Source organism: Carassius gibelio, chromosome A7, assembly GCF_023724105.1.
Source record: "Carassius gibelio isolate Cgi1373 ecotype wild population from Czech Republic chromosome A7, carGib1.2-hapl.c, whole genome shotgun sequence".
NCBI classification, from domain to species: domain Eukaryota; kingdom Metazoa; phylum Chordata; class Actinopteri; order Cypriniformes; family Cyprinidae; genus Carassius; species Carassius gibelio.
Genome location: NC_068377.1, coordinates 38184632 through 38306527, shown reverse-complemented (window position 1 = coordinate 38306527; position 121896 = coordinate 38184632). Strand labels below are relative to the sequence as shown.

The window sequence follows — 121896 nt, the reverse complement described above, 5'->3', positions numbered from 1 at the left end:
CACGAGTGTTAATTCATGATTTATCTATCAGTATCTGGGTGATTTGGATGCCTCATATCTGAAGGGTGTTAAAGACACAAACATGTCCTCCAGCACAGGAAAGAGACATTACTCTTACAGTGATGCTCTGTCCACCATGATTTCACACTGACTGAATTATGATTGCTATCGGTTTCATACTCATAATGTGTATAACTGCTTTCTTTTTACTTATGAAATTTAAGAAGAATCAGGAAATACTCAGAAAACACCTGTGACATGCAGTGAATTGTCCAAAATATGGTTGATTTATTCATAACAATAACTGCATAATCAACAACAACAAAAAAGACTGACTAGTTTAGAGCTGCTAGCCTGGAATAACTTTTACCTAAAGTGGCAGAAGATTAACAATTGTGAGAAATTCAGGCAAATAAAACTTTAAACTTAAAACTTTAAATTTTTATTAAATATAAATCTCACATTTCATTGATGAAAAAAAATATTCATGTAAAAAGCAGTAAGTGGATAAGAGAAATCTTTATCCATCCTAATGACTTGGCAAAAAGACAATCATTATTTTATAAGACAATAAACATTTAACTATCAACCAAGTGTCAACTATACTTTACTATTTTATAATATTTATTCAATATTTTTTTTATTATTCATTTAACGGTTGTTAATTACCAATAGAATAATGTATTAATTGTTAGGACAATTAACAATGAATTGTGTCAGACATGAGTGCTCACTGGTAAAAATGTTTTACTATATGTGTAGATATTTTATTGCTTGCAATTGTACATATAATACAGTGCATAAATATCTGTAAAGTATTTCAGTCAAGCATGTTCATAATCCTTTCACTCATTATCATTTCTGAAGCAATGCAAGTGTTACTGTGTCTGCTGCTGTGAATCTCTTTTAGTCATCTGGTGTCTTCTCTGAACTCATTGACCTTTAAACAGATCAGAGATGATGATTTATACAGGAGATGTGAATAATGAGCTCATTCATTTGACATTTTATACTCCTCACAAACAACTGAACCAAATAACTTAAAGTTTAAAATGTATAAGAACCAATTCATGCCACGATCTGCAGGAACAAGTGTAAATTATGAGCGTGTTGTCAGTTATTTAAAAATTATTATACAGTTTAACAATTCTTACGCGTTTTAGTATTCTTCCTAATAAGTTGAGCATAAGTTGCATCACCAACTCCAGCATCAGCATCTGAAGAACACAACAGATCAATAACGATAAAATGATAAAATGTCAGATTAAACATTTCTTCAATGAGCCACGTGACTTTAGGAGTCATTCTGATCTGATATCATAATTTTGCATACGTTTTCTGTTGCATTTCCTTACATTTGCTTGACTTCTGAGTATGTCACATTATTTGACTCTGCCATGGTATCATCTGCCAAAAAAAAAAAAAAAAAATATATATATATATATATATAATGCAACATACATAAACACAGCATCAAAATTACAGGTTAATGATTGATGAGTGAAGAGGGGTTTTTAACCTTTATCCACAGATATATATTTCTTAAAAATGACTTCTGAATACGTGACCTCCAAAAATGGCTCTGGATCATCTAAAACAAAGTAAACATGAGTGAATGATATTTGCTGATTTTGAACTGTATGTGTTTAGAAGATTTAATACTCAACCTTTGTCTCTTTTATTCACTTCAGTCACATCGTCATAAATGTGATCAGAATCTGCTGGACAGCAAACATTTGAGACATTTGAGGAAAAGAGGTAAAAAGCAAAGCAGGCTTGAAGAAGAAGAAAAAATATTATGAAGATTAAATGGATGGTTCAAAAAAAAAATAATATATATATATATGTGTGTGTGTGTATATATGTGTGTGTATAGACGGTTTCATCGGGCGCACGCGCCTGGACCTAAGTTAACTTCCGGTCTGTGTTGTGTATATCGGTCTGGCTGCAGTGCATTCTACAAACGCAGTTAAAGCCAAGGTGATGAGTAGACTGAAGTTGGGCTCAGGTGGTTGTGCTGCGGGATGTGTTTCCTATACATTTATTTATTTTTGGAGACTCGCCACAATTTTAAAACTGATCGATTTTCAAAAAGGCTTCGTTAAATAAACACGAGTAACGTAACATTACGTAACGTACTGCACGTTTAATAATAATAATAATTTCTTACATTTATGTTTAAATATCAAAACGAGGCACGGGTGTTTTTATATCGCTGTATTTCTGAAGGAGGGCTTGCATGTTATATGCCTGATAAAGCCGCGTGTGAGCGTACCAGCTTTGCTTCGTTTACAGTTGTTACTGGGGAAACCTCTATTTCTCGCGCTTTATGTCTATGCTTTAAAGCATCTCCTGCTGGCAAAGAATGAATTTGCATTTTCGTTTAGTCCGCCTGATCCACACAGCAAACATATTTTGTTTGTTATCAAAAAATATCTACTCTAGAGGGACTTGACTGTTGTTATTGATTCTATTTGGAGTCTACCGAAAGTTAGGTCCACAAAAGCGCTCACGCGCATTAACGTTTGTTTATATTGATGCTGTTGAAACCTGTATTGAAACTTGATGCTGTATATGTATATATTATTCCACAGATGAGTTACTAAGTCTGACCAGACTCTAGAGGAAAGTTCTCCAGTTGCGATTGTGCAGATTGATTTGGGACTGATGTCTGGTTAATGTTACGCTGCTGATCTATAACAGAAACAAAGAGCATTATGATCAATCGAGAGGATCTGCAGTGACTCTTTAGTCTGATATTTAGATCATGATTCTTTACTCAGAAACTTTATTGCTGCTGTTCAGTTGTATTAATCATGTTCTGAAGTGCTCCACACCTTTGTTCTTCTTGTATCTCCACATCAGCAGCAGTGAGAGGAAGAACAACAGACAAACACTCAATCCCACAACCACACCAGTGACCAGACGAGAAGATGAAGCTGCTGAGACCGGAGAACATGACAAACATGTAAATCAAGTTGCATGATAATATTTTAATAAGCCTCAATTTCAAGGCTTCTAACTTTAGCCCCCACGCTCCTTTGGGTATAACATTAATTTGAATAATTATAGCATTAATATGTTCTCAACTAAAACATCTTTAATAAAACTGATAATTACTTAATTGTAAATGCATCAGTTCATATACTGTCGTGTCTGGTAATGTTGAACAACAGCTGAGTGTTTATCACAGTATTTACTCACCATTAACAGACAGATTTATTCGTTCACTCTCCTGTGATGAGTTTGGTCTTTCATCTCTCTGTCCTCTACACGTGTACTGACCCTGATCAGACTGACTAGCTCCTCTGATAGTGAGAGTGTCTCTGTTTACAGTGTAATGCTTGGACGACTGTAATTTTACACTGTTGTTTCCTCTTTTATACCACTCATATCTCCAGTCAGTATGATTAGACTCAATCACACACTTCAGATTGACCGTCTCTCCAGTGAAGACAGGACTGTCTGGAGTCACAGTAAGTTTAGATCTGGGGAAATCTGTCAAATATAAAAGCAGACAAAGATAAAAATAAAAGAGACTTGCAACTAAGTATTAACAACATATATAAAATGAAATTGTTTAAGAATTGACTATTAAAACCCAATAATGGTTGATTTTTAAGCTGAATGTCTATTACATCTCTGGTACTTTGGATCTAAGGTGGGAAAGTGTCGTTTTTAGAAAGTTAATCTGTTTCTTACCTTGTGAAATTTTTCAGGCACCAATAGGTGCTTGTTACAGTACATAGGGACCCGAGGCATAGAATGACAGGGAATGATGTTTATTCGACACAAGCAGAGGTAAAGGGGAAAAATGGTGAGTAAGACTGTAGTAGAAGAGGAGAAGAGTGAGTAATGGGTGAAGATACTGTCTTGATGTCTTGGAGGAGTGATGATCCGAGAAGTGGAAGCTTGAGACAATGGAGGACGAAGACACACACACACACACACAATGGGAACAGGAGGTAACTGGAGATCGTTGGAAGTAGTAAAGTATAGAACATGGTTAGTCCTTGAAGTTAGCAGGTAGGCTTGACCTAGTTGCAAATGAGACTGGACACTGACTGCGTGTGTGAGCATGTCTTTTGAGTGCTGGGAGATTGGCAATTTAATGAGGGGCAGGTAAGTGTGATCAGCACTCTGGTGATGGCGTGCACTGTGATTGGGTGGTGTTGGAGCCTGGCGTGTTTGTGACAGTACCCCCCTCCCCACTGCCCACTCCTGAGGGCCGAGGACCCCGATGTCTTGGTGGTCTTCCTCTTCCCCGCGTGTGGAAGGCGTCCAGCGGGTCCAGGATGTTGTTGCATGGGACCCATGAGCGTTCCTCTGGACTGTAACCTTCCCAGTCCATTAGGTACTCAAGTTGTCCACCGCGGCGTCTGGAATCCAAGATATCGCGAACCTCTTAGGCAGCACCATCATCCAGGATGAGTGGAAGGGGGGCTTCGGATGCAGCTACGCCAGGCTCTGTGGAGAGGGAGACAGAAGGGTGGTGAGGTTTGAGGAGTGACACATTGAATGTGGGGTGGATACGATACTCAGGTGGGAGTTGTAGCTTGTAGCTGACCGGGTTGATCTGCTCTGTGATGGTGAATGGGCCAATGAATCTGGGCACTCATTTTGCGGCATGGTAGACACAGGCGAAAGTCGCTGGTTGACAGCCAGACCTTCTGTCCTGGTTGGTAGGCTGGAGCTTCGGAACGGTGAAGGTCAGCTGTCATACTGCATCTACGTAGGGCTCATTGTAGCTGGTGGTGGGCTGTGTCCCAGACCATCTCACTCTTTCGGAACCAGTAATCAACGGATGGTACGTCCGAGGGTTCTCCTGACCAGGGAAAGAGCAGGGACTGATAGCCGAACAAACAGCCTGTAACGGTGTGAGTCCTGTGGAAGATTGGCGCAGGGAGTTCTGTGCATACTCGGCCCACCCCAGGAACTGGTTCCAAGAGTCCTGGTTCCCATGACAGAAGGTACGGAGGAAGCAATCGATCTCTTGGATCTTCCTCTCTGTCTGCCTGTTCAAGTGGTATCCTGATGACAGGCCGACGGCCACACCTAGGAGGGAGTGGAAAGCTTTCCAGACTCGGGAGATGAATTGGGGACCTCTGTCGGAAATGATATCCTCAGGGATGGTAGAGTACCAGAAGACGTGGTTGAACATAAGCTCCAAGGTTTCCATGGCCGTGGGTAGTCCCTTTAAAGGAATCAGATGACATGATTTAGAGAATCTATCAGCAATCACAAGAATACAGGTACAGTTTTTAGAAGGTGGCAGGTCCGTGATGAAATCCACCCTAGGTGTGACCATGGATGATTGGGAATTGGCAGAGGAAGGAGTTTGCCGGATGGTGGATGACGTGGACTCTTCGAGATGGCACATTCCCTACATCCTTGCACGTACCTTCTGATGTCAGATGCCATGTTGGGCCACCAGAAGCGTTCCTTCAGCAGCGAGAGGGTTTCATTGACCCCTGGATGGCCAGTGCCTAGTGAGGTGTGAGCAGAGTGGATGAGTGGAGTGCGCCATGTCCTGGTGATGTATTGCAGGCCCGGTGGGCAACCCGGCGGAGCATTGGTGGAGGAATTGGAGGAGGGTAGAGTCTCTGAGCTTGCGGGAAAAGAAGGCACATGGATTGAGTCGGCTGGGGTTCCCCTGCTGCTGGGAGAGTACCGCTCCTACCCCTGTGGTGGAGGCGTCGACCTCCATGATGAAAGGCCTGACGGAATCGGGATGGACCAGGAGAGGAGCGGTGGTGAAGGCCTTCAGGGTATTGAACACCTCCATGGTGGCTGGGGTCCAGGACAGAGACTTGGGCTTATTACGGAGTAGACTGGTGAGGGGATTGGTGATGGAGCTGTAACCCTGAATGAAGCGGCGGTAGAAGTTTGCGAAACTGAGGAATCGTTGACGTTCTTTAATGGTAGTGGGTGTTGGCTAGTACCTGATGGCATCCACCTTCCCCTCGTCCATCCGGATGCCACTGCTATCGATGTTATAACCAAGGAACTGCTCTGAGGGCTGATGGAAGGAGCACTTCTTTGCTTTCAGATAGAGTTGGGACTCCCTCAGGCATTTCAGGACCTCTGCAATGTGGTGTTGATGTTCCGCCAAGCTCCGGGAGTAAATGAGGATGTCATTGATGTAGACCATGACGAATTTGTGGAAAAACTCCCGGAGCACCTCGTGTATGAAGTCCTGAAATACGGAGGTGGTATTGACTAGGCCATACGGCATCACAAGGTACTTGTAGTGTCCAGTAGGGGTTATAAAGGCTTTTTTCTACTCGTCCCCCTCACGTATTTGGATGAGGTTATATGGGCTGCGGAGGTCCAACTTGGTAAAGTCAGTGGCACCATGGAGGTTTTCCAGGGCCACTGGGACGAGAGGAAGTGGGTATCGGAGTTTCACGGTGATATTGTTGAGGGAGCGATAATTAATACATGGCCGCAAGCCTCTGTCCTTTTTCTCCATGAAGAAGAAACTCGAAGCAACAAGGGAAGTTGATGGATGGATGTAGCCTTGGGCCAGCACCTCCTTGTATTCCTCCATGTCCTTCTCTTCCAGGATGGAGAGGGGGTAGATCCTTCCCCTTGACACTGGCTCACCTGGAAGCAGATTCATATTGCAGTCCCATGGCCGGTGTGGAAGCAGCTTGGAGGCTTGTTTGGGACAGAAGACATCACTGAAGGGGGCGTAGCATGATGGGATATTTACGGACCGTTTTTCAACTTGACTCTCAATGGAGGTGGTGCAGACAGATATTTGCTCCGGGATAGGAGAGGATGGAACCGGAAACCCAGACTGTCAGTTTTCGAAAAAGGTGTCACCCCACTTCAAGACTTCACCGGTCTTTCATGAGATGACTGGGTTATGCTGATCCAACCACAGGATTCCTCCAGAACCAGCAAATGGATCTTCTAAGATCTTCTTGAGTGCTGGGAGATTGGCAAGTTAATGAGGGGCAGGTGAGTGTGATCAGTACTCTGGTGATGGCGTGCGCTGTGATTGGGTGGTGTTGGAGCCTGGCGTGTCTGTGACAGTGCTTTCATGAGTCACATTCATTGTTTTGTTAAGATGAAGCTTTTAACGGGTTTATAAAACAGTAAATAAAATGTTCTATATGTTTACACACATGAGAGTTTACTTTACTATACAAAATACTGTTGTGTTGTTTCAGACATGTGAAAAAATATTTGTCAACAAATATTTTTCTTCATAACTTTCACTAGTTCACAACAAGTGAAGCCCAAACAGTTTGATCATCGTCTGATGGCTGCTGCAGTGTTTTCTTATTATGATTTTAAATCTGTATTTAACCTCAGAATAAGGGCTGCACAATTAATCATATTTCTAATAGCGATTATGATTATGCATGCCACAATCATATAATCGTTCAAAGCCGTGATTATAAAAATAAAAACATTAACAATGACCATTTGAATTATTCTTTGTGCTTAAGTGGTGTTTGCAGAGCGGGGTTTAACAAACTCAAACACACTGGATAAATGACATTTTGTCTAACTGATAGTTGTCACTCTGTTGTGCATGATAGAAAATATTTGAGAGATACAGGTTTAATTAACAGGATATTATTTCTGTTTTCTTCCGCTCATCGAGGCTTCACACTCCATCCCAATAGGTGCGCAAATGCACCTGAAGCTTGTTTGCCAAGAGATAATAAACACAAAAGAAGAAGCACTCGAGTTCAACACAGAGTTCTCCAGTACAAATCATGTCTCTTTAATTTAAAGTAGTTTAAAGCCAAATAAATTGGAGCAGAAATGTAGGATATTCATATTGATATATGGTAAGGAGTAATGGAATATAATAACATTATAAGGGCCAAGCACCGAAGATGTGATCACTTCTCCTTTGACGAGATAATACATCCACCCCACAAGTGTGGCATATCAAGATGCTGATTAGATAGCTTGATTACTGCAGTCAGGTCGAGACCCCGATGAGGATGACGAGCATGCAGATGAGCTTCCCTGAGACAGTTTCTGACGGTTTGTGCATAAATTCTTTGTTTATACTGGTCTCAGACAATCTAAGAGGTGAAGAAGCCTAATTAAAAATGTGTTTCGCCAATTCGGTGACGATCATCTCCACGTGATCAGCGAGAGCTCAGTGCTTATGTATCCGCCAAGAGTAGCCTCATGGTAAACATAAAATCTAACAGTTAATTTTTGGTCTTTATTCAATTAATCTATTAATATGTTAAAAGAAAAAGAAAAAGAGACAATTCTCTTTGATATAATATTTTGTTTCATTGTAATGTAATGTTAGGCTATATACACATTTCCCTGAACTACATTTCTGTGACTATTAATATGTTTAAATAATAATAAAGAAAAAAAAAAAAAACGTTTTGATATCGTATTTCATCTTATTGTAAATATACAGTGAGGAAAATTGCAGTAGTCAAGGAGAGCTGACTGATGTTATCAAGTACCTTGCTGTTAGCAGATTTACCGGACTTGTGTCATCCGCAGGGAGTTCACTCTCCCAAGTGGAACACGCAAAGTCCAACTACCGAGAATGCAAGTCAGAAATGTGCTTTACTTTGTATCGAGATACACGCACAGACCTACGTCACCAGACTATTTTTATCTTCACAGTACTTCAGGCTGCGGTGGAAATGCAGAACGCAACAGGTCTGGGGGGGGAAAGTTCCTGTGAAAAAAAAAATTACTTGGAAATGCGGCTTCTCTTTATCACTTTGCACTTGGCTTCCAATAGCTGCTCACATAAAATATAAGACATTGATGTTTGCCTACAAAACCACCACTGGCTCTGTACTCTATTTATTTACTAACAGCTTGTTTTCTTTAAAGCTTTCCATCATCTGCTAAAATGCTATCGCATAGAGCAGTCAGCAGAAGTGAGAAGTGTTTATTACGTTTAAAATATGGATATTTTCTTACGAAAACACATGGACTTATGAAAACACAGGAGGCCTTTATTCACCCCCCAGAGGAGTGTGAGGCACATTTTATTATGGATGCGCACTTTATTTAAGGTGTTTTGGGTTGTTGAACAGAAACACCCGTCCACTGCAATGATAGAGTTTAGAAGTGACAGAAACATTTTTATATAACATCTGAATGGATTTGTCTGAATGAAGAAAGTCATATACACATAGAATGCCTCGAGGGTAAAACACAGGCTAATTTTCATATTGAGGTGAACTATCCCTTTAAGCTGACTACAAAGTAATGTTTTCTTTTGAGAAATGAACACATAAAAGAACACAGAAACGTACATTTTTTTATAATACAGTCGGGTATAATGTTTATTTTTGGCCCACGACCCTTAGTCAAGTTTGATGTTTGGCCCTTCATAATAAAAAGTGTGTGTTGCACTCGCTGTACATACTCTCTCACTCTACTTCAGTGTTAAACACAGTTTTTGTGACTGTGAACAGAATACAGTTTCTCCAAAAAATGACTGTCTACATTTGCTAAAATATGGAATGCGCAATAATTATTAACCAAAATAATCACCTACAATCATTATTCATAATTTGACCATTATTTGTTCATGCAGTAAAGTGAGTTGTTAGATGAATAAAATTCAGCTCACCCGTCACAGAGAGAGAAACAGCAGAGCTTGATTGTGATGAGTTTGGTCTTGTATCTCTCTGTCCTCTACACGTGTACTGACCCTCATCAGATGTAGTTACTGCTCTGATAGTAAGAGTGTCTGTGTTTACAGTGAAACGATCAGACGACTGTAACTTTACACTGTCTTTATACCACTCATATCTCCAGTCTCTGTAAGACTCAATCACACACGTAAGATTGACTTTCTCTCCAGTGAATACAGCAGTGTCTGGAGTCACAGTCAGAGTAGATGTTGGGAAATCTGTTAAAGATAAAAGCAGACAAAGATAAAGATAAAAAATACTTGCAATGAAGTATTAACAACACAGTAACTGTGTATTATCCATCTTAATTTATACATAAAATGAAACCTTTAAAAGGGTTCATGGAATAGTAAATCAAATGTTCATGTGTTTAAACATCAAAAGAGTTTACTTTACAATACAAAATACTCATTCTAGTCATGGGAAAAAAGCTAGTCAACAAACATTTTTCTTCATAGTTTACATTAATGAAATTAATACTAGTTTAGAACAAGTGAAGCCCAAACAGTTTGATCGCCGTGCGATGGCTGCTGCAGTGTTGGTCATAAACCCTGTCCTCTCCATGTAACTGAATGGACGTGAGCCAAAATAAACATCAAATTACGCTGCATAAAAATAAAAATAAATCCCCAAAAATGGTTTACATCATTTTGTGTAGTTCAATTGTTTTAAAGTCAACTTATTCTTTCTAAGTTTTCTTTTAGTTCATTATTTGATGCTATAAAAACAGTGTAAGGTGTCATGATGGTGAGTTTGGGATTTGTTCTGCGAGACTTTGGATGGGGTTTGATACCACAGTTTCAGCTCATGATCAGTTAATACTCCTACTGGCTCCTATCACTGGTGCAAGACAACAGCGGCCATAATGAGGATGTTTTGGCTTCACTTTTCTATAGTGGAAGGATGTAATTAATACTTTTACAAACTAACCTCGATATAGATCTGAAGCTTCTTTCATGAGCATCATGACCTGTGATCTTTGTGTGATCGAGTGGATAATAAAGATGGTGTAAGGGGTGAGGGTTATGTATTTATTTTTCCCTATAAATAGCTCAAAGTTTGTCAGGCTGCGTAACTTCCTGACGTGTTGATCTTTCCGTCTCTTTCTGGTGTTGTGACTCTGAAGCATCAGAGCGAGGTATGAGCTTGGCATTTGTTTAGATGCTGTAAGAGCTTGCAGAAGGATGTATTATTTTTTTATATGGTCTATTCTATGTTAATTGCCGATAGATAACCCCAGATGTAAGAGTGTGCACGTGTGGGCTCTATGTAATATTATGCAAGTTGTGGACACAAGTGGACACAAGACAAGTTTGTGTTTTTCGCCTACAGTAACGTAGGTTTCTATTACACTCTATTATGCAGCATCTACTCTCGGTTTACGGCAGAGGTACATGTTTGTGTTAGATGGTCAGGTTTGTTATAGCGATACATTTTTATGTATTTATTGGTTGATGTAAATAATTGTGTTTTGAGAGGTTACGACACTGTTAGATTTGTACCGTGAAAGGTGTTTGATTTGTGTTGATTTTATATCGTTTATTTATTTAGTTTAGTTCTTTTTGGGGTTATCAGGATAAAATGACTCATAACGCATATATGCGTTAATCGACTCCAGAGGGTTAAAGATTGATAACATTGTTTTTTATTTGTTTTTGTTTTTCTGTTTGACAGATCTGCCTTTGTGGAGTTTCATGCATATAGACCTCTGATGTCTAGGCTCTGCTGTCTTATGATTTAATTTTTTATATAGGTTTCAAGCTGACAGTCATATACTGATGCTTGTATTGAAGTTATTTCTTATCTGTTATTATTGGTTGTGTTGATTGAGTCCTGTTTGTCCCAACTGCTAAGGGTCTATATGATCTGTGGAGAAAAGGAGAGTTTTAACCTGTTCTTCTATATTCTAGGAGTCAGTCTGTACTTTCCTCTGGGCTCATATGTGTCTTTCCTTCACTGCATGGGTATTGATTTGAGAGTGTAGAGTTATTTGCATTATTAATTACACCTGTTTAAATTTGTTGGTTTGTGCTCGTTCTTGAGGTTGTGGTTTCTTGACCCAGTGACATTTTCTCTTCTTCCCGCAAGCTTGGTTGATCTTTCAAGAATTGTGGGTTATGATTTTAATATTTGATTTAAGTGTAGACATCTTAAAATTGTCATTCTATCTTTTTAGATGGTTATTTCTCTCACTCTGCTGCTCTGTGTTTCACGGAAACCTGGCTGAATGACGCCGAATGAGATGCAGCGCGCTCCATCTGCCGGGCTTTCAGCTGTTCAGAGCGGATCGCGAATCAGAGTCTACTCGGAAATCGCGCGGCGGCGGGACATGCTTTTACATCAATGAGCGGTGGTGTAGAGATGTAACTGTGTTAAAGAAGATGTGCTGTCCTGATCTAGAAATGCAGTTTGTCAACTGCAAGCCGTTCTATTCGCCGCGGGAGTTTCACTAGTTCATTCTGGTTAGTGTTTACATCCATCCGCAAGCGCACGTGAGCTCAGCTTTACAGAAACTAGCTGATCAGATCACAGATACAGAACAACAACACCCGGACTCTGTTTTAATCATTCTCGGGGACTTTAATAAAGCCAATCTTTCCCGTGAACTGCCAAAATACAGACAGCATGTTTCATGTCCCACCAGAGACAGTAATATATTGGATCACTGCTACACCACAATAAAGGACGCATATCACTCTGTTCCACGAGCAGCTTTGGGAAATTCTGATCACTGTCTGATTCATCTTATACCATCCTACAAGCAGAAACTTAAATCTGCTAAACCTGTAGTAAGGACTGTGAAGAGATGGACCAGCGAAACGGAGCAGGATTTACCATCTTGTTTTGACCTCACTGATTGGAGTGTTTTTGAAGCTGCTACCACCGATCTGGACGAACTCACAGAGACTGTAACATCCTATACTAGTTTCTGTGAGGATGTTTGCATTCCTACCAGGACTTATTTAACATTCAACAACGATAAGCCATGGTTTACAGTAAAACTCAGACATCTTCGTCAGGCCAAAGAGGATGCCTACAGAAATGGGGACAGGGTCTTGTACAATCAGGCCAGGAACACACTGAACAAAGAGATCAGAGCGGCTAAAAAGACCTACGCTAAAAAGTTGGAAGACCAGTTTTCTTCCAACGACTCAACTTCAGTTTGGAGAGGACTGAGGGCCATCACAAACTACAAGACACCATCCCCTTGCACTGAGGCTAATCAACGGCTTGCTAACGACCTGAATGAGTTTTATTGCAGATTTGAAACCCCCAACACCCATTCTGACCATCTCCCTGCACAACCATTAACACCTCCTGCAATCCCCCGTTCCACACCTACTGCTCTTCAAATCTGTGAAGATGATGTGTGCCAGGTCTTCAAGAAGAACAAAAGAAGAAAAGCACCAGGCCCAGATGGTGTTACACCAGCCTGTCTGAAAATCTGTGCTGACCAGCTGGCCCCCATCTTTTCACAGATCTTCAACAGATCCCTGGAGTTGTGTGAAGTACCTTCCTGCTTCAAACACTCCACCATAATCCCCATCCCAAAGAAACCCAAGATAACAGGACTTAACGACTAGAGGCCTGTGGCTCTAACATCTGTCGTCATGAAGTCGTTTGAAAAACTGGTTCTGGGTTATCTGAAGGACATCACTGGACCCTTACTGGACCCCCTGCAGTTTGCTTACCGAGCAAACAGGTCCGTGGAGGATGCAATCAACATAGGATTGCACTTCATCCTGCAACATCTGGACAAAACAGGGACTTATGTGAGGATCCTGTTTGTGGACTTTAGTTCGGCTTTCAACACCATCATCCCAACAACCCTCCAGACCAAACTGACCCAGCTCTCTGTTCCTAGCTCTATCTGTCGGTGGATCACCAGCTTTCTGACAGACAGGCAACAGTTAGTGAGACTGGGGAAATTCACATCAAACAGCTGCTCCACCAACACTGGCGCCCCTCAGGGATGTGTTCTCTCCCCTCTGCTCTTCTCCCTTTACACCAACGACTGCACCTCTAAAGACCCCTCTGTCAAGCTCCTGAAGTTCGCAGATGACACTACAGTCATCGGCCTCATCCAGGACGGTGATGAGTCTGCTTACAGACAAGAGGTTGAGCAGCTGGCTGTCTGGTGCACTCTTAACAACCTGGAGCTGAACACGCTCAAAACAGTGGAGATGATTGTGGACTTCAGGAGAAACCCCCCTGCACTTTCCCCACTCACCATCATGAACAGCCCTGTGACTGCAGTGGAGTCATTCAGATTCCTGGGAACCACCATCTCTCAGGACCTGAAGTGGGACAGTCACATTGACTCCATTGTAAAAAAGGCCCAACAAAGGTTGTATTTCCTTCGCCAGCTGAGGAAGTTTAACTTGCCACAGGAGCTGCTGAAACAGTTCTACTCAGCCGTCATTGAGTCTGTACTGTGTACTTCTGTAACTGTCTGGTTTGGCTCAGCAACAAAATCGGACATCAGAAGACTACAGAGAACTGTTCGGACTGCTGAAAGGATTATTGGTGCTCCCCTGCCCACCCTTCAAGAACTGTATACATCCAGAGTGAGGAAAAGGGCTCATAAAATCACTCTGGATCCCTCACATCCAAGTCACTCCATTTTTGAACTTTTGCCATCTGGCCGGCGTCTCAGAGCCGCAAATACCAGAACAGCAAGGCACAAAAACAGTTTCTTCCCCCAGGCAATCTACCTCATGAACAGTTAAATGTTCCCCACTTATGCTTATGCAAACAAAATTGCAACATCCTTATATTTATTTGTTACCCCTCCATCCTAGTACATCCCTGCATCTTTTTCAATCCTATTCCATTATCATTTATAGCACAATTGTTTATACACTTATTTATTTGGCTACATTGTTTTTTTTTTTGTTTTTTTTTGTCTGTGTGTTGGTGTCTCTGTGTACTGGAAGCTTATGTCACTAAAACAAATTCCTTGTATGCGCAAACATACTTGGCAATAAAGCTCTTTCTGATTCTGATTCTGATTCTGATAAATGTGAAGTTGATGGTTATAAATGTGAAGCTTACTCAGATTTCGTTTTGTGATCAAATTACCGTATTTAAACTCGCCAAACCCCGTTTTTTGCCATTTGTCCTTAAACCTCTCATTGAATAGAGTGTGTAATGGCAATTAAATCCACTGGGTGACACTGCAGCAAAAATATATTGTTGACGGATAGCCGCAATTAAACCAGGAATGTATTGATGTAATGCCTCTCTTCAAACACTAGTTGCAAGTAACGTCAGAAATTGAGATTAAAACAATTTATTCGAGTTTTAGTTCTAGACCTCCTAACAGTTAATTTAGTTTAATTGTGACACGTGCTCGACCGCTCGGTTGATTGACCAGTTATGGGTAAAGTGAACTGAATGCTAGCTATACTCTGCAATATGATCATAACTTGGAATAGCAGTGCACAAGATCATAGATTTTCTTTGTCTGAACAAAAATAATTCAATAATGTGTTCGATTTATATTACATTGACTATTTGCCTTTTACTTTAAATTTTATACAGTACATATTGTCACTACGTAGATCCAATATTGATTATTTGTATTATTTGTAATGTGATTATTATTTTATATTTATTGTTTGTATTTTATTTTGATGTATTTGCTTATTTACTTTACATTATTTAATTTCTATTACTAACTGAATCACTATAACTTAAAGGTTTCTCAGTGTGGTGTCAGGAAAACAATTTTTTTTAAAAAAATTTTGGTCTTTGATAGGAAAACATTTGGGCACTTCTGTTTCAAACTGTGTTCTACATTCATTGTCTCTCAATCTATTTCAGTGTTGAACACTGTTTTTACACACAAAGTTTGTTCATTCACAGACTGACAAATTTATTCTGAACTGAATTTAGCTGCAGTATGATCATGATGAGACCTGTGGTCATAGGTTTTGTATAAAAACACACATTTTTGTTGTTGAGCTGAAATCTAAACGCTGTGTGTGTTCATGTAGTAAATGATGTAAAATTCAACTCACCCTTCACTGAGAGAGAAACAGAGCTTGATTGTGATGAGTTTGGTCTTTTATCTCTCTGTCCTCTACACGTGTACTGACCCTCATCAGATGTAGTTACTGCTCTGATAGTGAGAGTGTCTGTGTTTACAGTGTAACGATCAGACGACGGTAACTTTACACTGTCTTTATACCACTCATATCTCCAGTCAGGTGTCCAGTCATATCTCCAGTCAGATGTCAGGCCATTTCTCCATTTCCAGTCTTTGTAAGTCTCAATCACACACTTCAGAATCACTCTCTCTCCAGTGAATACTGTTTTGTCTGGAGTCACAGTCAGAGTAGATCTGGGTAAATCTGTGAAGAAAGAAGAAGTAGAGCTCTTTCAGTGAACTAGTCAGACACATGATCTGATCATCTGAGTTCCTGTGTTTGTGTGACACTGATGTTAAAGAGGAGAGATGTGGAGAGGAGACTGATGGTGATGGAAACATTCCACTTTCTTCCAGCTCTATTTGTCTCTGTAATACTCTGTATATGTGAACCATGCTGGTCCCACATAGAAATTAAACATGAATTTTTTTTTTTTTACCAAAAGTTTCCAAAAGCTGTTTTTTTTTCTGCTCACTACTTTTTCTGTTCACCCTCAGCATAAGTGTATTGCTGTACAGCGCAGCAGTCTAAAATTGTGAATATTAATAGCGAATTCTCGATCTCATGTGTCTGAACTCCAAATAACCCGCCCCCCCCCCCCCCCCCCCCTCTAACATGTCCCCAAGTCTACGTCACTGTGTGGGAAGATGTGCATAATGCCACCCAAATGTTCATGCAAAGAAAGAATGCATTTTTTTTATTGTTGCTGCCACAATGTTCTAATGATGCTGTGTGTTTTGTTGCAAATGCAAAAATACTTTGTTTGTTCTTCCAAAAGAGGACACAACTAGAACTTAGTGGTTAAGCTGTATTTACACCACTGTTCCAGTTCAAGCCAAATATTCAGATGTGAGCAGCACATTTTATGGAGGACTGTTTCCTGATTCTGGGAGAGAAGACTATAATGTTGGCTTGTTCTGACTCACAGTCTGTAAGTACGTTTTCATATTTTAAGGATTTGAGTTTTGAGCAGTGTAGAGTAGTGCTTGTTGTTTCTCTGATCACAAATGCAGACATGGTTTACATGGCGTAATGCAACACATTATGTTCCCACTGGATGCAACAAATGGCTCATTTTTAATTGGTTTTTGTCTCGATGCACTGGTGTTCTGACCGGGACACACAGCATCACAGTATGGAAAGGGGAGTAAGATTTCCATCACTCTTTTGAAGCATTCAATCAATCACAATGCAATGGGTAGGTGGCCAGTAAGAGCACTCATCACTTTTCAGAGCAATGAGCTTTGTAATTATAGATGTGTTTCAGAAAGGCGGGCATAGAGGAGAAACAATAAATGTACAGTATGTGGAATGTTTTTTTTTTTTTACATAGACCACATGAACATCTCATTACACCATTTACACAAAAATTTAATGTTCTTTTAGCAGCAATAGATGACCCTTTAAAAGAACCATTTTCCATAGTGTAAAGAACATTTTACAGAATTATACAATTAAGCCCTCAAATGGCGTGCAGCAATTATATTTATGAGTAGCTTGAATATAACATCTGAGAATTTGAATATCTTTTGATTGGATGTGTGATCATTCATGTGTTACAGAAGGACATATTAAACTCACCCTTCACTGAGAGAGAAACAGAGTTTGATTGTGATGAGACTGATCTTCCTTCTATGCGTCCTCTACACGTGTACTGACCCTCATCAGATGATTCAGATCCTTCAATAGTGAGAGTGTTTCTGTATACAGTGAGACGCTGAGACGACTGTAACTTTACACTGTCTTTATTCCACTCATATCTCCAGTCTCTGTAAGACTCAATCACACACTTCAGTCTCACTCTCTCTCCAGTGAATACTGTTTTGTCTGGAGTCACAGTCAGAGTAGATCTGGGGAAAGCTGTGAAGAAAGAAGAAGTAGAGCTCTTTCAGTGAACTAGTCAGACACATGATCTGTTCATATGAGTTCCTGTATTTGTGTGTCCCTGGTGTTAAAGAGGAGAGATGTAGTGAGAAGAGTGATGGTCTCTTCTCTGAACAATTTCAAAATTAGATAATCTGAAACAGGGTCATTATACAGAAACATCAATTATTTCTGTCCCTAGCCTTTACAGGAATATTACATTTGAAAAACAAGATAAATTAGAATGAAATAAAGTGTTATTTGAACAATTAAACTTTCTTGCACCATAAATGTGGCAATATTTGTTTTTAATTAATAATAAAGAACCACAAAACTGCTTGGCCCCACAGCCATGTACACAGAGAACGTGCTTTATTTTGTAGTCAAAATCAAGGTTTTCCACCATTTAAATTACAAAAATGTATTCACAACTATCAAATATATTATAAAAATGGCATAATAAAATAAAATGCTGAATAAATATTATAACATATATGGTGAAAACGGTGGTCCCCAGGATTTGTGCCACTGGTGTTACCATTTGACAAAAATCTGTCATTTTGTAATACAAATCACACTGATGCCATCACTTGACTTCCTCCGTCCTATTCTCTAAAGATCTATGAAAAAGGGCCATGTTAAGTCCACTATTTCTTTCAGTTATCAGAAACCTTCTCAATGAACTCACAATTTCATATGAAGCTTTCAGTTGATGTCACTATTGTAAAAAAACTATAATAAAAACGGATTAAACTACTACATTTAGTGAGTTTACCTTGAATTGCAGCATATGGTTTGATACCTTACAGCAGAGATTTAGTAAAATGTTTTTTTCATGAAAACTGTCCCTGGTGTTACCTTCCTTATGGGTAACACCAGTGAAGTATCAGTGTTTATTTCTTTCAAATTAAATAAAACATAATCTTCTTATTCCTTGCATTTTCATTATTTTTCTGTAACTCTGTCTACATGTGCTGAAAAAAAATATCAAGAAAAATATTTAATGATAAAGAAAGTAACACCAGTGGCAATAAATGGTACATGTGGTCTTGAAATAATTGCACAAAAAAGCTAAATAGAAAAATAATTAAGCTGTCATTTATATGTATTCATAAAGTCAAAAGGTAATATAATAATGTGGTCTAAGTTTAAATGTTAGAAAAATAAATACATTTTAAGACATTTTCCCATACCAAAAGTTTCTGTAGAATGACCCATCAACATTCAGACTCACGAGCAGATATTGATCACCAACAGCATCACTGTATCTATCACATCACTGTTATGACCTCAATACCTCCTCATTAAGAAAAAAATCTTTGTATTTTAGGCAAATAAACATAATTCCAACCATGGGTGCATTTCCATAATTGTACATAAAACAATTCACATTTGTTAAATCAAATGTACTGCAGTGTGTCACAGTACCTTGAGTTGGTCCAGCTTGGATGAGGAACATCAGCACTAAACGCAGAAGAAACAGATATGATGCATTTTCATTCATTCAACACAATGCAAGTCAGTGAGACGTCTATTTTAGTTTATTTTACATGAACTGAAAATGTCTTTCTGTGTTTTGATGAACATCGACACACACAATGACGTCACAGGACTCGATACGAGAGTCGATTCACTGATGGATTCACTGCTGCACAGAGAAGCACTGAGATTAACAATATACAACAAATGACAATATTCCCCTCAATCAATGTGATGTCAATCTCTGTAGTGCTGTCTGTTAAGCTTTTAATTGCTCATGTTATTATTTGGCTCGTTTTTATGTACCATACATGTCCCAAATGAATGTTGTATGGTCTCCTCTGTTTGCTTCCATCGTTTATTTGCTCATTTTTTCAAAAAAACATGAAAGATGCAATTGAAAATATATCAAATGTAGAATCATGTAATTTTCACTCCATTAACTATAGCATTATATCAAAGTACATTGTAGTGATTTTGTGACTCCACTGACCTAGGGAGGCAAAATAGTGATGGATATTCACGTCACCGATGATGTTATGATTTTTGGATGTGTCAAAGACTACATCAGATAAGAAAGATTGGTGGGATACCTAACTTGAACCTCTTACTGTATTATCAGTCAGTCCAATTCAGATTCACCCAGCAAGAGCTTCAGGAAGCAGTGCAAGGACTCAGATGTCCTGATACTTGGCAGAGTTTAAGCGATGGATGGTCAGCAGCTTCTGTTCTGGAAAGACTGAGTGTAGGTCATATAAAGCACTCAATAGACACTTTGAAAATGCTGCAGGAGCCCAAACAAGAAACAGCAAAAGAGATAAACGTACAGAGGTCTTGCACGTTGTGTGCAAAGCAAGGCATTTTTATGTGACCTTGGACTAATGTACGATGCATTGTCTGAACTTGCAAACCGGTCTCAGGAACTCTAGGCCCATTCAAATATACTCCTGAGAGCAGACCAGCTTCTGAAGTTCACCATCAGAGTGCTTGCATCCTTCAAAGACACCCCAGGAGATTAATCATGCTTTGGGACATTTTGGATTGGTTCTCCTGTTGTCAAATGCAAAGCTCACACCAATCAATGCAAAGCAATTCCTACAAAATACAATCAACAACTTGGAAAATCACCTCTCATTTGGAGGTAAAATGCTTCATGATCTCAGGATATATCAAACTTGCCATCAACACCTGGCATATGGCAAGCAGAGGTGCAAGGGAACTGAATTATAAGTTCTCCACCAGACATTTTTTCCATTATTTATGAGAAAATGCTTCCCTGCCAAAATAGATTATTTCCCAGGATACTTACAAATCTCCTCAATGAATCCACAATCTTCCGGTCAAAAACACTGACTAAGAAGACGTAGAAATTAGTGAGCTCATATGTAAACAGATGCAAATGAAAAATAATGTGATCATCAACAATAGTAGTAGTAGTAGTAGTAGCCCTTAATAGTCACAAGTACCAGCAAAATTAGCTATCAACCTGTTCACGCATACATACACAACATACATACAATATGACAAGGGGGTAGACAGGACAAGAAGACAGGGAATTGAGGAAGAAATACAGCATAACATTAGGGAAGCGAGGAGAAAAAAACAACACCCACACTATGCTCCTTTGGGAGTACAGTGTGAGAAAAGGAAAAACACATCTGCAACAAAAGCACATAGACCATAAACATACAACTTTGCAACTGGTGATGGAAATTGTTGGGTTGAGGTAATCCAGAGCAGGCAAGCAGCCATCCGGTCCATTCGACATTACAGCACTGGTCACAGACCCGCTTGTCAGACTGGCGGTACAAAACAGCGAAGGTGAGGGGTGGGGGGTTGAATGCATATCTGTATATATGTACGTATGTGTGTGTGTGTGTGTGTATGTATGTAAGAGTTTGTGTATTTGTATGCCTGGAGAGCTGGCATCAAAAGCTTCCTGCTTTGCTACCGTCCGAACGTTCTAGCTTACTGCTCTGTGCTTTGCTTCTTATTTCTGTACTTTCCTCTGATTTTTCTAAGATTTTTACTTCAGCAGATCAGCACAGTGCTCAAACAACAGATTTTTGGTGGACAGTGGGTGACTCTGTTATCAGAAACATCCATAGCAGGACTACAACAACATGCTGCCTTCCTCAAGCAACGGTCTCTGATGTGAACAAGGAACTTCAGAACATTCTGATGAAGCACAAGACTGCAAATCAAATCATCATCCATGTGGGGAAGAATGATATTCGGAAATAGCAGTCAGAACTCCTTAAGAAGGTCTTCATTGAACTCTTTGAAACACTTCAAAGACTCAAAGTTCAGTCATTCATCAGTGGACCACTCCCAGCAAGGGGAACAAATATGTTTTCACGGTTGCTTGGGCTGAACACATGGCTACAAAGATCTTGTAATACAAAAGGAGTCAATTTCATCGACAACTTGAATCTTTTCTGGGGCCATAGACAATTGTTTAAACCAGATGGCCTCCACCCAAACAAACTTGGTGCAAGAGTGTTTAAGGACAATATCTACTTCGTTATCCTTCAGCAGAGTGTGTCAATCCATTCAGCACACACACACCGGGTCCGAGTCATCATGTGGTTGACATATCCCACAAGGACACTGATAACACCAGGCAGCCAAAACAAGCACTGCTGATAGACACTATCCCTGCTGAGCCCTGCCAACAGAGCTCCTCACAGACAGACTGTGATATATCAAAACCGCTACAAGATTCAGCACCCAGGGATGACTTTCTGGAAAACAGCCAGGGAAGCCAGGACAACATATCACAGCCACCGGAAACAACAGAGACACAGCCCATCTCACCAGACACATTATCACTCTCTCCAGCATCTCCACTTCTGTGCTTCTCACAGAAAATGGAGGAATTGGTGTATGCTGGGACTAAACTCTCCCACTCATTTGCTGCTAGCCCCCAGATATCAACAAAAAAACGGCGGGCCCCCCAACAACCAAAGACTGTGGGCCCTGTTCCTGTGAGAGCTCTCCGACCGCTGCCACAACGCCAGGGCCCAAACCCTCTATCTGCTGAAGGTGAACCAAAAACCACTGATAGCAGCTCTCAGTGATATGTGTCGGGTCCCCGCTATAATAGCAGCAACATTGACAATTGTTTACAGACCAAGCGGGAACCCAGTGTGCCTGTAACTTTCTCTATTTCAGTTTTATCACGTGATAGAAAGTCTAAGGCCTTCTCAAGCCGAAGGGCAAACTCATGTAATCTGCGGCCTATTATGCATCAAACTAAGATTGATATAAAGACACCAAGCACTGCCATCACGTTAGCACTTTTAAACATTCGCTCACTAAAAAATAAATCATTTCTAATCAATGACTTTATAACCACAAACAATCTGGATTTTATGTTTCTAAAGGAAACATGGCTAGAAGACAGCTGCAGTGCAACAATCCTAAATGAAGCAGCCCCTCCCAACTTCACTTACATGAGTGTTTGCAGGACTGTTAGGAAAATGAGGTGGGGGTGTAGCTGCTCTACTTAAAGATGTCTATCAATGCAAGCAAGTGTCATTTGCTCAGTACTTGTCTTTCGAATATCTAGGGATTGTGCTGAAAGGTGTTCAACGCATTCTGTTTATTATTATTTACAGGCCTCCAAAATACTCTCCAGCCTTTGTTGAAGAGGTCACAGAAATGTTATCAATAATTTCCTCAGAGTTTGACTGTTTTGCAATTGCAGGGGATTTTAATATTCACATAGATAATGCAGAAAACAAAACTACAAAATAAATGATAACGGTTCTAAACACTTTTGACCTGATTCAGCATGTGCATGGACCCACACACAAAGGTGGACACACCCTGGATCTAATCATCAGTAGGGGTCTAAACATTTCATCCATTGTTACTAAGGACGTAGCACTATCTGATCACTTCTGTATTTTCTTTGATATACTGATCTCTGCTACCACTGAATCTAGATCTGTCTAGAATCTGATGCATAAATGAGAACACAAGTGTACTATTTATGGAGGCTATATCTTTAACACCAAGCATTTCTGCAGACTCTGTTGATATTCTCCTTGATTCCTTCAACTCAAAAGTTAAGAATGTTATTGATGATATTGCTCCAATAATAGTCAGTAAGAAAACAAGCAGACAAAAATCAGTTTGGAGAAGATCAACAGCAGTTCAGACTATGAAAAGACAATGCAGAAAAGACGAGTGAATGTGGAGGAAGACGAAACTTGAAATTCACTATAGCATCTATAAAGAGAGCTTTCATGCTTTTAATGTGAAACCAGCCACAGCTAGACAGAATTTCTTCTCAAACCTTATAAACAGTAACTTAAATATCACTCGTACTCTTTTTGCCACTGTTGAGAGACTGACAAACCCCCCAAGTCAGATTCAAAGTGAAATGCTCTCAGACAGCAAATGCAATGAGTTTGCTTCTTTCTTTTCTGAGAAGATCATAAATATCAGGAAGGCGATTAGTGCATCCTCAAGTAATGCAGAGGTCAGACAGATTCGGCCAAAATATCAAAATGATACTATGTCTATTTTTGAAACAATTGATAGCAACATTCTGGAAGACACAGTGCAGCAACTAAAATCGTCAACCTGTTGTCTTGACACACTTCCCACATCTTTTTTCAAAAGTGTGTTTGACTGCTTAAAAGCAGATCTCTTAGAAGTGGTGAATGCCTCACTTCTTTCTGGGTCATTTCCAAACTCTCTAAAAACTGCAGTTGTTAAGCCCCTCCTGAAAAAGATAAATCTTGATAACACCATTTTGAGCAATTTTAGACCAATATCTAATCTTCCTTTTATAGGCAAAATTATAGAAAAGGTAGTTTTTAATCAGCTGAACAAATACTTAAACTCAAATGGATACCTGGACAATTTTCAATCTGGTTTCCGACCGCATCACAGCACAGAGACAGCACTCATTAAGATAATAAATGATATTCGCTTAAATTGTGACTCTGGCAAAATATCGGTGCTGGTATTGCTAGATCTCAGTGCTGCGTTTGACACTGTCGATCATAACATACTACTAGAGAGACTGGAAAACTGGGTCGGGCTTTCTGGGATGGTACTCAAATGGTTCAGATCATACTTAGAAGGGAGAGGCTATTATGTGAGTCTAGGAGAGCATAAGTCTAAGTGGACGTCCATGACATGCGGAGTCCCACAAGGCTCAATTCTTGCACCGCTCTTGTTTAGCCTTTATATGCTTCCACTAAGTCAAATAATGAGAAAGAACCAAATTGCCTACCACAGCTATGCTAATGATACCCAGATTTACCTAGCCTTATCTCCAAATGACTACAGCCCCATTGACTCCCTCTGCCAATGCATTGATGAAATTAATAGTTGGATGTGCCAGAACTATCTTTAGTTAAATAAGGAAAAAAACTGAAGTCATTGCATTTGGAAACAAAGATGAAGTGTTCAAGGTGAATGCATATCTTGACTCTAGGGGTCAAACAACTAAAAATCAAGTCAAGAGTCTTGGTGTAATTCTGGAGACAGACATTAGTTTCAGTAGTCATGTCAAAGCAGTAACTCAATCAGCATAGTATCATTTAAAAAAAAAACATTGCAGAATTAGATGTTTTGTATCCAGCCAAGACTTGGAGAAACTTGTTCATGCCTTTATTACCAGCAGGGTGGACTATTGTAATGGGCTCCTCACTGGCCTTCCCAAAAAGACCATTGGACAGCTGCAGCTCATCTAGAACGCTGCTGCCAGGATTTTGACTAGAACCAGAAAATCTGAGCATATCACACCAGTCCTCAGGTCCTTACACTGGCTTCCAGTTACATTTAGGATTGATTTTAAAGTACTTTTACTCATATATAAGTCACTAAATGACCTAGGACCGAAATATATTGCAGATATGTTCACTGAATATAAACCTACAGTAACAGACCACTCAGATCACTAGGATCAAGTCAGTTAGAAATACCAAGGGTTCACACAAAACAAGGAGAGTCCTCCTTTAGTTACTATGCTGCCCGCAGTTGGAATCAGCTTCCAGAAGAGATCAGATGTGCTAAAACACTAGTCACATTTAAATCTAGACTCAAAACTCATCTGTTTAGCTGTGCATTTATTGAATGAGCACTGTGCAATGTCCGAACAGATTGCACTATATTTTCACTGTTTTATTTTTACTTTTATTTTATTATTATAATTTTAAATAATTTTTTAACTGTTTTTAAATGTTTTAATCATTTTAAAAGTTTTAAAATTGCTTGTTTCATTTTTGTTATTTTTTCCTTCATGATTATTTTACTTTCTTTTATTTAAAGCACTTTGAATTACAATTGTGTATGAAATGTGCTATATAAATAAACTTGCCTTGCCTTGCCTCGCCTCGCCTTGCCTTGCCTTGCCTTGCATCAGATCTAGTGTCTCAGTCCGCAGATTGTGATAGCGCCCAGCAAGTTACCATGGAGACAGCCTTGGTCAGGTCCTTAGCAGAGTCAACAATCAGCAGGTGTCTGTGGGAGTCGTTGAGGTGAGTCGTTGAGTCGCTGCAGTGCTCCTCCGGATTGTTGTTGTTGTTCCATCAGCGGCCTTTACTGAGGCCAGTGCTGGTAGAGGGGAGCCACAAGAACATAAGATTGCGATTGTTTGGTCTTGGGGCGAGTAGCCGCATTCCAGTTTACATGGTTACTCTCTTTGTACATTCTGGTCTCCAAATCCATCCATTTTCCTTTCCAAAGTCGTGAGCTTCTTCATGATTTTATCCATATTGCGGTAAATAGTCTCAGTCTCAGTGCTGACCACTCTGCCCACTGCTTCAATCATGACGGACAGCCTTGTGAGGCTTTGGACAACTGTTCCTGTTTTCTGAATTTTTCGATACCCCAGGGCAAAACCTAATCCAATCAGCTGAAGACCTGTTATCATAATTCCGAGTAGGTAGATAGCTTCAATGTCCTCCACGGAAAGAACCGCCAGACACACGACCCGCCATCTCTCCCACGCGTCCATCATGTAGCCAGCTGCGAATGTTTTGGTGGGGCAGTCAGGTTCCCCCGAACCCAAGCTTCTCCTCGAGAATATTGTGTCAATTGCATTGAAAGACCAGTTGATCAAATCCATAATTTCTGTTTAAGAGAGCAGTGCAGAGAGGGTCTCTCAGAATAGACAAGACGAGAGATCAAGCAGGGAAAGCAAGGGGAGGAGAGGGAGAGATATGCGTCCGCCTACATTGAGAGCCAAGAAGTAAAAATCATATAAATGAAAACTGACTAATGTTATCAGGTGAAAGTGATCCCGGAAGTGGTGAAGTACTGTGAAGCTTTGGGAATGTTAATGGAAGTGATCATCAAACTGAATATGATCCAGATCTAATCACTGATAAACAAAAATGATTTTCTCTGCTTTTATATAAATAACACTTAAAGGGTAACTAAACCCCTGGTCAGAGCCTGACTCCACCCACTGGCGATATTTGAAAAATGCTGAAAAGTGGTCAGAGCACAGTGGAGATAGAGGGGATGAACCGAGGACGGGGCTGAGTGGGTGGGGTGTGAACCTGAGACCTGCAGTGACGGATTGATTGACAGCTGCTGTCAGAGACGCTAAAATGGAGAGTGACTGTAGTGACGCAAGTAGCTTTGCAACAGAGCGTTCATTTGAAGTAGAGGACTTTTCTCCCCCACCTTCACCTGAAGTGGAGGATGTCGAGGTGTCTGTGGCCTGAGCCATATCAATTTGCCGCTGGCTCAAAAACTGTGGTCTTAACTCCCGCACTGTGTCACTTTTCAGCGCGAGCTGTGTGGAGAAGCCCATTTCCACCTCCATTGCATTGGAGAAGCAATCCTGCATAAAATGCAGTTTGCACACTCCAGCTCTAGTGCATGCAACCACTGGCGCCTAATTTTAAAGTCTGCTGTAAAACTATGCAGTCAAGCAGTGCTGTCGCAACCAGCAACACTACACATACCTACCATCCTGACCATTGTACTAAATACATATAAATCTACGCTAACTTCTATCCTAACTGATGCAATACTATGCTACTAACTAACTATGCTTCTAACAATACTAACGTTACACTAACATCTATGCTAATTAACTACATAGGCTACACAGAATATTCTAAATAACTATATAAATGCTATGCTAAATAGATGCTATAATAGTCTATCTTGGTTATTTTCAATACTCGCAATTCCAACTCCTGACTCGCTACAGTGATTTTGACAGAACAAAATGGTTGTATATTGCAAGGGCATGGTGAGCTGGAAACTGCTTACACCTGCCACCGCTTACATCACTTGCCACCGCAACATCCAATAGGAAAAATCAACTGCAGTAGCCACCGTTCAACCCGAAGAGGGCAGCACTCAGACTTTTTTACACCATATATTGTAGAATTAAAACACTTTATACTCAAATGTCAAAAAAGTTACTTGAATCAATGAACAGCACTAATAAAGCCCAATTCTTATAGATCATTAACTAAAAAAAGTTGGTTTAGGGTTTAGCTACTGTTTAACTACATAGAAGTGGTGATAAAAAAGAATGCTTGAAGCTAGAATATTTTTTTTTTTTTAAATGTAATGCTCTGTTTTTTTATTTTGTTGTATGACATGTTCAGATATTCATACCAAAAAATATTCTGGAAACCATGAAATTATCAAAATGATCAAAAATGCAAGCGGTGGATGGCAACTTTTTTCAAAAACATTAAATTAAAAAAAATTAAATGGTTAGTTCACTCAAAAATGAAACTTCTGCCATTAATTACTCAAGCTCATGTTGTTCCTTTGTTCAACTTCAGAACACAAATTATAATATTTCAGTTGAAATCTGAGTCTCATAAATTACGGTTGAACCGCTGATGTGGCACATGGACTTTATTAACGATGTTTTTAATAAATTTCTGGGCCTTTAATGTGCTTATTCCTTTGCTGACTATGGTGGGTCATAGAACTCTTGGATTTCATCAAAAATATCTTATTAATGTGTGTTTCTGAAGATGAATGAAGGTCTTACCGGTTTGGAATGACATGAGGGTCAGTAACTAATGACATCATTTTTATATTTGAGTGGAAAATCAGTTCAGTCTCCGAAGCTTGTCATTGGCTCTTGAAGTCTTGTGCTGCTAATAATAAATTGACATGTTGATAACACATGAGCAGTCTTTCAGAATGCCCTCAGTTACATGTCGATGCATGCAGTATGCATTAGTTACAGTGGATGTGCTTATGGGGTGGGGTGAGTATGAAGAGCGGAGGGAATAATCACAGTCTACTCACTAAAAAAAAAACTAGACTACACCACTGGTTAGTCCACCAACATCCATTTAAAATGTAGCAAACCTTTGTCCACTATTTTGGTCAAAGAGGGGCCCCAAAAAAACAGGGCCCTGAAATGTTCTGTTCACTACAACATAAAAAAAAAATCACTTTTTTATTTAAATATTTTCAAACATGTTATGTGCAGTAATGTGGTTAACATTTCACACCACTGATTCGTCACTGGAACAAAACAAGCTACAAAACGCCTAACCAAATGAGGTCAAAGTGTTTGAGATACACACAGCCTCACTTCCTGTTTGACGTTGGTACCATCAACTTAATTGTGACTTTACAGTGGCCGCAAAAAATAATTTAGACACTTAATTTAGACAAACAAATGATATGTTAAATTAACCAAACTCAGTTCAGTTAAAGTGAACCAGAAAAGAGAACTGCTGCAAGTGACCTCAGTGCTTTTAGTGCTCACAATGGAAACAGGCAGATACAACAAATACATATTTGCAACATAACAAAACAAGTCGCCTTTACTTTACTTTTAGAGAAATATAGCAAAAGCTCAGTTTTCAATTAAAACATTTAATAAAAAAAACATTATAATACATATGATATATAATAATTATGTTTTTCAATCTGATTTCCAAAGTCTTTCTGATTGTTAAGCAATAGTGGAACATGTTCCTATGTTAACGTGATGAACTACAGCTGTGGTTTTCTGATAAGAATGTGAAAAGGACTGACTTCACAAATCCGCTAAAAATGACACTGAGACAAACTAGTTAAAAATAATTAAAAACATTATCTCAGAAAACAGAAATTAGTTATAAAATAAGCTTGAGCATCATCTTTTATTGCTATCTGGTTTGAAATGTTGTGTCTAATGCGGGTCCTCACGACCCCTGCTCAGCACATTTTGTATGTTTCTCTTATTCTCTTGGGGCTTCATCTGTTTATTCTAATCAACCATAAGCGCCCTGAGAAGTGGATATACATTCCATTCAAAGGATATTAAAGTGTGCAAATCTTATGATTATGTTTAATAACCGTTATCATCTTCACACTTCCATGTGAATTCACATTTAATTCATAGAGCTCTCTTCTAACAAGCTGGCGATTTAATTAATGTGTGTTAAACAAGACAGACATGCAAAATGTGCAGGGGGGCAATAAAGAATACAATTAGCATAATTGAGACTAAAGACACAAACCCTTCTACACACAGCACAACCTGTTGAAATGTATCTTCAACTGAATACAATATATTAGAAACAGAAAATAGAAGACGGGAGCTAAACTCATTTCCTGGAGGTCTGCAGCCCTGCGAATTTGATCTGATTTGAGAACGACAGGTCACAATGTTGGAAACGCTGCTGGACTGTGGCCTCTTAGGAACTGAGTTTTGCACTCCTGGTATAGAATATAATAAAATACTTACAGAGGAATAGAAGCAGTGCACCGGACCCCATACTGACATTAATAAAAGTAGCTGCTGCCCTGTGTGCTCATCACCAGACACTTCCTGTGTTTAAACTGTAGTTTCACACCTTAAGAAGAGATGAGAAAGGAAGAAACAAAACTCTTTACAGAAATACATGAAGAGTTTCAAAGAAAAAGAGATGCATTCTAAGATGTTTAGCTTCTGTTCTCTACTTGAAAAGACGTTCACAGAAAAGTTATTTTAGAATTGTTCTGTTATTTTATTGTTTAACTGTTATTTTACTCATTCACACCCACACAAGATAAGGACAGTTCAGAAAATATCAAGTAAAATCACAAGGTGACATCTAATGTAGACCTTTTCATGTAATTTGAGTTGTATTTTCAGCTGTAATATGCAGCTGAACGGCGGTTCATTCCGGTGAGATTGTGAGTAGCTCTCTGTTCTCTGTATGTCGGCCAAAAGACTTGCCTTCATATATAGACCACATAAAGTGGCTGCAGTCAAGACGAGTGAAAAAGAGCTGCAGACAACAAAGCAGAAGAAAAACCACAACTATCAGTTCACTGCCACCATTAGAACTCTTAAAGGCATAGTTCACACAAAATTGAAAATTATGCCATTTATTACTCACCCCTCATGTTGTTTCAGACCAGAAAGACCTTTGTTCATCTTCTGAACACAAATTAATATATTTTTGATGAAATCCAAGAGCTTTCTGACCCTTACAGCAACACAAATCAAAGGCTCTGAAAGGTATTGGGGACCGTTAAAATAATCCATGTGACATCAGCGACTGAACTGTAATTTTATGAAGCTATTAGAATACTTTTTGATTTTTTTCCTTTGTGCAAAATAATTTACATGGAAAAAAGTAAAAAATAAAAATAAATAATAATTGTAGAAAACAATTTAAGGGTAACAATTTAATTGATGTTCAACAAATAATAATAAAAAAACTTATATAATACAGATAAAAAAAACAATAAAACTTGGCTTAATGAATATTAGATCCCTTTCTACAAAAAACACTTTTTGTAAATGATATGATCACAGATCATAACTTCAATGTTGTAGCAATTCATAATGTAATTTATTACATTATTATTTTATACAAATTTCAAAATTTAATATTTCTCAAAACATACTAAAACCTTGAGCTCATAATGTAAAAATGTTTCAATGTAATTTTTCACATAATGTAATAGGCTAAGTTATTTTCTGAGATATTTGTAACATTATGAGCAAACTGTGGTAACTTATAATGTAATCTCAGTTCATAAGGTTATACCCCCCTCCAAGGGAATCCTTCAGGGTGGGCCACGGGGCAATGGCAGAGCAGGCAGGTGGCCCCCCATGGGCATATGACCATATTTCAAGTAAATATGTCAGAAAACTGCGCTCTTTCAAGTATGTGCATTTAATGCATGGCCAAAGTAAGAAAATAGTGTTTAAAACATGCAAAGTACAATGTAAAATGTTATTGTGATTTTAACAGTAAAAGACTGTAAAATTGGTTATCAGTAAGTTTCCAAACTATATACCGTGAATAACTGTAATTACATTTAATGTAATTGGGATCAGCATTTATAGACATTCTGAACTCCATTGGGGTTAGACAACACGTCAGGGCTCATTGTCCTAGTCATATTTAAGATTTAATACTGTCACATGAAAATTATAATGATCAGAGTTATAATATCTCAGATCATTATCTAATCTCAGGTATACTTCATATAGCTAAAGCAGCAAATTTAGCTCCTTGTTACAAATTTGGTAGAACATTCACTTCTACCACAAAAGACTGCTTTGTAAATCCTCTTCCTCCAATTCCTCAGCATATCCAATAGATCAGAAAAACCTGATGTTGCAACAGAAACAATTGACTCTCTCGTTTCTACCACTTTAGATACAGTTGTTTCTTTATGCTTAAAGAAGATTATGGTCAACATCTTGACACCGTGGCATAAAGAGCACACTCGCAGCTTAAAGAGAGCAGCCTGGAAAATAGAGCACAGCTGGAACAAAACAAACTTTACACTTTTCACACTTTACATGTTACCCTTGGGAGATATCATCAAGAAACATGGTCTCAGCCTTATTGTTAATTTCGTTAACAAAACCTATGCCAAAATATGTTGGTGAATTAAGTTTTTTCCCCTGACAAAAACTAGCCAATGGCAAGCCAATAATAAGGTCATTAAATGGTAACTAAGACTGAATGAACATGCAGAATCGTTGCTGAAAAAGACAAAACTAAAATGTATTTAAAAGAACAAAAAATTTACCATGATCTTTTTATTTTTGTTGAGTATTCATGTTTGTGGTTGCCAGATATCAAGAGATGAAATCCCCCAACCAGAGCTTTTCTGTTAACCCTCTGGAGTGGTATTTTTTAGCTCACATTATGTGAACTAATCCTGTATAATCAATGTGAATCTAGCCATTGAGATTATCAACATGTGAATTTATCTGGGGGGGGGGGGGTGGACTGGAGGTGGTGGCTGCATATGTCTGAACTATTGAGGTATTGAGTCAGTTGGATGTCTTGTAGGCAAACATCAGTGCCTTGAATTTGATGTGAGCGACTATCAGCAGCCAGTGCAAACTGATGAAGAGAGGTGTGATGGGCACTCTTATAGTAGGGTTTTGTTACACCAGTTTTCGTAACGTAGATGGCAAGTGTATATCTAACATCTTGGGTGTTTATTTAGCTTCCAGTTGATATCCTGTTATATAGCTGTACGCTAGATGAAGTGAAATAAAGCATGCATACAAGTCGATATTCTATTGATTTGTGCTTATTGGTGAAAGAGCAACTTCTGATTAAATGTAATAATCAATTTCCCAAATGACATCAACCATTGCAATTAACATTGAACAAAATAATATACATTTTAATAAGTTTGTACTGACAAAAACTAGACTAAAATGATAAAAAATTGTTGACTAAAACTAAAACAGGACAAGTTGGCTAAATATGAAAAAACCTAAAAGTTATATTTGACAAAGGACTAAGGCTAAGATTACATTAAAAATAGCTGACATATTTAACAATAGTTCTGCCAGGACCACCATCAAGAAAGATATCTTAAAATTAGCATACACTTTAGTTTGAGAGTGTGGTTCTGTTCTGGGCAACAGTCCCTGCCCATCCATGCAGCCTGTAGCGTATCAGACCCCAACTACTGTAGACAAATTAAAGAGTCGATCAGGACCATGGTTGAAACATCAACCGATTTCCTCAGAAAGGCTACAGGATGTTGTAAATCAATTCCTAGTGCCACAAGTCAGAAGCAAGTCCACTAACCAACCAACTCTTTCACAGAACAGCTTTCAACATTAACACCATTAGAACAATTATTGACAATTTCAATTCGGAGAAGACATTGTCAAATTTGGGGCAAGTAATCAAGATTGATGGTCAAAGCCTGACCAACACATTTAAGCCCATGAGAATAAACAAGATCGTTGGATTGACCTCACCCCATCAGCAGAACCAGACTGAAATTCCTAAGGGACCTTTTAACCTCTGGTCTCCACAGAACATCCTTATGTTGGCACAGAACGGCACAGGAAATGTATTTTATAGATGTACATGCACCTAAATGAACTCAAAAGGACTTATAAATGAATATCAGTCCCTTGCTTAACTCCATATTCATTTATATGTAACCCACACATTTGACTATCATGTTTATAATCACTTATTTTGTATGTCTCTTAATAACTATTGGATAGCTTAAGGATTCTTATTCATGTTTAGCATGTATGGGTTTGAATCTGTTTGTTTGAAACAATCCCGACCAGCAGTTATTTGTCAAATGTATCATATTCTTGTTGTAGGAATCATGTCCAAAATTATACCCTGCAAGAGCAGGAAAATTCAAACCACGTGCTTGATAAGATAACATATGATTTTATGATACCCCGAGCAAAGACAATTTCTTATTGGTCAAGACAACATTTGAGGTGTGGACAAAAGACCAGTTTAAAAACTCAGGACACCATAACATTTTGCTTATAGCTTTGCTTCTTAGCTTTTGCTATTAGTCATGCCTACTTTTAGCCTGCTTTTAGCCTTTTCTCCTAGCTTTTGCTCTCAGTCATACTTTTAGTCTTCACTTTTAGCATTCTTTGAGCGCGGTTCCAGCGTGCGTCGGCCTGCATGCATGCTGCTACTTAGCCACGAGGAGAAGAAACACAACCTAGTCTCGTCAAACTTTACTTCTGTTCTTTTACTGTAGTTTTTTTTTTTTTTTTTTGGGGGGGGGGGGAGTTTTGACTACTGAATTTCCAGCCAATCAGCAACCTCGGGAAACCCCCTTTCAACAACATCAAAGGGAACCCCCTTTAAACAGGCAATGCAAGTACTTCCAGACTCACATCTGATATAACTTTAACCTCATTGAGGAACTCAATGTGAGGGTTAATTAAGTGATTGATGGCTGTTCATGTCTATGAAAAAATTTCACGTATTGCTGTAAACTTGGGATTCCACATTTTCATTCTCTAAAACTCATTCTTCCCTAACGTACTATCTTCCTGCAACTTGTGTGAATGAGTGAGTGCATGTACTTATGTGTTAGATTAGCTTATATGTCTTAGATTTACAGGTACTGGTCATATAATTAGAATATCATCAAAAAGTTGATATATTTCACTAATTCCATTCAAAAAGTGAAACTTGTATATTATATTCATTCATTACACACTGAATGATATATTTCAAATGTTTATTTCTTTTAATTTTGATGATTATAACTGACAACTAAGGAAAATCCCAAATTCAGTATCTCAAAATTAGAACATTGTGAAAAGGTTCAATATTGAAGACACCTGGTGCCACAATCGAATCAGCTAATAAACTCAAAACACCTGCAAAGACCACTGACACCGTGCACAAGGAGGGCAAGACACAAAAGCTCATTGCAAAAGAGGCTGTTCACAGAGCTCTGTGTCCAAGCACATTAATAGAGAGGCGGAGGGAAGGAAAAGATGTGGTGGAAAAAAAGTGAACAAGCAATAGGAATAACCGCACATTGGAGAGGATTGTGAAACAAAACCAATTCAAAAATGTGGGGGAGATGTGGGGGAAAAATGTGGCTGGAGTCAGTGCTTCAAGAACCACTACACACAGACATATGCAATACATTGGTTTCAGCTGTCGCATTCTTTGTGTCAAGCCACTCTTGAACAACAGACAGCATCAGAAACGTTCCGCTTCAAAAAGGACTGGAGTGATGCTGTGTGGTCCACAGTTATGTTCTCTGAAAGTAGAACGTGCACCGTACCAAAAGCCCTGTACCGAAATGGTCCGGTACAAACACTCGTACCGTTACACCCCTACTACTTACATATAAATATTTTAACTTAACATAGAACTACACAAACTATTTAATTTAAAATGATAAAATGTGTTAACAATTGCAAAAAATATTGCACAAAACAAAAAAAAAAACATAAATTAACGTTTTTATGTTTATTAAGGAAATATAAATTTCACACTTGAAATATATCAGATATATTGCCACGATCACCAGCTGGAGTACCCATGAAATCCAGTAGAGGGCACTCCACTCAGGACTCTTGCATTTGGTGTCCATTCCCTTCTCCATTTCCCATAATCCTGTGCTTAGGGCTAATCACCACCAGGTGTTCCCCATTACCACTCCCCTATATAAACTGTGTTTGGACTCAGTTTAATTGTGGGATGTATTGTTTATGAGTCGGCACCATCAATGTTGTTAAAGAAATTAGATGTCATGCAAGCTAAAGCATTAAGACTAATTTTATAGGAGCAGTTAAAACCACACTTATTGCAGTATTACAAGTAGAGACATCAGAAATGGCATTAAGTATAAGAAGACAGAAACAAAAAGATAGTTATCCTGTAAGGGAAGTTCTAAATGATTGCTGGGAAATTTTAAATGCAACTGGAAAAGGCTTTGCATGGAAAATAAAGGAGTGGGTTAATGAAGCTGGGCTAGAGTCAATATAATTTGCTCATTTGCTCGGAAATAGACATAGAATTATATGAAAACAGAAGGGAAATGAATGAAGCAGTTAGGTTAAATACATATGTATATGAGTATATAAAAAAATCATACTACACGTTTCTTCAAATTTATACAGATGGGTCAAAGAGTACAGAGACTGGAAGGACGGGGGCTGCATTCTATGTTTCAGAGTTTGAGGTGAGGGAGGCTGAAAGGATAACAGATGGTGCATCAGTATATACAGCAGAGATGATAGCTATTTTAATGGCACAAGAGGGGGTGTTTGAAGTTAGACTGGATGAAGTAATAATATGTTCTGATTCAGTGGCAGTCCTTTTAAGCTTACAATCATTGGAAACAAATAGAACTGACATATTAACTGAAATCATGATAAGGTTATACGGTTTACGACAGATAAGAATAATAATTACATTTATGTTGGTACCAGCACACATGGGAATTCAAGGTAACGAGGAAGCAGACAAGATTGCCAAAGAATCAATTAAAATGAAAGAACCAAACATAAACATTGCACTCAGTAGATCAGAAGGAAAACATTTAATTTCAGAAGCATGCAATAGGAAATGGAAGACAGTTTGGGACTCGAGTCATACAGGTCGCCACTATTACAAGGTTAAAAAAAACATAAAGAAAAGCAAAATAATTCACAACTTAAGTAGAAAAGAACAAGTTATTTTCACACATTACGAACAGGGCATTCAAATCTAAATCACACTTTACACATTATTGGGAAACATGACACAGGTCTATGTGATGTCTGTTCAGTAGAGGAAACTGTAGAGCATGTTATACAGAAATGCAAGACATGTGAAATACAAAGGAGGATTCTTAAGGAAGAATTACAAGCAGTAGGATGCCAAGAATTTAATATAACTAGCTTATTAAATGATGGTCCAAATTCAAGGAAACAAATGCAAGCAGTCATGAGATATATTAAGAATAGTGGTCTATATAATAGGGTATAGGAGGGTTATTCATTCTTTTCACACTCCATCACAGTAGGTGGCAGTATGCACCTTGGAAGTTGGTTCGCAACCCGCCATTAAAATTAAAGAAGAAGAAGAAGAAGCTTAATTGTGAAGTCTTGTTTAGCCCCATCTGACATCTCTAAGTGTTTTTCTTGTGTTTGTTTCCTGCTGTGTCTGATCTTGGATTGTTTATACCGCCTGTGTTTCTCTGCTGCCTGCCCCGACCTCTGCCTGTTACTGTTTCTGATTTTGGATATCCCTTGTCATATTTCACACTGTTCTCTGATTACTGCCTGTCTGACCATTCTCTATAATAAATTCTGCAAATGGAATATATATAAGATATATTCTGTATTGTCAAAAAACAGACACTATTTTATAAGAAAAAGAAAAACTGTATTAAAGATCTATCAGACAAACACTATTTTACTCTGTTGCTGATGCACAGTGGTTATATAAGGTAGCAATAAATTTACAGCAGTTTCACCAAGAGCTGTGTTAAACAAGTTTGCTTATAAAACATTGGACCCCGTTGATATTGAAGAAAAAAAACTGATACAATTTTCTGTGTGTGTGTTCCACAGATATAGATTTAGGTTTAGGTTATTAATTCATGTTGTATAACTATTCCTTTTAATAATGAGTTACTGAGGCTGTAGAGGAGAGTTTTCCAGGTGAGATTGTGCAGATTGATTTGGGACTGAAGTCTGGTTAATGTTACGCTGCTGATCTATAACAGAAACAAAGAGCATTATGATCACTCGAGAGGATCTGCAGTGACTCTTTAGTCTGATCTTTAGATCTTCTCATGATTCTTTACTCAGAAACTTTATTGCTGCTGTTCAGTTGTATTAATCATGTTCTGAAGTGCTCCACACCTTTGTTCTTCTTGTATCTCCACATCAGCAGCAGTGAGAGGAAGAACAACAGACAAACACTCGATCCCACAACCACACCAGTGACCAGAAGAGAAGATGAAGCTGCTGAGACTGGAGAACAAGACAAACATGTAGATCAAGTTGCATATGATAATATAAAAAATAAATAAAAAAAAAAATAATATTTCAAGGCTTCTAACTTTAGCCCCCATGCTCCTGCTGGGTATAACATTAATTTTAACAAATATAGCATTGATATTTACTCAACTAGCACATCTTTAATAAACCTTATGCCTCCTACACAAAAGTGATAATTACTTAATTGTAAATGCATCAGTTCATATATTGTATTGTCTGGTAATGAGTGTTTATCACAGTATTTACTCACCATTAACAGACAGATTTATTCGTTCACTCTCCTGTGATGAGTTTGGTCTCTCATCTCTCTGTCCTCTACACCAGAACTGACCTCGATCAGATTCATTCAGTCCTCTGATAGTGAGTGTGTCTGTGTTTACAGTGTAACGATCAGACGACTGTAACTTTACACTGTTGTTTCTTCCTTTATACCACTCATATCTCCAGTCAGTATGATTAGACTCAATCACACACTTCAGATTGACCGTCTCTCCAGTGAAGACAGGACTGTCTGGAGTCACAGTCAGAGTAGATCTGGGTGAATCTGTGAAGAAAGACAAGAACATGAAGTGAATCAAAGAGCAGCTCAGTGGAAAGAATTACTTTGTAAATGTGTTACAAAACTATATAGTGAGGGTCGTGGAGGACTGTAAGTATACGTCTACTGGAGTCTGAATATGGATCTGTCGCTCATCTTGGTGTCGGTCAAAGAAAAGACTGTAGGAATATGTGCAGTATTTAAAGCAGCTGTGATGATGAAGTGAGCACCAGTGATGCTTTCTCAAACAGAGAAGATGACTCTGTCACGAGCGGAGGGACACTGTTAAAAATCGCTGTAGATAAACAGCCAAATTTCAATAATAACATACTGTTTTTCATTCAAACAGCACATTCTGGGTAATATTCATCATTTTCAAGAAGGTAGCCTGCTGCTATACATCATAAATTAACAATTTTCAAAGTCGACACTCAGCGGCTGTGTTTCAAATCACACCCTGCACCCTCATTCACTATTCCCTACATGAGTTTACTAATATAGTCCACCTGACAGAGAGAATGAACATTAATGAGTGAATTCAGACACTGATCAACAGCTGCTGTTAATGAGTTGAATCACTGAAGAAAAAAAGAAACAAGATAAGCACACGAACTATAACTGACTTCTCATCCTTAGATGAAATCAACCGAAGATTTAAACAATCAACAAACAGCTTTACCAACTTCACTCATTACTAACCAGACTGACTTTATTTCTATCAGATCAGAGATCAAAAGATCTTACTGAGAATAACAGAGATTTAGATGATAATGCTAGTGTTTCGTTTGATGTCAATCACCATTGTGGAGATCAGTGTTTGCTTTAGTTGGGCTCCTGACCCTTGACTTTTGTGCTTTAAATTTTGTTTCATTGCTAGATTTGTATCTTCATGGTACATCTGTTACAGCAATGTTAATTTTGATTGTCGAGAGTTTATAGCTGTTTCAGTCAGACATGATCTACTAGACTGACTTAAAGTGTTGCTATAGTAATCAAATATTAATTTGGTGTTGAAATATGTGAGTGAACTACACAATTTTTTTTTGTTTGTTTCTTCTATTTTGTAAGATTGGGCAGCAGTGTCCAAAAGTTTGGACACACCTTCTCATTCAAAGAGTTTTCTTTATTTTCATGGCTATGAAAATTGTAGATTGCAGTCTGTACTGTATATTTTAATAAAACACGTAAATAATAATAATAATAATAATAATAATAATAATAATAATAATAATAGAGACAATGTTTACAACTTTCAATATGATTAGTCAAGAGCTATGAACTGAACTGAGTGAGTGAGATAAAGGAGACATTAATGTTCAGATCGAGTCTCCAGCAGCAGGACAAGGAGCTGTAATAACTGAACTGAGGTTTGTGAGAGAACTGCAGGAGGTTGTGAGTTGCTGAAAAACTAATAATTATCATAAAAATAAAACAAATACTTTAAAAATAAAAACAATCAAAATAAAACATAAAAAACATAAAATGTTGAATTTGTTTACCTGCATGTCATGTGGACATGAACAATAAAAACTGACAGCAAATCTAAATCCGATTTTAGAGCATTTAAAGTGGCAGATGACAAGTGATATGCTAAACATATTGATTTAAAGAGCATTAAACAGATGTGAATCATCAGACTGACCTGATACAGCCAGTGTAAGAGCAGCACTGATGTGTGATCTTTGTGAGTCTGATCTCTCTCCTCTACAGCTGTATTTACCACTGTAATACACTTCAGCTCTGAAACTGTACTCTGCTGTTGATGTTGTTGTGTATGGATAGCTAGTGTCTCCATCTTTAAACCAGCTGTATGTCCACTGAATGTGTCGTCCTCTCTGTATGTCACATGTGAGAGTGACTCTCTCTCCTCTGAACACACGCTGATCTGGAGACACCTTCACTACAGCTTCTGGTCTCTCTGTATTAATACACATATCAGGAAATATTGATGAAAACACATCACTATATCATGATCATTGTTATTAAACTATGAGAAAATTACTGCACTGTTAAGACATTTTATGTAATTTCTACAGTTATGTACTGTATATGACCCAGTATACCCTTTACAGCAAATAACTGTAATACCCTTTGCATCTTGGGAGTTTTCTGTGATGTCAAACACCACATTCAGTGATAGTCTTACTTACAGTTTATATATATATATATATATATTGTGGCGGGGCGAGGAACTACACGACAACCGAAAGACAGAAAAAGTCCCCGAAGGGTGGATTTATTGAATGAATTGTGCTCTGAGTGAAGGCGGTGTTCTCCGTGGTGCTCCAAGTCCCCCGTGCTCTCTGTGTCCTGAGTGGTGGATCCCGTGCTGTGCTCTCCTTGGTGGGGCTGACGGTCACACGCTGATCTCTGCAACAGAGGAGGTAAGGGTTAGTGTGCTCGTTGGGAGACATTCCTCACCACTCTGCCTTCCTCCTCTGCCTAAGTAGGCGCCGTTTGACGAGCTGCAGGTGCGGCCGCTCAGCCCGTGATGAGCTAGTGCCGGTGATTCCAGTGTGTTGCCAGGGCGACGCTGACGAGCGCTCGGGACGCATGTCACACTCCCCCCCCCCTAAGCGTTGACCTGCGCCTGCGGGACAATGGGGAGATATGGGGAGGGTGGGGAGTGGGGCCTGACAGACCTGCGAAAGCTGCCCCTATCCTGGAGAGGCCGTCCGCGTTGGCGTTGGCCGTCCCCGCCCGATGTTGTATGGTGAAGTGGAAGTCCTGGAGCGCAAGGAACCAGCGGGTTACCCTGGGGTTGGTGTCCTTTGCGCGGGCCATCCACTGCAGTGGCGCATGGTCTGTCAGCAGGGTGAACCGGCGTCCGAGGAGGTAATAGCGGAGCTCCAGGACTGCCCACTTGACGGCCAGTGCTTCTTTCTCCACGGCGGCATACCGTTGTTCGGTCGGGGTCAGCTTCCGGCTAATAAAGATCACCGGGTGTTCCTCGCCGTCCTGGACCTGGGAGAGAACGGCTCCCAACCCGGTGTCCGAGGCGTCGGTTTGCACCAGGAAGGGGCAGTTGAAGTCGGGGGCTCGCAGGACTGGCTCCGTGGTGAGGGCTGACTTCACCTGCTGGAACGCCTCTTCCGCTTCTGGACTCCAGGCTACCTTCTCAGGTTGCCCCTTCCTGGTCAGATCTGTCAGGGCAGAGGCTAAGGAGGAGAAGTTAGGGATAAAACATCGGTAGTATCCTGCCAACCCCAAAAAGGCTCGTACCTGGGTCTTGGTAGAGGGCCGCGGTGCCGAGAGGATAGCTGTCACCTTCTTTTCCTGGGGGTGGATGAGGCCGCGTCCCACGCAGAAGCCCAGGTACTTGGCTTCGGAGAGAGCCAGGTGACATTTCCGGGGGTTGGCGGTGAGCCCCGCCCGGCGGAGGTCCAGCAGCACCCTCCGGAGCCGCTCCAAATGTTCCCCCCAGGTCTCTGAATGGATGACCACGTTGTCGATGTAGGCTGCGGCGTAGGCCATATGGGGCCTCAGCAGGACATCCATGAGCCTCTGGAATGTGGCGGGGGCCCCGTGCAGGCCGAAGGGAAGGACCCGGTACTGCCAGTGGCCACTGGGGGTCGAGAAGGCTGTCTTAGGCTTGGCATCCTTAGACAGGGGGACTTGCCAATACCCTTTGGTGAGGTCGAGAGTCGATATGAACCGGGCCCTTCCAAGTCGATCCAGGAGCTCATCGACGCGGGGCATGGGATAGCCATCGAATTCAGAGACCTCATTTAGGCGGCAGAAGTCGTTGCAGAACCTTAGGGTGCCGTCGGGCTTCGGGACCATTACGATGGGGCTGGACCAGGGACTCCGCGAGGGCTCAATTACCCCCAACCTCAACATCTCCTGTACCTCTGTCTCAATTGCGTGTCGCCGAGCCTCCGGGACACGATAGGGCCGCTGCCGGACGATAACTCCTGGTGGTGTTCGGACTTCGTGCTGGATGACGGTCGTCCGCCCTGGCAGAGGGGAGAACACATCCGAGAACTGACCGACCAGGTGCTGCAGTTCCGTCTTCTGGGCTGCGGAGAGATGGGGATCCATGTCCACAACCACGGGAGAGGTGGTGGCGAGGGCCGAGAGCTGGGGCCCGGTCCCCACCCAGCGCTTCAACAGGTTTATATGATAGAGCTGCTCTTCCCTTCGGCGACCGGGTTGGCGCACTTTGTAGGTGACGGGTCCCACCCGTTCGGTGACCGTATATGGGCCCTGCCAGCGGGCCAGGAACTTACAGGCTGAGGTGGGGACCAGTACCATGACGTGATCTCCCGGCTGGAACTCCCGGGGTTGGGCAGCCCGATTGAAGAGGCGCTGCTGGTCTTGCTGGGCCTTGGTCAGATGCTCCCGGACCAATGGCATGACCCTGTCGATCCGCTCTCTCATGGCCTTGATGTGCTCGAGGGTGGTCCGACATACCGCAGGCTGTTGTTCCCAGGCTTCCCGGGCGACATCTAGGAGCCCTCGGGGTTGGCGGCCGAAGAGGAGCTCGAAGGGCGTGAAGCCGGTGGATGCCTGGGGCACCTCCCGGACCCCGAACAGCACATACGGGATCATCTGGTCCCAGTCGCGTCGGTCCTCGGCCACGACACGCCGCAGCATCTGTTTAAGGGTCTGGTTAAAGCGTTCCACGAGCCCATCGGTTTGTGGATGGTACACGCTGGTCCGGATCTGTCGGACTTTGAGGAGTTTGCAGAGGTCAGCCATGATCCGGGACATGAAAGGGGTGCCCTGGTCGGTCAGGATCTCCGCTGGTAGGCCAACCCGACTACTCAGTAGGAAGAGCTCCTGTGCGATGTTCTTGGCGGTGGCCTTGCGGAGGGGAATGGCCTCTGGGTAGCGGGTGGCATAATCCACGATAACAAGGATATGTTCATGCCCCCGGGCGGACTTCGGCAGCGGCCCCACCAGGTCCATCCCGATGCGCTCGAAGGGCACCTCAATGATCGGCAGCGGGATCAGCGGGCTAGGGGGAGGAGTATGTGGCGAGGTCCGTTGGCACGTCGGGCACGCTTGGCAGTACCGTTTGACATCCGCCTCCAGTCCTGGCCAGTGGAAGCGGTCCCGGATCCGTTGCACAGTGTTTTGGGCGCCGAGGTGGCCAGCCATCGGGTGGGCGTGGGCAAGTTCCAAGATCGCCGGGACTTTGCTCCGCGGTACCACCAACAGCGTCTTTTCCTCCCCCCTCCGCTGGCCGACATAGTAGAGCAGGCCGTTTTGGATGACGAAGTGGGGTGTGGGGTGGGGAGCTGGTTGTAGGTCCTCTCCTTCCGCCACCCACACTTGAGACCAGCAATGCTTGAGGCGTTCGTCCCCACGCTGCTCTTTGGCGAGCGTCCCCCCTCCCGCTATCTGCTGGAAGACATCGAAGAACAGGTTAGAGTTTTGGGAGGGGGACTCACCTCCTCGAGGGCTGTCCGTCATCAGCAGCGCGGGGCCTCGTCGAGGGCGCCTTGCTGGACTCCGGCATCGGCGGTTCCCGGCCGGGCTAGCAGGCTGTGTGCTGGAGGTGAGGAGCTGATCGAACCCCGGCCAATCCCGGCCGAGGAGAACGGGTACCGGTAGGTTCCTTAGGATTCCCACTTCGACGGGCCAGGAACCAGGTGTCGCGGTGATGGTCACTCGCCGGGCCGGCACATGTCTGGTATCCCCGTGCACGCACGTTATCGCCAGCCGGGCTCTGGAACCTGTTCGGGGCGGAAGGACAGTCGGTTGTATCAGGCTTACCCCGCTGCCCGAGTCGAGGACGGCGACGAATGGCCGGCCGTTGATGCGCACCTTGGCCCGCGGTGCCTTCGGCGCTGGACCGTGGACTGAACAGCCTGCTAGCCATGTCCGTCCTGGGGAACGCGGCGGCTCGGTGGGCATTGGCTCGTCCTGGGGGCCGGGAACCGCAGGCCTGCTCACGGGTCGCTGGGTGCCCTCCGGCGAGCGTCGCTCCTGGACCACCCTTCGGGGAAAAGGCGGCGCTCGCTCCCCTATCTCCCGGTGTTGGGCGGCCTCCGCCAGCTCAATGGCCTCCACGAGCCCGTCGAGATCGGTGGGGTTCCTCATGCCAGCCGCCTGCCTCAACGCGCGGGGAAGGGCGCGGAGGAGTCGGTCGATCACCACACGCTCAGCTACCTGGTGTGCGGAGGGACCCCCGGTCAACAGCCAATGTTGGGCCAACCGGGATAGTTCGGCCGCCTGGGCGCGAGCGGGCTGTCGAGTTCGATATTCCCAGTCATGGAACTGCTGCGCCGCACAGATTGGGGAAAGGCCTACTCGGCTCAGGATCTCCTTTTTCACCTCTCCATAGTTCCGGCTTCTCTCGGCCGTCATGGTAAAATACGCCCGCTGCGCTTCCCCGGTCAGCAGCGGCGCGAGGAGTCGGGACTCCTCCCGGACTGCGGTGGCCTCAAACATCTGAATGTACATCTCCACGTCGTCATGCGCCGTCATTCGTGGCATCAGCTGGACGGCTTGGACACGGGGGTCAGGCAGCGGCGTGCGGTGGGTGGCGGCGCGGAGGGCGGCGAGCTCACGTTCGGCGTCTCCTTGACGTGAGGCCATGTGTTCCATTATCTGCTGCTGGCAGATGCTCACCTCGGTGAGGTGTTTTAGCAGTTCTTCCATGCCGGGGGAGGAGCGGCCGCCTGTGGAAACAGAGCAGATACAAATGAAAGGGGGAAAAAAAGAAAAACAAAAAAAACAAACGGGTGGCTTTAACGGTCTCCTCAGGGGTCGGTTGTCGGTGTCCACCTCACACTCTTGCCCGCATTCTCCACCAGTGTGGCGGGGTGAGGAACTACACGACAACCGAAAGACAGAAAAAGTCCCCGAAGGGTGGATTTATCGAATGAATTGTGCTCTGAGTGAAGGCGGTGTTCTCCGTGGTGCTCCAAGTCCCTCGTGCTCTCTGTGTCCTGAGTGGTGGATCCCGTGCTGTGCTCTCCTTGGTGGGGCTGACGGTCACACGCTGCTCTCTGCAACAGAGGAGGTAAGGGTTAGTGTGCTCGTTGGGAGACATTCCTCACCACTCTGCCTTCCTCCTCTGCCTAAGTAGGCGCCGTTTGACGAGCTGCAGGTGCGGCCGCTCAGCCCGTGATGAGCTAGTGCCGGTGATTCCAGTGTGTTGCCAGGGCGACGCTGACGAGCGCTCGGGACGCATGTCACAATATATATTTATATATATGTATGTGTGTGTGCGTGTGTGTGTATTTACACTGTATTTGCTGTAAATGCCTCTTTGTCACCACTCCACTGAAAGTTTACATTTTCTTCATTTCTTATCTTTGCGCTGTGAGTCAATGATCCTCACGAGAGAATAAGAAACACCTGCAAGCAGGTTCCGTATATGATTGTAGCTCTGTGTGTTTTTTGTCATTTTATGCACACCAGTCTGTAACATTTACTCATTAACAAAATACTTTTTCTGCTTATTGAATTACCAAACTACATTTTTTTAATTATTATTATTAATGAGCAGCACTCATCTTATATTAATGTGAAGTTAACTAATGTGAAATTGTGTTACTGAAAAAAATTAAACAAAAGTTTTATGGCCGCCTTTATACTTTTAGCATTGGTTTGTTATATATAGACAGAAATATAATATAATCAAAGAAGGCTGTTAAAATGAATCTGCTTTGTTAATCCTTTTGATCTTGTTTTTAAAAAAAGCACAAAAAATCTAACCTTTCATTTGATAAAAATAATTTAAAATGGGGAGAAATATCGTTATGAAATAAATGTTTTTTCTTTCTCTAATACACATTGGACACAATTAACGGCACCCTTTTATTTATACTTTTTGAAATCTTCATTTGTCAGTTTAACAGCTCAAAACTGTCTCCTATAATGCGTGATGAGGTAAGAGAACACCTGACAAGAGATCAGAGACCATTCCTTCATCCAGAATCACTCCAGACCCTTCAGATTCCCAGCTTCTCCTCTTCAGTTCACTCCTCTCATGTCCTGTAGGTTTCAGGTCAGAGGACTGGAAGGGCTATAGCCGAAGCTTGGTTTTGTGCCCAGTGACCCATTTCGGTGTTGTTTTTGAGGTTTGTGTTTGGATTATTTGTATTTGATAAATTCAAAGATGTATCTGAACAAGATGTCCAGGACCACATGTATCTGAACAAGATGTCCACATGGGGTACTTTTTATCTCTGTGTTCATCAAACCCATCTTGAGTGTTTGCTTCTAAAAAGCTCATTTTTAGTTTCATCTGATCATAGAAGCCAGTCCCATTTAAAAGTCCAGTCGTGCCTGATAACTGAATATGCTTTAGTTGGTTTTTGCATGAGCTACAACAACATGTTGTGATGTAGGTTTTTTTTGACCTGTTTTCTGCAGTTCTCCAGCTGTAGTCTTTTGAGAGTTTTCAGCCACTCAAATTCTCCTTCTCACTGTGCATTAGAACAATATAGACACATGTCCTCTTCCAGGCAGTTTCGTAACATTTTCTGTTGGTTAGAAGTTTTTAATTATTGCCCTGATGGAAAATGCAAATTGTTTTCTAAAAAGCTACATCACTAATCTGTGAAGCTTAATTATCTTTTGTGTCACATCAGAAATATTTTTCCGTGTTGTTATGGATGATTAAGGGAATTTGGCCTTTGGTTTCCCTCCTCTTTATATTTCTGTGATGCAGGAAGCCATGGCTGAATAATGTCATGTTTATAATCATGCTGGAGTGCTCAGAATTATGAACATGAATGGTAATATACTTCAGAGATATTTTACTTAAAGGAATTTCTAAGGGTGCCAATAATTGTGTATATTGTGTATTTGAGAAAAAAAATTGATTTCACTATTTTAATATATATATATATATATATATATATATATATATACAATTTTATGGAATTTAAGATTTAGTACATTACTACATAACTTCACTGAAGCATCAAGAAACACATGAGCTTCTGTCAGTCACACTGAGACTGATCATTCATGACAAGAGCAGAACTTAACTATGATTTTGAGAGGTTTGTGTATTTCATATTGTTTTCAATATGACTACAGTAATCTTTTTAATTACAGTATCTTAATCGTTGGGTGCTTGAGCACCTGCCGCTTTGCCCCTTGATGCCCAAAGTGCCCTTTTGTCAAAGCAAAAATTCCTGTAATTTATTGTAATGACATGCCCTTTTGTGAATGCCTGCTCATGCCCAATATAAATATTAGTAAAATGTATGACGGGACGATTCCTCATGCCGCCGACGCATTTATTTATTGCCAGAGTATATTTTCAACACCGCGGCAGCTGGTAAGTGCTGTTTCATTCTCAGCGAAGTGATTTTGATGTTTATTTACTTATTATTGTTTTACAAGAAGATGCAGATATGTTGCTGTGTGTAGCCTGTAGTGTAGAAGTAACGCTAGCATGCTGTTTGAGGGAGAAAAGTTTGACAGGCATTCAGGGGTCTGGTCTTTTTTATGTTATTTGACTAAACTATTATTATAATACATTATTTATTTATTTTTGAAAAGGTAGAGTGCCTTATAAAATAATTATCACAACACTGGTAAGGCTTATTCAGATTTTCTCATTCTCTGAATTATCATTATAAAAATGAAAAAAAAAAAAAATCTGAAATTAATTAAAACATAATTATATTTACAAATATTTTTTTTTATACAATAGCAACAGTGTTTACAACAGCAAGACCACTTTAGCCTGGAAACTCAATAATATCTCTCTGGAAATAAATCAATATATAAATAAAAATATCAATGTAAATATAAAATGAATAATACACCTGACCTGCCATCAAAGTGCAGTGTGAAGGAGATGTGACACTAGTAAAATTCTGGAAAAGGTATGAAATGTCCTCTTATGTTTGTGTGTGTGTTCTGCAGTGCAAAGATGCGTCGCAAAGAGAGAAAAAAAGAAGGAGCTTGAGGCAGCAGAAGGCAGTGGATCCCTATCCAGCTGGTTCATGAAGAGCACAACTGGTTGAAATAACACATGTAGCCTGTCATTTGTTTACATTGTAAAGGTGTTCAACTTTAGACAACTACAACAGTAATAATATGAATCACTATCCAGTGTATCAGTTTTTTTTTTTGTATGTTTTGTATCAATATTTAAGGTGGACTTATTGATTAGGTGCAAGAGTAGTAGTGATGGTTAAAACACTAGATTAATGCTGAAATAGTAAATTGAGCCTAGATGGACAGAGAGGAAAGTAATAGATCAGATGAGGAGATGGAGATAGAGGAAATAAAATAGGTTAATGTAGAGGCAGAAGTGACAGAAAGGGAGCAGGTAACAGCAGGACACAGAGGCTGGTGAGAAAGAGGAAAATGTAGAAACACAAGTGTTTTCTATAGTTTTTACTATAACAGCTGTTCTTGATTATTGTAGAACAGTGATAGAAAAATACATTAGGTTGGGACAATTTAAGACATTTCAGTTTCGAATCCCAGAGATATTATTAGGTGGAAAGAAAATATATATTTTTTAAACTTTTAAACTTAAAATTGTTTCTTTTTCAAAACTGCATCACAGCATTTGCTCCTGAATTGATTCATAATCATCAATATCGATATGCAAATCAGCAAGGAATGCATCACAATATATTACTGTACACTTTGAGCCCCTGCCCCTCCAAAGGTCTCTGCATAGCCCTGGTATTCACATATTATACAATTGCAGACTGTACAACATTTACATAATTTAAGAGTGTGAAAAGTGTGCTGAATTAAAAGTGCAATGTAATGAAATCATGTGACAGTTTGAGTCACTATTGTTGTGTGATGTGATTAGTTTCACATGAAGAAAAAGACAGAATAGAGTTGATACTGAGCTGAATTTGGTAAACAGTAAGAGTTTTCCATTTTGATCAAAACCTCAGTCTCTCAGTTGGACGTGATCATATTAGAGAGAGTTTATGAGGACAATGATATTAAACTCACCCTTCACAGAGAGAGAAACAGCAGAGCTTGATTGTGATGAGTTTGGTCTTCCATCTCTCCGTCCTCTACACGTGTACTGACCCTCATCAGATGTAGTTACTGCTCTGATAGTGAGTATGTTTGTGTTTACAGTGTAACGATCAGACGACTGTAACTTTACACTGCCTTTATACCACTCATATCTCCAGTCAGGTGTCCAGTCATATCTCCAGTCTCTGTGAGACTCAATCACACACGTCAGACTCACTCTCTCTCCAGTGAATACAGGACTGTCTGGAGTCACAGTCAGAGTAGATCTGGGTAAATCTGTGAAGAAAGACAAAAAAATGAAGTGACTCAAACAGCTCTTTCAGGGAACAAATACTTTATACATTTAACATTATTTTATGTCATAATTTGTAAAATTGATTCTGTTTTATTTGTGCACTGTCATTAGTTTTCTCATTTGCCGGCAGCCATATCACCCTGGAGCCCAAGACCGGTTTCCCACTGAAGCTAAGCAGGGCTGAGCCTGGTCAGTACCTGGATGGGAGACCTCCTGAGAACACTAGGTTGCTGCTGGAAGAGGTGCTAGTGAGGCCAGCAGGGGGCGCTCATCCTGCAGTCTGTGTGGGTCCTAGCGCCCCAGTGTAGTGATGGGGACACTATACTGTCTATGTGGTCATAAAAAAAATATCCCAGGATGTCTTTCGAAAAGAGTAGAGGTGTGACCTCGGCATCCTGGCTAAATTCGCCCATTTGTAACGACAGATAAAAGAGGAGGAAGCAATTGCAGGCGATCAGATGTAGTTTATTGAGAAAGAGAGTCCAGGATGTTGGCAATGGCAAGGAAGGTCTACGGTGGCGTGAGATGAGCTGGGTGGTGAAGTCGGCGGTGCAGGTGAAGGTGGTCAATGGTTGAAACCAGGAACAGACCGGAACACTGACACGAGGACGACAACACTTAATCCACTCCAGCACACGAACACGGAAGACGGTAATCCAACTAGGACACGAAGACATGAGTGAGGATCTGACAACAGAGAGAGAGCGAGGTGAGTATAAGTAGCTGAGGTGTGATGAAGATCAGCTGGAGCGAGACAATCAACACCCAGGTGATGACAATCAACTAAACGAGCACATGGAGACAACGTAAGTACAAAAACAATCACAAAACATGACACGGAGGAAACACTGGATTTCCTACCGTGACAGTACCCTCTCCCCTAGGACGTCACCTGACGTTCCCAGCCTGCTTTACCTGTAGATTGTAATCATCTATAAGGTGGTGATCCAATATGTCCCGAGCAGGAACCCAGCTTCTCTCCTCCGGACCGTAACCTTCCCAATCCACCAAGTACTGAAAACCGCGTCCCCTCCGTCTAGAGTCCAGAATACGATTAACCGAATAGGTGGTCTCCCCATTAACGAGACGAGGCGGGGGGGGAACCGGAGCAGGCGGATTAAGACGGGAAGAAATCACCGATTTAATTTTGGACACGTGGAACACGGGATGAATCCTCCTGTACGCCGGAGGAAGGCTAAGACGCACGGTTACCGGATTAATAATCTTGGTAATAGAAAACGGGCCAATAAATTTGGGAGCAAGTTTGTTAGAAACGGAACGCATAGGAATATTCTGGGTAGAAAGCCACACTCTTTGACCGACGACGTAACGGGGAGGCTTCGACCGGTGGCGATCGGCCTTAGCCTTGGTGCGCGACCTAGCCTGGAGCAGAGCTCTGCGAGCTCTGGTCCAGGTGCGGTGACACCTCTGGACTAGTGCGTGTGCGGAGGGGACCGAAACCTCGGATTCCGTACTGACAAAATTAGGTGGTTGGTACCCTAAACTACACTTAAATGGAGACATGCCCGTAGATGACACTGGCAAAGAATTGTGTGCGTACTCCACAACTGAGAGTTGCTGACACCAGGACGAAGGATTATTGGAAACCAAACATCGCAAAACCCTCTCGACATCCTGATTGGCTCGTTCGGTTTGACCATTGCTCTGGGGATGGAACCCGGAAGAAAGACTAACAGTCGCTCCTAACAATTTACAAAATTCTCGCCAAAATTTGGACACAAATTGGGGACCCCTGTCAGAAACCACGTCTGTCGGGAGGCCATGTATGCGGAAGACGTGGTCAATGACAGCTACCGCTGTTTCCTTGGCTGAAGGTAATTTGGGCAAGGGAATAAAATGAGTCGCCTTCGAGAACCGGTCCACTACGGTTAAAATCACCGTATTGCCTCTAGAGGGCGGGAGGGCGGTGATAAAATCTAGCGAAATGTGGGACCAGGGTCTTGAAGGGACGGACAGCGGTAAGAGTAACCCATCTGGAGGTCGATTGGAAGTCTTACCAATAGCGCAAACTGAACAAGCCAAGACGAAATCGTGGACGTCACGAGCCATACCAGGCCACCAAAATCGTTGCTTGACTAGAAATCTAGTTCTACTAACCCCTGGGTGACAAGCAACACTGGAACAATGACCCCACTGGAGAACGTCTGACCGTAACCCCTCCGGCACAAACAATCGGTTCGGTGGGCAACGAGCCGGGGGCGTTACCCCTTCTAAGGCGGTCAACACCTTCGATTCGACCTCCCATCTGAGCGCGGAGATAATGATGGTCCCCGGTAAAATGGGCTCGGGAGTAGCAGTACGATCGGAACGCTCAAAAAGACGGGATAAAGCATCGGGTTTGATGTTTTTGGAACCCGGCCGGTAAGAAAGTGTAAAATCGAAACGACCGAAAAACAATGCCCACCGAGCCTGCCTGGAGTTAAGTCTTTTGGCGGTTCTAATGTATTCGAGATTCTTATGGTCCGTCCATACAATGAAAGGTACACCCGACCCCTCAAGCCAGTGACGCCATTCTTCCAGTGCAAGTTTGACTGCCAACAACTCTCGATTGCCAATGTCATAATTAACTTCTGCAGGAGATAAACCGTGAGAATAATACGCGCACGGATGCACCTTTCCGTCTGAGGATGCGCGTTGGGATAACACTGCTCCTACCCCCACCTCTGACGCGTCGACCTCCACTATGAATTGACGTGAGCGATCAGGGGTGACGAGAATGGGAGCTGAAACAAAGCAGCTTTTCAGTTTGACAAACGCAGCCTCAGCTGCGTCTGACCACCTGAACGTCAAACTAGGGGAGGTCAAGGCGGTCAGAGGAGCGGCTAGTTGGCTGAAATTGCGAATGAAACGCCGGTAAAAATTGGCGAACCCCAGAAATCTCTGCAGGGCCTTGCGAGACTCTGGGGATGGCCAATTTACCACAGCCTTAACCTTCTCAGGATCCATGCGAACACCCTCAGTCGAAATGATGTGTCCTAGAAAAGAAACAGACTGTGCATGAAAAACGCATTTCTCCGCCTTGACAAACAATCCATTCTCTAGCAACCGCAGAAGCACTCGTCGTACGTGTTGCACGTGTTCCTGGAGAGACGAAGAAAAAATCAATATGTCATCCAGGTAAACATATATGAACAGATCGACCATGTCTCGCAACACGTCATTAACGAGTGCTTGAAAGACTGCCGGCGAGTTGGTTAGCCCGAACGGCATAACGCAGTACTCAAAATGGCCTCTAGGGGTGTTAAAGGCAGTCTTCCACTCATCCCCCTCCCTGATGCGGACCAAATGATAAGCATTACGTAAGTCCAATTTAGTGAAAACGGACGCTCCCTGCAACCTCTCAAAAGCTGAAGACATAAGCGGTAAAGGATAGGTATTCTTTACCGTTATGTTGTTCAGCCCTCGGTAGTCAATGCAAGGTCGCAAGGATCCGTCCTTCTTTCCCACAAAAAAGAACCCCGCCCCCGCTGGAGAAGAAGAAGGGCGGATAAACCCCGTTGCTAGAGAACTGGATATATATTTCTCCATGGCTGCCGTCTCTGGAATAGACAAAGAATATAACTTGCCCTTAGGCGGAGAAGTACCTGGCAATAACTCTATCGCACAGTCATAGGGACGATGAGGAGGAAGAGAATCAGCACGAGACTTACTGAACACCTCCTTCAGGTCGTGGTACTCCGCGGGCACGCTAGCCAAATCCACTGCTTCCCCCTGAAACACAGACTCAGAAACATTAACACCAGCAGACAAAAGACAAGACAAATGACATTCCTCGCTCCAGCTAACCACAGATCCAAGGCGCCAATTGATCCTGGGGTTGTGTTTCTGAAGCCAGGTGTGACCGAGAACGATGGGGGATTGAGGTGAGTCCGTGATGTAAAATGATATCTCCTCAGTATGGTTGCCAGATGTGGTGAGGGAAACAGGTAAGGTGGTCTGAGTGATGACTGGTAGTCTGTGTCCGTTGAGAGCAAAGGGTGCAATGGGGTGTTTGAGGGAGGTGAGAGGAATGTTAAGCTTACAAGCGAACTTGAAGTCCATGAAATTACCCTCTGCCCCAGAATCCAGCAAGGCGTGATGCTCGAGTGCGTGGGTGGACCACCGTAGACTCACCGGAAGGAGTGTCGATGTAGATGAGGTCTTCCTGGCAGAGATCCCACCCGATAGTAGCCTCCGTTTTACTATCGGGCTTGGTCTTTTACCGGACAACGCTGGATGTGATGTTCTTGACTGCCGCAGTATAAACATAGTCCCAGGGATCTCCGCCTGATCCTCTCCTCCCGGGAGAGCCGAGCTCGCCCCACCTGCATGGGTTCATGATCTCCCGGTGGGCTGACCGCAACATCTGAGCGCTGATACTGAGCCTCCGGTCTGTTCGCGAGAACTGTTCTCCCCCTCCGTCCGGTGGCTTGATCGAGTCGATTGTCAACTCTGATGGTGAGGTCAATCAGACTATTGAGAGAAGTGGGGAGCTCGACGGCGCGGATCTCCTGTTGGATGCGGTCAGCCAACCCATGCAGGAAGTGATCCCACTGCGCCTCTTCGTTCCACTTACACTCCGCCGCCAGGGTGCGGAACTCAATCGAGTAATCGGAGACGGACCTTTCCCCCTGACGTAGGTCCGTGAGAAGGCGAGCCGCTTCCCTCCCGGCGACGGAGCGGTCGAAGACCCGTCTCATCTCTTCCGAAAGGGCGTGGAACGAGGCACAGCAGCTGTCTTGGTTTTCCCACACCGCCGTCCCCCAGAGGGCAGCCCTTCCCGTAAGTAGTGATAAGACGAATGCCACCTTCATTTCCTCGGTGTAGAACGTGCGGGGCTGCATGGCGAAGTGCAGAGAACAATGAGACAGAAATGATCGACAGAACTCTGGCTCACCCGCATATTTCTCCGGGATGGGGAGGCGTGGTTCGGGCTGGGAAATCCCCCCGGAGACGATCGGCGGTGTGGGTGGCGTGGGAGGCGCAGCGGGTGACGGTTGTTGTTGGTGTTGCGTCTGGAGAGCGAGCTCGGACACCTTCGTCACCATTGCTTGGAAGGCTCGACCCATCTCATCTATCGCCTTGTCTTGGCGATCCATACGACCCACAGCTCGTTGCAGAAATTCTTCCAGATGAGATGGGGAGCGGTCGCCTGCTGCTTCCATGATGGTCAGATCCTTCTGTAACGACAGATAAAAGAGGAGGAAGCAATTGCAGGCGATCAGATGTAGTTTATTGAGAAAGAGAGTCCAGGATGTTGGCAATGGCAAGGAAGGTCTACGGTGGCGTGAGATGAGCTGGGTGGTGAAGTCGGCGGTGCAGGTGAAGGTGGTCAATGGTTGAAACCAGGAACAGACCGGAACACTGACACGAGGACGACAACACTTAATCCACTCCAGCACACGAACACGGAAGACGGTAATCCAACTAGGACACGAAGACATGAGTGAGGATCTGACAACAGAGAGAGAGCGAGGTGAGTATAAGTAGCTGAGGTGTGATGAAGATCAGCTGGAGCGAGACAATCAACACCCAGGTGATGACAATCAACTAAACGAGCACATGGAGACAACGTAAGTACAAAAACAATCACAAAACATGACACGGAGGAAACACTGGATTTCCTACCGTGACACCATTAGCCTCTGACCATCATGGCCTCCTAACAATCCCCATATCCGCTGATTGGCTTCATCACTCTGTCTCCTCTCCACCAGTAAGCTGGTGTGTGGTGGGCGTTCTGGCGCAATATGGCTGCCGTCACATCATCCAGGTGGATGCTACACACTGGTGGTGGATGAGGAGATACCCCCCTGACTATGTAAGCGCTTTGAGTGCTTAGAAATGTAATTAATTATTATTATTATAATTAAATTATTATTATTATTTCAGTTTTTTGAGGAGGCTCTGGTTAAGTCATGAAGGATCTCAGGAATCTCAATCCACATTATTTTTTCTTGTAAGAGCCATTTATGAGTTTAATGTGTCCAGTTTAAAGTTTCATTAACTGATACTGATTTTGAAAACGGATGTGTCCTAGCTGCAACCTCTCGCTCTCTCTCGTGAAGCAAAACAAGGAAGTGACGAAAACTAATTCATCGACTGGTCGCTTGAGGCTTGCTGCAAAAGGGAGTCAATCCTCTGGCTCTGTCTCGTCCTCAGACAAACACCTCTGACTCGTCATAGAAAGCAGAATGAAGCTCCTGCTGAAGGAGAGCTGAACACCTCCAACTACAACCTCATATGAGGAGACACTGAATCTCCATCAACTTCAGCAGACGATCTGAAGACTTCAGCAACTCATTTAACATCATCATCTGGAAGTCACTTCACTCTCTCTGACTTCAGGACTAAACTCATCTCTATTGAACTCTTTCACTAATGACACACACTGATCTGATCTGGCCTCACATTCACTACGAGATTTGGTCTCTGTATTAATACGCATATAAGTAAATATTGATTGAAACAGCATTACAGTATCATGATCACTGTTATTAACTCAAAATCCTTTTGAGAAAAATACTGCACTAAATTAAATATATGGGCCTGTATTTATCAAGCCTCTGAGAATTTTACTCTCAAGAACGCTGCTAAGAATTGACTTCTTGGCTTAGATCTCCGCTTAAAAGTTAGTTATCAAGCATCTCAGTTGTAATGTAAGCGAAGTTTAGGACTAAATCATAAGTGTCAGTCTTAAAGTTGATTCACAACACTTTGCTGTGCCATAAATGGGATTTTGGGTGATGAAATACACATGGACCAATCACTGAATAGATTTCCGTATTTTAAATACTCACAGATAAATTCACATTGAAGGGTTAAAGTCATAGGAGTTCACATTCAACACACATTTGACAATAAATAATTTTCTGTTTCTAAACTGAACAACCTTCAATTTAGGGTTGTTCTGGTAGATGATAGTATTGTGTAAAGATGTTAGTCTGAGATATCGCCTGTTGCTGATTTCTTTGATGACAGCTAGACATTGTTATTATTATTATCCATCAAAAATCCTTTCTTCAGAGAGCTGCTTCAGAAACTGGTGAGTAGCCGTGATCTTCTCCGGTGGCCGTGTGTCGGAGCCGTAACACACCGCAGACGTGTGCAGTGTAAATAAGAGATTCCTTCATGATACAGTGCTTCACTGATTATAACGGGAGTGTTCTTAAAGAGCATTTAATACTTGACCTACACTGAAGTCAGTTATGATGTTCTTTGGTAATGTAAATATTCTTTGCTCGTTTTCTGTTTCAATAACTGAAGATATACAGCTGTTTTATTAAACACTCATCGTCAAACATTTCAAGAACATTCTTCCTCTCCTGAAAGATTAACACACGTCTCTCTCTCTCCTAACCACTCGAGAGATCTCTCCATCTGTCTTAACTGAGAGAGTAAGAGTCATTCTTAGCTCTATTTGACACTTGCTTTTATACGTAAGTTTGAAAGTAGGAGTAAATTTAATGAATTCTCAGCACTTATACTGTAAATATGGCTCTGGTAAGCTTGTAGTTGATTTTGACGATTAAACTAAAGATACAAAGTTACCATTATTGGTAAATTCCAACTAAATTAAACACTGATTTGTACATTGAGTCAACATTTATGTTATTTAATTCACATATGACACATTTTCATAGTGTACATTCTTTACATAATCTATGAGTATCACAAACTTTCAATAACATCATATAGGTTTATTTATGAGGACAATGATATTAAACTCACCCTTCACAGAGAGAGAAACAGAGCTTGATTGTGATGAGTTTGGTCTTGTATCTATGTGTCCTCTACACGTGTACAGACCAGCATCAGATGATTCAGATCCTTCAATAGTGAGAGTGTTTCTGTCTACAGTGAGACGCTCAGACGACTGGAACTTTACTCTGTCTTTATTCCACTCATATCTCCAGTCTCTGTAATAAGGTGTTATCACACACGTCAGACTCACTCTCTCTCCAGTGAATACAGATCTGTCTGGAGTCACAGTCAGAGTAGATCTGGGTAGATCTGTGAAGAAAGACAAAAAATTGAAGTGAAAGAGGAAATAATTACTTTTTAAATGTGTTACAAAGCTATATACTGTATATATATATATATATCAGCATCCCAGTGTCAAAACATACCTGACCAGCATATGTTGTTTTTTCAACAGGGCTGCTGTGCTGATAGACTCTCATGAACACTTACTCATGCACAGAGACCAACGGATATTCTTATAAAATGTTACTTTTCCTTTTGTTTTTCCACCAAATCCCTGAACACATGCTGTATCTGAATATATGACACGTGTCAATGAGAGCACGTCTGTGGTGGGTCGCACCAATAAGGATTAAGTTTAAATCTAGATTCAATTGAATTTTAGCCAATAATTATGTTACACCAATCTATCTATTTACATTTTAAACCATCATTTTGATTCTGGATTTTGAGATTTAAGATGTATTTCAATTTCATTGCTCGATAACTTTAAACTCAGATTTTATTAGATCGTTGTTTTATTAGATATTAGAGATTAACTTTAAATGTACAGGTAAAGAGGATTAAATGAAATAAAGTGCAACATCAGGAGTGTGTGAGGTCTGTAAGTTTACGTCTGCTGGAGTCTGAATGTGGATCTGTCGCTCATCTTGGTGTCGGTCAAAGAAAAGACAGCCTATGTGCAGTATTTAACAGCAGCTGTGATGATGAAGTGAGCGCCAGTGATGCTTTCTCAAACAGAGAAGATGACTCTGTCACGAGCGGAGGTAGTCACTCCATCAATCGTGTCAGCTGTTTTCTCTTATCTCACTTTTGTCATAATATGCTGCCACATTACTGCATTAACTGATCATATAAATATATTTCCAGGCTTATGAAATCCATACGATCTTATGCCTGCTTGATCAGATGTAATCTAACAGTCTCTACGCAGCTGTTTATAAAGACGCCTGACATTTTACACGTTTATTTCTTTATCACCAAGAGCTGCTTCTGTCAGAGAGAGTTTCTAGTCAATAAAGAAGAAATGGAACATTATCATTGTTTCTGTTAATTTAAAATGATGAATCCATCATGACAGAGAAAATTAATCATAGATGGAGGTTTTAATCGCATGTTAGATTTCAATTCTAATCCTAGATTTGTTAATCTGGGTTTAAAATTGTGCAACACAACTCGACTTAATAACCCACGTTTTGTGTCTTAAAAAAATAAAATAAATTGAGCGCTATGGACTGCCATTTTTTTCTTCATTTATTTATTTATTTTAATCTTTCTTTAGGATCTAGGAACAGAAGGCTATACAGTATTAGAAAACACAAAGATGAGTAGATGATGGTTCACTGTCAGTGTGGATGTGTGTCTTTGTATCTTCACTTCAGTTATAATATGCACTTGTCACTCTTATTAATAACTGAACTGTGTATGAATGTAAATGCATTCAGCTTTCTAAACACACGTTTTAAAATCAATGATAACTGAACAGTATCTGTCTTATAAAGAAGGATTTCCAAACTGGGTTTTCTGAGTTAATGAAAATCTAATAATTAAATCAGAAAATATAACATTCAATTATATATATATATATAATAAAACACATAAATAATAATAATAATAATAATAGAGACAATGTTTCCAACTTTCAATATGATTAGTCAAGAGCTATGAACTGAACTGAGTGAGTGAGATAAAGGAGACATTAATGTTCAGATCGAGTCTCCAGCAGCAGGACAAGGAGCTGTAATAACTGAACTGAGGTTTGTGAGAGAACTGCAGGAGGTTGTGAGTTGCTGGAAAACTAATAATTAGCATAAAATAAAACAAATAATTTAAAAAGAAAAACAATCAAATTAAAAACATAAAAAAGATGAAATGTCTGCATGTCGTGTGGACATGAACAATAAAAACTGACAGCAAATCTAAATCCGATTTTAGAGATCTCAGAGCATTAAAGGGGCAGATGACAAAACTGCATTGTAAATATATCAAATGTACTGAGCTAAACATATAGAGTTAAAGATCATAAACAGAATCATCAGACTGACCTGATACAGTCAGTGTAAGAGCAGCACTGGTGTGTGATCTCTGTGAGTCTGATCTCTCTCCTCTACAGCTGTAAACACCACTGTCAGACACTTCAGCTGTGAAACTGAGCTCTGCTGTTGATGTTGTGTATGGATAGCGAGTGTCTCCATCTTTAAACCAGCTGTATGTCCACTGAATGTCTCCTCTCTGTATGACACATGTGAGAGTGACTATCTCTCCTCTCAACACACGCTGATCTGGAGACACCTTCACTACAGGCTTAGGTCTCTCTGTATTAATACACATATCAGGAAATATTGAAGAAACAACATCACTGTATCATGATCAATGTTATTAAACTATAAGAAAATTACTGCACTGTTAAGACATTTTATGTAATTTCTACATTTATTAACTGTATATCACCCAGTATGATACTGCACATTTCTTTTACAGCAAATAACTGTAATTCCCTTTGCATCTTGGGAGTTTTCTGTGATGTCAAACACCACACACAGAGACTTACTGTATTTTTTCAATTGCTATATGCTACTGTATTTGCTGTAATTGCCTCTTTGGCACCACTCCATTGAAAGTTTTAATTTTCTTCATTTCTTATCTTTGTATTGTCAGGATTTGTCTTACAGTGTGTCTGAACAGAAACAGAGCGAGTGCTTGAAGTACTAGAAATATAACGGTCATCCATAATAGTTATAATTGATTATAATATATTATACTATATTGTCTTTTAACGCGTCGCACCGTGGGTTTTGTCCGGGAATTGAACACACGAGTGAGAGAGATCTGGAGAACATCTGCGCTGTGAGTCAATGATCCTCAGGAGAGAATAAGAAACACCAGCAAGCAGGTACTGTATATGATTGTAGCTCTGTGTGTTTTTTGTCATTTTATGCACACCAGTTTGTAACATTTACTCATTAACAAAATTAAATAAGGTGTGAAATGGCCCGTGGCTTATTGAGAAAAATCGTATTTTATAGGTTAAACAAAAGTTTTATGACTGCCTTTTAAACTCTTAGCATTGGTGTGTTATATATAGATTCACGGACAGAAATATTGGCACCCTTGGAAAATATAATCAAAGAAGGCTGTGAAAATGAATCTGCTTTGTTAATCCTTTTGATCTTTTATTTAAAAAAAAAATCATAAAAATCTAACCTTTTATTGGATAATAATAAGTTAAAATGGGGAGAAATATTGTTATGAAATAAATGTTTTTTCTCTAATACACATTGGACACAATTAACACCACCCAATACTTTTTGAAATCTTCATTTGCCAGTTTAACAGCTCTATATTTTCTCCTATAATGCCTGATGAGGTCAGAGACCATTCCTTCATCCAGAATCACTCCAGACCCTTCAGATTCCCAGCTTCTCCTCTTCAGGTCACTCCTCTCATTTTCTGTATGGTTCAGGTCACAGGACTGGAAGGGCTATAGCAGAAGCTTGGTTTTGTGCCCAGTGACCCATTTTTGTGTTGTTTTTGAGGTTTGTGTTTGGGTTATTGTACGGTTAGAAGATCTAAACACGGCCCGTTATAAGATGTCTAGCAGAGTCAGTCACTTACTGATTTTTTGATCTGTTGGTATTTGATCAAATCAAAGATGCCATTTGTCTGAAGATGTCCAGGACCTCCAGCAGAAATATAGACCCACATCAATACTACTGTATATTTCATTGTACACATGGGGTACTTTTTATCCCTGTGTTCACCGAACCCATCTTGAGTGTTTGCTGCTAAAAAGCTCATTTTTAGTTTAATCTGATCATAGAAGCCAGTCCCATTTAAAAGTCCAGTCATGTCTGATAACTGAATATGCAGGAGTTTGTTTTTGGATGAACTAGGATAATTTTTCTTGTAACCCTCCCAAACAACATGTTAATTTTGGTTCTGTTTGACCTATTTTCTGCAGTTATCAAGCTGTGATCCTTGGAGAGTCTTTAGCCACTCAAACTCTCCTCCTCACCGCACATTAGGATGATATAGACATGTCCTCTTCCAGGCAGTTTCGTAACATTTTCTGTTTTTTGGAAACTCTTAATTATTGCCCTGATGGTCAAAATTGTGAATATGGAAATATACTTCCGAGATATTTTACTCAAAAGTATTTCTAGGGGGGAAATAATTGTGTCCATTGTGTATTTGAGAAAAAAACCCTAATTTCATAATGATATTTCCACCCATTTTAAATTCTTAATATCCAGTGGAAGTTTAGATTTGTGTGATTTAAAAAAAAAAAAAAAAAGATCAGAAGGATTAATTTTCACAGACTCCTTTGACCATATTTACCAAGGGTGCTGATATTTCTGGCCATGACTGTCTATATATATCTCTTAATAGAATTTAAGATTTACTACATTTGTTGTGTGCGTTTTAAAGGTAACTGCACTGAAGCATCAAGAAACACATGAGCTTCTGTCAGCCACACTGAGACTGATAATAGGAGAAGAACTTAACTATGATTTTGAGAGGTTTGTGTATTTCCTATTGTATTCAGTATCTTAATCATATAATCTAATTACAGTAATGTATTGGCAACAGTGTCAACCCCTTGAAATGTCTAACAGTGTGCCTTAAATTTAAGATTTGGTTTGCTTGTCATTGATATTATTTAATTGATATTATTTTATTATTTTATTATTTAAATATTGATGTAAAATAAAACATTGATATTTATATCCAGCATGTTCTGTTGTGTTCACTGTTGTATTCACAAATCATACAATTGCAGACTATACAACGTTTACATAATTTAAGAGTGTTAAAAGTGCAATGTAATGAGGATTGTTGTATGATTTGATTAGTTTCACATGAAGAAAAAGACAGCATAGAGTTTATACTGAGCTGAATTTGGTAAACAGTAAGAGTTTTATATTCTGATCAAAACCACAGTCTCTCAGTTGGACATGTGATCATATTAGAGAGAGTTTATGAGGACAATGATATTAAACTCACCCTTCACAGAGACAGAAACAGCAGAGCTTGATTGTGATGAGTTTGGTCTTTTATCTCTCTGTCCTCTACACGTGTACTGACCCTCATCAGATGTAGTTACTGCTCTGATAGTGAGAGTGTCTGTGTTTACAGTGTAACGATCAGACGACTGTAACTTTACACTGTCTTTCCACCACTCATATCTCCAGTCAGGTGTCCAGTAATATCTCTGGTCATGTGTCAGGTAATTTCTCTGTCTCCAGTCTCTGTTAGACTCAATCACACACGTCAGAATCACTCTCTCTCCAGTGAATACTGTATTGTCTGGAGTCACAGTCAGAGTAGATCTGGGTAAATCTGTGAAGAAAGACAAAAATATGAAGTGACTCAAACAGCTCTTTTTAGGGAACAAATACTTTGTAAATGTTTTATAAAACTACAATTTATTATTTTATGTTTCATAATAACACATTTCATAATATTGGTTCTGTTTTATTTGTGTATTGTCATCAGTTTTCTCATTTCAGTTTTTTGAGGAGGCTCTGGTTAAGTCATGAAGGATCTCAGGAATCTCAATCCACATTATTTTTCTTGTAGAGTCATTTATGAGTTTAATGTGTCTGGTTTAAAGTTTCATTAACTGATACTGATTTTGAAAACTGATGTGTCGTACCCGAGCTGCAATCTCTCGCTCTCTCTCGTGAAGGAAAACAAGGAAGTGACTAAAACTAATTCATCGACTGGTCGCTTGAGGCTTGCTGCAAAAGGGAGTCAATCCTCAGGCTCCGTCTCGTCCTCAGACAAACACCTCTGACTCGTCATAGAAAGCAGAATGAAGCTCCTGCTGAAGGAGAGCTGAACACCTCCAACTACAACCTCATATGAGGAGACACTGAATCTCCATCAACTTCAGCAGACGATCTGAAGACTTCAGCAACTCATTTAACATCATCATTTGGAAGTCACTTCACTCTCTCTGACTTCAGGACTAAACTCATATCTATTGAACTCTCTCACTAATGACACACACTGATCTGGGCCCGGTTCCCCAAAACGTTCTTATCGCTAAGTAGTTCTTAACCTATTCCTTAACCTCTCTCTTAACCTTATGGCACGATTCCTGACACGTTCGTACGCTAAGTATATCTTCTGTAAGTCACACTTTCGTAAGGTTGGTCTGGACCATTCGTAACCTCTCTCTTAGCGTTGTTTGAGCTCAAGATGGTACTGTAAAGCAGTCTTTAGAAATCAGCGCAGCGAAGTACAGGTCAAACTATGGTATGTTGACAATGTTGTGGCTCAACAATGATTTTATGTTATTTTTTAAGACTCATAATAAATTATGTTCGCAATGGGTACAGGCCTATTTATGAAGTTGACTTTATGTGGTATCAGAACTAATATGGTGGTAATTAACCTAGGCTTTTTCGTAATGTAATTAAAGCGAATTGGCAATCAATTTTTTGATAATTACAATCTGGCAAACAATTTGGCTCTAAATGGCTGAGATCTATAAATGGGTAAGCATGGTGGTGTCCAGAAAGCGACCATAGCAGCGATCCAACGTGTCCTTGTGTTGAATCAAAGACGGAGCCGGGGGCGGAGCCATTTAGTCCATGTCAATTTTTTTATTCGGCAACACTTAAGCCCTTCTGACATTTTGCATGACGTGGCTATATTAAAAAAAAATTCGCCTCCCAAGAGCTGCTGTACCTATAGACCTGTGCTTGCCAGCCTAATGCAGCAGAATTTAGCTTTTTTGTTTTCTGTTACAGGGAGATTCATCGAGGTCGTGGGAGAGGGCTACGGCCTAATCAAGACCTCGGTGTGGAGGTGCGTCCACACTGTCACCAACGCCCTTCTGCGCCATGCCGGAATTACATCCTGGTGGATGGCACACTCATCCCTATCGCCAATCCATCAGTGATTGATCAGGCGTACATATCGCTAAAGGGATACGCGGCCATAAACGTGTAGGTTATAGTGGACCATAGGCGTGTGATATCTGACCTGGTGGCAAGGTCCAGCAAAACTTCAACTTCCTCTGACGAGAGGCTTGGTGCCCTTTTTTACATTGCTTCCCCACCATATTCTGTATCTCTCTCTCTCTGTTCATTGTAGATAGGTTGCTTTTTATTTAAAACATAAACCAATTGCAATCAATACCGCATTAAACAGAAGTAACTGCAGCTGCTTGCCAATCAATTCTGATTGTAAAGTACCTTACCATTAATATAAAAGTGTATTATATAATTTTTATAAGTCGTTAAACCCATGTCAAGAAGCGGCATGAGTGGCACAACAACGGGATAAGGAGGGTGGATGATTAGCGAGGAATACCCGGTTCGTCTAACCGTCACAACATATCGTGTGAACATATTACTGACCATTTGATAATTAAATTTATAGTCTATATTCTACTGATAACTTAAAATATGTTAAAAAAAATGTTACTATAATAATTTGAGGAGTGTTTAATTTGTATATAGAGCGTGTTGTCTTTCTTAACGCTGTAATGCACCATCGAGTGAAGTGGAAAATCGATTCATGAGCAATCGATGCCAACTAGTTCAGTACCCTGACTTTGTACAGCACTCTTGTAACGTCGGACGTAAGAGGCAGCGTGTTAAGAAGCTTCCTAAGGGACACTTCGGGGAACACACTTAGGAACATAAACAACTTTGGTAAGATATAGCTTTCGAGTTATATTTCGACTAAGAGTGAGCGTTATCGGGAAACCGGGCCCTGATCTGGCCTCACATTCACTACGAGTTTTGGTCTCTGTATTAATACACATATAAGTAAATATTGATTGAAACAGCATTACAGTATCATGATCACTGTAATGAACTCAAAATAAAAATACTGCACTAAATTAAATATTTGGGCCTGTATTAACCAAGCCTCTGAGAATTTTACTCTCAAGCTAAGAATTGATTTCTTGGCTTAGATCTCCGCTTAAAAGTTAGTTATCAAGCATCTCAGTTGTAATGTAAGCGAAGTTTAGGACCACATCATAAGTGTCAGTCTTAAAGTTGATTCACAACACTTTGCTGTGCCATAAATGGGATTTTGGGTGATGAAATACACATGGACCAATCACTGAATAGATTTTCCGTATTTTAAATATTCTCAGATAAATCATAGGAGTTCACATTCAACACACATTTGACAATAAATAATTTTCAAGAGAATACATTATTGTAAGGAAAATAATTGTCTTCACAACCTTCAATTTAGGGTTGTTCTGGTAGACGATAGTATTGTGTAAAGATGTTAGTCAAAGATATAGGCTCCTTTCTTCAGAGAGCTGCTTCAGAAACTGGTGAGTAGCCGTGATCTTCTCCGGTGGCTGTGTGTCAGAGCCGTAACACACCGCAGACGTGTGCAGTGTAAATAAGAGATTCCTTCATGATACAGTGTAGCTTCACTGATTATAACGGGAGTGTTCTTAAAGAGCATTTAATACTTGACCTAGACTGAAGTCAGTTATGATGTTCTTTGGTAACGTAAATATTCTTTGCTCGTTTTCTGTTTCAATAACTGAAGATATACAGCTGTTTTATTAAACACTCATAGTCAAACATTTCAAGAACATTCTTCCTCTCCTGAAAGATTAACACACGTCTCTCTCCGCAGCACCATCACAATCCCTTCTGGCAACTCCTAACCACTCGAGAGATCTCTCCAGCTGTCTTAACTAACTGAGAGAGTAAGAGTGATTTTTAGCTCTATTTGACACTTGCTTTTATACATAAGTTTGAAAGTAGGAGTAAGTTTAATGAATTCTCAGCACTTATACTGTAAATATGGCTCTGGTAAGCTTGTAGTTGATTTTGACGATTAAACGAAAGTTACAAAGTTACCAATTATTGCTAAATTACAACTAAATTAAACACTGATTTGTACATTGAGTCAACATTTATGTTATTTAATTCACATATGACACATTTTCATAGTGTATATTCTTTACATAATCTATGAGTATCACAAACTTTCAATAACATCAAATAGGTTTCTTTATGAGGACAATGATATTAAACTCACCCTTCACTGAGAGAGAAACAGAGCTTGATTGTGATGAGACTGATCTTCCTTCTATGTTTCCTCTACACGTGTACTGACCCTCATCAGATGATTCAGATCCTTCAATAGTGAGAGTGTTTCTGTCTACAGTGAGACGCTGAGACACTTGAATGTATGAGTTTCCTTTCCACCACTCATATCTCCAGTCTCTGTGATCAGACTCAATCACACACGTCAGAATCACTCTCTCTCCAGTGAATACAGGACTGTCTGGAGTCACAGTCAGAGTAGATCTGGGTGAATCTGTGAAGATAGACAAAAATATGAAGGTACTCAAACTGCTCTTTTTAGGGAAAAATACATTGTAAATGTTTTATAACTTTTATTTATAAACTATATTTTATACATTTGTATAATATACTCAAAAGATGAACTACTTAATTCTCTTTCTGGCTCAGACTGCATAGGTTACAGTTTATGGGGCTGACACGTGACGAAAGAACGACTCAATCCAGAAGACTTCAGTCAGATAAGAGATGAGGTGAACTAATCATAGACTGAAGACCCAGGTAAACAATGAACTCATCTTTTCTATTTATTATAGCATTATAGTTTTGTATTGTTTGTAGTGTGATCAACATTTGCGTAAGTACTACTATACATGCTAGGGAAATAACACGTGACATTTTAATTAAATTTTGCTAAAATAAAGGAAATGAATCAAATGACTCAAAAAAAAAAGATAAGGTCAGGGTCAGTAAAATAATTCCAAACTTCCCGTCACTAGTTTTAATCATTTATATCGATCATATGATGCGATTTCAGTTTTTCCATTGTCTTTGGAGTGTAACAAGCTCTTGGTGCATAAAAAAAAAAAAAGATCTTTAAAGTTGCAAACACTTAAGTCTCAAATCCAAAAAGATATTCTTTATAAAAGACTTGTCCACACCCCCCGAATACGACTCGTTCTAATGCCCCCACATGTTTACATCACAATGTGGGAAGATTTGCATAACGCTACCCAGTTGTTCATGCAAATATAGCCCATGTGGGAATCTGTTATGTGATTTTGATTTAGATAAAGCTGTAAAACTGTTAAAAAAGTTAGGTTAAAATATATTGTAGAAAAATGTGCTTGCAGATAACCTAAACTGCTGGGTCTTTCATTTTTATTTTCTTTATAATGTGATTGGGCAATTTGTGAAGAATAAAATGAGAGGGAGAGAGAGAGAGAGAGAGAGAGAGAGAGATAGAGCAGGTGGGAGATGCTGGCAAGACAACTTTCCGAAAGTTTGAATTGTGTATAGAAATGTGTGTTTTATAGTTCATCTCGAGGATATTAGAGAACTTTGAGTTACTGCAAAGTCCGAGATTATTTTAAAGGAATCTTTCCTGATTCCAAGCCTTCAGCTCAACCCTGGGCCGAGGACCTACAGGTAAGTTAGGTATGTAGCTTTTGGCTGTAAGGGGTACTGTCACAGACAGCTGTCTAAACGTCCCAGGGGCAACTCCCATGGAAATGGAAGAGTTGGTACTTAGTGCTTGCCATGATTCAGGCCTGCACTCCCCCTCAGCATGGTAGCGTGGGTATACTGTTCCCCATAGCGACCCCTAGAGGACGCAGTTTGAAGTTCCCTTGAAATGGAACGTCTCAGCTTATGAATGTAACCATGGTTCCCTGAGTAGGGAATGAGACACTGCGTCCTCTAGCTCCCTGAGATTTCCTGTTTGTTCACTCCTCACCGGTAGAGCACTGGAATGGATTACAGCATTAAGGAGTGGAGACCGATATCCTTTTCCTACATTCACAATCTTTCTTTAACATCTCCGGGAGGTCTTTGATCACTCGAGGGATGGTTGGAGCGCAGATGAACAGTTGCCTACACTTACCCAGGCGAGGAAAACTGCAGCACAATATGCTTTGTCTTTTCAGGTGCATGCAGAGTTAGCGTCACTCTTCCTACAAGAGCTGTGTCTGTGCGCACTATGTTAGATTCTGGTGTGGCTGGAAATTTTATGTCAGTGGAATTTGCTCAAGAATGCAGTATCACTCTAACAGAATGTCTTTTTGCCTTTAGCAGTTAAGGCGTTCGACGGGCGCCTCCTTGGCACAGGATAGATAACTCACATGACAACGAAACTTAGTATAACAACGGGAATTCATCAAGAGACCATTCAAATGTATATTATTTGTTTTCTCCATTGTATTCCCGGCATCACTCCCCTTCATCTTCTAATGGTTAGCTTTACAGAGAATGACTACCCAGGGTTACCCAGTGTTTATCATGATCTAAGTGAAGCATTGAGCAAAACCAAGGCCTCACAACTACCTCCTCACAGACCCTCAGACTGCCTTATCGACCTTTTGCCCGACTCTAGTCCTCAGAAGGGCTGCATATTTACCTTTTCACAACCTTAGTCCAAGGCCATGAACGACTTCATTCAGGAGAACTGGCTAAAGGCTTCATCCAGCCCTCAACCTTCCCAGTGACAGCAGGGTTTATCTTTGTAAAGAATAAGGAGGGCAATTCCTTGCATCGATTACTGGGGCCTCAATGGAACGACTGTGAAATTTCATTACCCACAACCCTTAAAAAAGTCTAGCTGAACCAGCTGTAATTGAGATAAAGCTATTTGACTAATCCCAGAACACAGTGAGTTACAGTAATCTAATCTAGAGGTAATAAAAGCATTAATCACTTTCTTTGTCCTTTAGACAGGAGCCGCAAATGAAAAAAAAAATATTTGACCACAGAATTTATATACCTATTAAAAATGTTTACATATGCTTAACACATGATGACAACCCACTAAAGTTTGGATAGAGGCCAGTCAATAAATCTGAGGGTTTAAGAACAATCATTTCTCTTTTTTTCCTCATTACATTTTAGAAAGTTTAGCAACAACCATGCCTTTAAATCTGTCAAACAGGCCAAGAGAGCATCCAATCCATCCAAATACCGTTTTATAGGCAGATAAACGTGTGTGTTGTCAGCAGAACAATGGAATGACATCCCGTATTCTCTAAAAATGGAACCAAGTGGAACCATATATAAAGACAAAAGGATGGGAGCCAGAATGGATCTTTAGGGAACCCCACAGGTTACTACAACTTTACTAGAGGTATGATCTATTATAGGGTCTAGAGCTATGATGCATTATAAGGTTATGTTAGCCTATTCAGTTGTAGCCACTAGAAAAAAAGAGAACATCAATGTGGAGTAGATCTTGTTTACATCAAAACACATATTTAACACTTTTTCTAGAGGAACACTGTTGGACTCGCGTCTCGCTCAAGAGAGATGCATGTTTGGAAAGAAATGTATAATGAATGTAAGTTTAACTTTTTTAAAACATATCTTGAGACTTTACAGTGGGTTTACAGTCCCCATCCCACTGCATCTCATCTTTTTAAATTAAAAAATTTATTCTGTGTGACTGACTTTCCACCCTTTGTATTTTAACTATGCATTCATACATTACACTGTTTTGTTTATAGTTGTTTAAGCAACTTAATTATAATTGCTTTATAAACATTATCTTAAATATTATTATTATTATTATTTTTTTTTTTTTTCCCAAAGTTATGTTTTCTTATGGTTTGAATAAACATGCTTTAGTAATATTTTGTTTTGGCCTCAGGAGAGAAGCCCTAACTGAAATTATGCATTTAAAATTTGAATATAATTCTAATTTTTATTATATTTAAGTACGAAACAGGGGCACAGGGACACAGCGTCTTGTTCCCGTTTCTCAGAGAACCATGGTTACATGCTTAATCTGAGACATTCCCTTTTGAAGGGGAACTCCACGCTGCACCTTCTGGAAGGCGCTATGGGAACAGCATACATGCTCAGAGATAAATGCCCAGGTAACCATTTCCTAAATCAAGACTTGAGGAACAGCATCGCTGATAGCTGAACTGCTAGGCTTTAAGGCAGGCTCCACTCACCCGCCAGAGTCTGGATCTCTAAGAGTGGATGAGAGAGAGCCATGCTGCGAGATCTGATTGCATTGACTGCTGAGACTTAAGAGCTTCCCTACCAGGGGTGAGAATAGGTAGGTTTCCTCTCATTTTAGAGAGTCATCCTGCTGAAGCATATCGTTGACTTGATTGCAAATAAATGCACAGACACTATTTAACTGAACAGAGATGACGTCACTGAATTCAATGATTAACTGCCTTTAACTGTCATTTTGCATTATTGACACACTGTTTTCATCATGAATGTTGTTCAGTTGCTTTGACACAATGTATTTTATTTAAAGCGCTATATAAATAAAGGTGACTTGACTTGACTTGACTTGAAGCCTCTGCTCCCCAGAGCTTATTTTAGCTTGACTCTCCCGTTCAGTTCAGTACCTCTGGCCGTCTGTGAACTGATGCTGGGGAAGCTTTAAGTACAAACGCTGAGCATCTGTGTACTTTCTGAAATCCACATGGTAGCAAGTGTGCACAATGAGCACTTTTGAACACTTTATAAAATTCACATAACTGGTCAGTGCACACGCAAGACTCGCTGCACTTTCTGAAATCCTGTAAGGTAAGGCTTACACGTATTAGCTTCGTTCCCTTCATCTGAGTTGGTTAGACCCCGGTACCTTGGGCTCCACTCAACCAGTTTGTCTCTGCTAACACACTTTGAAGCATCGCTCCCCTCAGCGTTTGAGGGTTACTGTGAGCAGGGTGCTTCCTTTCGGGTGCTCGAGTTTCTTTCCCCTTCTGAGGAGTTGAAATACTTGCCCCGTGGCAATTAGGGTTGAATGTTGTTAGGCTTCTTCTCATTTAAGAAAGTCATCCTGTTGAAGCCTCCACTCTTCAGAGCTCCGCTTAGACAGTAATGTGAGTTGTAGTCTCTTTCTATTTGAGCCTCACTACCTGCCTCAGGTGTTGAGTGTAGCTAGGTCTCCTCTCACTTAGAGAGTCGTTATACTGAGACCTACACTTGTGAGAAGTTACCTGACACGCTCTGTCTTTATCCACTCATATCTCCAGTCTCTGTGATCAGAGATTATCACACACTTCTGACTCACTCTCTCTCCAGTCAATACACTTTCTTTCTTCTTTTTTTAATTAATCTATAATCTAAATAAGTAATCATTTAATTATTCAATTTAAATAAGTATTCATTTTTATAAATTGACTTACTTTATCTGCTTTTTCAATGCTTGCTATTGTTGTTTAATCTTATGATCGTAATCTTAGTATCAAAAATATTTGCCTCAGGTAAAGAGAACATCTCCATTTCAAGGTTTTTAACATCACAGATTGATGAAGTAACTGAATACAATATTTATGATGGAGATCTGTTCTAACAGACGCTCAGACAAGCATCTGAATGTAGTGTTAGATCAGGAATAGACTTGAATAAGATCCTCATACAGAGAGCAACAGAGACACAGAACACAAATATTCAGGATTCTGCTTGGTTAAAAATACAGATTTATATTAGACTCAAATGATTTCGCTTTATCTCACTAAATACATTTAAATGTTTTAATTACGGAATTTTATAAAGTAATGTGTGTGTGTGTGTGTGTGTGCGTGTGTCTGTGTGTGTGTGTATGTATATATATATATATATATATATATATATATATATATATATATATATATATATATATATATATATATATATATATATATATATAGTATTAAAAAAACATTAATAATAAATACAAATAAAATAAGAATAAAACAACATGGAAGACAATATACTAAAAAACAAAATACTAAGATTAGATTAAAACTCCTGGGAGAAAAGATATGTTTCAGCGTCTTTTTAAAAATGATAATAGAAGGTGTTAGATGAATATCCAGTGGCAGCTGATTCCATAAGCCAGGGGCAGCAACTGAAAAAGCTCTGTCGCCCTTTGTTTTTAAACGTGATCGAGGGACATATAAAAGATACTGATCAGCAGACCTTAAGGATCTACTGGATGAATGTGGGATGATAAGATCTTTTACATAAGAGGGGGCTTGATCATTATATCATTTATACTAAATAATTTTGAAATGGACTGGGAGCCAATGGAGCGATGTTAAGATCGGGGTGACATGGTCAAATTTCTTTGCTCTGGTTAACATCCTTGCAGTTGCGTTTTGAACCATCTGGAGGCGAGAAATGGTTGACTGAGGAAGGCCTAAATACAAGGAGTTGCAATAATCTAAACGCAATGTGATAAAAGCATGAATGACCTTCTCCAAATCTTAAAATGACAAGAATGTTTTAAGGTTAGAAATAATCTGTAGTTGATAAAAACTATTTTTAACAACCAAATTTATTTGCTTGGTTAAGCATAATTTAGAGTCCAATATGACACCTAGATTCCTGACCTGAGAAGAAACTGAGGGGAAATGATTGCCAAGATCCTTAATAAGCCCGTTTCTCAATTTTGGGGGACCAAAAACAATAATTTAAGTTTTGGCTTCATTAATTTGGAGAAAGTTATAAGTTTTTTATTTATATATTTATATTTTTTTTATATATTGCTGCCATAAAATAAAATACCATAGAATTACAACTCCAGCAACTAGATAACTGCAATGTTCACTCAGTGGCTCATTAGATTGTTGTTGAGACATTATAAAATCAATTTTAACAATACAAAAATAAATAAATAAATACCTAAATTAATACATAAATAAAAAAGGTTGAAACTTTGTTCATTTGTTATTGTTATGAGTTCTTATGAGTTACACATTGTGGATGTTTTAGAGTGTTGCCACCGATTAAATGTTATTGATCCTATAGAAAACAATTGAAGAAATACTTTGAATATTATAAACGCCAGCTGAGTTTTAATGCCTCATGGCCTACAGGACCGTGAGAGAGGTCACATGAGAAATGACAACACACTGAATAATAATTGAGTGACATGTTTTGGCAGGCTAGTTGGCACTCTTTCAAGACAGAACAATACAGTCAGATAATGAGAAAACCATGGGAAAGGAAGTCTAGTAAAGTCTAATGTTATCTTCTGTTATTCATACTTTGAATATTTTGGCAAGACTTAGAAGATTTTTTCTCCACGACACCACTTGATCTCTGTGTATCTGTTTTCTGCTTTGTGGCTGATTTAGTAATGCAGGAATGTTTTAGCAATGTGAGAATCTACACACACACATGATGATAAGTGAAGATGAACGACTGCAAAATATGGACATGAATTATCAGCAAAGAGACTAATGTAATCAATGTTTACAAATAAACTACTACGACACAATTCACATTTGTGTAAAAATCAAATATACTACAGTAGAGCACAGTACCTTGAGTGAGTCCAGAGCTGATGAGGGACATCAGCACTGAAATGAGAAGAAACATATATGAAGCATTTCCATTCATTCAACACACTGCAGATCACAGAAACACCCTTACTTTGCCAGCTGAAAGTGATTTTCTGTGTTTTGATGCTCATCTAAGTGATCCGATGAAGGATATTCTCCACTACACCACTGATTTCAAGGTAGTTCCCCCAAACCCTAACCTCACAATCAAACCGTTTTAAAATAATAATGGTCTACAGTTTCAAATGAGATCAAACATAATTAAAACTGCAGCCATACCAGAATCAATTGCTAATAATACATCATTTAAGAGTTTTAGCAGAGCGGTCTCAGTAACGCGACCAGCTCTAAAGCCAGATTATGTCACGGTGTGTGTTCTGTGTTTCCCTGAGTCTCCACTAGGGGTGTCACTTCCCCATTCACTGTAGGCACTACAATTCCCACAAAGCATTGTCCCTTCATCACAGTAATTGCACTCCTGTTAATTGCAATCAGGTGTCTTCACTTCATAGTCATTACCCAGCCTATATTAACCGGTCTTACTTTCCCTCACCCAGTTTCCTCGCGTTTTGAGTTCCTGTTTGTGTTTTGGATTGATTTTTGGTTTTGGCCCCCTGCTTGTTGGATTCTGATTTTGGATAACCCATTAAATCTCACACTGCTTTTGGATCTCTTGTCTCCTGTGTTCCCAGTCGTTACAGATTAGAATAAATCCAGGAGATCATTCTCCTACAAAAATCGGGTAATTTGAGTAAGAAGTACCTTTTCTAAAACTTTAGTTAAAAATTGAAGTTTTGAAATAGGACAGAAATTGTTCAACTCTGTAACCTCAAGGCCAGGTTTTTTAATTAAAGGAGAAACCACTGCTTGTTTAACATGAGATGGAACACAACCCTTGGATGAGGAACTATTCACAATGGAAAGTATACTAGTGTCCACCTTCACCCCCTACACCAATTACAGGGTTCAGCAATAATTGTAGTACTGGCTGTGCCAGCCATTGCTGGCTGCTCAGTTTTTCCTCAAATAAATTAACATTTTCATTTTACATTAATAGCAAAATATATATTACAGCGGTGCCTCAATTTTAAGTAACCCCATGTCCCCAATACTGGTTATAGGTAGCTGAACTACTTTAGAAAATGTAACATGGGATGGGGCCCTGGGTTTGGTTTGAAAATAAATACTTATAAAACAAATACAATTCTGTATAGATTAAGTATGGATAATTAAATATATATCAACAATATACACTATAAAAACAAGCAGTTCCAATATAAACCCTCTATTCAAGTGACACCAAGATAAATTACGTTGAAAAGCAATAGAATGTCTATGACATTAAATTAAGTGGGCCCACACACATACATCTGTCTCTCATTCACTCGGTCTGAAACAAAATAACTTTTCGCAGGCCTGGGACATGGCTTGGGGGCCTGATGGCCAAAAAATTAAAATGTCCGCTTCACTTTTAAAGCAACACAAAGATTGTTTAACTGCATGTGCTTTTTGTAGTACTCATGACCTGAGAGGCTTTATGCAGTCCAGTGGCTATGAATGACAGGCAAAACTGTACAGGGCGGCAAGTTCAGGCAGTTAACATTTCGGCAGATACAGTGTATGGTCAACAATTATCAAAGACTTCAGTTTTCCTGTACCAAACCTCTCGAGTAACAAAAGGGCCATTTGAAATTCCAGAAGGCACAGGAGTGCTGATATTGATCAATTTATTCACATGATCAAGAATAGGATAAATGATGACATTCATTGGACAGTAACTGTTGCTCTGGCTCTTTTTCTTTGCTGACTCTTTCCTTTGCTACCCTTTTCTTAGGCTGCCCACTGCTCTGGGTGTGTGTCCACAGTGTGTGTGTTAACTGCTCTGTGTGTGTGCACTCTGGATGGGTTAAAAGCAGAGCACGAATTCCGAGTATGGGTCACCATACTTGGCTGTATGTCACGTCACTTTCACTTTCTATATTAACTCTGAAATGCTACCCATTGCATTACGAAATAGTCACTTAGGAATGCACTCATCCATACTTAGCTAATGTAACTGCACTTATTTCCGTCATTGGTATAAGTGGCAGTGGGTGGTAACAGACTAGAAGTTTACAGTTTTATACCATCATGCTGACAACGTTTCTTTAGTCTTTAGCCTGAAGCTCTGTAGGGAAACCACCCTTACAAAGGGATCAGTGAAGAATAAGCCGGGCTCACGCTACATGATTGAAAGACTAGCAAAATCACTGTGTTGCTCAGACTACTCAACAAGATTTCTTCTCATCTGTCGTCATCTTGTCATAGCTGCATGTACACTACAGTACATAACACACTGCTAACGAGGGGCACACACTGTGAAACATTCAGTCAAGAGGCACTCAACCATTGAAAATATGTTTTCTCACATAAATTCTTGTGAGCAATTACAGTGATTATTGGTCATTTCTTTCAAGAAAAAACCATCAGCTGGCCCTTCAATTGGTCTGTGAAGTCATTTTATCTGAAAGAAAGAAGAAACCATGACAAAAGAGAATATAACAGAAACAATGGCTTGGAAGACATGGACAACATGGGCTGTCAGTACTGCAGAAAGAGTTGGAGGTAATTAAACAGTACGTTGAAGCATGGTATTATATAGATAATCTATGCTTTTTCATTTTTTCTAGTTAGTTGATTTGATTAGTTCACAAAGATGCATGATAAAACTGTACCATCCACACTGTGATTTTTTTTTTACTTGTTACTTACTTGTACAGATGACTATATCTGGTGAAAAATTCTTATTTGGGTCATATATTCCAAGACACAGACTAAAATCTGTGATTGCGATGTACAGTAAATATCCACTCTGGTGGAAACTCATAGTCCTAAAAACATTAGATTCAGCTGCGCTGGAGCCGCGCCACTGCACAACCCATGCAAGGAAGATCATTCCACACACAGCTGCAATTGCAGGTTTTCAAACAGAGTTTCAAGATTTATTTGTCATATGTACAAGTGCCAGTGACAGAATTTACATTAAAATGCATTTTGTAAGGCTTTGATATATTAATAATAACAGAAGTAAATAATAAAGTGGCAAGCAAAACAGAAGTTCAAAGTAACATAAATATAGAATAATGATTACAACAGATTCACAATACAATAATAATAAAAGTAAAAATAAAAAGCAAAAATAAAAAAGTGTGTAAGTGCAGGGTTAGGTGGAGACTTTGCTTTGTGGTATGTAGTGTAGTTGTGTGAAGTATGCAAGATTCAAAAGGCATGATGTTTTATAGTCTTTGATATGATATGAAGGGGATAACAGTGCAATTTAAGAGACCGCTTTACAGTTTATTAAGGGTTCTGATAACCTCATATAGAAACAGTTTTTCAGCCTGCTGGTTCTGGACTGAATGCTTCGTTATCACCTGTGTCTGATGGCAGCTTGATAAACAGACTGTTTGCTGGGTGATAGGGTCAGTTGTGATTTTTTTGGGCCTTCCTCAGACATTGCAGATGAAAAATGTACTGTAGGAACACTATAGAAGTTGCTGATGAGTTCAGCTGTTTTCACAACTCTCAGAAGGACCTTATGGTCGAGGAGTGAGCAGCTGCTATAATACCATACAGTAAGGCACCCAGTCAGGATGCTCTCGGTAGTACGTCTGTAATAGTAAGTAAGTATACTGGGAAGGAGACCAAAGCTTTTGAGCTTCTGTAGGAAGTAGAGCAGCCGACGTGTAGATTTAAGTACTGATGTGGTGAGCAGAGCCCAGTATAGGTTATTGGAGAGGTGCACACCAAGGAACTTGATGCTCTTGTGTCCTCCTGTAGATGAGAGTTCAGTCCTAGATCTCTGAGCTTTGTGATAAGTTTTGATGTGATGATGGTGTTAAAAGCAGAGCTGTAATCAATAAACAGCATCTGCACATAAGTGTTTTTTTTTTTTTTTTTTACCAAATGTATGAGGGCATTGTGAATGGAGCAATTGTGTCATTGGTTGATCTGGTTTTCCTATATGCAAACTGGAGAGGGTCCATGGTGTCTGGCAAGAAGCAAGAGGTGTGGTCTTTAATGAGCTGCTCTAAACACTTCATGATGATAGCGGTTAGTGCCACGGGTCAGTAGTCATTCAGGCAGGTCACAACAGACTTCTTAGGGACAGGGACGATGGTGGTTTTCTGAAAGCAGGTGGGTATCACCGACAGTCTAAGGGAGAGATTAAAGATGTCTGTAAGCACCGCTGCTTGCTGGTTGGCACATGATCTGAGGATACAGCCATCAACACCATCAGGACCAGGTGCTTTGCGTGGGTGGTTAGTGATCTGGTTACATCAGGCAAGGAGAAGGTAAGAGAACTATTATTATATATTATTATTATCTGCTGGCAGTTTCACTGTAGAGAAGGTGTTACTATCCTCAAACCGTGCATAGAAGGCATTCAACTCATCTGGCAGAGAGGCGGACAGATCCATGTTGGAGGTTTTTTCCATCCTTTTTTCCCACTGTGGTCCATGATTGAGTGTAAGCCATTCCACAAGAGCTTGAGATTAGATCCCTGAAAGTCTTCCACCATCTTGTCCTTACAGTCTCTTTTAGCAGACCTGATATCTCTCTGAAGATCATATTGGGCCTTTCTGTATGCCTCAGTATCACCAGAGTTGTAAGCTGAAGTACAATCTTTGAGTTTGGCCCTTATATGAGCATTCATCCAAGATTTCCGGTTTGGAAAGGTTTTAACAGATTTTTTGGACAATGTTTTCAGTGCAAATTGTTGTAATCAGTGACAGAGTTTGTATATTCCTCAATGTCTGTGCCAGCTGCATCCCAAAAGATCTGCCAGTCTGTTGTGTGTAAGCAGTCCTTAAGTGTAACAATGGTTTTCTCCCTCCATTGATGGATTGTGCTAATAACAGTTTTTTCCTGTTTTAGCTTTTGTTTTTTTGCAGGCAGAAGAAGAATGGACATGTGATCTGCTTTACCGAAGGAAAGGACGGGGAGGGGTTTGCAGCTGTTTTTGAGTGCTGTGTAGCAGTGCTTGGCAGCAATAGAAACATCCGTTCAGCAGCGAGAGTTCACTATAATGCAAACAAGTTTTCTGTCCTGGCGGTAGATTGTAAAACCAGGCTGTGAAACTCTTTTGTCTGGAACAGTAGCATGTCTCAGTGAATGCAAATAGACAGCAGTTCCTGATGTTGCGCTGAAATATAATCAGAGCATTCAGCTTATCCACCTTGCTGACCAGCGAATGAACATTTGCAAGAAGAATACTCAGAAGAGCAGGATTAATAGTTATTCTGCGAGTTCTGCACACAGCTGCATCTTTAGTCGCAACGGAACCAGAAACCAGAAATGCAACAAAAAGGGAAAACGTATGGACTGAGCTAGCGTGCATACACGGTCTGTTTGTTTGCACATTAATAATAACGAGTGTCTAATAATGTTTGACTTATGTCACTGTCATCTTCTTTACCTCCATTACAATCGTCATTCATCTAAACTTCTCTGGTTTGCTTTGTTCAGCCCATACAGTTTAGTCCTGACTTATTTTTCTTATTTATTTAAATGCAGTGATTTTGTGACCAGTGGCCAGTATATGGACAATTAATTTTAATTAAATTTATTAATCAATAAGAGGGCCAGGGAGAATGAAAAGCTGTTGAGAAATTCATGTTCTCTGAAACTCTGTATCTGATCCACATCATCGCAATGAACTTGAACAACAAAGTGTACAATATACAGACTGTGGATTGATATTCCCTCTTACACACAGCACAACCATTCTTTTATATTGAGCTGAACACACTGTATTAAAAAACAGAAAAACAAAACAGGAGATAGTGTAGAATATAATGAAAAATACTCACAGAGTGTAAGAGAAAGTGCACTGGAGCCCATACTGACACATTAACAGACTGTTTGAACAGTGCTGTGTGAAATCAGACACTTCCTGTGTTTCACAGTACAAGAAGAGATGAGGGAGGAGACAAACTCTACACACAAATACATGAAGAAAAAACAACAACTGAGATCCATTCTAAGATATTTATTCTTTTAGTGCATGCAAGCTGTTAAAGCTGTTTTCTTAAAAAAAACTTTCACAGAGAATGTCTTCAGTAATTGTTGTCACACTGCATTGTTTTTTTTTATTTTTTTATTCACGCTGCCTAAGCCTCACATATAATGGACAAATGCACAGATCAGTGAGTACATGAGTGTCACGGTTGGTAAACCGTGATCTCGGCGTGTTTGCACTTTGTGGTGAAGTCTGTGTGTTTCTTCTTCTTCTATTTTTCCTGGCGGTTGACAACTTGTTGTTGTATAACCGCCACCTCTGGAGTATTCCCATCACTTATATTATCTCTAAACTTTTAAATTCCTTTTAAAAGCCCTGTACTCTTTAAAAAAGAAAACAAAATTTGAGTTAAGTTCTATGTAAAATATTTCTATAATTAAATATAATTTCATTGGCTTCTACTTGCCCAATAAACCTTTCCCTCTCATTCTTATATCTGTGTGTTTCGCGTCTGCACTGATTAGTTTGTGGGCGTCTCCGTTAATTGTCATCAGCAACAGCTGTCACTCATTACTCACCCCCTGTCATGATTCTACCTTCATGTCCTGATTTTCCTCTGGTCTTGAGGCAGGATCATGACAGGCCCGTGTTTTGTGTACAGGCACATGGCCTTGTCTTAGGGGTCTTCCGGTCCTGCGTCTCTGTCTCCTCCTGAGTCTGCGACGCCTCCTGAGCCAGCCACGGTGAACGCTGATCCTGAACCAGCAGCAGAAAGAACTGTGTCAAAGACAGCAGTCGTGAGTGCTGAGGAGAGAGCCGCGTCAGATTATTTTTCACGCCTAGTCAAGATCCTAGAAGTCCCTGCCAGTCCTGTCTTGTTCCCAGAGATCCCGAGCCAGCCGCAGTGAGCGCGGTTCCAGAGCCAGTTTCTGTCTCCACAGATGTTGTCAAGTGTCCAGTAGATGTTGCCAAGTGTCCAGTGATTACTCCTGTCATGTCCACAGATGTTGTCAGTTGTCCAGAGACCACTCCCCACCTTACACCACCCAGACCTGCCCGGACCCCTCGTCGTCAGCCTTCGTCCCATCCACCTAAGACTCCTGTCCCCCATCTGGAAGGAGGGGTTCTGTCATGATTCTGCCTTCATGTCTGATTTTCCTCTGGTCTTGAGGCAGGATCATGACAGGCCCTGTCTTTGGGCCATGTGCTTGTGTTGTCTCGTTTCCCTTGCCCCGCCCCCTTGTTATCCTAGTTTGTTCATTATTGCCTTACCTGTGCCACCTGTTGTGTCTTCATTAGTCTTCCTATTTATATCTCCCAGTGTTCTCTGTCTTGTGTGGTTCATTGTGATATTCTACTTATTGTGACACTTTGAAGATACGTCGTGAGTCTTGTGATTTGTTAACTTGTAGTTAGAGTTCTTGTGTTAAGCATCTTTTTGTTTATCGTGTCTATCTAGTCTTGTTAGATTATCTGTCCTTGCCCTAGTCATTGTTTTCTACCTCGTGGGTTTTGTTTTCCCCTTTACGTTGATGATAAATCCTGTGTTTTGTGCATCCTGTCTGCGTTTGAGTCCATCCTTACCCTCCACGTGACAACCCCCTATATATTGGCTTGTCTCACGTCTTGTGAGATTGTTTAATGTCGCTACCTTGTCTGTTTGCTTCAGTGTTGTATGCGTTTGGATGTCCGTGTCTTTCCCAAACCTCATCCACTCTCCGCACTATCACTCAGCACCAGACTTACCTTCGGTTCTATTCCCCGCAGTTCCTGTGCCATCCTCTCTTGCTGCCGTCTCACCATCTTCACCTGGATAACTCACCGTCTCCCCACCATCTTGGATTGTCGTCTTCCCAGCCTTGTTACTGAACTCTTGTTTGTGTGTCTCATCTTTAATTAACTCGCATCTGTTTCCAGTTCCTCCTTCACCCAGTCATCACAATGAGGCGACTACTAGTGGAGAAGAAAATATGCAGATTACAAAAGTGTGACAAGAAAACAGTGGTGACGATGGAAGGACTATACAGTATATATATATATATATATAAATATATATTATGAAAATATAACAATGTTAATGTTTTAGAACATTTAAAACATTGTAAAAATACCAACCTGGTATGTTTTAAGTAGTCAATAAAAAAACAATAATCATCTGAAAGTCACATTTGTCTGCTACAAAAACAGAACTGGACTATTATTTTATAATAATTATACTGCATTCTGATTACTTGTTTGCACTAAAACTAATGCCTATATTTTAAATTATTTTTTTTTTCTCCAACACATGCATTTAAATCTTTACAAGTAATCCCGTGGGTCTTTAAGAACTTTGTTTTTCTACCTCCACAAGTACATCTATGTCCCCTTGTTGATAAAAAAGTGAACTTTTCCTTGTTTTAAACCTAACCGAAAAGTTAAATCAATTTGTTGTGAATTTACTACATTTCCATGTTAATCCATGCTCAGTTTTCATCATGAACAATGTACTGTCACTTTAACTCAGCGGGTGCAGCTCAGAAAAAATAGACTCCAGTGCATCAACGACCGCTGCACTGTTGCAGACGCACTACTCCTGGACTGAGCTGACAGACCGCAGCCGCTTGCAGTGTGAATGCTCTAACCTGTTAACATGGGTGTGGAAAAATATATCCACTGCAGATGGAGAATGTGTGAAACAGCTCTATTGTGTGCACCTTCAACTTCGCATTACATAATCTTCCAGCTGCACTGCTGGCAGAAATGCTATAAACACCAATATAAAAATAAGATGTTAGAATATATCACTCTCTGCCAGAATATTTCTGTGAATTTGCCTCCTTGGGTTCCTTCCTCCCTTCTCTGCTATCTCTGTCTCTATATTATATGCATGCACAGATGTTTATGAGTCTTTGTGGTGTTCAAGATAAGCAGGGAGTTGAGGTCCTGGATTAAGATTGGTCTGCTCGTTTTACAGGTTTCATCTGGGAGAAATTATCTACTTATATGTCCAGAACTTCCTGCCCATATTCCCATTTTATATAACACACACATGTAAACTATATTCCTATTGGATAAACCACTACACCACACCTTACAATGTATCTGTATATTCTACTGATGTAAAAATAAACTGAAGTCGTCTGTGGGCAGAGACATGTTCATGACTATTCCCATGGTCCCATGCATTTATAAGTGGTGGGATTTAACTCACGAGTGAGTCCTTGTTGCAACATCCTCATTGCCAATGTTATGAACCCATAGAATATTTCAGATCGCACCACACAGACACCAGATTGAACTTGGCACTTCTTTAACTCCCCACTTTGATGCGTGAAGTCACATCAATACACAACAGCCCCCGTCTACATAAATATGAGCTTACTCCACTTAAATTCTCATTCACAATCTTTTACAACTTAAAACATTCCAGTCACATGTAACATATTCTGCCTTTTGTTGATTTTTACAACTCCATAGAACATCAGTCATCAACATGCTTTCAAAACAGATGACCTAAGCCATGACACTCCATCTCACTTCTCTTAAGTGATAATTTTGAACTTCATCAGTCACTCAATAACATAGTCTCTAAACCTTTCAAGGAATTTGGTTTGTCTATGGGACCTGTATTTTTTTTTAGGGATCTGTTCCTCTCTCTGTTCTGTTTGGTGATTCCTTTTGGGCTCTCTCCGATTCCCTTTTTCTGGGATGGTACTCAAATGGTTCAGGTCATACAGTATTTAGAAGGGAGAGGTTATTATGTGAGTCTAGGAGGGGTCCCACAGGGGTCAATTATTGCACCGCTCTTGTTCAGCATATATGTCACGGAGACAAACCCCGTGATTCCCTCTGCTGGCCAGCAGAGGGCGCCCTCACCTGAATATTGACACACACGCATCCATTCATTCACTTATACTGACGACACTACATTTCCCATAAACCCCGTCCTTGGACTCTGATCACCTGCACAGGTGCCACTCATCAGGACTGTGTATATAAGCTGGACTTTCACAAGAGTTCAGATGCGAAGTCTTGATTTGCTGTGCCTGTCATTTCTGAGTGTTATTACCGTGTTTGATTTCCTGTTACCGATCCTGTTTGATATCCTTTACGTACCTTTGCTGCCTACCTGCCGACCCCTTGCTTGTTACTGGATTTTGATTCTCTGTTCTTCCCACGTTGTTGATATTGCTGGTTCTGACCATTGCCTGTACGACTACGAGCCTTTACAATAAAGCCTGCATTATGGATCCCATGTCGAGTTCTGGTTCATTACAATGTATATGCTTCCACTAAGTCAAATAATGAGAAAGAACCAAATTGCCTATCACAGCTATGCTGATGATACCCAGATTTACGTAGCCTATTTCCAAATGACTACAGCCCCATTGGCTCCCTCTGCCAATGCATTGATGAAATTAATAGCTGGATGTGCAAGAACTTTCTTCAGTTAAAAAAAGGAAAAAACTCCTGACAAAACCATCTGAAATTGATTGGACTTGAACTGTGGTCCACAATCTGACCTGATTGTTAAGGCAAGTACTCTTGGAGGGAAGTCAATCACTTTTTCTGCAGTTGTAGACTTGAAAAATGCATATTCATAGTATCTGCTATAATAGACAGCAACAATTAGAATAGAAGGTCTGTCAGGCAAAGGTCCAAGTAAGTATGTGGCTAAGTTTTGCCATGGTGACGTCGAGGGGATTCACTGGTGCGTAGTGAGAAAGAAATGGGAACACAGACACCCCACGGGGCAACAAAAAAAATGGGGAAAAAAAATATCAGCAGCTGTTTTCAATGAATAATGAAGATACAGCATTATAAATATTTCCCATTATGAGGCTGCACTACACACTAACACTGATACTGATCATATTTCTTAATCTTCTGGTTGTTTATCATGAATCTCATTTTAATATTTTCAGTTTCAAAGTCTTCTTAAAAGAAACATCGTCTCCTCACCTCTCACTTCTCTTCCTCTTTTTCTAGGAACTAGATGACGCTGATCATCATCTGTGAGCAATGTGATCCAGATACACTGTCAGTCACTGATCACACTTCAGGAATCTGTCTGTAATCTGCTGGACTGAGACGATCTCACACACCAACAGACCTTCATGAGTCTCACGTGTGTCTGGATCCTGATTTCTCAACATTCAAAGCAAGATGCTGATTTGTTTAGTGTTACTAACCTGGAATTACTTTTACTTATGGTTAAATTAACCTTAATTGTGAAAAAGAAAAAAAAATCATGCAAACTAAACAAACAAATCTTTGTTATTTTGTGTTTATTTAGCAAACATAAATCTACGACTTCATTTAACTGTAGCAAAGCAAAAACCAAAAAACCAAAAACAAAAAAAAACAGCATATATGAAATAGAGGAAAATATATTAAAGGGGGGGTGAAATGCTCGTTTTCACTCAATCTCCTGTTAATCTTGAGTACCTATAGAGTAGTACTGCACCCTTCATAACTCCAAAAAGTCTTTAGTTTTATTATATTCATGAGAGAAAGATAGTCTGTAACGATTTTTCCCGGAAAAACACGAGTGGCTGGAGGCGTGACGTGTGGGCGGAGCTAAAGAATCACAAGCGCGAGTAGGCTTTTGCGTTGAGAGCGTGTGGAAGCTGTGACATTACCGTGAGGAAAAAAAACCATCATCCAAAACAAACCATGGCTAACAGTCAGATTCAGCGTATATTTATGATCCAGAATCAGATCCAGAGGCTGAAATTTAACAAGAGCAGCATCAGCATTCAGTCTCTATGTGGTATGTACTGAAACTGTATATATTTGCTTAGTGGTTTCACTTTATGTCATCTTTTTTATTTTTTTTTAAGCTGTACATGTGGAAAGTGCAGTTTGATGACAACATCGCATGCTGTTTACTTGATGTGCTTACACGCCGATAGCTAAGTTAATAACACAGAGATATTTGAAGCAGTTTTACTCACCGCCTGCGGTTCCAACACACGATCGTGACCCTTTTTCGTTGGGACTGCATTATCCTTAAGAAATAAACGATGTGCAAATCATGCATGAAATAGCATTTCACCCCCCCTTTAATGTAAAAAGCAGTATTTATGAATATACTGTATATGCAAGAGAAATCACGCTAGTCACACAGTCTTGGCAAAAACACAGGCATTATTTAATAAGACAGAACATGTTATATTTAACTATCAGACAAGTGCACGATTACTGTTTAATTACTGTACAGCATCAGACGAATCATCTAATAATGTAATAACTTGAAGAGCAGTTTCACTTAAAGCAATGGAAAATGATTGAATATGTATTACAGATAGATCCGTGTACAGATAATATGATAATATCTGTAAAGTATTTCAGTCAAGCATGTTCATAATCAGTTCACTCATTATCATTTCTGAAGCAATGCAAGCGTTACTGTGTCTGCTGCTGTGAATCTCTTTTAGTCGTCTGGTGTCTTCTCTGAACTCAGGGACCTTTAAACAGATCAGAGATGATGATTTATACAGGAGATGTGAATAATGAGATCATTCATTTGACATTTTATACTCATCACAAACAACTGAACCAAATAACTTCAAGTTTAAAATGTGTAAGAACCAATTTATGCCACGATCTGCAGGAACGAGTGTAAATTATGAGCGTGTTGCCAGTTATTGTAAAATCATTGAACATCTAACAGAATAATTACATGTTTTATTAATCTTCTTCTGACCCTTTTTCCAAAAAGCTAGAGCAGAAGTTTTGTCACCAACTCCAGTATCAGCATCTGAAGAACACAAATGATTAATAACAATAAAATAATGATACAATATAATATTTTTACATTTCTTCAACAAGTCGCGTGACTTTAGGAGTCCTTCTGATCTGTAGCAGAAGCGGTGCATGATGGTTATTTTGTAATGTCAGTGGTTTGTCTGTAATAGTGTTTCTCTCACCTCTATCCGTGTTCTGCTTCAGTTCAGAGTACAAAGTGTCTCCAGACTCACTGCTCTTCCCTGACAGACAACAACAGAGAGACAACCAATCAACATAATCATATACATCTGCAACACTAATAAATGATAATCCATGATCACATCACACCACAAAGAAACAGAAGTGTATATTAATAATAATGTTAGCACCGATCATGAAAAACAACATGATGTTATCTGACTCTCTACAACAGAACACAGACGTGACTGATTTAGTGAATTTGGAAAAAGTTGCATAAATTGGCTCTATTAATGCTTATTATAACTGTAAAGAGTTTATTCTGATATTATAACATTATTACTGTCACGATCATCAGCTAGAGTGCCCATGAACACCCCACTCAGGATTGTTTAGCCTGTCTTACATTTCTGAGCGTTTTCCCTGTGTTTGTTCCTTCCATGTCTGACTTTTATTATATTGACTGTGATTCTCTGCTGCCTGCCACGACCTCTGCCTGGTACTGTTATTGATTCTGGATATCCCTTGACACACTTGACGCTGTTATGTGAATTCTGCCTGTCCTGACCTTTCTGTCAATCAAGAACTGCATATGGATCTAAACGTCTCTGTCTCCGCGTTACAGAAGACTGCGCCATACCAGGATACAGCAGCCTGGTATCCTCTCATTGCTGAGATGTCTGTTCCCACTTCAAGGTCAGCATATCAACTCTCCAGCTCTATCATTGACCCAGTAGATCAGCTATTGCACCTTCATCTACTGAAGAGTATGTTCAACAGTTATGTGAGATATCATATCAAGCACAGTACTATGATGAAGTTTTGTTTTAAGGACTTGTTCCATTTTGGACTCAATGAAACTAAATCATTGTTACCTGGATGGGAGTTTAAGGGCAGTTTAAGGGACATCATGGACTATGCACTGATATTATGTGACTCTCCGTTTACTGTGGGAGAGGCAGAGGACAGTGTTGAAGTCCCAAAGTCTCTCCACAAAATGGCAGCCGCCCCTGAGACTCATCCTGTCATGGCTGCCACTCAAGAGCCACTGCACAAGATGGCCGCCAGCCCTGCACCACTGCACTTCATGAGTCAAGTCAGGTCCCCGTTGATCATGTTCCTGTTGATTTCCCAGAGTCAAGTCAAGTCACCGCTGACCGTCAAGAGTCAGGTCAAGTCACCATTAGCACCCATGAGTCAAGTAAAACCACAGTTAAACTTCATGAGTCAGGTCAAGTCACAGTTGATCTCCGTGAACAAAGTCAAGTCACCGTTGATGTCCGTGAACAAAGTCAAGTCATGGTTGATCTTCATGAACAAAGTAAAATCACAACAGACTTTCCAGAGCTTCATCACATCTCAGAAGATCTTCCAGAGCTTCATCGTACCACAACAGATCATCAAGAGCCTTGGCACGTCTCAGCTGAACTTCCAGAGCCTTGTCACATCTCAGCCGAACTTCCAGAACTCTCGTCCTATACTGTCACGGCCATGGAGGCCATCCTTGAACTCCCTGCCTGTCCCATCAAGGCCATGGAGGCCATCTATGAACTCTCGTTCATTCCTGTCATGGCCACGAAGGTCATCTACCATCTCATCATGGCCACGGAGCCCGACATTAACCTGTTTATGTTCTCTGTTTCAGTCCTCTGGTCCTTTGCTCCACCATGGTGTGCTTTGGTCTCTTCTTCTCGGCTATGCTGGTCCTCTGCTCCGCCCTGGTAGGCTTCTGTGTCATCTGCTCTGCTGTGGTGGTCCTCTGCTCTGCCCTGGTGTGCTTTTGTCTCCTCTACTCTGCCCTGGTGGGCTCCAGCTTCACCTGCTCTGCTCTGGTGGGCTCCAGCTCCCCTTGGTCCACCTCAGCGGGCTCCTGTTCCCAAGTTAAGCCCACGGCGGGCTCCTGTTTCCGAATTAAGCCCATGGCGGGCCCCTGTTTCCCAAGATAAGCCCAGGAAGGGCTCCAGTTCCACCTGCTCTACCTTGGCTTCTGGCTCTTCCCCAGTCCCCGGCCTCTCCACTTCCACACGGACCTGGCCCTCCGTTCCTACCCCTGTTCCACCTCCACTCTTCCGCCCTCCTAGGTACTTTAGAGTGTCTGGATATCCCTTGGCTTGACACACTTGACGCTGTTACCTGAATTCCTCCTGTCCTGACCTTTCTGTTAATAAAGAACTGCTTATGGACCCAAAACGTCTCTGTCTCCGTGTTACAGTTACATCGGAGTTAAATGTGACAAATCGTTCAGACAGTTGTAATGGTAAATGGACTGCATTTATATAGCGCTTTCAACAGACCACATGGCCATCCAAAGCGCTTTACAATTTGCCTCACATTCACCCATTCACTCAGTCATTCACACCGACTGCGGTGTCAGCCATTCAAGGCCCCATCCAGCTCGTCGGGAGCAGATGGGGTTAGGTGTCTTGCTCAAGGCGACACTTGGTCAGGTGGAGCCGGGGGATTGAACCACCAACCTTCCGGTTTGTAGACAACCTACATGAACCACTGAGCCACTGCCGCCCACAGTTGTGTTTAGATGCAGTTTGTCGTGTGTTTACCTTTGCCTTTGGTTTTCTTCTTGTCCTGTATATTGATCTGTGCGTAAGTCAAATCACTGGCTCCTGCAGGATTAATATCTACAAAACAGAAGATCAGTCAGATTATTCAGAACAATCTGGAAATATTGTACTTCAGGAAAAACTCAATCTCACCTTTACTTTCGCATTTCTTTCCTCTTTTTCCGACTTCTGAGTACGTCACATTATTTGACTCTGCTTTAGCTGGAAAAATATAAATTATATTATTTAAAAATAAATCTGCAATATTTATTTGTTGAATAAGAAATGAAATAAGGTGGTTAAAGACTGATTATATTGTCTGAACCTTTGTCCATCTTTTTCTTAACAGTGACCTCTGAATATGTGACATCTGTCAAGGGATCTGAATCATCTGAAACAAACAAGTCAAGCCAACGTGACTGAACCATATCTGTAGATTTTTTTTTATTATATGTTTACAAATAAAGTATAAGACTCAACCTTTGTCTCTCTTATTCACTTCAGTCTCGTTGTTATAAATGTGATCAGAATCTGCTGGACAGAAAACAGACATTTGAGGATAAAAGCAAATATTATATGAAGCTTAAAGTGATAGTTCAAATGAATGAAAATATCTTTCTTTGTGTGCTCCACAGATGACAGAAAGTCATCCAGACTTGGAAAGAGATGAATAATTATTTGTTGTATGTGTACGATCTCTTTTAATAATGAGTTACTGAGGCTGACCAGACTGTAGAGGAGAGTTCTCCAGGTGAGATTGAGCAGATTGATTTGGGACTGATGTCTGGTTAATGTTACGCTGCTGATCTATAACAGAAACAAAGAGCATTATGATCACTCGAGAGGATCTGCAGTGACTCTTTAGTCTGATATTTAGATCTTCTCATGATTCTTTACTCAGAAACTTTATTGCTGCTGTTCAGTTGTATTAATCATGTTCTGAAGTGCTCCACACCTTTGTTCTTCTTGTATCTCCACATCAGCAGCAGTGAGAGGAAGAACAACAGACAAACACTCGATCCCACAACCACACCAGTGACCAGAAGAGAAGATGAAGCTGCTGAGACTGGAGAACATGATCAGATCTGTTCATTAGTGACACACTGTATCATAATATTACAATAACACATCAAATCACTCATTATTTCCAGACCTCTGACTGAGATCCAGCTGTGAGGTGACTGTCCTCTCTCTGTTTTACAGTAGTAGAAACCCTCGTCTGACTCTGAGACAGTCGTGATGATCATCTCTGTCGTCTGATTCTGGACGAGTGATCCGTCTTTATAGAAATCAGCTCTGAGGATCGGGGAGTTTGTAGATCGATGTAAACAGTGTAGAGTCAGAGTATGTCCCTCGATCACAGGATCAACAGAACTCTCCAGAATCACATCGCCATCTACACAACACAAGGCACATCTGCTTACTGATGATATATCAACACAATTTATCTAATGAACTGAACTGTACTTTAATGATGCTTCTTATGTGATGTTTGTACTAGTTTCATGCAGTCCAATCCAATCTCATATTAGGTCCCAAATTGGTATGAATTCGTAAGATGTGAACGGTCCGTCAATAAACCTAAGCATCAGTGGGGCGTAAGATGTTATCCATCAGTGAAGAGTGGAGCGAGTGGAGTAAATGATAACGAGAGACACTTGTCTCGAGTCCCACGGAGGAGCTCCGGATGATAAAAGGAGGAGTGAAGACAGTGAAGGACGAGAGAGGACAGGCCTGGACTTTATGTTGATATGTTTCATCTGGCAGTCGTCCGTGAGTGGCTGCTACTTTTACTTTCATTTTATGTTCATTTATTTATTAAAGTTTTATTTTTAAATATTCGCCTGTTCTCATTCTTCCCGATTTATGAACTTTGTTACACCATCATTTCACCACATTATAAAATAGTTACGTAGTGCCATGGCAGTATGTTTTGTGTAGTCAGACTTTTAACAGCTGTTATGAAACTGAGTCCAATTGGCTGCTTAATCTGACCAAAAACTGTACATTTAAATGAGAAGAGACTGTCTGATGAATGTGGACAGGTTTAACTCCACTTTAATAGAAACAATGTATTCAAATAATTGTACAGCAGTGTCAGACTGCTCAGAAAACACTTGTGTGTAGACTTTGCCATTAGAAATTAGATTAGAATGTGTGTAGATGTGATCAGAAAAAGGACTCACAGTGTACAGTGATGTTCAGAGGATGGCGTTTCTCTCCAGATTCAGACTGACACCAGTAAACTCCAGAGTCAGATGTGCTGAGAGACACGAGTCGACATGTAGATCCTGTTAGTGTTGAACAATCTTCTGTGTTTCTGTCTGTGTATCTTCTCACTGTCCATCCAGAAGAGTTCCTCTGATCCTCACAGCTCAGAGAGAGAGAGTCAGATGAGAAGTGTTGACTTCTGCTGGGACGGACCACCAGAGACACTGAAGGAGAAACACCTGAGACAGACCAAAACCACACTCAAAACTGACAGGACATGTAATAAACTCTGAAATTACATCAAATTAAGGTGAAATTTAAATAAGAAGGGTCTTATGCATATATCATGAGTGTATTTGATAGTGTTGTTTCTGATCTGGTTTAGATTGAGAATTGGAGAGAAGTGAGAGCAGGTTTTTGAGTTGTGCATTGGTTTCAGATGGTTTTGTCCCCCAGAGACTGTAATAAAACACAAATACAGATGAGTTCAAGTATAAATACAGTCTCCCAGACTCACCAGTGATCCACAGGGGCTGTGTGTTACTGGTCTTTGTGTAATAGGCCGGTCGTCCTCTCTCTGCTCTGCACGTATAAACTCCTGTGTGCTGTCGAGCAGCAGGACTGAGAGTGTAAGAGCCTCCAGCTCCTCTGCTGCTGTCAGACAGGTTATGATCATCTCTGAACCAGCTGAACGTCCAGCCTGTAGAGGAGCCTGTAACCTCACAGATCAGAGTCACTGAGTCTCCTTCAGTCAGCCACGGCTGTGGAGACACTCGCACTGCTGCCTGAGCTTCAGCTGAACAACACATGAGATGAGTTATAGAGAGAGAAGCTGTTCACACTGATGATAATGAACACACACACAAACTCACCTGATACATTCAGTGTAACAGCATCACTGCGCTGAGAGCGTTGTGTTCCCATCAGTCCTGTACAGGTGTATTTACCACGGTAAGAGTATTTAACACTGCTGATGTTCAGCTCTTGTGTTGAGATTGAGTTATATTGGTAGTTTGTTCCCTCTGTTTCCCATCTGTACGTCCACTCAGTGTCTCCTCTCCACTTTATATCACATCTGAGAGAGACTGTTTCTCCTCTGAACACTCGTTCATCCGGTCGAACCGTCACCACAGCTTTAGGACTCACTGTACAAACACAGAGTATTGCATTGATTATAGATTCAAAGTGTAAGATGTTCTGTAGATATTGTCTCTGATCTGTGTGTCATGTCAGATACTATGTTCTCTCTCACCTGTAACATTTACCCACAGTGCATCACTGTATTGTGTGTAGTAGACTGGTATTCCTCTTCCAGCTCTACACCTGTACTGACCTCCATCAGACACTGAATCAATCTTCACTCTGTAGGAGTTTGTTTCTGTCTTTGTCTCAGAGTACTGTGTGTGTTTGTACCAGTAAAAGTCCCATCCAGGAGACAGATTCACACGACAGGTCAAAGTCACTGTGTTTCCTGTCAGTGCAGCTCCTGCAGGATCTGATCTGAGTTCAGGCTTTGGCTTCAGATCTGCAGGAGAACAAGAACAGATTCAGAGTTCAGCTGTGAGACAGATCTCTGAGTATAAACCTCATGTAAAACTTCTGTTTTTGGCATGTTGCATCCTATGTGTGTAACGCCACCTACTTTTGCTGTTATAAAGTCATGGTTTATGTATAGTTATACTGCGGGGCAATAAAATGCTTGAATCTGATTGGCTGACGAATGTACAAATCACTTTAAAAGTCTTGCAAAAGCTCAGTAACCAAAACCCATAAAACACAAGACAAATAAATATGGTAAGCAATATGATAAAAATGACAGATCATTTCTCACTTTTCTTTTTCTCCTTTTGTTTTGCCACACAGAGCCGATCCTCTCTATACACAAAATACGAAAGCTGTGTAGGGCCCCGAAACACCAGGGCCCCTCTTGCTTTCAAAGATTATTTAATTTTAGTTTAGTTTTTTTAATTTGGCCAACGGCTATGAAAACATGAATGATAATTAATTTTAATGCGTTGCGCGGTTTCCCTTTCTACTTAAAAATCTGTCAGATCATGTAATGGGAATGTCGTACAGTTTTGCCCGGGACTAAAAAACAAGTTCAGATACGCGGAAGAAACACTTGCTGCATCCCAATTGACATACTATCCGTCCTAAATAGTATTTGAAAATAGAATTAGTATGTCCCAAATCATAGTATGTTTATAAAAGTATGCCTACGATTCCCGGATGGTCTCTACTTCCGGTTAGAATTCGAAGTGCAGATCAATGCACACTCTAACGGATAATATTGCTCACAACACATTGCGCGGTGGACAAGGATTCGATTAAAACTACAAATGCATAAAACAGTGTTAAAAAAACTACAAACATGGTGGATATACATGACCAACATACAGGTAGAGAAAGGGATTTGTGTTATAAATAATCAATGTCTAACCTGATAAAAAATATTAATTTAATGTTATCCACGTTATATTTCATCTGCAGCAACACTGTGAACTTTTACAATACATTTGGTCATTAACTTTTAAATGTGTCATTATTCAAACACACAAGTTCTTGGCATGATAGTCCCACGTCTAGCAGATCAACATGTCTCTTCATTTCTCTTCAATACGGTAGGAAATTAAATAAAACTAAATGTGGATGCTGTTAACGGTGACAAGATGATTGACAGGGCAGTTTAAACAGTTTCAGGGAAACCTGGCTGAATGACGCCATACCGGACAGTGCGCTCCATCTGCCTTTTAGATGTTTAGAGCGGATCGCGACGCAGAATCAATGGGGAAATCACACGGCGGGACATGCTTTTACATCAATGAACACTGGTGTACAGATGTAACTGTGTTAAAGAGGATGTGCTGTCCTGATCTAGAAATGCAGTTTGTCAACTGAAAGCCGTTCTATTCGCCGCGGGAGTTTCATTCGTTCATTCTGGTGAGTGTTTACATCCCTCCGCAAGCGCACGTGAGCTCAGCTTTACAGAAACTCACTGATCAGATCACAGACACAGAACAACACCCGGACTCTGTTTTAATCATTCCTGTGGACTTTAATAAAGCCAATCTCTCCCGTGAACTGCCAAAATACAGACAGCATGTTACATGTCCCACAAGAGACAGTGATATATTGGATCACTGTTACACCACAATAAAGGATGCATATCACTCTGTTCCACGAGCAGCTTTGGGACGTTCTGATCACTGTCTGGTTCATCTAATACTGACTTACAGGCAGAAACTAGTATAAAGTTTCGTTCATTATTATTAAAAAAAATGTAATTCCATAGATGTGGAGGATATCACGATTATGGAAAATGGAAAATTTAATATGGGAGAAGTAGAAAGAGCGTTAGCTAAAACTAAACAAACTGCACCAGGGAAAGATGAAATAAGCTATATCCTGTTAAAACATTTAAATACAAAAAGTAAGGAACAATTGTTTATGTTATTTAATAAAGTATGGGAAAGTTGGAAAGAAGCAGTAATTATCCTGATAAGGAAGCCAGGAAAAGATGCTAGTGAGCCATCAAACTATAGCCCTATAGCATTAACATAAGAGATTAATGTATTTTTTTTTTTTTTTTTTTTAGAAAAAAAGGGTTTGATAACAGAATTTGAAAGTGTGTTTAGGAGAGGAAGAGACACGATGGCTGCAGTGTTGTGTTTAGAGGACGATGTAAGAAAAGCTCAAATAAATAAAGAATCTGTGGCAGCAGTAGTTTTGACATTGAGTCGGACGATATTTTATGGAGAGATGGATTGATTAATGATTAAAATACACAAAATGGGAGTAAGAGGTAAAGTTTTTAATTGGATTTGAGATTTTTTAAAAGGAAGATCAATTCAAGTTAAAATAGGGACAGATATTTGAAATAAACATAAAGTAGAAAATGGACCACACAAGGGAGTGTTATAAGTCCTACACTTTTTCTGTTATGATAAATGATATATATTTAATAATGTACCTAATGGCATGAATATATCATTGTTTGCAGATGATGGGGCGCTTTGGAAACATGGGAAAAATGTGGAATATGTAGAAAATACAGGAAGGAAAACATCAGGTTGAAATTTGGAGAATGGAATGAGGTTTTACATTTTCTGCTAAAAAATCACAAGTGATGGTTTTCTCTGGAAAGAAAAATAAAGATATTGAACAGAAATGATATAGGAATAATCTGGAAAGAGTTGAGAGTTTTTTTTTTTTTTTGGGGGGGGGGGGTGTGGTTTGATTCACAAATAACATGGAGATCTCACATTAAACAAGTAGAAGATACATGCAAAAAAATAATAAACATAATGAGGTGCTTACACGAGTGGAGTGGGGAGCAGATTTTAAGTCATTAATATCTATATATTTCACTGATAAGATCATGGTTGGATCATGGGAGTCAGCAGCACAGTCAGTATCATCGAGTCTGGACTGTATTCAGACACAGACACTGAGATTATGTCTCTGAGTCATGAGAACATCTCCAGTGTGTTCAGTGCAGGTAGAGACAGGAGAAATGAGTTTGAGAATAAGACAGAAGAAGCTGATTGTGAATTACTGGATTAGTTTGAGAGGACAAATAGATAGACACACAACATAAAGAGTGTTGGACAGGAGATGATGCACGTGATCTGGGAGGATATGGAGAGGAGTTTTGTAAAACTGTGGTATGGCCCAGTATCCCTATGTGGAAGTATGACACTCCTAAAGTGGATCTGGAGGTATTACAGACCAAAATAGTAAATAATCAAGTTGATTTGGTGAGTGAATATTACAGACATGTGAACCAAAAATATGTTAATTTTAAGCAAGTTTTTACAGATAACAGGAGTTTGTAGTAACTGTAATTCCCAGCCAGAAGAGTGAGATGAGCGAGAGAACATCAGATCACTTTAGTGTATTTGCTGTTGAGATGCTTGAAGACATTATAACGGAGAGAAATACACAAAGTCAGACAGAAATTTAATTTGCAGCGACTCTGTTTCTGTACTGAGAGTCTCAAGACCGGTAGATAAGATTCATCAGGAGGTTTGTATGATATTATGTCTAAATATTAAAGAATAATAAAAAAATGATAAAGGACAATGATATTTAACTCACCCTTCACAGAGAGAGAAACAGCAGAGCTTGATTGTGATGAGTTTGGTCTTGTATCTCTCTGTCCTCTACACGTGTACAGACCCTCATCAGATGTAGTTACTGCTCTGATAGTGAGAGTGTCTGTGTTTACAGTGTAACGATCAGACCACTGTAACTTTACTCTGTCTTTATACCACTCATATCTCCAGTCATGTGTCAGGTAATTTCTCTGTCTCCAGACACTGTAAGACTCAATCTCACACGTCAGAATCACTCTCTCTCCAGTGAATACTGTATTGTCTGGAGTCACAGTCAGAGCAGATCTGGGTGAATCTGTGAAGAAAGACAAAAATATGAAGTGACTCAAAAAGCTCTTTCAGGAGAGAATATTTAGTAAATGTATTATTAATCTACAAAATAATTATTCATGTCATATTTCATAATACTGGTTCTGTTTAATTTGTGTATTATCATCAGTTTTCTCATTTCAGTTTTTTGAGGAGGCTCTGGTTAAGTCTTGAAGGATCTCAGGAATCTCAATCCACATTATTTTTCTTGTAAGAGCCATTTATGAGTTTAATTTTTCTGGTTTATGGTGTCATTCACTTCTATTTTTGCTTCTAAACAGCTTGCTTTGCTGCTTGATATTGTAAACTGGTGTCACCATATCATATTAAAGGTGCAATGTGTAATATTTACAAAGATCTATTTACAGAAATGCAATATAATATATATTACTATTTTTTCAGAAGTGTATAAACCGTTATGTTTTTTATTTAGATTGATCAGTTTCTATCTACATACAGCACGCGTCCCGTTACATGTTTCTACAGGAGCCCGAAACACAAAGTGCTCTACAGACCGCGTTCGTCACTTTGTTGTTTTGTGAATAAAACACTGACACAATTATGAACAAGTACATTAATATTCACAATAACATTGATTTCATGAATAAATAAGTAAATATAATTCCTGAATTGCCCTTTGTAAAGAGCACTGAGCACTTCCAGAGCACTGAGCACATTCACAGAAAAATAAGGTTCATAACATCATCTGTGTGTTTCTTCAGGACAGCATCCATTATATATCTGTTAGTATTTTCTTTTTTTTTTTCTTTTTTTTTTATGAATGTGTAACCATAATCATTAATCATTTCATTGTTACAATTAATCAAAAAATCATTTATTAATTTTTATTATTTAGTATTTGGCTTATTTTACTTGCTCTTGAGGTGCTTTTGAATTTTATTTCAACTAATTACAATTAATAAACAAAGAAGTTTGAATGTGTGATCTGGATTCTTATATGATGTCAAATTAAATCTGTCTAAACTTTCACTTTCATTGATCTACAGATGATACAGTACCTTTCTACAATAATTATTGTTGTATTTTTGTATTGTGATATATTGTGACTCAACAAAAGGCTGAGATTTAATGACATTGGTAACTGTTGCTGAATCCCGCTGTAGTTTTGTACTGATCTCCGTGCTGATCTGATCCGATTTCCGTTGCACTTTATTTTACAGTACGTGTACTAACATGTACTTATAGTGTATTTATCTAAGAAAGTTCTGGTAATACAAGGTAACTACATGGGGTAGGGTTAGGTTTAGGGGTAGGTTCAGGGTTAGTATCTAGTTATTACATAGTTATTGTAATTACTATAATAAGTACATAGTATGTACATGAGGAACAGGACTGTAAAATAAAGTGCTACCCTGATTTCTTGCGGATTTTCGTTCATACTGTGTGCGTACATCTTAAAGGTAAGTAGTTATTCACTCGTTCATGTATATATTGGTAGATTTAGTTGCTACTATGTTATATTGCAATTCTAACAGTTCGTTTATTTCTTTGAGGTCTTCAGTATAAGCTCGATCACTCATTCATTTCAGCATAAAACACGCTGAATCAGACTCTGAATGTTACTGCTTGAATATTATGTAATGTAATATTATGTGATTTTATTTAAAGTGAATATGTGTATAAACCTGAAGTAAATGTACAGCTGCTGGACTTGTAGAAATGTGTCCTGATCTTTATGCTATTGCATTACTTTATTTTGTTCAGTAATGTTTCTGCCTCATTGTATCTACTGTATATTCATTATTGTTATTATTGATCGTTTATAGAACCATTTAGTCTAGATGGAAATAGGGGTCAACGTGCACCCCCGGCTTTTTTATGACACCTGAAGTGTCTATTTTCAGAGTCTGCCAGCCAGGTACCAAGCTGAAATAATGTCCCAAAGGATTATGTTTTTAACCCTTTGCTGCACCCAACCAGAACCCAAAAAAAAAAAAAAAAATGATATAGAAAGCAGCATAACATTAAGTAAAAAACATACAGAGACAAATGAACACATTTTCCATACAATTCTGACCCCAGGAATTTAATAGAAGGGTTATTTTTGACATTTGACAACATATTGACCTTATTTTTGGACAAAAATAGCAAAAAAAAGGCCAAAGTGTAGAGGATCAACTATTTTTTTCGTTTTCTCAAGCGCATAGGGTGATTTTTTTCCACAACCTGTTATTTCTTCATCATTCAAGTGTCTATTTTAAGATTAAATTGGGTACCAAGCTGAAATAATGTGCAAAATGCTTTCATTTTTAACCCTTTGCACCAAACACAAACCATCTAAATATTATTTAAAGTGGCATAACTTTTGATGTAAACAACTCACAGAGACAAATGAACACATTTTTCAATACAATTCTGACCCCAGAAATCGTTATTTGTCATGTTTTATAACATCATGACAGCAAAAACAGTTCATTTGACAGCATTTTTATTATACTTAGCAGCCTGAAATGGGGTTTAGTTTAACTTTTTACTTCACCTATCCTGAACCTGAAGATATTTAAATTAGCTTTACTTTTGAAGTAAATTAGAGAAACAGGCTCTTTATCGCAAGGTGCAGGGCAAGGACCTTTTTGCAGTGGAAGCTAAGTATCATCCATCATGCAGAAACAACTTCAACACAGAGTAGCAAACCCATGAGCGTGGAAGGGAGAGAGTAGAAAAGACACCAGACAACACTGACAGCCTGCAGGCCCAGAAGATAGCAGCACATAACAAGTCATATTGTGTTATAAAGGATTACATTCTTAGGAAAGAGGTTGTCCAGCTAAGATCCATCTGCAACTTGTACATGAAGACATTATAAAATCAAGGTTTTCCTAATCCTGAATACCGCAGTGAGAAACTGGCAAGAGTTACAGGAAGACAAAGACATCTCTCATGAACTCACTTTCTCCAAGGTGCAACAACATGAGTGTATTAAGTTGAACCTCATATACAGTTCAGCATTACTGTAGATGAAGCAGTTGGATGTGCATACAAACTTGGAACAGCTGACCAACTTCAAGAAGCAGCACTCACCCTCCATTCTCACATTATAAAGCCATTCAAAGAGCCAAAGGAGCTACCATGGCCCCCGACAGCACAGGAGCTAGATGCTGTGAAGATGGACGTGCTTCTTCCAGAGCATCTTGTACAATTTCTGAGCTCATTTGTGACTGGGACACTTGATGGTGAAAAGTGTGAGAAGACACAGAGGCTGGTCTATTCGATTACACAAGATGTGTGTCGAGCAGCAACTAACAGCAAACGCAAACTCCCAAAACACATCCTCTATGTGCTACACTTCGACACCTCTATCGAAGCAAACAGGTGAGTTATAAGTTAATTTACTGCTTTCGAGGTCCTACATTATCAATGCTGAACTCTTTTTGATACAGGTATTTGATTTTGATATTTACTAAAGCAATTTTCTGTCTTTCTAGCTCACAACCATCCTTTCACATCTGAGACACTCAGAAACAAATGACTTCAGTATGAAACAATATTGTTATATGTTATAATGTTATAATGAAGCAGCTGATGAAAGGTGCTCTGTGTTTTGGAGCAGCTCCTGGGTTTTAAAAATTATTAATAACAATAATTCAAAAATTACCTGGAAATTAAAGTAGATTTTACTATGCATTAGTGAACTTGAATCATATAAAATGTAATTTCTTAACAAAACTGAGGCCAGTGAAAAGCTGAGTTGTTAGTAATTGTGTAAAAGCTGTAGTCACAGAGTCTCTGAGCAGAAACATGAATGTCCAGCTCTGTGTGTAATCATAGAGACAGAGACTACAGTAAAAGTAAAGAGAGAGACTGTCTCTCCTCTGAACACACACTGATCTGATCTGATCTCACCTTCACTACAGCTTCTGATCTCCATCTATTAATACACTTATGAGCAAATATTGAGAGAAACAGCATCACAGTATCATGATCACTGTTATGAACTCACAATCATTATGAGGAAAATACTGCACTAAATTAAATATCTGGTTTGCTTGTAGTTGGTGTTGATTATTAAAAATGTTCCCAATTTTCCAATCATATACTGATTTGTATATTCTCTCAACATTTATGTTCTTTAATTCACATATTACAGTGTACAACATTTACATAAACTTTCAATATTGTCAAATAGGTTTCTTTATGAGGACAATGATATTAAACTCACCCTTCACTGAGAGAGAAACAGCAGAGCTTGATTGTGATGATTTTGGTCTTTCATCTCTCTTTCCTCTACACGTGTACTGACCCTCATCAGATGATTCAGATCCTTCAATAGTGAGAGTGTTTCTGTCTACAGTGTGACGCTGAGACGACTGTAACTTTACACTGTCTTTATACCACTCATATCTCCAGTCACTGTGATCAGACTCAATCACACACTTCAGAATCACTCTCTCTCCAGTGAATACTGTATTGTCTGGAGTCACAGTCAGAGTAGATCTGGGGAAATCTGTGAAGAAAGACAAAAATATGAAGTGACTCAAACAGCAGTTTAGAGGACATAACTACTTTGTAAATATGTTACAAAACCATATAGATTTGTAAAAAAAAAAAAAAGTGACTCAAGCAACACTTCAAGCAAAAAAATGTAAATGGTTTACACAATTATACAGTTCATATATTATGTCATATTTGATAACACTTTTCATGTTGTGGTTTGTTCCTGTGGTCAGTTTTGTGCTCTCAGTGTTTTCTGGAGGCTCTGGCTCCGTCTCGTCCTCAGACAAACACCTCTGACTCGTCATAGAAAGCAGAATGAAGCTCCTGCTGAAGGAGAGCTGAACACCTCCAACTACAACCTCATATGAGGAGACACTGAATCTCCATCAACTTCAGCAGACGATCTGAAGACTTCAGCAACTCATTTAACATCATCATCTGGAAGTCACTTCACTCTCTCTGACTTCAGGACTAAACTCATCTCTATTGAACTCTGTGACTAAAGTAATCATTAGGTGTGTAACGATACACTCATGTCACCATTCACTTCAACACATGACACTGATCTCACTATATACTCCAAACAAGAACGAAACAGAGTTCAAATGACAAGTTTTATATTTAATTATTGTATCTAAGGCATAGAAACAGTTAACAAAAATAAATGTTTATTAAAATGCTAAATGTGGTGTTATATCAGGGATGGAGTTGAAAAGGCTTTGGTTTGGTGCTTCTCTCTCATGAAGAGCACAATAGAGACACCAGAATAGAAATATTGAGGATTCACCAAATAAAATTACAGTTTTATATTATAAACATATGCTTACTGTTTTGTAGATCTAGTCGTATTAATTCAGCTTCAGCAAGAAACTCATTCACTCGAGGACCATCGAAGACTTTCTGGACATTTCTGATCTAACTGAGCTGCCTGACTTTCCTCTCATTGATTTCTTCTGCCATGAATCAACAAGCGTTACAATCTCCACTGATCTGTGATGATCCTGGAGGATCTCTGAGTCAGTTTCTAGAATGACACTCTTACACTCTTTGTGTGACACTGATGTTAAAGAGGAGAGATGTGGAGAGGAGACTGATGTCTCTCCTCGTCTGATTCACTGCAGGTTTAAAGAGGTCTTGATGCTGCTAAAAACAACATTATTTTGTGTATTTGGTGTAATGACGTGTTTATGTGGTTTAAAGAAAAAAACAACAACATTATTTTCCACATAATGCCTTCTGAAACGTCAATTTTTACAAGGCTCCTCTTCTGAAAAGCGAGGTGTACTCTGATTGGCCAGCTACACAGTGCGTTGTGATTGGCCGAATACTCTCATAATTTAAGTTGGACATTTCTTCACAATCCACATTCTGTCATTCAATTTGGAAACAATAACACACTTATATTTTTTTATTTTTTTATGTGATTATGGAAATGATTTTTGGAAAGAAATGTCTTGGCTTGTTTTCTCAGCTTACAACAAACTTTTTAGGTTTGAGATAATTAATGTACTATTTTTAACTTGGGAATCAGGTTCAAAGGAGCTGGTTGATATCTTGAAACTGTTAACTCTTTGTGGCCTGTTTCAGTTTCACAAATGTAAAATTTCTGATTGTATGCCCAATTTAATGATTCTCTGTATTGATCTGAAATAATTTTATGAATCTCTCTGTTCATCGCTTAATAAGAAATCTGCTAAAACTACTGTATTAATGGGGAAAAATATGAATTTGATGTAAGGGTTAACACCTGTGTATTCTTTAAAGTTTACATTATGTGTAATTTTAAATTATTCTTTATTTTAATTGATGATTCAAAAAAAGTTTAACTTTTTTATTTTCTATTCACATTTAATTTGTATTACTTCTCTTTGTTTTCTGGTTGTGTATGTACTTTATTGCTTTGACTTTATCCCCTGTATGTTATATTTTCAATAAATAATAATAATTGAGTATGTGTTACAGTGACAGACGTACTGAACAAGTTTGTGGTCATGATGAAATCTGGAGAGAGAAGCAGGATCTTCAGACCCCAGAACAGCTGATGAGCAGACGATACTTGTCTTCTGAACAACTTTAAGTTCAGTCGATCTGACAGTGCCACGTTTAAAAGTAATTTGGCACTTCATAACACACCAGACATCACTCAGAAGAAAAGAAAGGTTTGAACAAACAGCCATCTTTCCACCTCGAAGCGTTCTCCAAACAATCTCTCCACACTACTGAAACTCTTCCAGACGACACAACTACTCTCAGATACGACTCTCTTCCTTAACTCCTCTTTCCTTCTGCTGATAATGAAATGATCCTCCACAAACACACAAAGTGAAAAAAAGATAAAGTAATCTGATAGGATGTTGTGGCACAATGTTTTCTCTTCCAAAGATGAAGATAAGTTTATAAATCATGAAGCTCATGTCAGAATACCAGTCTGTGAGTCAAGTCTGAATCAAGAAAACTCAAATATTATAATAACTTCATCTCAGACGACAGATAAAAGTGAAAGATGAATGAATGAGTGATCGTTACAAACATGAATCAAATACACTGAACACGTGTGTGACGTATTAGAACAGACACACTTTCTCTCTCACATCACACACACACACACACACACACACACACACACACACACACACACACATGCACACACACACGCACACACACACGCGCACACACACGCGCACACACACACACACACACACACACACACACACGCGCACACACACGCGCACACACACACACACACACACACACACACACACACACACACACACACACACACACACTTGAGCATCTCTTTTCTTTTTAATGGCAGTTACATCTCTAAATGTAAATGTAAGTGTTTAGTTTAATTACTCACCATTTACAGCGAGATCAATCCGGTTGCTCTCCTGTGAGGATGAAGGACTTCCATGTCTCTGTCCTTTACACCAGAACTGACCCGCATCAGATTTAGTAGCTCCACTGATAGTGAGTGTGTGTGTGTTTACAGTGTAACGCCAAGACAACTTTACTCTGTCTGTGCCTTTCCACCACTCATATGTCCAGTAACTGTAAGACTCAATCACACACTTCAGATTGACCGTCTCTCCAGTGAATACAGATCTGTCTGGAGTCACACTCAGTTCAGGTTTGGGTAAGTCTGTTAAGATAAAAACAAAGTGACTCAAACAGTTCAAAGAAGAAAATAAAAAGTCTGACAGTATTATATACTTTTACAGTATGAATATTATACAAAGACTGTCATATTTCATAAGTCTCCGGCTTACTCATGCTCAAAAATCTAAATTAAAAAAACTACTAATTACAATATTTCATGTATAAATGTTCCTCATATTACCAAATACTGTAAACTAACACCATGACTGTGTGTGTGTGTGTGTGTGTGTGTGTGCGCGTGTGTGTGCGTGTGTGTGTGTGTGTGTGTGTGTGTGTGTGTGTGCATGTGTTTGTGTGTGTGTGTGTGTGCGCGTGTGTGTGTGCGTGTGTGTGTGCATGTGTGTGTGCGTGTGTGTGCATGTGTTTGTGTGTGTGTGTGGGGGGGGGGGGTGTGTGTGGGTGTGTGTGAGTAGCAGTAGGCTAAAGGAGACCACACTAAGATTAATGCTTTAATCTCACATGTCTCTTGATATAGTTTTAATATCATATATTTAAGGCAATTGTTAGGGTTGTTTGTTATTGTTATGTTTGTGTTTTCTTCATTTTTAATGTTTTGTACATATTTTGGAACTATTGAGTAACTTTATATATATGTATATAGACAAAAATGGTTAACATGTTTATTTTTACATTCTTTTTTTGCATTTGAACTTTTTTGACCCCTTAACAGATCTTGTATCAATTAAGTAACTTTAGATTTGATAAAAAGGGGTTGTTCTTTTAAAATAACTATTTACAGCAACTAAAACAAATTTGTTACTTGAGTGAAGCATAGAGTTGTTTTTGGCGGCCTGTTTTAATTTTAGTTTTAGTCTAGTCTTTGTGTGAAACTGTCATTTTAGTTTTTATTCGTTTTAGTCATGTTCATACTCTTTTTAGTCTGATGACATTTAGTCTAGTTTTATTCAATGAAAATAGTATTTTAGTCTCTTTTTAGGAACACAATTCTATTGAACCCAGTCAATATAGTAAAAGTACCTACACTGAAAAAAATTCCTGTAAATTTACATGGAAATTTAACAGCAAATTGCTGTTTCCATGTAATAACAGCATTTTGCTTTTTTTTACAATGCATTGTAAGGGAAACAGGTCAATTTAGCTCAAAGGGAATCATTTAAGATTTTAAAGGGAATTTGAACAGAATCACTGTTTCACGGCTGTTCACGGAGACGCGCCTGCGATTCAGTGAACGAGCCGTTTAACATCAAATCTGCGCTGGATACTAATATCCAAACTATAGTGAAAACACTATCAATTAGCACAGTAACAAGATCGGCAGTTTAAGACATTAACTTGTAAGCACAAAACACAAGATACTTCTCTTTTCAATATGAATAAGGCTTTATTAGATAAATCTAAGACATGTAAACTAATCTAACACATAAACGCACGCACACACACATTCACACAAGTTGCAGGAAGGTCGAAAGTTAGGGAAAGATGAGTTTAAGAGAATGGAAATATGTAATCCCAAGTTTACAGCAATACGTTAAATTGCATAGACATGAACAACCATCAATCACGTAATTAGCCTTTGCATTGAGTTCCTCAATGTGACTAAAATTATATTAGATACACCAGTACAACAAATATCTGGGGATACGTTGCCTTAGTTTCCTGTGAAAGGGACTCCCGTTGAAAGGGGTATCCCGGTGTCGCTGATTGGCTGGAAGTTCAGTAGTGAAGTGACGTCTTGGGAAGCCCGTGGTTGTTGGGCGTTGGCTGACAGTGCAGAGTCGTGTGCGCTGGTCGAAGTTGAACGGGCATCCGAGGTCAGGCGTTGGAGACTCGACGTTACAAAACTTAACTCAGAACACGAAACTCTCAAACGGAAAAGAAAAGAAATAAAGTTTGACGAGACTAGGTTGTGTTCCTTCTCATAGTAGCAGCAGTAGGCAGGCACACTGGAACCGTGCTCAAAGAACAATGACGACTAACCGCATGGCTAGATGCTTATAGCTAAAGCTAGGTAGCAAAGCTACAAGCTAAAAGCTAAGAGCAGGCATGACTGATAGCAGCAGCTAGACTAGAACTAAAAGCCGACTAAAAGCCGACATGGCTAATAGCAGCAGGCAGACTAAAAGCAAGGCATGACTAAAAGCGAAATTACATCGTGTCCAAAGTATTTAAAACTTCCTGTTGGCCACCCCTCAAATGTTGCCTTGACCAATCAGATATGTTCTTGAGTCTTGGGTATCATAAATCATTTGTTTATCTTACCAAGCATGTGGTTCTTGCCTCACAGGGTCTAATTTTGGACATGATTCCTATAACATGATTATGATATATTTTACAAATAAATGATTGTCAGGGCAATATCAAGCAAGAAAATTCAATCACACACATATCAAACACGACTATGTACCCTTCAGCTATACCATAGTCATTTAAAGAAAACATACACGATAAGTGATTATAACATGATAGTCAAATGTGTGGGTTACACGTAAATGAATATGGAGTTAAGCAATAGAATGATTCATTCATAAGTCTTTTTTGAGTTCATTCTGGTCCATATATAATGTATAAAAAGGGTTTCTTTGCCATTCTCTGGCAAAGGACTTTTCTGTGAAGACAAAGGTTTAAAGCCCTTCCCCCTTAGGAATTTCAGTCTGGTTTCACTGGCTGGGGGGGGAAGTCAATGCAAGTATTTAACTTGATCTCCTGGGTTTACATGTGATGTCCAGCGTTGCATTCCAATCACGAACAATAAATTTGACAATCTCTTCTTTGAATTAAAATTGTCAATAATTGTTCTATTGGTGTTAATGTTGAAAGCTGTTGTGTGAACAAGTTGGTTGGTTGGTTATCTTGTTTGGTTCCTGTGGCACTAGAACTGATTTATGACTTCCTGAGGAATTCAGCTCATGTTTCAATGCACACAGCTCTGATAGACTCTTTGATTTGTCTGATTTGACTCATTTCTGCTACATATATCCCCCTTTCGATCGGCGAGGTGTTTAGGTGAAGACATCGTCGATCGCTGGAGAAACAAAGGCAGAAGAAGCAGACAAACACAGCAAACAGCAAGACAACACCTCCATGACAGTTACTGTACTGGTGCAGGCATCAGGTTATTTAGGTACACGTGGTTAAGTTCAATTAGTCAATGTAGTTTAGCACATTGAGGATAGTTTAGATGGTCTTGGAAATTGTTTTTATTTTGATTCATCAATCAAATTTGTGGTTAACTTTGTTTGGTTCTTCTAGGTTGTCTTACTTTACATGTTTACCATTAGTTTTCTAGTAATTTCATTTTCAATTCAATGGATTGACCTATCATGCATGGAGCTCTCTGGCTTCCATTCAGTTTAGAGTGGCTGGCGGATATTAGGTGTTGCGAGTCAATCCTAATATCAGACCTTCAACCCTCGCAGGGTGTCTAGGCATTTCACCTACTCAGGAAAGAGGGGAAGGAGAAGGATAGGTAAAAGAAGAACAAAACAAAACAAGGCTGCTGTGGGTTTTCCTAGCATGTGTTACAACTACTATTGAGCTAGGATGTCAGGTGCAGCTAGTGTGTCGTGAACCTTAACTTAGTGTCAGGTGTTCTACCTATTGTGAGGATGGCTGCACGTTTCTTCATGGTGGGTATGTGTAACTTTGTTACGCTAAAAGTTGGATATTCTACCTGTGGGAAGAATATGTTTGTTGACTGTGTTATCAGTAGATGTGTTTACCTCTGGGTGTAGGTAATGTTGTGTATTACTGGTGTAGTGCATGTGTGGTCAGATCTGTTCAAGTCTGTGTTGTCTCCCCCTTTTTCTAGCATGTCACTGAAGACTGGCTCTCTGCATCTTTGGCTTGGATGAGGGCGTGTCCATGGTCTAATGAGGGGTCAGTCCAGCAAGGCAGGAAGTTCTTTAGCACGCCGTCGGAGGCAGTTTGGCATGGCTGTGTGAAGCTGAGTTGCAAAACTTGTCTCCTATGTTGCATTCTTCTTGTGATGCCTTCTGGCTGTAGCAGACTTTCTGACCTTCTGTGCTCTGGTGGTTGCTGTTGCACAGACAGGGAATGTGGTACTTGGAGTTGGAGTTCATTTGACAGTTTGTTAGTGACTGAGGTGATGTCCTTTAGTACCTCAGATTTTTCATCAACAGTTGGCCGTGAAAGACTTGTTCATTCTGGGTTGTTGTTGAACAGGTGCTTGTCATCTCTGATGCGGTGCACCAGGTGATCACCGGCCTTCCGTTCTGTCGCTGGTCACAGCGAGCATGACTCAACTTTGTGGTCACCTGCATGTAAATTGTCTTGAAGGAACTCTCTTAGTTGTTCCATGACTTGTTCCGTGTCTTCTAATGGTAAGCGGTTATGTTCTTGTGAGTACTCAGCACTGTGCATGTCTGAGTGGTGCTGAGGTGGGTTTTGTTGTCGCTTACCCACACGAGTTGCTCTTGGATGAGTCAGGTGATTACCTTTGGATATCTGGTTAGGTTTCCAGATGTTATCCTTTTGGTTTCTTGAGAAGCGTGGCTGGTCCCATGGATTTTTCCAGCAGTTGGGCTGAAAGCGGTCGTGGATATGGGCGTCACGTTCTCTGTGCTCTTGATGGAAGACTCTGGTGTTGTGATGCCGCTGGGTGTCGTCCAGTGCAAGGCTTGAGTCTTTGTTGACAGAGTTCAAGAGTGTGGATGTTTTGTTACCTTTCTTTGAGGCCAACTTCTGCTTGTTATAGGCCTTCTGTGTTAGGTCACGCAACTGTTGGATGGTCATGGAGTTCGGACAGGCCATGACACCTAGATGGTGACTGACTCCGGGGTGCAGATTCTTTAGGAAGAGGGTTTTGAAGTTCACATCCTCTTCAAGGTCAGGGCTGTTGTATGCACCAAAGTAGGCTTGTCGGAGTCGGTTGTAATAAGCTTGTGGAGTCTCTTGACGACCTTGTTTGGTTTCCAAGGCAGTTAACAGTCCATGTTCAGACTCTGGGTCTGTAAACTCTTTAATCAGGACCTCACGAAGTCGCTGGTAGTTTGACTTGGTTTGACTGGGCTGTCGATCTAGAAAGTTTCGTACCTCGGGACTGGACGTGGCTCTAAGGAGGTATAACCAGTCTCTGTCAGTCACATGAGGTCTCACTTCCAGGTGAAATTCGATATCTCGCAGGTAAGCTTGGATGTCGGGGCTCTCTGTGGAGTTCGGGTTGAACCTGCTGATGTTTTTAGACAGCTTGTTGAGGTCTTTGATTGTCATCCCGTGTGCAGCTTCAAGGTCTTGGACGGGAGGTTTTCTTTCGTTGGCAGGAAAGGGTTGTGTGGCGAAGGCAGGTGAGGTTTTGGGTTGTGGCCCTTCGCTCCTTTCGTCACATGCCAGTTCTTGGACGTGGGACTCTGCTCTGCTCAGCAGTGATGAGGCTAAGAGAGGTTTCTCTTTCCTTGGCTCTTGTTTGTGCTTGTAAGCATTTTGGAGTTCTTTTCTGACCATGTAGAGCTCATCGTTGGTATCATCTAGTTGTTGGGTCAGATTGTCCATTTCAGTTCTGTACCTTTCAAGGTGGTCTTTCAAAGCACTGATTTCAGAGTTCTTGTTTCTGATGTCTAGCTTGGCTTTCTCTAGTAGCTGTTCGGCATACTGGAGTCTGTTTACCAGGTCTTTCTGAGCAGCCGTTGTATGTTGCTGGTCGAGCTGAGCTGCTGCCAGGGCTGCTAGGAGCTTCATAACTTGTCCTGTTGTATCCTGCTCCCTCTCGCTGGGTGCTTTGAGTTGATTTTGAACTTTCACTTCCAGCTTGTCTATGCGACGTTGAGCACCTGTCAGCTCCTCTTGAAGGTGGGTGATGTGCTTGTCGCTCAGTTTCAGCTGGGTTGTGAAGGCATAGCTTAGTGAGCTCGTGATCTTGACTAGCTCCTCGTGGTTGTTGTTCTGGCTTGAATCTTGTGTCAGGAATCTTCTCAGGATTAGGATTATTATTAAAAATAATAACAGTTCAAATGTCTTTGGAGTGAGGCTGTCTGTTATGCCTCTCAGCCAAATGTTCACATCTTCCCCATGGGCAATGGGGTCTGCAGTCTGCGGCATGTTGGCACGCTGGGGAGAAGAGAGACTGACACAGATCTGTGTGGAGTAAAAGCCTATGTGTGGTGGGACAACTAAGTGTTGTATCAGTGATTGTGAACCACTAGTGAAATGTGGTGATGACTGTGTTGGTCTCAGGGTGTCTAAGTAGACTAGAGATGCGAAGACTTTGTCACTCTAATGAGGAAGAGGAAAAGAGAGACAGAGGTGAAAAACAAATTCAAATGACAAGCAAAATTTCTGTTTTTCAAATGAGGAAAATTATTTTTTCCAATTAAATGTTATCAAAAACGTAAATAATATTATTATATTTCTTGCTTTGGACAAAAGAATACAATAATAATTCTGATATCTCTTTTCTTAGTCTGACAGGATTGACACCGTACACCTTTCAGTTGGACCGCTCACCAGGGAGTCAGCGAAGGCGACAGTTGCTCAACACGTATCTCTATTAAATTGATCTCAACGATGGATGAGATGCTAAAACTTGGAATGCGTTTCCAAATGTAGGGAGGTTAGGAAGAACAAATGAGAGGATGATTACAATCAAATTCATAAGGATGATTCGTCGTCTTTGGCACGATTGTGTATTTACTTCACTTAGAATTGATTGATGGTTCTTACATGTCCTACAAATGTAAAAAGAGAAGAGGAAAGTAAAGGAGAGAGAGGACGGAGATGGTAAGTCTCAGAAGCGGTTACCTCAACTACAAGGAGAGCGTTGTGTTAGTTGCTGCACAACTAATCAAACAAAATAAACTTTAAATGAAAGAGAGTTGTCTTTCTAATTTATTTGAACTCGTAGTGAGGGATAACAATGTCTCCTTTTAGGGCTCAGGTTTGTCGTTCCCAGGCTAGGATACACAAAGTAAAGAAATGGTAAGAAAAAGTAAAATTAAAAAAATTAATAAATGGGCAAAATATGCAAAAATGAAATAAAAAAAAAAGGAAATCAATAAGTAAAACAATAGTGGTTAAGTGTATAACCAAAATAGGAAGAGGGGTAAAACGCATTCAAATAATTAAAGGTCTGAATAGCATATATTCAGATGGGTAATAAATAAATTAGGAAGAATAAGTTTACTTAAACTTCCAAAGTTCAAGGCTTATTCATTCCTAAAATAATAAGACCCAAAAAGAGAATACTAGAAATAAAAAAATCATATGAAATGATCTGAGAGGGAAATTTTAAATGATTCAAAATAAATTTAATGTTTCAATTAAATTTCAATTTGACAATTAATAATTGTGAGTCAGTATTTCCCTTTCTAGTAAAATGAAAATAAGTGGTCTAGTGAGAAAACAGAGCGATAAAAAGAAAGAGACTAACAAGTGTTAGTTAAGATGTTGAAAATGGTTAAATCACGTCAGCGTTGCCCAAACACACATTATTCTACCACTGGATGGTAATGCTAACGGCTAACCTTTGAGGCTAGTGGCTTTAGTATAGACTTCAATGTAAATGCAATGGTTTCGTTAGCTTAGCGACACCGCAGAGTTTGTGCGCTGCGCGTGCACAGTTCAGAGTTGCTCCGGAAGTACGTTAGGCTTCCGGGTCACGGTCGTCACTATGGCAACCAAAACACATTCTAGTGGATCAGCACATGAATCGTTGCATTGTTGCAAATACAGTTAAGCATGTTACATGAAATGTCGGCTCATTTCAACACTGTACAAATAACAACACCGCCTTTCAGTTGGTTTTGCGATGTGGCACTTAAACTCTCAGTTTGTATAGAGTTAAATTTATCTTAATTCAAATAGCAGCTTCCTGCTGTAGTTAAGGGAACACAGTTATATCAATCTCAGCAATTTGAATCTCCGTGCCAGTTTTTCTGGACACAAACATAAAAGTTTTCCTTCGCTGTTGGTACACAGTTAAACTTTACTTGATCAAGCTTTTAAAACACTCCCATTCAAATTACTCTCGGACACACGCAGTGTTACGCGAGATTGCATTCACTTTGTGAACGGATACAAATGGGCAAACATTGTTCTCTAATGTTTAACGTTAATTTAGGGGAGTAGAATATCAAATTTGATTCGGCAGTGGAACACGCACTGGCAATCAAACTATATGAAATATGAATACGGGGACTTTGATAAATAGATTGAGGAACCCGCTCAAAACTATTCTTTATTCACCGATTTATATCCCTTTTGAAACACTAACAGTTTAGCTCCGTTCAGCAAACAGTGACTGAGATAGCGTTTGAGACACTGGAACACGCAGTGAAATCAAATCAGCTATAAAACAAGGCATTACACAAATGAGGAACACGCTCAATTTCTACCTTATTGTACGATCTCAGATGTTTACTTTTAAGTTCACTTACTGCTGTTAACAAAGGGGAGACGGACTCGAGTTAAAGTCTCCTCTAGCTCCTTTCATTCAAGCGGGAGGGCGCGCGCTGCTTACGTCACGCAAACACACACACATACTCAGGTCTCGGAAGCTTTTCATCCGTCATTCCTTTAGCAAAATCAAAGATTAAATAACTTGGTTTATGCTCACAATTTAGGTTAAACTGCCCGCATTCTCCACCATAATAAATGTAAGGGAAACAGGTCAATTTAGCTCAAAGGGAATCATTTAAGATTTTAAAGGGAATTTGAACAGAATCACTGTTTCACGGCTGTTCACGGAGACGCGCCTGCGATTCAGTGAACGAGCCGTTTAACATCAAATCTGCGCTGGATACTAATATCCAAACTATAGTGAAAACACTATCAATTAGCACAGTAACAAGATCGGCAGTTTAAGACATTAACTTGTAAGCACAAAACACAAGATACTTCTCTTTTCAATATGAATAAGGCTTTATTAGATAAATCTAAGACATGTAAACTAATCTAACACATAAACGCACGCACACACACATTCACACAAGTTGCAGGAAGGTCGAAAGTTAGGGAAAGATGAGTTTAAGAGAATGGAAATATGTAATCCCAAGTTTACAGCAATACGTTAAATTGCATAGACATGAACAACCATCAATCACGTAATTAGCCTTTGCATTGAGTTCCTCAATGTGACTAAAATTATATTAGATACACCAGTACAACAAATATCTGGGGATACGTTGCCTTAGTTTCCTGTGAAAGGGACTCCCGTTGAAAGGGGTATCCCGGTGTCGCTGATTGGCTGGAAGTTCAGTAGTGAAGTGACGTCTTGGGAAGCCCGTGGTTGTTGGGCGTTGGCTGACAGTGCAGAGTCGTGTGCGCTGGTCGAAGTTGAACGGGCATCCGAGGTCAGGCGTTGGAGACTCGACGTTACAAAACTTAACTCAGAACACGAAACTCTCAAACGGAAAAGAAAAGAAATAAAGTTTGACGAGACTAGGTTGTGTTCCTTCTCATAGTAGCAGCAGTAGGCAGGCACGCTGGAACCGTGCTCAAAGAACAATGACGACTAACCGCATGGCTAGATGCTTATAGCTAAAGCTAGGTAGCAAAGCTACAAGCTAAAAGCTAAGAGCAGGCATGACTGATAGCAGCAGCTAGACTAGAACTAAAAGCCGACTAAAAGCCGACATGGCTAATAGCAGCAGGCAGACTAAAAGCAAGGCATGACTAAAAGCGAAATTACATCGTGTCCAAAGTATTTAAAACTTCCTGTTGGCCACCCCTCAAATGTTGCCTTGACCAATCAGATATGTTCTTGAGTCTTGGGTATCATAAATCATTTGTTTATCTTACCAAGCATGTGGTTCTTGCCTCACAGGGTCTAATTTTGGACATGATTCCTATAACATGATTATGATATATTTTACAAATAAATGATTGTCAGGGCAATATCAAGCAAGAAAATTCAATCACACACATATCAAACACGACTATGTACCCTTCAGCTATACCATAGTCATTTAAAGAAAACATACACGATAAGTGATTATAACATGATAGTCAAATGTGTGGGTTACACGTAAATGAATATGGAGTTAAGCAATAGAATGATTCATTCATAAGTCTTTTTTGAGTTCATTCTGGTCCATATATAATGTATAAAAAGGGTTTCTTTGCCATTCTCTGGCAAAGGACTTTTCTGTGAAGACAAAGGTTTAAAGCCCTTCCCCCTTAGGAATTTCAGTCTGGTTTCACTGGCTGGGGGGGGAAGTCAATGCAAGTATTTAACTTGATCTCCTGGGTTTACATGTGATGTCCAGCGTTGCATTCCAATCACGAACAATAAATTTGACAATCTCTTCTTTGAATTAAAATTGTCAATAATTGTTCTATTGGTGTTAATGTTGAAAGCTGTTGTGTGAACAAGTTGGTTGGTTGGTTATCTTGTTTGGTTCCTGTGGCACTAGAACTGATTTATGACTTCCTGAGGAATTCAGCTCATGTTTCAATGCACACAGCTCTGATAGACTCTTTGATTTGTCTGATTTGACTCATTTCTGCTACAGCATTATGGGAAGACTTGTTCACTTCGGGATGCGTGGTCGATCAACAACAATTTGACACTGTTATTTAACAGTACTATACCCTATTTTCATCCAATGAGCACAAGGCGCCAGTTTGGAATATCAGATTGAGGTAGGTTTGCAACGATTTATTATTTTATTATCTTTAAATGACCTATTACTTTAAAATATAACATCTTAAACTTCCAATAAAGCTTCTGTGATTTAAATCAGATGCCTCAATTGAATTATGTGTTTTAACTAACGTTATAGGCAAATAATTGGTCGACCGATCCCAGACTGCCATCATACAGCCATCTTTATTACACAAACACAGGTAAGAATCCCTAATTTTCATCCAACCTGCATATTTTACCAAACTTTATCCAAGTAGTATGAATGGGAATGAACGAAATCAATCTTTTTTTCTTTTGTGTTATGTGCACATTTCAGTCCATGAGATAGAGACATAGACAATAATTTATCTGCCGGTATAACTTAATTTGCCGCTCAGCGCTTAATTTAATCGCCCTTTTAAGTAGCCTAGCCTACTTATAAAATAACAATATAAAGATCCAGTACATCCGGTTAGTGAACGGTTAAGATTTGCAGGCACACTCATAACATGTGTGTAGGATAAGTTAGTCAAGCATACACGTGAATAATGAAGTTTGAGTTTTGAGTGTTTATGAAACGGGCACATGTACAATTTATTTATTTATTGTCAGTAAATGGTAGTGAGGAACATTTTAAATTCTTGTAATTACTAGGTCAACAAACCGCTGCTGGCTTGATCGCAAAAAATAATAGCAGCAATAGCGTCTTGCACTGCATCTGTTTCAGACATTTTAACGAAAATCTATGGCTTCGGTAATTGTTAACTAGATAATTCAGTATTTTTTTTTTTCTTGTGTCGTAATGTTAACGTGCGCATTCAGTCCATGAGAGCCATCTAGAGACATAGACAAATTATCTGCCGCTCCGCGCTTATTTTAATCGCCCTGTTATCAACTTAGGCTACTTATAATTAAAATAGCAATATCCAGTGAATCCGGTTAGTGAACAGGTAAGATTTGCATGCACATTCAAAACGCGTGTGTAGACTACTGCCAAGCATGCAAGTGACTTATGAAGTTTGAGTTTTACGAGTAAAACTCGAATTTAATTTCGAATTACGAGTGTTTATGAAACGGGCTATTTTGTAAGTAAATGGTAAGTGAGGTATGAACAACATTTTAAATTCTTGTCTAATTAGCTACTGTAAAGGTGCCTTTTCAAACCGCTGCTGGCTTTATTGCAGCTACTAATAGCAGCATAACAGCATCTTGCACTGCATCTGTTTCAGCCATTTTATAACGTATTTTAACGAGAATCGATGGCTTCGGTAGTTATTATCTAGATCTGTTCTTTACAACATGTTTCATTGTCAGCTCATTGTCAAGTTCAACCAAACATGATAGTCCTCTCATCATTTACTCCCATCAAAATATAATATTTTTTTGAATATGTTCCTGTTCTGAGTACAAAAAGCCTTTTACCTCTGTATAATATTATCAACGTTATCAGCAAGTATCACGTTAAGATTAGTCAGTTGTCTTAAATTGTTATCTTTGACAATAGATGTCTGCCATTCCTGCTGACCTCGAAAAGATGGGGAACCTGCCTGTGAGTCCTCGTTTGATCCTGCTTGGTAAGTATATCATATTAGACATGTCTGCAATTTATTTTACAAAAACAAGGCTCACACAAGTTTTACTATTATGAAAGGATTCACATTTAAGTGCTTCATTCTAGAGTTTACTGTCTTTGAATCATGTTTTATTACACTGTGCTGGTTTGAATTTGAGGACATTTTTATTAATCAAAGACAAGTTTGAGTCTTTACAAAAAAATCACTACACTTTATTGTATTGTACACTTTTTTTCCCTCTCGGAGGAAACAAATCCCAGAGAACATTCGACTTGGTACCAATGTGTTACTACACCCGAGGTTCATCTTGCACCGGAGTTCTCCTTTAAGTTAAAAACAGACTAAAACAACCTTTCTTTTTCCTTTTTTTTATTTTTATAGAGATATTGTAGGTTTTGTTAAATTGTAAGACATGACATTGTGTGCATTTTTTCAGGTTATAAAATAATGTACTAATTTCTAACTACCTTTTCTACACCAAACTCTCCAGAGATCATAGAATAACCATTAATTTATCCATTCCTTTATGATCCAGGTGATAATCCGGGCCAATGGATGAAACAATGGATGATCAGCCTCGAAGGCAGAATAATCTGCGAGGGTGTGCAGCCAACCTTTATCTCTGGACTTGCTGCATTGTTCTCTTCGTATTACATTTTTCATTTGCAGTACCAAGAGGAAGCAGCATCCACACTAGAATTCCTTCAAAGGTAACAAGTTTGAACTTATTTTATTTATTTCTAATTAATATGTTAGTATTAGTATGGTGACAATAGAATCCTCAAGCCATCCTTACTTTCTTCTTTGAGCCGAACACAGTCGGAGTTATAAAGAGAAAATAATATTCTGGCTTCCCAGCTTTGCAATGGCATTGAATAGATCCCGAGTTTTTAAGCTCCAAAAACCGCATCCATCCATCATAAAATCCATACGACTCCAGGGGGTTAATGAAGTGAAGCGATGGTTTTTTGTAAGAAAAATATCCATGTTTATAACTTTTATCAGCTATAATCACTGGCTTCCAGAAACAGCCGTACGCGAGTTCCAGATAGAGTCGAGTTCCGGCAGAAGAATGACCTTTGACCCGACATATGAAATCTTATACCAAAGTCCTATTCTTTCAAAACGTCTTAAGCCCTATTCGGACGGGACTAGCTTCACAGGGGGACGTTAGAGAAATTTATGCTTGACAGATGTACTTTGAGATTTGAATCCTGTCCGAATATGCCATGTCTGTCTTTTTCTCACACGACCTCTGTAAAAATTCCAGAGCAAATGACCTACTGTTTTTCGTCAAACTCGAGGGTCCTCAGATTAATCTAATCCTGTCCGAATGCGAATGTCTGTGATTGCCGAAAAAGTTTTTTTCCAAAACGCTTTTTCTTGTGTGTTTTAGTCAACGTGAACTACCGTAAAATCTTTCGCTATCGCGCGGGTATTCAAGTTTCTGCTTTTTGCGCACCGATAATGGATGTAGATGTGACGCATTCGTCAGTTCAAACCTAAGCTTTCGCTACGTCTTCGCCATACGTCCTACGTCATGCGTCAGGTCAGAGGTCACCCTTCCGCCAGAACTCAACTCAATTATGAACACACATATGGTCAAGCCATGATTATATTTTATAAATTTATAAAATAAATATATCTTTCTTAAAAAAAGGCATGGCTTTCCTTATTAGACATTTATTAACCCCACTGGATACATATCGATTACTTTTATGCTTTATTGATGCGTTTATTGGAGCTTCAAAAACTTTACAAAGCTGGGAAGGATGTTATGCATTATGGCTGGAAGAAGAAAGCCATATACACTTATGGTTTGAGGGTGAGTAAATTATGGGATAAATTATTGTTTGGGATTAACTATTCCTTTTAAATCATTGTTCACTGAAGATATTATCCTCTTATTTTTCAGACGTTTTGTTGGAAAAAAATTTAAAGCCTGATATAAGAGGTTTTTTTTATTTTTATTATTATTTATTTGAAATAATTACGTTGTCTTAGTGCAACTGTTTTTGGGCTAATGTTTGCCAAAGCCTCATTTGGCACTAGATTTGTATTTTATATAGAGGTAAGTCAATTCTATATATTTTGTATTTGTTTGCTTTTTTTAAGCCATTTTTGCATTTTGATGGGTGCTTAATTGTATGCACTGAATAGTACTTGACTAGTATTTTTTTATTTGCCTATTTTAGTTTACAATAATTGAGCAGAATTTATCTGGTGTTGTATCAGAACAATAAAAAAAAAAAATACTAACTTGTCTTTATTCCTTTTTTGTAATCCATGACAAAAATAATGTGCAGGGTTATAATAGCATTTAGAATTGAAATTATTGGGGTTTCATTGTAAAAACTAATACTGTAAAAAAACTGTTAACTACTGGCAGCTGTGGTTGCCATTATCATACTGTAAAAATACGGTGTGTTACTGTTTTTGAAATTAACAGCTAAATACTGTTTTGACAACTACAGCATATAGCTGTTAAATACCAGGCTGTAAAATTACAGTTTTATACTGTAGTTGTCAAAACGGTATTTTGTATGTTAATTTCAAAAACAGTAACACACCGTATTTTAACAGTATGATAATGGCAACCACAGCTGCCAGTATTTTACTGTTTTTTTACAGGATTATTTTTTACAGTGTAGTTGTATAGACGAAACCAACATTTTATTTTAGCCAAACCCATTTCAAACAAGCTTATCTTATTATATTCGTTATTGATCTTTTATAGAACCAGACCCAGACTGATGTATGAAACAGAAGACAACAGTAAAGAACTTTATTGTGGACATGGATCAAGTGATTTATTGTTGTGTCTGAACAATCTGTAGCGGTTGTCACTTAGTTTAACATCCGCACCTCGACAACGTTCACATGATATTGTTTCCTATTAGAAGTCTCTCTGTAATGAAGCGCCTGATGAAAGCTGCTCTGGGTTTTAAAGATGAATTATTATTTATTCTTTCGCTGCTTATATTTTTTCTTTAATATGTTTCTGTTGTCTTGATATTCTTTGTGAGGATAAATCCAGAGAATACAATATAATGCACTGTAAAAGTCAGGAGAAATGAACACATTTGAGCATCATTAAACTTTCTGTGAATGAATCTCAATCTCACTTCAGCTGCTTCAGTTTCTTTCTGCAGTGGAAACATCAGTTTAGTTGATATTGATTTAATTTCACTAGTAACAGCCCTATAATGTCTTCTCAAATTATTACATTTTATTAATAATTAAGTTAATTTAATATGAAAGATGATGCATACATTAAACAAGGTTAGGGCAAAAAAAGCCCTTTATTTAGGCAAAAATTACCTGGAAATTAAAGTAGATTTGACTATGTATTACTGAACTTGAATCATATAAAATGTAATTTCTTAACTAAATTAAGGCCAGTGAAAAGCTGAGTTGTTAGTAATTGTGTAAAAGCTGTAGTCACAGAGTCTCTGAGCAGAAACATGAATGTCCAGCTCTGTGTGTAATCATAGAGACAGAGACTACAGTAAAAGTAAAGAGAGAGACTGTCTCTCCTCTGAACACACACTGATCTGATCTGATCTCACCTTCACTACAGCTTCTGATCTCCATCTATTAATACACTTATGAGCAAATATTGAGAGAAACAGCATCACAGTATCATGATCACTGTTATGAACTCACAATCATTATGAGGAAAATACTGCACTAAATTAAATATCTGGTTTGCTTGTAGTTGGTGTTGATTATTAAAAATGTTTCCCATTTTCCAATCATATACTGATTTGTATATTCAGTCAACATTTATGTTCTTTAATTCACATATTACAGTGTACAACATTTACATAAACTTTCAATATTGTCAAATAGGTTTCTTTATGAGGACAATGATATTAAACTCACCCTTCACTGAGAGAGAAACAGCAGAGCTTGATTGTGATGAGTTTGGTCTTTCATCTCTCTTTCCTCTACATGTGTACTGACCCTCATCAGATGATTCAGATCCTTCAATAGTGAGAGTGTTTCTGTCTACAGTGTGACGCTGAGACGACTGTAACTTTACACTGTCTTTATTCCACTCATATCTCCAGTCACTGTGATCAGACTCAATCACACACTTCAGTCTCACTCTCTCTCCAGTGAATACTGTATTGTCTGGAGTCACAGTCAGAGTAGATCTGGGTAAATCTGTGAAGAAAGACAAAAATATGAAGTGACTCAAACAGCAGCTCAAAGGATGTAATTACTTTGTAAATATGTTACAAAACCATACAGTTTAAAAAAAAAAAAAAAAAAAAAAAAAAAAAACTGACTCAAGCAACAAAAAAAAATTGTAAATGGTTTACACAATTATACAGTTCATATATTATGTCATATTTGATAACACTTGTCATGTTGTGGTTTGTTGTGGTCAGTTTTGTGCTCTCAGTGTTTTCTGGAGGCTCTGGCTCCGTCTCGTCCTCAGACAAACACCTCTGACTCGTCATAGAAAGCAGAATGAAGCTCCTGCTGAAGGAGAGCTGAACACCTCCAACTACAACCTCATATGAGGAGACACTGAATCTCCATCAACTTCAGCAGACGATCTGAAGACTTCAGCAACTCATTTAACATCATCATCTGGAAGTCCTTCTGGGTTCATTATATTTTGTACATCATATTTGATGCTAAATTAAATCTATTTAAACGTCTGTTTAATCTATAAATGATTCAGTGTTTCTATCCATGACACTGACATGATGATGCTCTTGTGTTTCTGTTTTGTGTTTAAGGACTTTTATGTTGAAGTGTTTATCTCATTGTTTCTGTGTTCACTTCCTGTTTCCCTTGTTGCCTTGCCTACCTTGTTTGTTTCCATAGTTACCCTCCTCCGTTCCCATGGCGACTCATTGTCTACACCTGTCTCTTCTTGTCTATATGATCCAGTGTTTCTCTTCTTTATTGTCTGGTATGGATGTGTGCTGCACATTTGTTTCAGTTCCTGTATTTGGTTTCTCTTGTTCATTGCTGGATTTACTGTTGTCTTGTTTAAATCAGCTTTAAACTGCACTTGGATCCAACATTATGTTTTACTGAAACAGCCACGTTACAGAAACAGCAGAGCATTGATAGATCTAGTCATATTAATTCAGCTTCAGCAAGAAACTCATTCACTCGAGGACCATCGAAGACTTTCTGGACATTTCTGATCTAACTGA

General features: G+C 39.8%; 2 protein-coding genes across 2 annotated transcripts in view; both read right to left on the bottom strand.

The window, feature by feature from the left end:
- Positions 1 to 730: 730 nt before the first annotated feature.
- LOC128017440 (sialoadhesin) lies at positions 731 to 79816 on the bottom strand. The gene is made up of 13 exons (XM_052602840.1): positions 79739 to 79816; positions 73869 to 73904; positions 66617 to 66898; positions 62591 to 62926; positions 40022 to 40297; positions 38092 to 38385; positions 37704 to 37814; positions 2614 to 2694; positions 1668 to 1721; positions 1520 to 1591; positions 1356 to 1407; positions 1155 to 1217; positions 731 to 940 (listed from the first exon to the last, which is right to left on the bottom strand). The coding sequence occupies exons 1-12, from the start codon at positions 79767 to 79769 to the stop codon at positions 1211 to 1213; spliced, it is 1632 nt and encodes a 543-aa protein (XP_052458800.1). The 5' UTR covers positions 79770 to 79816; the 3' UTR covers positions 731 to 940; positions 1155 to 1210.
- Positions 79817 to 85700: 5884 nt separating this feature from the next.
- The window catches only part of LOC128017541 (basement membrane-specific heparan sulfate proteoglycan core protein), a 1082135-nt gene continuing 1045939 nt past the window's right edge, over positions 85701 to 121896 (bottom strand). The window contains exons 23-40 of the mRNA XM_052602945.1: positions 120602 to 120886; positions 104307 to 104588; positions 101172 to 101456; positions 96666 to 96977; positions 92821 to 93093; positions 92441 to 92713; positions 92086 to 92364; positions 91544 to 91807; positions 90511 to 90753; positions 90313 to 90423; positions 90084 to 90164; positions 89838 to 89891; positions 89683 to 89748; positions 89511 to 89579; positions 89358 to 89435; positions 86802 to 86861; positions 86555 to 86632; positions 85701 to 86339 (exon numbers count right to left, since the gene is read on the bottom strand). Of these exons, the coding sequence (XP_052458905.1) occupies positions 86332 to 86339; positions 86555 to 86632; positions 86802 to 86861; positions 89358 to 89435; positions 89511 to 89579; positions 89683 to 89748; positions 89838 to 89891; positions 90084 to 90164; positions 90313 to 90423; positions 90511 to 90753; positions 91544 to 91807; positions 92086 to 92364; positions 92441 to 92713; positions 92821 to 93093; positions 96666 to 96977; positions 101172 to 101456; positions 104307 to 104588; positions 120602 to 120886 (3101 nt within the window). The 3' untranslated portion in view covers positions 85701 to 86331. The remainder of the gene's footprint in view (positions 86340 to 86554; positions 86633 to 86801; positions 86862 to 89357; positions 89436 to 89510; positions 89580 to 89682; positions 89749 to 89837; positions 89892 to 90083; positions 90165 to 90312; positions 90424 to 90510; positions 90754 to 91543; positions 91808 to 92085; positions 92365 to 92440; positions 92714 to 92820; positions 93094 to 96665; positions 96978 to 101171; positions 101457 to 104306; positions 104589 to 120601; positions 120887 to 121896) is intronic.

What these genes read in the sequence shown, in the direction of transcription:
- LOC128017440 (XM_052602840.1), bottom strand. Translation starts at nt 79,769, where the DNA reads ATGGGCTCCAGTGCACTTTCTCTTACACTCT. An exon ending in TGCACTTTCTCTTACACTCT is followed by an intron (nt 73,905 to 79,738) that starts GTGAGTATTTTT and finishes TTCTCATTTCAG; the next exon opens with TGCTGATGTCCCTCATCAGC. An exon ending in ATATATATCTGTGGATAAAG is followed by an intron (nt 1,408 to 1,519) that starts GTTAAAAACCCC and finishes TTTTTTTGGCAG; the next exon opens with ATGATACCATGGCAGAGTCA.